Source organism: Nilaparvata lugens, chromosome 6 (assembly GCF_014356525.2).
Source record: "Nilaparvata lugens isolate BPH chromosome 6, ASM1435652v1, whole genome shotgun sequence".
Taxonomy (NCBI): domain Eukaryota; kingdom Metazoa; phylum Arthropoda; class Insecta; order Hemiptera; family Delphacidae; genus Nilaparvata; species Nilaparvata lugens.
The window spans coordinates 40,550,607-40,689,357 of NC_052509.1; the positions used below are offsets into that span (position 1 = coordinate 40,550,607).

At 34.8% G+C, this 138,751-nt stretch overlaps 1 protein-coding gene and 1 long non-coding RNA gene across 2 annotated transcripts; both read right to left on the reverse strand.

The window, feature by feature from the left end:
- Window positions 1-14,829: 14,829 nt before the first annotated feature.
- Window positions 14,830-30,521, reverse strand: LOC120351919. Its single transcript, XR_005571632.1, has 2 exons — window positions 23,784-30,521; window positions 14,830-18,862 (listed from the first exon to the last, which is right to left on the reverse strand). It is a non-coding gene; the product is annotated as an uncharacterized LOC120351919 (long non-coding RNA).
- A 17,062-nt stretch (window positions 30,522-47,583) lies between these two features.
- Window positions 47,584-115,611, reverse strand: LOC111056204 (serine/threonine-protein kinase PRP4 homolog). The gene is made up of 17 exons (XM_039431454.1): window positions 115,241-115,611; window positions 104,335-104,517; window positions 97,391-97,754; window positions 96,839-96,892; window positions 96,240-96,544; window positions 95,827-95,912; window positions 94,078-94,240; window positions 93,766-93,858; window positions 92,936-93,020; window positions 89,971-90,237; window positions 84,541-84,770; window positions 69,269-69,422; window positions 68,508-68,645; window positions 65,983-66,097; window positions 65,154-65,260; window positions 64,189-64,320; window positions 47,584-48,329 (listed from the first exon to the last, which is right to left on the reverse strand). The coding sequence occupies exons 2-17, from the start codon at window positions 104,514-104,516 to the stop codon at window positions 48,126-48,128; spliced, it is 2,679 nt and encodes an 892-aa protein (XP_039287388.1). The 5' UTR covers window position 104,517; window positions 115,241-115,611; the 3' UTR covers window positions 47,584-48,125.
- Window positions 115,612-138,751: the final 23,140 nt, after the last annotated feature.

The following is a 138,751-nucleotide window of genomic DNA, read 5'->3' on the forward strand; positions in this document are numbered from 1 at the left end:
ACCAAATTCAACTCTTGTTGAACGTAATCGTCTTTCACTATTGTAGGTGTTACAGTTACCGTATAAAATATATTATACAAAAGTCTACTTACCATATTGGACAATCGAATAGAGCTTGCAAATTAGATATAGATCCTTTCAAATCATCTATGTAGTCAAGAAGAGTTGCCATAATTATTCCGAAAACAATCTAACTAAATCTAGAACAGAACAAAGTTCAGAATTATATAAATTTTAATTGTATTTAATTAGAAATTACAAGTTAGTTTACAACACATTAATGTGAAAAATTTATTTTGTGGTGTGGCGTTTTGTAATTTTATTGTTAGCGTTACGTAGGTGCATGCATGAAGCCACGAATAGACAACGGGTAGAGCAGGTAGGGTACTAATTTTATTGAAGTTTTAATTAAGTTGTTTTTACCTGAAAGTAGAAATCAATCAATAGTATGCAAATGTGGAATACTGGAATTATTAGTTTAAGCGAAAGCGTCACTCCGATGATTCACACCAAGCCTGTGACCAAGCGACCAACAAAGAGCTCTGGTCTGGATCTGGAGCTGGCATTTTGTTCGAAATTCGAATTCAACTTTCAACATCAAAACCTAACATACAGAGTACCAACTCGGAACTCGGTAACAGCCTTAGACCAGTCATAGAATAGACACGCTGGGAAGTCTAGCCTCTGAAGCCAACATCTACTGCCAAATTCGCCCACCTTGACGTCACAGCAGTGACGTCACGCATCATATTGAAAACATTCAGATTGTGTCTATTTCAGATTCATGGTGCTTTTAGGTTATTTCTAGCTACGGGCAAAAACGATACATGTCAATTTATGATGTGTTATGTGATATCAGCTTCAAAGTTATAATGTGTTTTGAAAATAATAAGGTACGGTAGCCTACAAAACTAATTTATTGTCATGCTGCAATGAGTTTACTTACATCATAACCAAGGATAATATAACAGTTACAAATTACAATATTTATGTGTATAAATTTCAACTTACACATGAAAAGATATTCCACTTTTTGACGTGACAATGTCTTATAAATTGGTTTGCCGGGTGACACTTCAAGAAACTGCGTTACGTTCCCACGTTATGCGCTCACAATGAGAGCGAGTGAGAGCGTTCGTTTCGGTTCACGGTCGTCTGGAAAGAGCACGAATAGGAGCAGTGGCGAGCAACGCCGCAGCAACCGGAAGCCATTCACCTGGAGAGAGAGTGAAACGGAGCAGTCAACCTGCGCAGGCGCCGCAAGCAATCTCCTGCGACTACGCCTGCTTAGGTGAATAAGTGAATAGGTTATGTTGTAGTAATCACAATAATGCATTATCACATAATCATGCATAAGTGAATAGGTTATGTTGTTAGTTGCAGTAATCACAATGTTGTGGTTCAGTGCGAGATTCTTTGTATAAATTAATGTTTTCAATATAATTCTTTGTATAAATAAATGTTTTAAATTGTTACTATTATTTTCATCCTTCTTCCTAGTATACAAATGAATATTCACATTAAAATTATTCTACCACTCAAAGTCGTTGTCACGTAAAACTTTCGCCCGTATACCGACTTTACAGGCAACCATGCATTTTTTTCTTTTTTCCTCTTTCGTCCTTTTCTTCTTTTTCTTCTCCTATTTCTTCCTTTTCTTCACCTATTCCTCCATCTTCTTCATCCGAATTAGCATCTGTTTTTTTGCAATTGATAACATAACTTCGAAATGATTCTCAATTATTTGAATGAGAAAAGTATTTTTACATCGTTTATGAAGTACGGTTCTCATTTCTTAAACATTATTTCTAATAACTATATATCACTAACACTACAACCTATTACTAACTACAATAATTATTAAAATAATCAACTTAAATTAAAATGATAAAATAATTCAAAAACTAATCACATGTGATTGATGAAAAATATTATGTACTAGCCATTAGGCTCGCTTTGCTTGCCATATCCGTCTAGCCAGGGGGCTCCGCTCCCTGGACCCCCCTGACTGGATCGTCCAAAAAATGAGATCAGTGGGCTCGCTTCGCTCGCCTGCATGTAGACCTCAACTTAATGCCAACCTGACAAAATTTTTAATTTAGTTAAACGGTGTACACACGTACGTTTGCCTCGGGTGAGCATACGTGTATGGGCTTGCATTCGCACGTGTGGACACTGTTCGCTGAGGCATGTGGGCGAACCGGAACCCTGTCGGTATTTTGGCGTGCTCAAAGGCGCCTCGGGCGAGCATTGAATGTACGTGTGGACGCGATTTTGCCATACGGGTGAGGCAAAACGTAAACATTGAAGGCGTCATAACCTAATTCCAATGAATTAGGTTAATGAATGACAAATCAAATTGTGATCCAATAACTAATTGTAAATTGTAGGATTTTTGTAATTTTGTAGGATATGTGGATTGTCAAATATTTAAATAGAAACATGCATGGAGTATATAATTCGCATCATGATTAACAAATTTAGAACTGCATAATTTAAGTGAAAAAAGCTTCTCTACAGGGGTTCCTACAAGAAAGTATAGCTGAAATAATTATTTTACTGTGGCTATCAAATCATCTTGTGTTTGTTTCATGTTATCAATCAGAGTTGTTAATTAAAATTGTAATCTTCAATACCGTATGATATAATACGTTTTAGATAGCTAGGCTATCTATAGAGAGGTTTATTCAAACTTTGAACTAGTATTCCCTTGAAGGTAAATCTTGAAGCTAATCTTTTGGAGAATCTTGTTTTGTCATGTGTATGAGCATAGTTAGTTTAAAATGGGCAGCAATTTAGTATTTGATTCAATTTATGGCTAATTTCCTTAAAGAAGACTGTCAATTTTGTGAGACAGTGTTAAGTGCTTTGATTAGGTCATCAAAACTTCTGGAATTATAGTAGAATTTTTCTTTTTTTGAGATTCTGAATAGATATTGGAAACCAACAAATGAATCGCCTAATGCCAAGAATCTCAAAGTTAGAGCCAATCGTTCTTGTGGAGTTATTGCTTCCCTCATGATGATATGATCATTTTTTGTTTAGATAACTAGTTGAATTGGATTCAGTATATTAACAACATAATGTTTTGACAACCTAAGAAAGATTTAATTGTCAATATTATGTCATGTAGCAATTTATTTCCTTACTTCAACCTACAATTGTTCAACCCACCAACATTGTTTGTCAAGTTTTATTTTTGATTTTATTATATAAGTCAATTAAATAAAATGATACTGCTGCAATTTGTGATAACTATCTTCAATGATGGAATGACGCCATTGTTGTCATGTTGTGGAAAATCTACATCTACCATGTCTTCGTGTCGTCTGCAAATCAGTTAGCTTTTTGAATGCTGAGGCATACGTGGATCGCGTCCACAAGGACGTACAGTGAATGTTGAGGCATATGTACATACAATTGTTCGCGCGAATCTGTACGGACGTGTGTACAAGGCTTTACCAGAACAACTGTTTCGAAGAGGTACTCTCTCTAGATTATAGTTCTATATTAACATATGGTATGCACATTTCAATTATAATTTTAAGATATTGGAATAAGAAGAATATACATGCTAAAAGACGAACTTTAAACCCTTAAAAACCACCCTTAGAGTTGAAATATCGCCAAAAGATTTCTTAGTGCGCCTCTAAAGAGCCAACTAAACATACCTACCAAATTTGAACTTTTTTGGTCCGGTAGATTTTTAGTTCTGCGAGTGAGTGAGTGAATCAGTCAGTCAGTCAGTGAGTGAGTGCCATTTCGCTTTTATATATATAGATTAAGCTAAAACGGTGTACACACGTACGTTTGCCTCGGGTGAGCATACGTGTATGGGCTTGCATTCGCACGTGTGGACACTGTTCGCTGAGGCATGTGGGCGAACCGGTGAACCCACATGCCTCAGCGAACAGTGTCCACACGTGCGAATGCAAGCCCATACACGTATGCTCACCCGAGGCAAACGTACGTGTGTACACCGTTTAAGGTCCGAACCCACTAGAACGTATCATACCATGACCGTGCCCGTACCGACACATGCAAAAAAATATTCTTTGCATCATTTGATATGTAATGCACCCATTAGACCGTTCCGTCACCGGCCAAGCACGGACCGTGCCATGACCGTCCAGATCAACATTTGTCGGCCAGTATATTTTGTCTGTGACGGAACGCTCCTTGCATGGCACGTGACGCCTGCAAACCCCGTTGTAACCGCGTATGCACCGCGTATGCACCGCGTTGGTAACCAGTTTAACCAGTTTGACACCATCGTTCCCAACAACTTCTGACCGGGCATCATACGCGTATCATACGCGTATCATACCCGTATCATACGCGTACCATACGCGTAATGTACTGGCATAGACCGCTGTTGATCCGGTGTAGTGGGCATAGTTGTTATTTTACGTGCCTGGTGGGTTCGAACCTTTAAGGGAACAGAAGAAACGCCGACAGCGCGCTCGTGGAGAAGATGTGTACTTGTCAAGGGAAAACATAGGCTGAGCGGCTATTATTTGAGTGTAAAATTACCTCACTTGCAATGCACTTATTTTATAAATTATTCGACTGGGAAGGAAATGGAAAATACCTTGAAGTTCAAAGAAGATTAAGTGATATTAGTTGCAATAAACAATATTATGATACTGCATTTAACTAGTAGTTCTGTGAACAGTAGACCTCGCGCTCAGTGAGTTACATTGACCTGTTGTTATGTTTTCTCAAAGATTAATAAATAATTTATCAATTAAAAATGTCTAGAAAAAATCCTGAATAAACATAGAGCTTTCTGTCCTATATCGTACTGTGACGTGTCATCCTGGAATGTGAGTGTGAGTGATATTATCAGGTCTGGCTGCAACTGTCTACAATGTTGATGGAAAGATACAGTTTTCAAGATGTTCGATGTTTTTGAATGGGCAGTATTATAGTCAACTGTCCACTAACATTAATGGAAAGATACATTTTCAAGATGTTTGATGTTTTTGAATGGGTAGTATTATAGTCCACTAAACAGCTGATTTATAATGAATAATATTCTATAGTCTGATTTTTACGGTAATATTGGCATATGAAGGAGGCTCCTTTTTCCTCTTATATTATCCTTGAAATGCAAAATTTCCAAAATCCTTGTATATACGTTGACATGCAATTTAAAAAGGAACATACCTGTCAAATTCCATGAAAATTCTATTACCACTTTTTGCTGTAAATGTGCAACATTTAAACATTAAGAGAAATGCCAAACTGTCGACTTGAATCTTAGACCTCACTTTGCTCGGTCAATAAATCATAATATTCATTGATTACCTGGGTGGAGTGGATATCTTTAGGCTTTACTATTGAAAGGATTGTGTGAATAATGTTGTTATTTTTATCACCTGGATACTTATTGATTGACATAGCAATATTGCCAAGATTTTTTATAAAGGGTTATACATGGAATTGAACGATTTTCTATGTTTGGAACGATTTTCCATCATGTATTACCATACATTGTCTCAAACATCCTAACCTAAAACAGGTTATCCTGTTTTAATGTTTCCAAATTTATTTATTGATCCACATGTAGCTTTTAATGAATTATACCATAGTGATGATATACCATATTGAAGCAGTGTATAATGAAAACTATAGGTAAAATAAACTACCAGCTACATTTCATAGCAGTAGATCATGATCAGGTCATAGAATTACTGTCTTCTTGATAGGCAATATACTACAGTTAGGATTGAATTATTTATAATATTCAATTTGAATTCTCATGAAACATGTATGGACTTGTCACTTTTTCTTCAACAGGCAATTGGAATTCTATAGAGAAATAATGCTTATAGTGGGCTATCTCACATGAAATCAAACTTGATTCATGGAACTATACGCTAATAACTCACCCCACTGAACAAGAGAAGCTTATTTTAATTCCTTCAGAGAGCAAGTAAATTGGGTATGAAGTAGGTTTTTTATTGTTATAGGCCTAAAACATAATGAACGATCATAGGCTATGGGTTTTGGTTTTGATCTGTACAGTGAATTATGCAGATGACGCTAACAACATTTGTCTTATCAGTATCCTACAACTTTTCACCTCCTTCCTTTCAAGAATATTAAATTCATTACCACATACTAAAGGGTTATTCTTTTCTAAAAGTAGAGTCTTGCATTGAAAAATCACATTTTTATGTGTTTAAAATCAGTTTCATTCACTACTGTTCTATCTTGGCAATTGTTAAAAAGAATGGGAAACCCTGACATAGTTCATATTTTGACTACCAGAGACTGCATAAGGCGAATCTTCAGCCCAAGGTCTATAAATACAGGTCATGACACTCATGTTCCTTATGGAGCAGCAATTTTATGGGGTCTTCATGGTGGTACATTTGAAAATCCAATCTGATTCAATTTGATCGTATCAAAATTATGCATTTTAAAAACAATATTCTAGTTCAGATAATATATGAATTCAGGTTTCCAATTTTTTAATAATGAAGTTTCAATAATAAATGCTTCAATTATTCATTTATTCATTATTAAATATTCTTCTTATTTTTGTAACTCAAGGATTATGATTCGAAAGGCATTGGCACAAGACAGAAATATGTGAGGCCAATTTCAATAAGAGTTTGAAGTTCCTGTTCAATTAAATCTGAAAATCAACAATCCAGTTCCTAGTTGGAATCTGAATATTATTATTCTGTCAGAACAATTTATCTACAATTCAAAGCCAAGCAATACCCCTTGAACAAAATAACACATCATGTTATTCAATCCATAATGATAACAGCTGATAAATTTGAAAATTGGTAAACTAGGACTTCATAAAATGGCGATTTTGCAATGCATCACGGGACTGTGTCATGACCTGTATTTATAGACCTTGCTTCAGCCAACTTCTGTTCCCCTTAAAAGCTTACAACAGAGGAACACATATGAAAAATTCCTCTTTTTCAGGTTTGAAAACGATTAAACCACTACCTCCGTGTTTATGGAGGTAGTGATTTAACACGACCGAATTCTTGTCCACTGCCTTTAGAATCCAGTCTGATCTTTGGTTAGCAGACCATAGCTCTGTTTGTGCTGGTGAATACCTTTTGCTCAGTTCAAAGGACAGTCGTGAAAGCATGAGTTAACCAAAGCTTGTTGAAGCTCCAGTTGAATCATTATTGGTGAATATGAGCCTAAGTCAGTGGCAAAATAGAGTCATATATGGAGATTTGGCAACCCTGTTCTCCCAACTTCCTCAACTGCCTTTATAACTTGGACCTCACTATTTATAGTAGCCGTCATCACAAAATAATAATGTAACATTCAAAGAGCTGATTGATGTAAACGTTAAAAGTCCATGCGCATTACAGTTCTATGTTAGAATCAGATGGTATTGTTTCATTGATGGTTTCCTGCAAGAAAGCGGCAATTCCCTACCAACTGCATCATGGGATATGGTAAAGAAAGGAAATAAAACAAGGAATCAGTTTCGTAAATTTCGGATGAAATTTGTTTATCATAATCTTGATGGTAAATCAAGTAAAGACTATCATCAATTCATTCATAAATACATGAAAAATCTCATTTTTATTTTATCATGTTATGTCTCCTCTCAAGGAATCAAGGAGGATCATGGAGACTATATTTTTTCCCCTTTTTTCCCGCGCTAGCCAACTTGGATTGACCATAATTCAAATTATGTCATTCCAATTTATGAATTTTCTCATCATTATTTACGAATGATTATCATCAATGGCTTCAGTTGAAAATAAGTATTTGGACAAAACTGATAATACCAATGTTTTTAATTATATACTTATAAAATTCCAATACCACTGACTTCTCACTGATCATGATTTGTGGAAAACTACTGTAGTCTACCGTATGGATTGCATTGGTTGGAATATAGCTTCCTTATAGGCCCTAGGTGCTCATTAAGAAATAATATATTCGGGAAATTTTTACTTTACGTTAAGATAGTTATAGAGGATTCAAAATAGACCATAACATATCCTACTATAAATAGATTTAAAGTGAGCCATGACCATAAGCATTGATGCATTAATACAGTAATGTTGACAGAAGCATATGATTTTTTCAAACTAGTTGAATGCTTTGTAATGCTAATACCATTTATGTTTGAAGTATGATGTAGGATAATAGAAAAAGGGAGACTCACCAAAACATAAAATATGTTTCCAACTCTGACGAAAATCTTTGAGTGTTATTGATGCTAGAAATTACCAAGTTGGTCGAATAAATTCTGACAATGTTCAAAACATACACTGGCTCACACTGAACTGAAGTAAATCACCCATAGGTGATACGTTTTTATACATTTTAATTATACTTCTATAGCTCGGCCTTGGTTTAGGCATAATTTTATTGCCAAGATAGACAGATAAATGCCAAAGGCTCCACTTAAAACAAAGCCTTCACTTCTCAGTCGATAACTGTTTATTCATCCCATTTTATTATTTGTTCTATAGAAAATACTAGCTGTCAGGCTCGCTTTGCTCGCCATATCCATCTAGCCAGGGGGCTCCGCCCCCTGAACCCCCGACTGGGTCGTCCAATAATGAGAACAGCGGGCTCGCTTCACTCGCCTGCATGTAGACCTCAGCAGAACCTCTGTACTAAATTTGAACGTATTATGTCAATTTGATCTCGAAAAACACCTGCTAGCGTATCTTTCAAAATTCTTCCACCTTATCTAAGGTCTATCTTCCACCTATTCTTATCTGTGTAGGCTATTGATTTTTTTTTAAATATATTTCCGTCAATTATTGAAAAAGGTGAGGAAACACAGAAAAGCTGAGAAAACGCTAATTTTGGGCATATCTTTGGCATTATTCCACATTCCTTTTAACACAAAATTATTGCACCCCAGCTGAGCTTCTGTAGTAAATTTGAACATTTTCTGTTCATTTGTTTTCGATAAAACTGAGAAAACGCTAAAAACGCAGATTTTGGGCATATCTTTGGGAATTTTTTCAAATCCTTTCTTATTGCGCCTCTAAACGCCAACTGAACACACCACCAAATTTGAAATGTTATGTCATATTTTTATCATATGTTAGGACTATCCAGTCGGGGGTCCAGACTAAACGTCTGGGTAAACGGATATGGCGAGCGAAGCAAGCCTGATGGCTAGTAATATAATATTCCTAGGAATAGCTATGATTGAAGTAGCAGTACCCAATCAATTTTTCCGCGATAAATCAGGACCTCCTAAATAGGTATTTAGGAGGTACTGGATAAATTGGTATTTAGGAGGTCCTGGATAAATGCATTTCAATCTTCAACTTGGTGCCAACCTAACAAAGTCAACTAAACTTAATGCCAACCTGACAAAATTTTTAATTTAGTTACCAGAACAACTGTTTTGAAGAGGTACTCTCTCTAGATTATAGTTCCATATTAACATATGGTATGGACATTTCAATTATAATTTTTAGATATTGGAATAAGAAGAATATACATGTTAAAAGACGAACTTTAAACCCTTAAAAACCACCCTTAGAGCACAGAGAAGAGGATCCCTTCTTCTTTGTGCCTTAGAGTTAGAATATTGCCAAAAGATTTCTTAGTGCGCCTCTAAAGGGACAACTGAACAAACCTACCAAATTTGAACGTTTTTGGTCCGGTAGATTTTTAGTTCTGGGAGTGAGTGAGCCAGTCAGTCAGTGAGTGAGTGCCATTTCACTGTTATATATATAGATATGCTATATAACTAGATACTGACGCTCTCTGTAATATCAGAATAAATTTATGCACATTGGAGAACCTGATTCTCTGAATAGATTATTGGTAAAATTATGCAAAAATGATTGACAAACAAAGAATGGAAATTTTGTAGAAATAATATGACTATGAAATATAATAGTAGATAGTTTTTGCAATACTATATTTATTCAATTACATGAATATATTTCTGTATATCAAACAACAAACAATTGTTATGGAAATTTAATTTTTGGCAGACTATTCTAGATAAAAGTATATTGGTGTTTCTTTCTATTACTAAACTATTTTCTGGAATGGAATTCATAATCATTATTTTTTATCTGTTTGACAAGTGCCTACAATAAGATTAAGATGTTTTCACCTTAAGATTATAACTATCAAATCTGGCTGACGGCTTCGGCCGTAATTGTATTTAATTTTGTATTGTATGCTTGAACTAAACGATAAAATTTATTCATCTATCGATCTGAGTGTAAATAAAAGGCATTTATCTTGGCCTATCTATCTATCTACAGGTTAACCTTAACAAGAGTGAACAAATTAGTAGACTAAATAATTCATTATAAAAGTTGTAAATTATTATTGGTGAAAAGTCACTCCTGGTGTCTTCTTTGAACTTCTGTTTGTACATCCAAATGCACAACAGGTTATCATTTTGATCAAAACTTATTTTTTCATAAAAAATCAATTAAATGAACACATTAAACACAAATTTTAATGCTATGACTGCAGTGCAAGTGCAATGTTTTGCTCAAACCGAGATGGCCGAAAAGATGCGCACGCCAGAATGCGCGGAGACAGCCAAACTTTGTTTTGCCTACTCCACGATCCTCCTTGTAGGAATTGCATCAGGCAATTCGTTAAAAACCTCTTCTTAGCGTATCCTGCCAGAGGGCAACCGAATTAGAAGTGCTCGAGTTGAGAGTAGACCGTTTCTTAATTGATCGAGAACTCTTATTGAACGAGTGGAGGTTCTCACTTTTGACTTACTAGTCTAGAGCCCAAAGTCGTTTTTTTCTGCTTGTATGTTCGACAAGAACTTTAGAGAGAATTGATCAATCAGCTTCAAATTTTGAACACGAATTCTTCAAACCTTTTTACAGGTCAAGTTCGTTGGACAACAAAATTGACTCACTTCGTCCTTTTTCGGGATATAACAATAACATTCAAAGTGCATAAGAAAAAAATGTTTTGATTTATCATTCATCAGTAAGCTGGAATCATTTGCATGCTATTTCTGTAATTTTCCAGTCATTTAAAGGAGCTGATGCTATTATTTGGCAGTTGTCACACAGACAGACCTGCGCCGACACATGATTTCAGCTGAATAAGGCTATAGCTTCACACACATTTGGTTCGGTTCGTTTTCGGAAACGAATGAGACTTTCATGATACATATCAGGTTTTAATTCGGTATTTTTTTCTCAGACACAGCTGTGCTTGGATTTTGGCAACATTAATGCTGGTATTAAAATATAACAGCTGGTGCCCAAATAGTAAGATGTGATTTCTTGAACTAAAAACATTTCAAGTTGATTCAAACTCTTTGAATAGTTTCTATTTATGTTAATTTTGGACGTTCAGAGTGATTATTTTTTTAATTTAAAAATTTGTTTTGACACACGGTACCGTACATAACCTTCATCTCTTCTCTTCATCAATGAAATCATGCCATTTTCATGGAAAAATAAAATAATAATTAAATTTCTCCGAGTTTTAATTTTTCTTCAATTTTGTTTAGAAAACTATTCATTGAGAAAAAATAAAGGTGTCCAGTGAACTAACTGAAATGAATTGACCAAATGATTTTGACATAGGAGATTTTGGAACAGATAATCACGATATCAGGTTAAAATAAGAACAAAAACCGAGCGTTTGTGAAAGACTTTGTTTTTGTTTCCTGTTTCCTAGCAACGAATTCGAATATGATAAAACCTATTCGTGTCGAGGGGGCGTTCGGTGTAAAACGGTTGCTGTTCTGAACCGAATTCAAACCGAATCACCATTTCATACATCGGAATTGGTCGAAAACAAACCGAACCGAACCGAATGTGTGAAAGTAGCCCCTCGCTAGAAACGAGTTTAGAACTGATTGAATTTTTATTAGTGTCAAGTGGGCGTTCGGTTCTCTGCGGTTTCTATTCAGTACCAAAACCGAATTCAAACCAAAGCACCGTTTCACACTTATCGGAATTTGACGAAAACGAAACGAACCGAATGTGTGTGAAACTAGCCCAATACACAACATTATAGTCCAGTCAATATAGACATAAAAAAGGGGGTGAGCTTGCAATTTATATTGTAGTTCTGATTTTTTAATATATTATTGGGATACATAATACAAGTCCAGAACCAATTTCTTCATGCAAAATTTCCTTGTGCTAGATACAGAGTGGCCCAAAAACCTCGTTTTTTCGGCTCATTTTTCAGCTATTTCTGCCAAATCTCCTTATCGGACAGAAAAATTTGCTCTCGACTTTTTTCTTAGATTATAAAATTCTGAATAAAATGAGATCATTCGGAACTCTCTATCTCCAATGAGTACTGAGTTATGATTTTTTCAAAAATGAGTGAAATTTTATTTGAAGAAAAAAATCAATTTTGATTAATTTTAGTTTTTGATCAACAATATCTTTTGATTGTTACCATTTACAAGTATAATTCAAAATCCACCTGGGCGTATTTTTGTGCTCTACAATCTGAGATCAGGTAGACCGTTCTATCTCATATAGATTTCCAGGTACACCTGACAACAATGCTCCTCGTATTGTGAAAAACACCTCATTTTCAGCTTCAACCATGATCACCAACTACATTGTCCTAACATTGATATTTCGCACAATGACATAAGTTCATGATATTATGTTCTATGAGAATCACCCGTTAGATGCACTTCATTTCAGTATTTCCTAGTGCAGAGGCGCGCTTAGGGACACCTCATAAGGATCAAAATTCCAAACACTTTTAACTTTTGACACAATGCTCAGATTTCATCGTACTACACCACTTCAATCTTCACGTCTCGTCAAGGCGGTCCAAAATCATGCATCATAAGTCAAATTCGGTCAAAAAATGGCCAATTTCTATATTCAATATATTTCTATATATGATAATTAAATCTTGTGTAAGCATGATCTGATCAAATAAATAGTTATAGTGTATCAGTGTGGATGTGCTTATGGTTTGGGACGTCGTTATAACTGCGCGAGGTCTACTGTTCACAGAACTACTAGTTATGTAATGGAGAATAAAAGCATTTTTCTATTCTATTCTAAATCTTGAACGCGTATTATTCGAACCTTTTTACAGTTTAAGTTCGTTGGACAACAAAATTGAATCAATCCTTTGTCCTTTTTCAGGATACAGGAAATAACATTGAAAGTGCATAAAAAATTTTGTGATTTAGTCAGCTGGAAAATTCATTGCATGCAATTCCTTCAGTTTTCCATTCATTCATTTATAACATCAGCTGAGGCTATTTGGGAGCTATCACACAGACGCTGACACATGATTTCAGCTGGTTAATTTACAACTTTTACATCAACAAACTGATACGGGTTGAGATATCAATGTGCGGTTTTCACATTCATTTTCTCTTGGATCTCTGTATCGAAATCATGTACTATCACTTGACCACCTTCTTATTAAAAAAATTTAATTCATATAGGATCCTCAATGAAAACTAAAGTCTTATCAATACAAGGAATGAACCCAGCCTCGTACATTTTATCTAAGGAGATAGAATTCACATTTTGGTTTAGGCCTATTACTTAAAATATCTTTATTAAGGCTGTTTGGTACACTTTTTTTTATTTGAATTGGATAATCTTTTTCAATATAATTGTTAATCATTATAAGAGTAAGAAAAAGTGGCAACTGAAATTTTTAAGTGGTCTAATGAACGAGTTATGGATTGTTGAAGTTGCTAACTCCGTTTTCTTTCTTCTAATAAGCGTTTTTTCGCGATTTATGACAAAATAAACAAGTTATCGAATTTACAAAAAAATGTTACTTTTTATTTATGAACAATATGGGGAATAAAATGTTTAAGTTTGGAAAGATACATTTTTTGAATTTTTAAGAAAAGTTCTATTAATATAGTCGAAACCGTTTATGATCTGGAAAGAAAACGGAGTTAGCACTTCAACGACACATAACTCCCATAACTCGCTTATTAGACCACTTAGAAATTTCAGTTGCCACTTTTTCTCACTCTTATAATGATCTTAACAATTATATTGAAAAAGATTATCCAATTTAAATATAAAAAGTGAACCGAAAAGCCTTAATATATCCAAGCATAAAATATGTTTTATTCGAAGAAAGTGTGAGTGAGATTTCAATTTCACTATTTAAAGAAATAGTGAGATTTCAGACTATCAATGAAGTATGAAGGTGTAAACATTGGGTACTATAGGGCAGCTAAAAGGTAAATACGAATCAAAAATAAGATGATAAGATAAATGAGATAAACACCAGTAAGGAAAAATAAACAAAAAAAGTTGGAGATTAGCATATAATTTGAATTAAAATATAATAATTTTAGTAGACTTGAACAAACAACTACTGTTGTAAAAAATAAAGATAAGTTTTCATTTATGCGACCGCAGCGGATGACGACCGACAAAGAACTAGGAATGAAAATCAGTTGTCGCATAAACGAAAACTTTCCTTGTGAATGGAAGAACCAGGAAAGACAATACAAGGTGGGCTAGTTAATAGCATGAATATATCCATAACAGAAGGCATTCAAAATTCATGAGTCAGATCAGGAGTAATAGTAAGAACCCATGAACTTTTTGGTTAGTGCTACTCTTAATATTAACAATAAATGAAAAATGAAATTCTAAGTACCCTTTTTTAAAATGTTTACTCACAGCATGTTTCAACATTAATGTAATTTTCAAGTGAGTCTTGAAAAATACTCACTGGAAAATGACATTAATGTTGAAAGATGTGAGTAAAAATGAAAAAAAAAAGTAATCAAATTCTCATTTTTTAATTCTTGATAAAAACCCATGTATAATGCGAAAAAATGAATGAGTGTTTCAGAGGAGTAAAAATGGCTTTTGATGTGGTACTATAAATAATTAAACATTTTCAGTTCAATCATTTAATGCAAATGACTAGACATCAAATTGGTGTAGCTGTAAAAGAAAAACATCTCACACGAAAGACAACTGAATTGTCAATATCCACAATAACTGTCAAGTGAACAACTTGTATTATTGGTATGAATATATTTATAATTTGAACAAGCAGTTCTAGAAGTAGGCCTAAGCGTCCAATGGAAGAACTACAGTACTGAAAGCAGTGGCGCCGACTTTCAAAAATTATTGATGGTGGAGGGGGGAGAGGATTCAAGGCCTAGTGTGCCCTACTCGTGACCGGTTAATAAAATTAAACGATTCTTCACGATATTTTTTAGATTAAAAAAAAGAAATAAACAGAATAATACTGAATATAAGCAGAATTATTATTTAAGATGTTTAATACAAAGTTATTGTAATAATGCAATTCGAAAAATGTATAACTTTGCCATTTTGATTTTAGTTTCTTTGAAACTGAGAACTTAGGAGTGAAAATGCATGCGGATTATCTTGCCCATCCAGAGTCAGCGCCACTGACTACAAAGTTCAGCAATTCATAGTCAATCACATTTAAGAATATAATGAATGATGAATTGATAGAATACGAATAGATGAAAAGGATAGAATTACATGATAAAATCAATAAAAAGAAATAAGATATAAGATGGAAGATAATTTTTTAAACATTTTTAGAACTTTTATATTCAAATTCAATGAGTAATAAAATACCTAGCTACCAAAATGAATACTGAACTAATGTAGACTTATACAGTGAAAATTTGAACGGACACACTTTAACCATAAGCCTTATCTATTTACTGTATGGAATTTCTCCATATTAAGGTGAAATAAAAGCAATATTGTCAGTTCTCCATAATTGTGGAACTATGTGCAACTGACAATATCGCTTTTATTTCACCTTAAAATTCATCTATTTTATTCAAATTTGAAACATTTTGGGGAGAAAACATGAAATTTTCGACCTGTAAAGCTGCGTTTACACGCAGCATGTGTATGATAAGTTATGTTGAATCTTATAGAATCTAAAAAAGCTTATTATTCTATCCTTATTCTATAAATAAGCATTTTGTTTATAACTTTGATGTAAACGCACCTTTAGAAACTTTTTTGCTTGAAAAGATAAGTGGGTGGTGAAAGCGAGAAAGTTTCACAGAATTAATTAAACTTATTTTTCCAATTGTCAAAAGTTGTTGGAAGATCGTATTTCGTATTTTGATATCAAAGGATTTTAAACTTAGGACAGCGGCTGCATGGTATGTATGCATTGTGTACTAAATTGTACGCTAAATAAATAGCCAGTAATACGCTAGCAATTTAAAATAATTATATTTTTGACTGAAATATTCCAACTGCAAGCAGTTAACTGCAATGAGAAATGTTGTCATGTAACAATGTTTGAATTATTCGAGGCAAGGTTGTGATTTTCAATTAATATAATAATGTGGCTTGCAGTCGCTGAATTTTTCAAGCGTTCTGTCTCGTGTTTTTGTTGATCCTAGCTATTGATCAAAGTAGATAGATATTAATATTGATGGCATAACACAGTTTTCGGTTCGAGATTTTCCAGTTTTATTAAAAACTTAGATTTTTTGGATAATTGTTTCTAATTATGTGAGATTCAGTTATTTATGATATAAATTCTTCATTGAAGATTTGTTTGTTATTTGATAGTAAATTGTTTAAATTTTTCAAGTGTAAAGTTATTTTAATAAGTGATAGTAGCTTAACCTGCACTTTGATTTGGACTGTAGTATACATTCTAGAAAGGAACAGTTTTGGGCATAAGCCTGTTGTGCCATCTCACATAAGCCGCTCCGCTTGACTTTGCATCTCCTTAGAGTCCAAAATACGTCCCTTCTCCTTCTTTTGACAATTGTAAAAATAACTTCAATTATTTCGGAGAAACTTTCTCGCCTTCTCCACCTACTTATCTTAGGAAACAAAAAAGGTCCTGGCATGTCAAAAGTTTAATGTTTTCTGCTCAAAATATCTCGAAATTGACAATGATAATAATCAATTAAACAATAACTATAGATCGGATGAGAATAATTCAGATACCAATAGGAAGAAGACATTTTTCCCATTATTTTGATATAAATGTTTCACTTATTATGACGCCCCATAACTCTGAGAGAAAAGATATCCAAAAGAAAACAAATTTTCACAATGTTTTCAATTTTATCAAAAAAATTTCTTTTAATCATCTAATCTTGAAACTTTTCCAGCACTGCTGGAATATCGGGGATTACATTCCACAATCAATTCTATGATTAAAACAAAATGGAGTAATTTGCAATTTTACACAGTTTGGCAACGCTGTAACCTCTTTGGATGGAGGGCCAAGTCTCAACTCATTTTATACAGACTATAAAATCGATTATCCAGTTGCAGATTATCAGACATCCGGACACTGTCATGCTGTCATCCATCAATTTGCTCCAATGTAATACAATCCTAGGAATATAAAAATAGGCAGTGCTATTTTTGAGACAGTACGCGCTGGTACGCCGTACCGCGCCGTACGCTCTTGGGAAAAACATATTTTTCAAAAAAAAATTAGCTTCGAAATAGATTTAAAATATCCTTTTTGAGGCTAAATTTGAAAAGTGTTCCGGGGAGGTCCTCCTTCCGAATACTCTCCAGATCCCCAGGAACATTACCGAAACCTATTATTGTTTCAAAAACAGCACTGAATACAGGCCTAACAAAATTTTATAATACTCAGTTGCTGGAATCTTTATCAAACTCAATGAACCATTGAATATAATTAAGTACTGAAAACTTGGTTGGCCAACTTCTCAAGTGATTAAAGGTTTCAATGCTCAACTTTATTCAAGTGTTCAATAGTACGTTCAATAAACGTTTCAGCAACCTATCTTGAAACCAATTCAGAAACCAAGAGTCATACCCAGTTTTCATCAAAAACCTGAAACAAAAAGAACTAAGCATTACAATACAACCAAAATTGATTCATCTTCAATCAATTATATCATATCCTTTAATTTAACTAGGCCTAAAATATTATTCGACGAGAAACACAATAATTGTATAGTGTTAAAATATGAAGATTTTTCTTTTGTACGAAGTACTCTAGCTTGACATAAACTTTACCAATCAACTTGAGTACGATAATGATGATAGAGTTCAGTAACTCACGGGTTCATTTTTGCAATAATAATTATGAATACAGAGTAAAGAGTTAGGCATTGAAGTAAGAATGATTGTAATAACTATCACATGCTTTTATTCTATTTTTTAAATTTATGGCTTAAGGTGCGTTCACATCTGGAGAGCATTGGTGAACATTGTTTGGCCGAACATGTTCAGTGACGTCATGAAAAAAATGTTCATGCCCTTGCACGAACAATTCAGTGCTGGCTCTGATAATGCTAGTATTGGCAATGAGCATCTACTGATTTGCACTCTATTGGATAATCATCGGAATTTGATTCGTCAAATAGATCACAATTTAAATAGTAAATTATAGGAGCGAAGTATATAAAAGCCAATTTGTTATTGAGTATAGATTTATTGTGGATTTTTCTTGTATTCAATGGTTGAAGAGTCAATTTCAGTATATTAGATGGAAGTATACAAATATTTATTTCTTTTTTTTATTGTGCAAAATACTACAATCATAATATAATTATGACATTGGAGGAAAAAATAGGCTGAGCCTGTAATATTTCTCTCCAAAAATTTTGATAAAAAGTTAATGTTGTCCAAAGTTTGAGGTTATGATATCACACACTGCTTCTTCACTTGATTTTTGATCCAGGTACTTGATATTTAAAGATTTTGAATTTTGAAGGTTGACATAATACTTCTTCAAATGAATCACAGTGAATAAAAACCTTTAGAAATATTACACTTACTTGAAAAATCTGGTGTGGCGCACTCACACAACTTTCCTTGCCGTTATGAAAATTGATCACCTGACGCTAGTGTTCCCGCGCATCTCAAGTCTACTACTATTCAAATTTCAAAGATCTGAGCCAGCTGGTGACAGGACAATAAAGCTGGAAACACACGAGGTCTGCTATCTCTTCATAGTGAATTATTTAATAGAATCAACAGTTGCCAAGAGTTTTCAATTGAAATAATCATATTTTCTCGAATTTCGAGCTTATTTTCAATTTTAGGTGAAAATGTAACTGACCATTAATTGTAGAGATTTTTATGCTCAATCTTTTCCACTTGAAATGTTTCGTTTAAATTGTATCTGAAGCCTGATAGTTGGGAATCTAAAATCAAACTTTGCATAGATGGGGCGGAGCTCCTGAAATTTTTACAGATATAGGACTTGTGGCAGTTGATAGAGCTTATCAATGACTATTTTAAGTATACATTTAATCAAAATCGTTGGAGCGGTTTTTGAGAAAATCGCGAAAAACTCTGTTTTTGACAACATTTTCGCCATTTTTGCCGCCATCTTTCATTGAATTTGATCGAAATTGTTCGTGTCGGATCCTTATATTGTAATGACCTTAAGTTCCAAATTTCAAGTCATTCCGTTAATTGGGAGATGAGATATCGTGTAAACTGACGCACATACACTCACTCACTCACACACACACACACACACACACACACACACACACACACATACAGACCAATACCCAAAAACCACTTTTTTGGACTCAGGGGACCTTGAAACGTATAGAAATTTACAAATTGGGGTACCATAATTTTTTTTCGGAAAGCAATACTTTCCTTACCTATGGTAATAGGGCAAGGAAAGTAAAAATTTGAATACAAAATCACAAACCTACTCACTATTAGTAAGTTACAGCTGTTATAATAAACAAACAGTTTTTCTAGTAAACCCCTGGGTTGGAGAACTCGCTCAAGTGCTGTTGTATTGTAATCTTTGAAACTAGCAACTTTGAATTATACAGAGTTGGTGGAAATAGCTAAATATTTCTTTTACAAGAATAATTTGACAGTAGGTTTCATTGGGGATCTTCAAAAAGGGTGTATTTCGATTAGCCCAGGTGTTCTATTATTTCAGGTGCTCGATTAGTCCAGGTGTTCGATTACCCCAGGTCGGACTTTCCCGATTAGTCCAGGACCTGATATAACCGAACTACTGGGTTAATTAAAGCATTCTGTCTCGATTAACCCAGTAGTTCGATTATACCAGATCACCTAAACGATACCTGGTCTAATCGAGACGGAATGTTTCGATTAGCCTAGTAGTTCGATTGTACCAGGTGTCATATATATATATATATATATATATATATATATATATATATATATATATATATATATATATATACTGTAATGGCAGAAGCAAAGCACGAGTTGTTATATAATATAAAGTACAGTCCGTAGCTACGCTACCATAAAAATAGAGCCCGCCCGGCTAAAGCGTATATATTTATTGTCAATGCCTTTTTAAATCTGAATATTCATGAACATTTTTGAAAATTGGCTCACTTAACAGATAATATTTTGTGATTCGAACAATCCAAAAAACATGTATTTAGTGCTTTTATTCAGTTTTTATAAGGAACTTTATCAGACGATGCTTAAAACACATTCTGAGATGTGACACCAATACAAATCCTAATCGAGAAAGTTTTTCATTTTTAGGGTAGGAAAGTTTCAAGAGCGAAGAAGTTGTAGATAAAGATCTAATCTTCATTTTGTATCTGAGAAGTTTTTAGATTTGTATATCATCAAGCTATCAAAATGAAAAAGTTTTCTCAGGAAAACATTTTTTCCGATCATTAATTTTTGAGATATGAGCGCCTAAAGTTTAATTTTTGGGACAGAACATTTCAAATTCGGTAAGATATAAATCCATGAGATTCAGAGAATGGATTTTTCATGGTATTGTTGATCTAGTAAAACAAAAGTTTCTGAATATATCAATTTTTGAAAAAGTTATTCACTTTACCAAAAATAACCAAAATTAACTAAACTAAAAGTTTTTTTTGTTATTTTTAGTAAATTGAATAACTATCTTAAAAATTTATATTTTCAGAAAATCTTTGTTTTACTAGATCAACAATACCAAGAAGAATCTATCCTCCAAATCTCATGGATTTCTTACGAAATTTAAAATGTTCTGTCCCAAAAATTTAATCTTTAGGCGCTCATATCTCAAAAAGTAATGATCAGAAAAGAATTTTTTCCTGAGAAAACTTTTTCATTTTGATAGCTTGATGATATACAAATCGAAAAACTTTGAAAAATATCACGAGTAGAAAGTTTATTTTTAGCATTTGCACAGCCTTAATCGAGACGGAATGCTTCGATTAGCCCAGTAGTTCGATTATACCAGGTCCTGTGTCTCGATTAGACCAGGTTTCGTTTATACCACCTGGTACGATCGAACTACTTGGTTAATCGAAGCATTCCGTCTCGATTAGCCCAGTAGTTCGATTGTACCAGGTTTTGGAGCTTCATTGTAGAATAGGACCTGGTATAATCGAACACCTGGTCTAATCGAGACACTCCCTTCAAAAATAACTCTGTCGCTTCAACATCTTTGTCCATATTCATTATTTTATATAGTGATCATGTGATACATGATTTCGATACAGAGTTACAAGAGAAAATGAATGGCGGAACCCGCACATTGATAATATCTCAAACCGTATCAGTTTGTTACAAAAGTTGTAAATAATGTTTTTTATTAACCAACTGAAATCATGTGTCAGCGCATGAAGGTCTATCTGTGTGATAGCTTCCAAATAGCCTCAGCTGATGTTATGAATGAATAAATGGAAAAACCAATGAACCTAAAATATTGATTGAATGATAAATCAAAACAAGTTTTTTTCTTATGCACTTCCAATGTTATTTTTGTTATATTCTGAAAAAGGACGAAGGAGTGAGTCAATTTTGTTGTCCAACGAACTTGACCTATAAAAAATTTGAAGAATAAGAGTTCAAAATTTGGAGCTGATTGATGAATATTCTTTCTAAAGTTATTGTAGAACATACAAACACACAGACAACGACTTTGGCCTTGAGTGAGTCAAAAGTGAGAACTCGCTAACACTCGTTCAATAATTTTAAATTGAAGTAATTATTCAATCCATTTGACAGCTGGATTCCATAATATTTCGATTTAAAATATGATTATTTACATATCATAGCTGTGATGAGAGAGTCGAAATGTTATGGATGATAGCAATTCCAATACAGATGTGATAAATTGACGTATCGTCATCTGTTTTCATGTAAAAAATTTTTACTCATTCATAACATCAGCTGAGGCTATTTGGAAGCTATCACACAGACAGACCTTCATGCGCTGACACATGATTTCAGCTGGTTAATATACAACATACTTCTCAACTTTTACATCAACAAACTGATACGGGTTAAAATATTATCAATGTGCGGTTTTCACCATTCATGACTTTTACGTAACTCTGTATCGAAATCATGTATCACGTGACCACTTTCCATTTAAAATAATGAATATGTACATATGCACAAAGATGAGGGACAAAGATGTTGAAGCGACAGAGTTATTTTTGAGAGTAATTTTTCATTTCAAATAGGATCCAATTGTGTCTTGATTGCCATATCCCTATCCTCCCGGTGTTAAATTGTGGCCTAAATGACGAATTGGTGTAGAGTTGATAGTTATGGTACTATTGCTGTCTGTTAAGACCAGGACTGGAAGCAGCTCCAAGCACCCAAATAAGAGCCAATTCTTTCGTCTTGACATCTATGGAGAGGGTTGTGGGAGGGAGGGTGGCAAGGACTTTGACTTTGAAGCATTGGTCAAAGTTCTTGTTGTGCCCACCCATAACTATCAAGACGAAAGAATTGGCTTTTTATTTGGGTGCTTGGAGCTGCTTCCAGTCCTGGTCTTAACAGACAGCAATAGTACCATAACTATCAATTCTACACCAACTGTCCAATTAAATTGAAATAAATTCCATCATATATAAGAAATTTCACAGCTATCAAATATATAATAAATTTTCAATAACAATAAAAATAAATTTAATTCCAATTTAATTCTATAATAATTCCATTTTCTAATTTTATTCTACTTCATTTTGGATTTCTAATTTTAAATCTCCTCTTTTCTATCATTCTATCAATTCATAATCTACACCTTTCCTTATCCATAACCTACTCAAATTTGAAATCTCCCTGCGCCTCCGTTCGTCTGTGCTCTATGGTCTACACAACATCTCTACCGTGTCTCTGTAAATACACTCTTAAAAACGGAAATTTTCGGAAACTGAGTTTCCTTCCTCAACCGAGCAGTGAGTGGGTACAGTTTGAAATCAAACGGTCGTGACCACAGAGTACGCACGGAGAGTCAATTGTAGCAGCAGAGACCACAGATTACGCGGTGCAGACGGATGGAGAGTAAAAGGGTACAGATTCAGGGGACATTATGGGGTATTTAGGGGGCGGTTACAAACGGGATATTTAAGAATTGAGTGGGTTATGAATAAGGAAAGGTGTAGCTTATGAATTGATAGAAAAGAGAAGATTTAAAACTAGAAATCAAAAAAGAATTAGACTAAAATTGGAGAAATGAATTGTAGAATTGAACTTGAATAAAATTTATTTTTCATTTTTATTGAACATTTAATATATATTTGATAGCTGTAAATTTCACAGCTGAAGTTAGGAAATGTTTGTGAATTTTTTCAAACCTGAATCAGATTCTTACCCCAAAATTAATTGAACAAGTCTATTGTGCTTATATTCAATCACTTCTGCAGTTCGGAATAATTGCTTGCGGGGGGGTGCATTTAAGACAAATCTTGCTCCTTTACTTATTGTATAGAAACTTATCATTAACATAGCACTGAATAAGCCTTGAATAAGGTACTCCACCGAAACCCTGCTTAATGAATTCAAAGTTAACAATATCAGCCAACTCTATATCAAAGCCTTCATCATGTACATTTTTAAACACAAATCAACTCTGTTTACGGACATCCGTCATACCTATCAAACCCCCCGGTACCGTTGTTCCTCGTTTAATAAAGACAATCACTTCCACATCGTCTCATTATAAAATCAATATACTTTTTCCAAATTACCTGAAACTATAAAAAACCCAGTAAATAAAAGAATTGGTCATTTAAAAAAAAATGTTGATGAGTGGATTTTATGTTATCTCTAGCATCAGTTGTAATGAACTGGAAGATTATGTTATTATTATTTATTACAGAATAACTATTACAGACTACAGGCATTAAGCCCAAAACAGTCTTCACTACCATTTACAATCGAATAAAGTAAGTTACTAAAAGAAATAAAAATAAGAGATACAGTACATGCAATTCACAAATACATAAGAAAGTTGATAAGTATGAGGAAAGCATAAGTAATTGTAAGTAATCTAAGCATAAATAATAATAAATACAGAATAAAAACTAATCTAACTTATCCAAACTTATCTAAAACTTATCCAATAAGTTATAAAAAGAATAGGCCTACAATTGAGCATAGAAACAGGTTAAGGGAAAACATGTGCCACTGTGGGAAGAAAATTGATGAAAGCAGAGAAGAAAAAAGAAAAAGTTTTAACAACAACAAATATTCAAGTATAAAAGTTAAGGGATTTAAACTGTAGGTTTGATCAACTCTATAAAACTAATAAGAATCACGGACATCATATTAATTGAATCAATTCAGAAACTGAATTCAAATTCAATTATGAATAGCCTTAATAATGCGCCTTCTAACCTCACTAACTGGGCCATGCACATCAACACCTTCACAAACGCTATTGAATAGCCTCAGAACTCTATTAAATGGAGAGCAGAAGTTATGAAGGGTCCTTGATCTTGGTACATGAAAGGTCCTAACTCTTCTGACATTGAACGTGGGTACCTGGAAACCAATCCTAGAGAGGAGAGCGGGTGAATTAATGTAATTTTTCAAAAGTGATACCACAAACATCAATGGAAACCTGTCACGTCTAGCCCTCAAAGAGTCCATATTGAAAAGGGATCTCAAACGTCCAGAAGGGAAACCCAAGGGACAGGCTCTTCTAAATTGCATATAAAATAGGAAGCAAAGAAGCTTATTCTGTACTGGTTGGACTCTTAATGTATCCTGATGAGTAGAGGGACTCCAGACAATAGATCCGTACTCAAGGACACTTCTGACTAGCGATTGATACAGAGTTACAACAGTCTCAACGTTATTGAAGCCAGTAGAGTTTCTCAGAACAAAGCCCAATAGCTTATTCGCTCTGCCAATGATGTGATCAACATGTGCTGAAAAGGACAATGTACAACTGAATGCAATACCAAGATCCTTACACATTGTTACCCTCTCCAAGCACACACCATTGATTGAGTAGGAATAACGAGCTGGATTAACCTTTCTGGAGAAAGTCATACATTTACATTTTTTTAAATTGATATCAAGCTTATTCACGTGGCACCACAATGCAACTCTGTCAACATCAGCCTGCAAGGAATAGCAATCATCCAATCCTCTCACCTCTTTGTAGATCTTCATATCGTCAGCGAATAAGCGAATATCAAGCACTTGGAGTTGGGTATCTGAAGTGGTAACTCATTTATTAATAGGAAGAACATAGTCTCTGAGCAAATTATACAGTGCGAAATAATCTGCTCTATGGTTAATAATCTGCTCAGTTCATTATTTCTATGTCAATAGATTATGAGTCGTTTAAGTTTGTGTGTGTGCTAGTGTGTTTCGGAGTGCATGTCGGCATCCATCTATGTCGATGCCTGAAAAGTGTGCCTACTGGAAAACATACTGAATTATATTACTTATAGGTATTTTAGAATAGGTATTGGATTATAGGTATTTTGTCGCTTGTTCATTATCAATAATTCTAAAAGCTGAAATCTTTACTTTTTATGATTTGTCTTCATTCTTATAAGTATAGAATACTCAATTGTATTTGGAACTCGCTCCTCACTCACAGGCATTTGCCCATATGAGGAGCCTTCTTCACATTTAATATTGTATATATTGTATTTTGTAAAAAAGAAGAAATAAATCAAAATCAAATCACGTTTTCGCATGACGTTAACTCTTATTGATAACTCACATCCACAGAGTCATCGTACGGTGCGTACAGTAGAAGCTATTGCTACTGTAGTGTGTAGCATTGCGGAAGACCCGAATGAGTCCATCCGCCATCGATATGTGTCCATCCACTTTATGGAGCATCACTCACTTTTTCATTCCTGAATTGAACAATCATGTTGTCCAGGTGCTGTGGTTCCAACAAGACGGCGCAACATGTCACACAGCTCGTGCCACAATCAGTTTTATTGAACGACACTCGTTTGGTGACCGTCTAGTTTCACGTTTTGGACTTGTGAATTGGCCTCCAAGATCTTGTGGTTTAACACCGCTAGAAAAATTTCTGTGGGGCTATGTAAAGTCATTGGTCTATGCGGATAAGCCAATGTATTGTCACAAGATTATCTTTCCATAAAAAATATGTCAATCGAATAATCCATTGTTGTTTTATTGCAATTTAAAGTTCTATACCTCTAAAAAAAACACCCGTTACTAGGTTCTCACAGGGTTCTTATTAGGTTTTGTATTTTCATTCTAAACACATGCTCCAGTCGCCTCTTCCATAGTGAATATCAATCATCAATGATGAAGAGTCAAGTTGTCATGTGGATTATTTATTTTATGCTACATAATATTTTATAACTAGGGACCCTCTGGGTTGGAAAACTCGCTCATGAACTGTAGCTCATGATCTTTAGAATCCGCAACTTGTGATTATACAGAGTTGGTGAAAATGATGGAAAGAGCTTTGATACCCTCGCTTCAGCTCGAAACCACTAGATCGCGCCACCCAAGCCTAGGCGGCTAAGGGTCCCTGCTGGCGCGCATCTCCAGCGCGCAACACCTACACTGGTAGCTAACTCTCGCTCACTGGAAGGGACTACCCTGCTATATAAGCGGGCTCCTCCAGTGAGACAAATCTGACATATTGGATTATGCATTGTCAGTGGGACTTACAAAGACCTCCCTGGTTGAGGTGGTCGAGGACCTGTCTTCAGATCACCTGCCAGTGTTGTTCACTCTTGTGAATCCCGACTACATTGCAAGACCACCTCCACATCGCCTTACAGTGAAGTGGAGGAAGTATCATGAAAGTGTGTCAAATTCTATTCCAATCCTACCAAGCACACATTCGAACACTGTCGACTTGGAAGCTCATACAGCAAATATCACGGAAGTAATAAAAACAGCACCAGCTGATAACACTTCCTTAGCCCCACCCCAACGACGCTCATTACTTCCCACTGAAATTCAAGTGGCTATCAGTGAGCGCCGCAGCACTCGCAAACGTTGGCAGATAACACGAGCTCCTGCTGACAAATATGCATTCAATAGAGCATCAAACAAATGCTCTCAACTACTTAGACTACATCGCCTCCAATCTTGGGAAGAGTATCTCACCTCTTTGCCACCCAACTCAGCCTGGCAAGCTACCCGAAAACTTCTCAGGAAACAACCTCCAAACTCTCCACTTGAGGGCCCAAATGGGCTAATCTTCTCAGACCAAGAGAAAGTGGATAAGTTTGCCTCACATCTAGAACTTCACTTCTCAAATCCACCCGTCCCTCAGTCAAGAGCTCGACACCCACTTTAGACAAATAGTCGACAGTGTTTTAGTAACAGTGCAAGACCCCACCCCAAATAATCTTTCACCTTTTACAATGGGAGATATAACAAATGCACTTAAAAATACCAATCCAAAAAAGGCCCCAGGTCTTGATGGTATTTCTGGGAAGGCCATCTTAAATGCACCTCCAGAGCTAGCCCAACACCTGCTTGTAATTTTCAATTCCATTCTGAACACCCAACACTTCCCCTCAGAATGGAAAAAGAGCAAATTATTCCTGCTCCTAAAGCCAGGAAAACGCTCCACCCTACCATCCAGCTACAGGCCAATCTCCATACCCTGCTTTTTCTCAAAGCTTTTTGAGAAAATGTTTCTGGAGAAACATATACGAGATACACTAGATAGTGTGATAAGGCCAGAACAGTTTGGATTTCGTGCAGGTTGTTCAACAACACTGCAACTAATGAAATTCTGCTCTCAGTTATCAGATTCTTTCAACAAGAAAGAGCACGTGGTTGCAGTCTTTATAGACTTCAAAGCAGCCTTCGACACTGTGTGGCTGGATGGACTACTCTATAAACTTTCATCTGTCTTTCCACCTTCAACAATAAGACTCTTCAAGTCAAACCTTACTAACAGGTATTTTGAAGTTCACACCCGCACCCCATCTTCAGTAAACTCTTCAGCTCTCACCCCAGCAACAGCAGGTGTCCCCCAAGGATCTGTGCTTGGACCTATCCTCTACTCCTTCTTCATCAACAACATGCCATCTCTACCTTCAGTTCAAACAAGTCTATTTGCTGATGACACCACATTCCACTGGAGCAGCATGAATCTGAATAGGGCGGCCAGGAATTTTCAAGAGCAGTTAAACCTGCTTACATCCTGGTGTTCATCCTGGAAGGTAGAGATTAATCCAACTAAATGTATGGCTGTCGCCTTTTCCCGAAAACTTTAACTTCCTCCCACTCTCAAAATCCATGGTCACGCCCTCCCATGGTCCCATACCGTCACGTACCTAGGTGTAACTCTGGACAGAACACTCACTTTCAAACAACACATTAAAGTGAAAATTCAACACTGTCGTGTGCTGTTTGTACAACTATTCCCCCTTCTTGTCACCCCTTCACTCCCCCTTAAATTTCGGCTGCTCATATTCACAGCCATCATCAGGGCATACCTGACCTATGCCGCCCCAGTCTGGTTCCCATATCTATCGAAGACCAATAGAAAACGTCTATTTGGCCTTCAAAACAGACTCATCAGAACCATCTGCAACTTTCACTACATTGTGAATAACAGGTTACTCTATGAATATGCCAGTACCCCTCAATTACTCAACTTCATTCAGCTCACATCTCGAAAGCTTCATGATACAGCTTCTATCTCGTGGCGTACATCAATAAGGCAGATGTACGAAGTACCAAAACCAGCTCAGACCCACAAGCCACTCCCATTTCAACAATGGTGGCCTGATTGACAGTTAGCAGTTGGGCCATGAAGGTGCCAGCAGCTGATTGTCAGTCAGCCACTGTTCACAGTACTAAATTCCCTAGAAGAGAAACCTTCTCCATTACCACTTCTCCCAAAAAAGTAGACTTGACAAAAAAAGATACATATATATATATATATATATATACATATTTTCACTTTTAAAAATATATTTTGAAAATGAAATGAAAATTAACTAGAATTATAATATCAGAAATTATTGAATTAGAAAAAGAAAAATCAGAGAATAAAATGAAAAAAAAATAATAAAGATAAAATTGCCAAGTTCTACTAAAGATCTTATATATCAGGAACCCCCAACTTCAGCACTGTCATTACTTTGAGCAGTCATAGAGCTCCATAGCTCAAGACACTACCGAGTTAGGGTGCAATGACTCACCCTCATATGTTCCACCAGTAGCGTAGAGACAAATCAGTTCTTCCCCTGCTGGCAAGCCAGTTGGACCTTAGAGCGGAGGTACCCTAAACGGTGTTTGTTCCCTCTTACTTTGTGGTGAGCTGGTGGAAATTGAGGACCAAGCCGAGTAGTTGAACCATACTTGTGTTTTTCCTCTCATTTCCCAAATCTGCTATATGCCAGGGAGGAACCGGAGCTTACACTCCAGTCAGCGGCACCCAGAGGCTCCGGCGACGGGGAAGGAAGCTGAAAGAACGCCTCCAACGGCTCGGTGAGGTGGTACCTGGCGAGGCGCTCCCGGTAAATCACGGAAGGGTACCTAGCCTAGGGACCCCAAGGCCTAAAGACCTAAAGGCCTGCAGACCGTGTGGTAGAACCTGAGGGAAACTACCGTGGTTTGCTGGTGAGTGGTGTAGCTAGTGGGCTCTCCCCAGCCAATAGCGACGTTCTGACGGCCTACAACCGTCTACCCGGAGTTGAACGGGGAAGCGTGGCTGGACCTGCTAGCATCGGAGGAAGAGGCTAACTTAGCCTATTGGAAGGCCGACTTTGAGCGCATCTACAGCGGCGCCCAAATCAGCCTGATCCGGAGTCCCGAGAAGAGGACGACGCGGCCAGTTCCCTGAAGGCTGCTGCAACTGGACCTGCCGCCCCCATCCCCAGCTATTCCTCCCGAGGCTCCAACTCCGGATCCAAGGACAGCCGAGGGACAGAACCACCTCTACCTCCTCACCATCTCCGGCTCTAAGCCACAAGCGCTACCCCCCCCTGGCCCTTTTCACTTTTCAGGGCCGCATAAACAATCATCACCAGGACTCAGGATTCGCGCCTTCCCATAGGCGCTCCTCCTGCTGGAAACGGGAGACGACCCATTGCTCTCCTGCTACTAGCTCCAGGCCAATATGCATTGTACCCACAGCCAAGGATAACAGCTTGAAATTCAATTAAAAGTATACTTTGACAGTAGGTTTCATGGAGGATTCAATTTAAATTCAAAAATAGCTAATTTTCTGTCGCTTCAACATTTTTGCTCGCCATCTTGGATCTGTCATATGAGTCCAACTTAATTTATTTTGAATGGGAGGGTGGTTATGTGATAAAAGATTTCGAAACAGAACTTGAAAGAGAAAATGAGCAAAAATACCAATAGCAAAAAATTACCTAAGCTGTTTCCATATTTTTCACCAACCCTATAGGCTTAAAACAGGGTTTTGCGCAACAAATTATGGAAAAGCTGAATTTTTGCAGGGTGTTAGTATACATGGTACATAGCCTGGAACTGCTTCCCCCCCCCCCCACCACCTCCAGGACCACTCGAAGTTCGCAGCTGCATTGGTTCCATAAACCACGTATATCTCGGCTCCAAATCAAGATATCGATCTGACAGGTGTTTTCTGGGAAAACTATTATTATATGAGTTTTTTCCTGTTCTTAATGCCAGAAAGTTCAAAAACCCTTAGTAACAGAAGATTCAATTTGGTCTCAAATTATGGATCAGGATTTTTCCTTTCACGTGCATTTAAATGAATTGAGAATTAATTGTTTTGAAATTAGTTGGGAAAGTTTAAAAAAGCCGAAGATTTCAAGAAATCTATCCTCTCTTCAGAGTTCAAGACATTTTTCAATCAAACTGAGTGAATGAAGACAAATTTGAGGCTCCAGGGCTTATAGAGAATAAAATTCTTTGCAATTCTATGCCAATTACGTGTCTTCATCAACTGAGTTTTATTAAAAACTTTTATTGAATTGAATGTATTGACGGTTGAGCAGCTGTATATGAAGAATTTAATTATTTACATTAATAAACATAGAGAACTTTTCAACCTCCGTATATCGCTTTACAATCTCCGTCCCTCAACCATTACCTTTGAACCACACAATGCAGTTCTATCCATTTGTAGATGACAGTTTTATTATATTGTTCATAAGCTTATAAATGTGATACCTACTTTTTTATAACAGATAATTTGAATGGAAGACTTCTGAGAGAGATAGAATTATGGATTGCTTCTTCACATCCTAGGATAAGTGATTTCTTTTAATATTGTAAGTAGGATAAGATCACAATCATTCAAGAATGTCTGCTTTTTTATTTTATTTTGTTATCTCGTATTTTCTTACTTTTTTTTACTTTCCTTCTTTGTATTTTTTTCAAATTTAGATGTTAATAGGAATCCACCAATTTTATTTATCTTGGAAATAATTTTGTTTTTAGTAATAACACTCATCCCCTGCGCTCAGGTTTTTAACCTTTTCAGGGACTTTCCGTATTTAATAATAATACTATTTCTACTTTCAACTTATTTTGTTAATTGTCAATTGTATTTATGTAATTATACATTCATGTATGCATTGTATGGAGGAGAAATGAACTATTGATTGATTGATTTGATTGATTGAAAAAATGGCTTGAACCCTTAAGAGAGGATGAATTTCTTGAAATCTTCAGCTTATTCAAACTTACCCAACTAATTTCAAAACTATTTATTCATAATTTTATTTAGTGTACGTGAAAGGAAAAATCCTGGTCTACAATTTGTGATCATATTCAATTCTCTATCACCAACGGCTTCGGATCTTCCAGGCATTCAGAACAGAAAAAAAACATATATAATAATAGTTTTCTAGGAAAACACCCCTTGTTGGTAGTATTACACAAATTGGCATCTAGAGCGAAAAAACGTATATTGTGCAGATTAACTGGACAATTAAGATTATAGGACATCAAAAAAGTTCGACTTATGATACGGTACATAATGATGCGGTCCAATTTTGGCTATCTATCACAAGTGGAAAACATATGAATACTTTCGCGAACATTAAAGGCCGGAACACATATAACCGCACCGATCCCGCGCCGACTTACGTCCAAGCTAAGCCCGCAACACGGTGATGGTGGTAGGAGAACACACTACTCCGTGCGATAGCCGGGCGGCAGCAGTTTCTCAGTTCTGTAGAGCTACTGTGGTCTGATTACTGAATGTATTAAACTATTGTTAATAATATAACACTATTAAAAGCTTGTTACATCCGATTTAAATTTATATATCTTCTGCCTTCTGCATCTACACGTAATTAGTTTTAAATTTAAAATTTAAGATACAGTCACGGGTTCCTTTTTTATACTTTTTGTTGTTTATTTTATTATTTATTATATTATGTCTATTATACCTTTGGCTCAACTTATTTGGTTCTACTTTAACTTTAACTTATTTTTCCGTTCAACCATATTTCTCATCACTTTGATCGTACAAAACTGGAAAATTTCGTATTTCTTTAATAAGTTTTTCCCTCTCTATGTTACACGAGGCCGCGCCGTCACCGTCAAAAAGTAAACTGAACTAGTCGATGACGGAGCGGGCAACAAATACGGTGACGGTGCTGGCGCTGTGCAGTAGTATGTCATTGTGTCCCAACACGTTTGAAAGCCTTTGTCTTCTCACTCGCCGTAGTACGTCCGACACTCGGCCGTACGTCGACACGGGCTCGGTGCGGTTATGTGTGTTCCGGCTATAATACAGAACAGGCCTCTTCTCATTTTATTTAATCTATATTTTCAACAATTCATTGTCATGAATAATAAAATTATAGGAATCGATAAATAATGTTTAATGCAAATAGAATAACTTCTTAAAAATTAATGATAGGATAAATTTCAATATTAAAATAATGTTGACCAAGAACTCAGTATCATGACAATTATTTCCTTTTAAAACTAAAATAATTTGGTTATTTTTGAACTAATAATTAATTTCACGAACTAACCATGAGAGTTGACTGGAATAGATTCTGTAATTTCTATATCCTATTTCAATAAATACTACAGCATATACTAACTCACAAAAAGTGACACCTTTATAAATATTTTCCACTTGCCATCGATTTTCGTTGGTAAGAACATTGATCATTGTTATTTCACAAAAAGTTGAATAATTTCCCCCAAAAGGTGTTTGGTTTGGTCTATGTTTTGGCAATCAAAAAAACTTACTTAGGTGGATAGGACCTTTTTAGGCTCACCAATCTATACTAATAAAGTAAAGAACTGACTTATATTAGTACAGGATAGGAAAATTATGTTTGAAGCATCATCACGTCTGAACTACTGGACTGATTAACTTGAAATTTTGCATATAGATTCTTAATTAACCGAGGATGGTTATAAGCCTATTTTAAATTCTTTAAATTTTCATGTGTCCCAACACGTTTGAAAACCTTTGTCGCCGTAATTCACTGGTTAATTATAAGTGACCAAGAGGAGTCTGAACGCGTGCTTCTCTCTGTATATAGGTAGGGAATGTGCAACTTGGTGATCTTGTCTGTGGTCCTTCGAAATCCAAGTCCCATAGTGCTTATTATTTTTTTTTGTAGCCAGTGTAGTTTACTGTTATAGTATTACATGTTTTTGATTGGATTGTCCATCGTCATCACCATCTTCCATTTTAAGTTTGGAGAATTCTTTATAAATTTGTATTTAATTGCATTGCTATAGTGAATCTACCTTTTAGTTTAACTAACTTTTAGTCATTAATTATAACTGGCTGTTTCTGCAGCCAATTATTTGTTTTCTTTCTTTAATATCAACATTTACTCACATCGTTTTTTTTAATCTGTATTTTTCTCAATTTAGTTTAATAAAATATCAATTTTCATAATTTAGTTTATCGATTTTAAATTCAGCGAATTACGCCAGGCCCTCACAAACACAGGCTTAAGCCTACATGTGAGTCTCTCATAACGTAAGGGTATATATAAATGTACTGTATTATTTGTAAATTGGGAGAATAAAATTTGATTTGATTTGATTATGTCAAGTTTTCAGTTTGTCAAGTTTTAAAATAGACCTTTGCGGAGCACAGATTACCTGCTTTAATGAAGTTTCGATCAAGGAATAAGGGAGTGTTATTTTCATCGATTTGCAACATTCAGAACACTACTGAACTGTACTCTGCACGACACTCCACAGCGTTTTCGGCCGACTGTAAAGTGTGTCAGTCAGTCTATCAGTGACTTGACTTAATGATTTAAATGAGAAAGGGGCTGAAAAAATTATAATTGAATAAAAATATAATATAAAATTAACAATTTATTGATGCAAATATAAACACATCAAATAATGCGTTTTCGCATTGTGGGTACATAATTAAAAACAAGAACATTAAGCAGATGAAAACAGTTTATCCAATATGTTGCTTATTTGAAATGACCCTGATCAGAACTGGATAAGCAAGGTGGATAATATTAATTTTTTAGGTTATTATAACTACTCTAAATAGTTGTGTTACAAAATATATTATAATATCCTAGAGCCTATTGATTGAATTCTCCAATTGGTTTTAATTTATTTAGTACCTGTCGATTAAAAATGGATGATCAATTATTGATTCACAAGAAATTATAATAAGAGAATCCAAATCAAATAATATTCTAATCATGTTTAGAAAAAAAATCAGTGATTGGAACATATTATGTCTTAAAATTATTTCAGATATCATTGACACTACGAAAACTGATGATTTGAAGCCGAAATTAGTAAAATGGATCAATAGAAAAGATGTTTCATTATTTAAATTGAAAAAGATTCAGCACTTGACAGCATTTTATTGTTTGAATTCGCTGAGCGGTACGCTGCACGGCGCGCTGCGCAGCGAATTTCATGGTCGCTGCGCTGTTCCTGGTTTGGTTCGGCATGTGTGGACATACCTTAATAATGAATATCGAAAGAAAACCAATTTCCGATAGAACCTATCGATACACGGCACCGATAAAACGCCGTATCGATACATGATATTTATAAAACGCCACATCGATAAACCAAACTGCATCATCCATCACTAATAAACCACTCATCCACTGGCTAAATTTCAACTCTGTCCTTAATTAATAATTAGCTAGTTGACGGAAGTGTTAAAAAATTCCCGTATCTCGACAAAATTCCCGTACATTTCCCGCCCAAATGAAATTCACGTACAATTCCCGGATTTCCCGGTTTTCCCGCCGCGTGGACTATTAGACAAAATATAAAACTTTGAGGAGACAGTTAGACAATAATTGTAGATACATTCATCTTTGAAAGGATTAAATCAAAGTCAGATCGATATCTTGATTTGGAACCGGAGATATACTTGTTTTACGAAACCATTGCAGCTGCGAACTTCGGGGGGTCCTGGTGGGGGGGGGGAGCAGACGGTGGAACGATGGGGACTCTTCAGTTCCAGGCTATGTACCATGTATACTAACACCCTGAAAAAAATCAGCTTCCCCTAATTTGTTGCGCAAACCCCTGTTCTTGTCTACATTGACTATGATGAAACCCATTCGTATCGAGGGGGTGCTGTGGTAGCTGGAGGTACGGGGTGCAGTGTGGATTCTATTCGGTACCGAATTCAAAACATATCACAGTTTCACACTTGTCGGAATCGACCGAAAACGAACAGAAAACAGACCAAACCGAACGGAACCGTATAAATGAGTTTTTAAAAAAGGACGTACTTAGATTTTTCATTTCTATTCCTTGATATTATAATTTATTGTTCACAACAGAACAATTTTTTTTTCATACTTGGAAAAATATAAATCCAATTTTTGAACAAGTTGGCCTCACTCTCTTGAAATAGGAATTCCCAAATTATTACAGCGGTTTATTTACAAAGGAAATCGGTTCGAAAATCGCTATCAATCTTATTATGATACTAGGTACTTCCATTTTAGTATACCTACTTCGATAAATGCCGAATGAAATCATCAAATTTGGAACAAATTTATTTGATAGACAAGTCCTTTATAAATATTATAGTGATCCAATACTAATTGAAGAAAGTGAGTTATTTGTTTGGAAAGTAGCTCTTATGTTTACATTGGAAATGTTATTGAGAGGAGACCACAACAGGGACTCAACAGTGACAATGGAACTATAAATACTAAATTTTAGTTCCAAATTCCAATTTGATGTTTGTTACTTCAAAACATGAAATCACTTGTAATCTTCAAAAGCCTATGTTATTTCAAAACATTAAAACATACAACATGATGCCCAACATCATAAATATTGCAATTTATAAGACTAGCCAATGCATTCTGGCCGGCGCAAATATAGAGAATACCACTGGTTTTTGAGGGGTGGTTCATATAGACAGAATGTTCCAAAGACAAAATGAACCAGAGAGGGAAATAAATTCAGAAAAATAAAAAACATCAACAGGATATATAAAAATTTAGGCCTGCAAAATATTACTGTATTCATTCAGACCCCTTAAAAATTGTATCAATCTTCACAACTATTATTTATAAAAATCAGTATAGGTCTAAATTACATCAAACCGATTCTTGCATAAGGATAACATTATTTAGTTGAGAAAAACTAGAATCTGAAATAGTACATAGAAAACAAAAATTAAGTGTTCTGACTCCAAATGTTTCGCAGAGTGTTTGGTCGAAAAAAAACATTGTTTTGATAGACTTGATAGACTATGAATTGTTTTGTCTACTAGGTAAAGTATTTACTATTATCGCCAGATTTATTCACTGATTTCCTCTATTTACAGGTATTTACAGGTGTATTTACAGAACCCTTAATAATAAATTACTAAAAATTCAATTCGTCGAACATTCTGCCAATACATCATAGGGGTCCAAAAAAACTGTACACACTAATTTTGTCAGTGAACTTAAAAAAGAACAAAACAACGTACAACTATGAATCTTACTCTGTATTGTTTCGTCGAAAAATAGTGTGGCCTGATTAGCCCACATGTAAACTGTGATGCCTCAGACTTGATGTTTCAGACAGTCGTAAACTTCAAGGCCGTTTCAGACAGTCGTAAACTTCAAGGCCGTTTCAGACAGTCGTAAACTTCAAGGCCGTTTCAGGCAGTCGTAAACTTCAAGGCCGTTTCAGGCAGTCGTAAACTGTAAGGCCGTTTCAGACAGTCGTAAACTTCAAGGCCGTTTCAGACCACTGAAGCGTCTCTGGTTGATGCAATCAATACCTATCCCAGCGTATTAATCAACAACATCAAAGCTATGTACAGTTTACACCAAAATTTATTTTTTCATAATTTTAGTATTTTACAGCACATTTTCAGCTGTGTGCTTCCAAGATATTCACTGTTAAAGTGTGTATACATTTTTTGGATCCCTCTGTATATGAAAATTCTCATAAAAATCAATGGTAATCTTTTTGTGAATGGTCACAAAAATGGAAATGGTGTTGTCCGATGAGCGATTCAGCAAAAAATAGTCCACTGAGCGATCCATTGTTCAGAATAACAATAAGGATAGGCAGACGCTAATAATGGGAGGACTTGGGTGTCATTAATCATCAGGAACTGTGACAGAGGAAGGCTAAATGGGTAGTGTCGTGTGTATACTCGCAATACGATTGATGATAATGATTGAATCAGAACTTCAGAACCCACCAACTTCCATAAAAACGAATTTTATTCTGTTATGTGAATCTGTATGGAATGTGTGGAATAAAATGTGGGAGCCATTTCGCTTTCATATACTGTATAGCCCAGTCAATAAAGGTTTTTTCGATCCGAAAATTAAATAAAAGCTGAATCTCTTACCATCGATAGAACCCTCCCAGAGGGTCATTCTCCCAAAAAATCCCCTTGGAGCTTTCCCCCCTAGCCCCCCTCAAAGTTGAAAAAATGCAGGTAATCACGGAAAATCAATTATCTCAGTACCCATTAATCGGAAACAGTTCTATTATATGCCATTCGATTTGTTACATTATGGACTACAATATTAGTTATATTCATTTTTTCAATAAAATTAGCAATTTTCCTGATAAAATAATATATATGTTAAAATTTAGGGGGTTTGTGATTTGATTTTTTCGTTTTCTTTGATTAACATCAAAGCAAGTAGTTTTAAAGAAAAATGAGCCAAATAAATAATGTAGCCACTCTCATTGCAAATACATTGATGTATATTGTTATGAATTTGCGATTCGATTTGACGCCGTGGAAGGGGAAACAATTGACGCGGTACGGCGCGGCTGACTCTCTTAGCCATAGTATATATATGTAAAAATTTAGGGGTTTTTCGATTTGATTTTTTTGTTTTCTCCGATTAACTTCGAAGCAAGTAATTTTAAAGAAAAATGAGACGAATAATAATTGTAGCCACTTTCATTGCGAATTTATTGATGTATATTGTTATGTATTTGCGATTCAAATTGACGCTGTGGGAGGGAAAACAGCCAACGCGGCTGACTCCCTTCATCATAGTAAAACAGAATAATACTGCTATCTACATTGCATCTCATTTACACGATGGCGCTCGAAACAATCAATTTTGTCTATTGTTTTGATATGCGCTGTATCTAGATTTTCACTTTTCAATACTCTAAAAAATATTATAATTTTCTTGATTTAACCATGCTCATGATAAAAATCAGGATTTCGTTGTCTGCTAACAGAATTTATTATATTAATTTGAAGTGTGCCTTCTCCATACGAGTCAGAGGTATCACAATTTGATAACTTCAGTTTCAGATATTGATGTTTTTCAATGAAGTTTCATGATATATTATGTGTCCGACTCCTTCATCTTAGTCTTATTTTGTGAAAAATGAAGATTCAAAATTTCTTTTCATAGCTTTTCTTGTGTTTTTTCTTGTTTCATCACACTTTATAATTTAAACACTTGATAATGGAATGAACATCATCAGATCACTTGAACAAAAAAAAAAATAAATAAATGAAAGGGTAGGCCTACCTGAGATACTATATGATAACACTGTACTCCTGATAAGTTGGGAATTTTCAAGCTGAAAGTAGATTAATTTGTTGCTTATTCGGTTCAAATATTAACAAATTTTACCAAATATTACCAATATTATCACATATACTGAGAACGAATTACTCTGAAGCTTTCTATTCTCACTGAACATGAAGAGGCAATACCAAGCCAGAATTGCAGTTCCGTTCAAATCATTATTATCAGAGCTTTCAAATTGATGCTATGTAAATTTAACCATGGATGTTATCCCCCATCTCACAATTTCCCTATTTATCCTTATCGTGATTTAGAATTAATTAGTTGATCTCTATAATCACAAAAATCAATGTACAGTGTCTAATAAATAGTAAAAATAACAAAATTTCTAGTAATAATGCAACTTTTTCTAGGTAAGAATTTCAAGGTTCATAAAAAGACTTTTTCTCAATCACAGGCAGAAACTCCAATAATCATTATAATAGTAATTTGATGAAAATTGTTTGCATTGTACATTGTTCGACGTAAGATAAGCTACATCTTTAAGGTAATCGACGTATTTAGGATTATCATGTTTATGTATGAAAGCGAGACTGTGATAAAAGATTAGTCAAACTTAAATATAAAAATTATATACAATGCATATTTCTGATCACTCAAATTACAAATGATAGTATCAAGCCGAAATGAATTGAGCAGCTGAATTTCAAAGTTACTATCCACTGTTCAAATTGCACTGTGATTTCCTTTTACTTCCAAATGGATAAAATTGCCTCACTCTTCAACGTAACAATTATTGTGAAAAACCAGTGGAATGTGAACGTCATCCAAATAGCATTTAAATTTCAATTTTCAGATCATGGAATTCATAAAAAACTAATTCTTGAGAGAATAGTGATGAATTGCAAACAGTGCATGTAACATTGATAAAAAGCGATACAATGAAAATCAACATTTATCAAATTATATTACCGTTAATTTATATTATTTATAAAGCTTATAAAATGTAAAACCAACATTTTCAATTTCTCTACTGCAGCAAAACATCGATAGAAAATAAAGAAGAGCCCATTATAAGCACAAAATACTTGTGTACTAGAATTCACTTGAACTAATTCATCACTTCAACCCTTCAATGATCACAATGAACTAGAATGGTATAAAAACCATTCTTCACCCAAGCTTCCCCAAAGCTTCAACCTGCTTCACCCAACTAAATCTGTGAATGCCAAGTCATGAGAAATCATGTTCAATAGATTCAATTAGAAAATGATCAATTCTTTTGGTGCCCGAATCAAAATCAATATCAATCAACATGAATCGACATCAAGAGAAGCTTCTGCCAACCTTGCGATTCCAGTATGATTCTGCTCATGCTTTACTTCCATTTATAAATTTCTCATCAAGGCCCTTGTGTAATGAATGTCAAGATGCGAGTGGAGGTGAAAAATCGATATGTTAACAAAAATAATAGAAGATGATGAATCATCTTTCAATTCATCTTATACGGTAGGCTATTTTCTGCTTAAATGTGAAACACATTCATGATTTTCCTACCTTTTATGCATGCTTAATCTTCCTTAATTTGTATGTTTGCATGGCTTTCATCTTCAGAATCTACTGAATTTTCATATTGTACTGTCTAGATAATGTAGATTCAACTAGTAAGAATGGAAGATACGCTACTTTACAGAGAGAATCATAGAAAGTTTCAACTCAACAAGCCCAATATATAATTTTTTGATGTCTCAGCCGTCATATATATTTGACTCAACTGTAGGTATATTATCAACCTGGCTTGGAGAATATTTACTGTAGAAAACAGCAAACACTGCACGCTATGATTTTTCAGAAAATTGCCACTGTTAACACTATTGTAATCTTGAATGAAAAAGACTAAGAAATTGTCAAAAAACCACTAATTTACAATTTTTATTGACAATTTTTTAGTCTTTTTCATTCAATATGAATAATTACCACAATATCAACTTCTCAACTACACAAAAACTATTGTAATCTATGATTTATCTCAGTTTTTGACATTCATAACTTATGATAAATTTTAGCATAGAATTATGATCATTCTCAAATATTTTAAATATGTATTATAATATTATTATGTAATAGTATGAATATTTTATCGGTTGCAAACAATATCTTTGTCTGTCATAGAATGCATGATTTAGCACATAATATAACAACCAAATGATTTTAGAGATTTAGAGAATTAAAATGTGAAAAATCGGTTTCATCGCATGTCAAAACAATAGACAAAATTTATTGTTTCGAGCGCCATAGTTTAAATAAGATGCAACTTAAAAAGCAGTAGGCCTACTATTTTACTGTTTACTATGGTGAAGAGAGTTAGCCACGCCGTACCGCGTCGACTGTTTCCCCTTGCACAGCGTCAAACCCAATCGCAAATACATAACAATAATATACATCAATGGATTCGCAATGAATGTGGCTACATTAATTATTTTTCTAATTTTCTTTGAAATAATTTGCCTCGGAGTTAATCAGAGAAAACAAAAATCAAATCGAAAAATCCCTAAATTCTTACATATACATTATTTTATCAAGGAAACTGTTTGATTTATAGAGGAAATGAATACGACTAATATTGTAGTCCATAATGTAACGAATCGAATGACATATGATAGATTTTTTTTCCGATTAATGGTTACAGAGATAATTGATTTCCAGTTTGCTGTTTACTATTGCTAAGTCAGCCGCGCTGTTCCGCGTCGACTGTTTTCCCTTCCAAGGCGTAAAATCGAATCGCAAATACATAACAATATACATCAATGGATTTGCAATGAGAGTGGCTACATTAATTAATTGTCTCATTTGTCTTTGAAACTACTTGCTTCGAAGTTAATCGAAGAAAACAAAAAAATCAAATCTCAAACTTTCTAAATTTTTACATATATATTATTTTATCAAGAAAACTGTTTATTTTATTGATAAAATGAATGGAACTAATATTGTAGTTCATAATGTGATGAATCGAATGGCATATAATAGAACTGTTTCCGATTAATGGTTACAGAGATAATTGATTTCCCGTGTTCACCTGCATTTTTCATGTTTTAGGGGGCTGGGGCGGAAAGCTCCAAGGGGATTTCTTGGGACTTTTGGGAGAATGACCCTCTGGGAGAGTTATATCGATGGTGGGAAATTCAGCTTTTATTTAATTTTCGGATCGAAACTGCTTTTTTGGACCTTCATTGACTGGGCTACTACTAACTATAACGATTGTAGATTGGCATAAAATTAAATTTTGTGATTGCTTGTGAATAATTGTTTTAGATGTGAAGTTGATCTTAAATCTTCTTGATATCTGTGAGATACTTTATACCTTATAATTATCTATTTGCAGTAGTGTTACTCATTCACTTAAAGATATATATATATATATATAAATATATTATAGGCTATAATGAAGATGAATTTGAACTGTTCGAAGCAGAAAGCTATTCGATCTTTGCTTAACAATTATTACTGATTCCTTTTTAAGGAAGGTGGTAGGTACTGATTCAATCATTATCAATATAATATCGTATTGCGAGTATACACATACGCTTGTGGCCTGCCTCTGTAACTGTCCCTGATGATATAACACCCAAGTCCTCCCATTCATAGCGTCTGCCTATCCTCATTGTTATTCTGAACAATGGATCGCTCAGCGGACTGCCAAGCCCCAAAATTGCTCATCGGACGTAACCATGGAAATCACCCCTCTTCAATGAAGTTAATTTCAATGCATATGCCACACCATAGTAACTCCAACAACATAACCAGAGGAATCCAACATAAGAAGAACATTGAACATAATGCAAAATAAGAACGCTTTAACCTGGTAACATGCATTTCACTCAAAACCGGTTCATAGCATATAAGCTTTCCCGTCAATAATTTAGAAAAATATTGTTCAGATTGAGTGTTATTGAATTAAAATTACTGATTCCGAGTATTCTAATTTTTATTGTTTAATTTAAAGTTTTTAGTGAGGAATATTGTTTATTTGAATTGATTGTAAGAATTGAATTTGTGATGTATAGTTGAAATGTTTGTACTTTTTGGAAATAAATTTAAATTTGAAAAGTATTGCAAACTCAACATTTTACCAATGAAATTGAATTATTAAATAATAAGTAGAAAAACGAACAGGTTGAATAGTTCAGTGAATAATCAAAACAATTATGAATTCTCTTTGTGAATAAAACGTTTTCTTCAAAAAATGAATTGATGCAATTATATATTTTCATTAGAGATGTGACTTGAACTGTAAAAAAGTATAAACTGGGGTTTGACTTGAATTATACGTAGACTACATACAGAAAGAAATTTAGAATGCATTAGAAATACGGCAATCCAAATTGGATAACAAAGTGAGAAATAGCCAATGCATAAATTAACTTACTTCTAGGCTACGTATATGAAACATATAGACCTACTAATAGAGTGAAACATATACTGGAACGTATACTAATAGATTGAAAAGATATTGAAGATTCTCCTCACCTGCCTAAAATAACTGATGGTCGACAATGCAAAACACATTCTTTGGCTCTAACCAACCACCTACCTGTAATGTAGAATGCAAACATATTGTTTAGTTAAAATAGTCCAGAGCCTAAAAACTATGGTAAGTTATTGAAAATACTAATAGATTCCTATCTTCATAACAAAATATTTTGGGTTGATCATATTTAATTGCTAATTTAACCTTTTAATTATTTACTGTAGAAAATTAATTGATATTTCCTATACATACTATCAATCATTTCATTTTCAAAACTGCTTAGTTCAAGCGAATTGGAGCACTTTCTAGTACAGTATTATCACATAATTTCCATTAATCAAATATGTCAATATCAATCAAAATCCTAAACATTCTCTGAATCTTAAGTTTCTTACATACAGTACGTGCGTTGTGTAAATGATAATACACTATTTCAAATCCAAAAATACAGACGTAATTTTGTTAGTTACTGAATAAACTCTATGATTTAGGAACGAGAAGTGCTGTCTAGAGAGCTTCACCCCCCCTTCATCGGATCATCGTAACTCACATCTGTGACAAAAATAAAGAAATAGAAACCGGAGCTTTTCTGTTCAAAATGTGATTTTTAAAAATCCTTATCTCTAGTTAAAAATAAATTATATAAAGACATAGTTTCCAACAGTTCAAATCCTGATGAGATACCTGCTATATACATTCAAATTGGAAAAATGTTAAAACTAGATTTTTGAAAGTTATTGAAAATACTAATAGATTCCTATCTTCATAACAGAATATTTTCAATGCTGTACTTCAACTATACTAGATAAATTTTCCTAATAGAGAACACAATGAAATTATTAAATAAGTAGAAAAAACTAACACTTTGAATAGATAGAAATAGGTTCTATTTCATGAAAAGAGTGAAGAAATATGCTCATCCATCCAATCCTACATCACCTTCTCCTACAGGAGTTCAGATTTCCATACTCGAATTTCTTCACTCTCATCAATCAACATTTTTCAAGAAACTTTCTGATAATTTTTTATGAAGAGTTTCAATTCTGCATTAGGAATGATGAATAATTATTATTGATTTAATAATTATTGCATGTTAAAATAGTACTTTTTTCTTTGGCCATTATTTCTAATTGTTGAAAAGAAGAGTTCTACTGTGAAATGTAATAACCAATATACATAAAATATCTGAAATATCAACATTTTATAATATAATTTTGTGATAATCATCATATCAAGCAGTAAGATTGAAATGTATTGTATTTGAAGTAGTTGAATATGACGTTTCTTTTCGATTACAAAAGTCTGTAAAATGGACGAAATGTTCAATTCATTTTTCAGCTCCGTTTATTTGAAATCAATGGAAGTTGTTCAAAGAACAAATAGAAAAATGTTCAGCAATAAAATAATTGGGAGGGATAAAATTCATTCACTAAATTCTATACTCGTAAACCGATCAATGATTTCAAGTTTAAATTTTCCAAGCTAAAAAGTAATTATTTGAGAACTCAACAACATTAGTAGCCTATGTTTTAATTTTATAAAATTGATTAAAATTAAAATTTTCCTATTTTTAGATATGCTATTTGATGTATATTTTATAGATACCGAAGATCATGTACCCTAGACATTCAGCTATATCTAAGATGAACTAATAAAGATTTAGTTCAAAATTATTTCGAACAGATTTTGATTCCGATGTTCTGATCAAAAATACCTTTATCAGGCAATTGAGAACAACATCGCTTGGCAGACCAAAGAAATCCAAGACCTGTTAGAACCGCCTTCACACTCTTTCTGTAACAAGAATAAAGATCTTCAAAATAACATGACACAGCACACACATTTCAAATAGATACTTAAAATCACTGAGAAATTAATTCAGCTAACCAGTGAAATTCACAGTATTATAAAAAACTTCATTAATATTTTTATTCCTCTTAGGCATTATTCTACTTGTTGTGATTACCTGATACGAGAGATGTTTCATCCCATTTATAACTTACCGTTTGTAAAATTTCACATTAGTAAGAATCTTCAGTCCTAGAAACATTCAACTTACTCAACACCTTCAATTGTGCTGATTTAGACGTCTCTTATTAATTGTAAGAAAATACGGAGTCAATCATTAATATCAAGTTAATTTAAATAATCGAATATAATAATTGATTTGATTGGTTGCTAGTGTCTTCATTTATCATTCTAGCAACCTCTTCAATCATTCCTCACACATCATCTTCTTCAGGGATGTGACTGACCCCCCCTTTTATTTGGAAAATAATTCAGTTTCTACTCCCCTTAAACAAAAAATCATTTTAAACACTGCTGACCTTTTTTGGAATCCCCCAAGATTTGATTTTGAGCCCACCCTTCACCCACACAAGAGTTTCAAGGACGCAGTCTGCGCACCCATGTCTTCTTCACTTCAATTAATTTGATACATTCAAGTTTGAAGTTATCTTGAATAGATGCGTGAATTCGACTTCCTAAGCAATTGAAGTAATAAACACAAGAAAAATAATTTTTCCTTTGGATTAAAGCTGGAAAAGGTTTTTGATAATGCAACTGAATATTCTATAGCTAGATTAAGAATACAAATAACATTAATGTGATCCATTTATTTATAAATTTACATTAAATGCATCAATATTTCCTAGGTAAATATACAAGGTATATTAGCTATTAATTGTCCAATTTAGAATGATATTTTTACTAGAATCCATTGATAAGAATTGCTCAAAATATCAATTGATAAAATATACCAAGAATAATTAAAATTAAAATAAAGGCTGAAAATCAAATTAAAGAGCATATCAAATAAACTGAAATCTAACCTAAAAACTTACAGTAAAGTGATATATTTCAATCACTAATACACTATCAAACATTACAACTGATCAACATTCTATTTTTACAAATTTCAAGTCAATAGTCTGCTACAATACTAAAGGTAAATAAAACACAATAATCTTGGTTATGATTCATTGATGGAGGAGTACTTATAAAACATAAACTCATTGGTAATGATTTTGATATAGATTCATTGTTTGTATAGAATAATATTGTACCCTTCTTATTTATTGCGCTATACGAGTCATTTTAAACAATTCAATTTAAAAACATTTTTGTTGCACACTGATATGTGATTAATATTGCACTTTATCAGACTTTGGGCTAATTTAAGAAATAGATAAATAAATAAAAGCAAACCAATTGCTGCGAAAATGCAACGGAATAATCGTAGGAGTGACAAACAATCAAATTATATGAAATACAAATATATTGAGTACTAGTTATTTAAAAGAAATTAATAAATACGATACTAATATAATGATAGGACTAGAAAATTTAACCCAAGACAAACTACTGACAATGAACCTTTGAAAACTATGTAAACTTTGGAAAGTGTACTGAACACCAACAAAAACCATTATAAGAGAACAATCTGAAACTCATGGAAAAGAAAAACGAATTGTTAATTCTTCTCCTAACCTTCAACTATATTGAATAATGGAAGCAGGAAGACTTAGTAATTAAAAATTATCTAAACAACGATGATGGAAATTTTCCCTTTCACAAATATAACTTGAGCATGTACTGCATAAGAGCCTCATCACATATTCACATTAGATCATACATATTTTAGCAACTATCATCCCTATTCAAAGATTTAATTCCCTATTAGACCAGTGCTAATAAATATTAAGACCATTAAACATGTTATACTCATAAATGATCAAATATTTATGATCATACGGATAACTATGTACTGAGGCTCTTAGAAATTACTGTTTTAGTTATTGAGAAATTATAGAAACTAAGATAGATATTTTAAAAGGACATTTGGTTCTGTAGCGAATGTTTTCTCTTAGAAATTACTGTTTTAGTTATTGAGAAATTATAGAAACTAAGATAGATAGTTTTTAAAAGGACATTTGGTTCTGTAGCGAAATTCTTTAGGTCCTCTAAAGATGTTTATTTATTTATTTACTCTACTTTACTTATTCTATTGTTTTTTTATTGTAAATCTTCAACTGTCAGGTTGTTATAATGCAGTTCACGGTGCTCATTCCCCACACCCAGACTTGTTGTCTTTGTGGGGAATATTCACTATTTATATAATGTTTCTGCTGCTGTATTACTTTTTTGTGAATAAAGATCATTTGAATTTGTAATGTTTGTCATTGCGGTAATCTTCGAACAGATTGATATAGTTTTGTTTTGGAAATAATTATTCTTAATAATATAAATGTTCGCCATCAAGAGAGGTTTCTGACCAATAAATAGCGTTCAAGAGTATTCGAGTAAATAAATCATAGTGTAAATTTCTGAGATTAGCATTGCTAAAATAGTTTTGTAGCAGAACTATATCACAATAATATTACTTTAACTTTATTTTCCGTGCTAGTTGAATTAGCATAACATTTATAAATAGGGTGGTAAGACAGAAAATGATCAATTACTCTTCACTAATGGACTTTCAGGGTGTCGAGTTACCTCTGCGTCTAACCAGCACACAGGGTAAAGAAGAGAGATAGGCTTAGAGATGAGTTAGATGCGTTCCTGGATGAAAGGGTGGACCAGCGCCTGATTGATGGCAATCCTCTTGGACGAGTCGAGCATCAGAATCCGCTCGAGGAGGTCCTTCAATTGCTGCACCTTACGCGCCTGTTCTTCTGGCAAGTGCTGGTTGCCGACCAGCTCTGTCTGCAGGTCTCTAGTTATGTTCATTGTACTCATCACTACCACTTTTTCCTGTAAATCCACACAAAACATGAATAAAATGACAGCACTTGTCAACAATTCGCTAGAACCTTCCAAGCCAAGCATACATTAAGCCGGCTCCAAACATGCGTCATTCGGCAAACACCGAGCGGCGACTCGCCGAATCGCGAGAAGTGTGGATAGATGTTTGGTATTCGGCAAGCAGTGAGCATTCGTGCTCGTTGTTTTCCCGGTCAGTGTCGAACTTTTGCACACATCAAAGTGGACGAATGTTCGGCAAAAGGCGAACTTTCACTCATCCACACATTCGGCTTGGTGCTTGTATCATTTTGTTATTTGTTTTTGGATTTGGATCTACATTGAGTTAATTTGTAGATACGAATTTCATTTTATTACAGTCTGAACATAATTGTTGAGTTGAGGAAGGTTTCTAAACAAGATTTGAGTTCTGTCACTTTATTATGTTAGTACCAAGTTGAAGAACTTATCTATATTATAATAAAGGAAAAACTGACTTATACACGTACGGGATAGGAAAATTATGTTTGACGCATCATCACGTCTACACTACTGGACTGAAATTAACTTGGAATTTTGCATATAATTAACCTAGGATGGTTCTAGGCCTAATTCAAGCTCTTCAAGATTCCACTCGCTCTATTTTTCAGTTTGTCAACTTTTAAGTTTGTCAACGGCTTCTCGACCACATAACTGTCGGTTTAAAAAACAGAAAGCTTTTCATCTGCGGAGATTCCAACATTGACATGCTGAAGGAAACTTTTGAGATTACTAATTTGGCGAATTCCTATAATCTTGATTTTATTTTGAAGGAGCCCTCTCAAATAACATCACAAATATCCACTTGTATTGATAATGTTATAACTAATATAATGTTAGATGGTGTCAATGGTAGTACAGTTGACTTGGGAATGTCAACTTACTCGGCCCAGATAATCCAGCTCAAGCAAAAATTTGAACCCACTCAAAAAAATTTGTAGTTTGAAACTAGTGTCCAAACAAGTCATAAATAAAGCATCAATTGAAACATTTTTGAAATTATTGAGAAACAAAAAATGGCATTCTTGTTTTAATGCTTCATCTGCTAAAACTGCATTCAATATTTTCTTTTCGGAATTTCATTCATCCTTCTTATCAGCTTTCTCTGTTAAACATTTCAAAAAGAACAAATCTCATTTGAAAAAGCAGTGGTTAACTCGGGGTATAAGAACGTCATGTGATATGAAGAGAAAGCTGTTTATTGAGGCCAAAACTAATAGGAGTCCGTCTTTTTTGGAGTATTTTCAGGCTTACAAGAAAATTCTTAGAAAGGTTATCTATGTATCCAAACAACGAAATAACGAGGAATTCATCACCAAATCTTCCAATTTGAATGCTGGTACATGGGCAGTTGTCAAAAATGAGCTAGGATTACAAAAAAAAAACACTCACATAAATATTGAATTGAATGAGGGAGGCAAGGTCATTTCTGATTCTAAGGATGTAGCTACACTTTTCAAAATTAATTTTCTGCGATCTGATAATGAAGTTTCTCGACCTATTAAGAGAAAGTATAAATCTTCTGAGAAATGCTCAAGGACAAGGTAGACAGTTTTGTTTCAGCAGATTAAGCAGAAGTGACGTTGGCAGTACTGATCTGCCTGGTTACTTTGATCTTCACTATAGCTCATTTTTAAACAAGTTTTAATTTATCAAGAAAGTATATTTCGCCTCATATAAGTGTTTTGAAATAAGTTGCCAAGTGTTCTTATTCGAGTGAGCAGATAGTTTTTGTTGTGAAATGGATTCCGAATTTATCATGTTTAGCTTCTTACAAACTAACCTTTTTCTTGAATGGTGTAGCAGTGAATTTTTCAAAATTCTCGACTCTCTAAGTTTCAATTCAGGACTTGTTGTTGCTGACTTCTAGTGATTGTGATTCTTATCGATGACTGACGTGTTGACTTTGACATTAAAGTTTAGCTTCAGAAGACGGTAACCAAAAAAATATTTTTGAGCGGGAAACCGAGTTTATCGTATCCCGTTAGCTACGAAACAGCTGTTTTTGACAGTTCTAGAATGACTTTGCAACAGTTTATATTTTTCTAGATAACACTCAGCTTAGATAACACTCAACTGACTCTGACATATCTCTGCAAGCTTGACTAAGCGGTACTATAATATTATAATTATTTATTGATTATTATAAAAATAAAGTCATTTGAAAAGACATTAATCAGCAGTAAACCCCTTACAACTATTAGTTTACTACCAATAATATGAATAGTGACATTGATACGGCTGGTGATATGCTGCTTTCCACTAGCCTATCTTCAAATGAGCTTGACAGTGATTTCCTAGGATTCGAGGAAGTGAGAGATAAGGACATAGAGATAATTTCCCTTAAATCTCAAATATTTGAACTTGAAGCAAGAGATTATTTGTATCACGAAATAAACGAACTAAATTCTACTGTAACTAAAATGAAAACAACAATAGAAGTACTCAATGCAGATAATAGTTTAAGAATGATACTTTAGAGGCTGAACTTGCGGATCTCAGAAACTTTTATTCTCCTGGTGACACTCAACGGATTGGGAAATCATTAGATAGTATTAATAATGTTTCAATTGATGCCGCTAATTATTTTGATATTTTGTCAGATCTAGGAAATAAATCACAATACACAGTAAATAGGAATGGGAAACGTGATAAAAGGGCTACGTATAAACAGAAAAAAGTCAACAGTGAAAAATAAGAAAAAAATTGTAAATAAGGGTTTAGTGCTGTCACGAGAGGGACATTGGATGGGAGTTGAATGAGCAGGTGAAAGAAAGTGGGTTTGAGGCAACGGTTATATCGAAACCAGGAGGTACTTTTAACGAAGTGACGAGGGATATTGACATGCTCACAAAAGACTACAATGTAAATGACAGCGTAGTAATTTTAGCAGGTACTAACGACGTGGTTAATGAAACAGTGCAGCCTACAAACTTAGACCTAAGTAGAATAAGGAAAATTTCTAAACGCTCTAAAGTAGTCATATTATCCATCCCATTTAGGTATGATAAACCATTAATGAATATCAATGTTAATAAGCTCAACGCATGGATGGCTGATGAAATTAAAAATATATCTAACACGAAGATCATTGATCTGAGCAATTTTGACATCACTGATTATACGCAGCATGGCTTGCATTTAAACAAACAAAAAGGTAAACCAAAATTAGTAAAATTGTTGAAAAATCATATCTTGGAAATGAATGATAACACTGATTATGCAGGTAGGCCTGTATCCAATATTCCAATAATAAATTGTGGACTTGCCGAGGGTATTGATAGGAGTAGATTAGACTCGATAGGACACATGAGAGAAGAAGTGGAGTCAAATGGGCAAACTACAGGTGATAAAGGTAATGAAAATGTATCTGCTGAGCTGAATGAAAATGTTTCGCTATTGTTAGGACAAACAACTCAATTTGGTGCTATGCTGAATACGAGTACATCTAGTTTAAACTATTTAGTTCAAAAAGGAGAGTTGCCAACCTAAAACATTTTAAATTGAATAAAGACAAGAAGACTAGAATTAAGAGTTATAGAGTAAAAAATGTGAATTGTAGAGTAAAGAATGGGTTAGTAATCTTCCATCAAAACATACAGCATTTGGAGTCTCGAATTGATGCACTAATTAATACATTACAGGCAATTAAACCAGACATAGTTATTGTGACTGAACATAAATTAAATGAAAATGAAATTCAAAAAATTAAAATACCAGGATATTATTGTAAGTGTTGGTATGTAAGGAAGTCTTTTGGGGGGGGGTGGAGTATTGATATTAGTATCTGATAAACTAATCGAATGCAGAAACATCATGACTAAGACAATGAATGCTATAAATGAAGATAAGATTTTTGAGACATGTACAATCGAAATAGAAATATATAAGAAGAAAAATATATTGTAGGTGGATTTTATAGAACTTGTAATATTACATTTTTTCTCGATTGGAATCGAATCTTCAATTCGAGATCTATAAAACTTTATAGTAAATATCAGAGTAATCGATATACGGACAACTTTTTGACTGTGAATTTATCGTAAATGATTGTGTTGCATGTTCCATGGTGTCACCGAGGCTGAGTTGACAGAATTAACAGATAAATGGATTATTTAAATAGAGATGATATATAAAAATTTAAAATAATAGTTTCAAAATAAAGTTTTATTGAGAACAAATGTAAAATGTGAATTCTAAACTTGTAATTTATAATTTTTTGGTGACGTGTCCATGACGTCGACACTGATTTTGAGATGTGGTTTTTGTTCTGACGAAGAGGCTTCCTTCTCTCTTAAAATGATGGCTGGCTGCGTGTGTTCTAATTTTGTGCTCTCTGAATATTTTTCTGTTTAAGTGAATTATTAATGTTTTAAATTGAGTTTTGAACAGTTTATAGTGTTCTATTTTGTCTATAATTAATTGATTTGTGTGTCTACAAGCCTATAGCCATTGTTTTTCAACTATATAAATGGATAAGTATTTAGCTCGTAATGATTTTAGATGCTTAAGCGTGTAAGATATTGTTCTTTGTGTATTTGTGTAGTATATTGCTAAAATTCTTCTGAAGATTATAAGTTGATTTGCTCTGAAAACTGGATTTCTCATTCATAGGCGAAAGATCCATTCATAGTTTATCAAGAATCTATTACGTTGGAGCCGATAAATTTCCTTAGGTTAATAGGTGAGACATGCTATCCAACCGAATTAGGAGAAATTGGTAGCACGGCAAACTCCATCAGAAATAATATTGAGATTTTCCTGGAAAAATTTAATCGATTTTTAATAGAGATCTGTAAGATTAATAAAAATGTAGTAATAGGAAGAGACTTCAATGTCGATGTTTTGAGGGAGGGTAGAAAGAAAACTGATTTTATCAATGTAATAAATATGCATGGATTAGAATATACCGTAGATATACCCACTAGAATAACTGACTCATGTGAATCGGCAATTAATAATTTCATCACCAGCCTTAACAAAAAAGATATTCTTGTGGAGTGTTTAATTACGTCACTCTCGGATCACGATGGGCAAATTTTCAATATATTAGATGTGAATAATAAGCTTAAAAGTAAAGGAGCTATTGAAAAGGTTAGGATGTATGAAAATGATCAAATTACTTGTTTCAAGAATGACCTAGCCACAATAGACTGGACTGAACTTTATTTGAGTCATGTTGGGAGTAAATTCAGTAAAGTATTATTTCAATTGGCATTTTCCTCTAAGTAGAATTGTGAAGAAGAGACTTAAAAATAAGTGGATTGATGTTGAAGTTGTCAATGAGCACGAAAATCTCATACAAGCTAATAGATTATTTAGGACAAATAAAAGTGATATCAATTTGAAGGAAAATTTAAAAGCTCATAAGAAACGCTTTAGAAAAACTATTCAATTAAAGAAAACTAAACACATTGAAGCTAAACTAAAAAATTCAACAAATGTAAATAAAACTCATGAATTTGAAGTTGGTAGCACTGACTACCTTGAATAGTTGCTTTAGTGCTGCGTCTGATTTTCTTTAAATTTAATAATGTTCACGGTAGTTCTTCATCATTAAAAGGTAGTTTTTCCACGAAAGCTAGTGATGGACTTGTAGTAATGTGTAAAAAACGTGAGTAATATTTGGAACTGCAATCATTCTGGTAAATACTTATGTTTCTAACCTACAATTCAGTGGTAGAGAAAGACTGTTTCAATACCTTTTTCGTGCTAAATGAACTTTGAACCCCTTGTTGCGAACCCAACGAGTACAAATTTACCCTTACAGAATTGACACTAATAAGGAACATTAGATTGTTAACCGTGATAATAGAAGGGATGCTCTTTAACGCCGCTGTTTACGTATCAATCTTCAATAGCTCTGTTGCTGAATTGTTCAAGATTGACAGTTATTGAGTATCATCGGAGTTCTCTTCATGCTATTAGTGAAATAGACTACTCGGCGTGCGACGAGACCTGTTGCGCCGTGATTGCACGTGGGGATTGTGGTGCAATCTCTTATCTCCGAACACCTGATTTGTTATATTTGAGCACTTATTTGTTTCATCGACAAAGCAATGATAGCACCGAGATTATCATCGTTCGATTGCTAGAAATAGGATCTGCAGCCCAGCTCTCTTCATTCACAATAAATAAACTAACACTAAAATCATGTAAAACGCGTTTCAAACCTATAAAACTACTAAGAACAATATTGGGATATTTTATAAAAAAAGCTGCTTCAGAAGGAGCCATACTTTAGTGAACGGTGACATATGCTGGCGATGTTGTACTTCGGGATGTCTGGCTTCCATCACAACATCAAAGGAGATTGATACCACATCAAACACCGACTGATATTTTGAACACTCAGACCAATATAAACAAATACATCGATCCGATTTCTTCAAGAGTAACCAATAGGAATTCACTCGACTCACATTTACTATTACGAAGATCTTGCAAGCCACTTAGTTTTAGCATTGAGACTCAGACTGAAGATTTACAATCAAAGGATGATTTAGTACGGAGAATTGACGAATTAACTAATAATCAATCGGCACTTGTGGAGGAAATTCAACGGCTCACATTACTCATTGAAGAGAAGGAGGACAGTTCTAACTCAAAAACAGTACGGAGTATTTCCACTAACACTGATGTACATGTATGTGACGAGGGGCCGGTGATTGTTGGCTCAACGAATGCTATGACACAATCAGACTTAAGTACAAATGACATTGATAATTACGAGAGATCAATTTTGTTAAGAGAAAGTACAATTGGACAGTTGAATGAGAACTGCAATGAGAGTTACAGGCGAATTGATGAAATGGAGAAGAATCTAGATGAATTGAGACAAAAATATATGAATTTAAAATCTGAATACGACACTCTTAAACAAAGATTCTCTGATCTAGCTGATCAAAGTTTATATGATCAGCGGATCGGAATCGATAATGTTATAACACATGGAAAGTCTGATGAATTTTCGGCAAAGATACTTGACAGAATTCTTTTCATTTCCGATACTCAAGGTGAGGGAGTAGTAAAAACACTACATGAAAGTCTCTATAATATGAAAGTTTCAGGCAATATTTACTCTAGTGCTCCAACGCGATCAATCATTAAAAATAATATGCACGATATACTCCGATTGACCCCTGAAGACTATCTAATTTTCAGTGCTGGAATAGATAATTTTAATTGGAACTCAAACACTGAATCAATAACCGAATATCTTGAGTCAATAATGAAGCTGGTAGTACAGTGCGATCACACAAACCTAATCTTGACTACTATTCCATATAGGTATGATATTCCAGAGAACAGCAGAGAAAATAAAATAATAAAAACAGTCAATAATGCTATTCGCACCTTTTGCAGAGTATATAAGCAGAGAGTTGTACTAGTGGAGTTGTGGTTAGTGCCCAGATTCTGGCATAATAGACACAAATTGAAATTCAGTAAGGCGGGGCGGAGAGAAATTGGAAAAAAATTGATTGAAACCATCACAGTGCTTAAAATGAAGAAGACTAACAAAACAATGAATAATGACGATGGAAAAAGTAAAATTATCAACAACACTTACTTGCTAACAAATGAAATAAATGAACAGCTACCTCAAGAATTTTCAGGATCTTTTCTGAATCATTGTGTAGAAAAAAATAGTATAAGAAATTCAACACTTCATCACATCAATGAACCTGCTTCAGAACTTACTCTCATCAGTAACCAAACTACCGAAGAAGGGGAAATTCCGGTCATAGGATATGAAATTGAGAGGAGAAATAACATTTTTTTAGAAATAGGACAACTAGAAACACTGACAATTTGATTGACGTGACTGTTCTAGATAATAGCAAGAGAAATGACAATTACTTCAACTTAATTCATTACAACATTAGAAGCCTGAAAAACAAGACAGACGAATTAGCTATACAGTTGGAAAAAATAGAGGAAAATCGATTAAAAAACAAAGTTGACTTTTTGTGCCTGACAGAAACCTGGCTCCAAAATGAGAACACAGTTAAGATTCACAATTTCAACCTCATTTCATTTTTTAATAGAATTGATAGAGAGGGAGGTGGAGTGGCTATTTACGCCAGAGATGGAATAGAGGCGAGCAGACTACAGCTCGGACGGACTAATGAAAACCTGGAAGTGGCACTCATGCAACACAACAATTATGCAATAGTATGCATATATAGACCACCTAATAGTCACTTCAATACTTCTATAGATGATCTGGAGGCAATTTTGTCAATGCTAGCCAATAAATTCGATAAATACATGGTGCTGGGAGACCTAAATGTAGACTTCATGAAGCAATCAACAAGAAGTAAGACACTAGAATCATTATTTGAGACTTACGGTTTGAGAGGCATTGTCAGGGATTGCACAAGGGTTACTGGGACGTCATCGACATTGATTGACATTTGTTTTGTTTCACATGAGATATGGACTGAGGATGTGGAGGTAACTGAGCTGGGACTTTCCTATCATTATGCTCAGATCATCAAATATACTGTGGCTGGTGAAAATGATAATGGTGATAGGCTATTCGCTACAAGAATATTCTCAGACTATGCAAAACATAAATTCCTAAGAAAGCTACAAAGTTTAAATTGGTCAATAGCAATCGATGTTGAGAACTCACAAGATGGGAAGTTTGATAAGTTTTTGGATATGTACTGTGAAGCCTTCAATGAATCGTTCCCAATCGTTCATAAGAAAAAGAGGACAAGCCAAAAGAAAATTGAGTGGGCTTCTTCTCCTCTACTGAAACATGCTTGTGATGAGGAAAGAGACCTCCTACTCTTCGCTAAAATATCTCCAAACAATGCAGCACTCAAAGATAGAATCGATCACCTGTCTCAGCTGATCCGTCAAATGATAAATGATTCGAAACAAGCTCATGCTGAATCGATACTAGCCTCGTCCAAAAATAAAGCCAAATCAGTATGGAAAATAATTAAAATGGAAACGGAAGTCAATACTGTGAAGAAGTCGTACCCAACAGCAGTAAATGGAATAAGATTGAACTCTATTCATGATATAACCGAAAGATGTAATGAGTACTTCATAAATGCTGCCGATACCCAATTTAACACAACTTCTTCTTTTAAAGAGCAGCTAGGAAACGTGTGCCATGTCGGAAATGTATTGGAACGATTCCCTGTATTAACGGAACTCGAGGTACTTGATGTCGTGCAACAATTGAAGAGCAAAATGACAAGCGGATTGGATGATATACCAAGTAGAATAATGAAGGAATGCTTTAACCCAATCATTGCTCCAATAACAAGTTTGATAAACATATCATTCAGCTCAGGTACCTTCCCGCATCAACTGAAACTTGGAAGGGTGATTCCTATTCATAAAAAGGGATCAACAGAAGATGTTTGTAACTTCCGTCCTATACAAATAATGCTTCTCCAAGTTATTTGAAAAATTAGCAGAAATAACAATATCCAGGCACCTGAAATCAAATAGAATCGTTTCACCATGCCAATTTGGATTTCAGCCAGGAAAATCCACTACTGATGCTGTTGATGATTTTCTGTTCAAAATTTATGGCGCACTGGATAACAATAAGAAGGCTTTAGGTTTATTCATCGATCTGAAAAAAGCTTTCGATAGTCTTGATCACGATATCTTGATGGAAAAAATTTATCACTATGGATTCAGAGGATCTGTATTGGATTGGTTGAGATCGTTCATAACAGGCAGATCACAGGTGGTCGAAATTGAAGCAAAAAACCGGAATGTGGAAAATTATAAATACAGATCCAATTGCAGTAAATTGAAGAGAGGAGTACCACAAGACGATTGCACCGATTGTGACGATTGCACCTATATTATTCTCCTCATTCATCAACGATCTCCCTAGTAATATACCAGGAGCCAGTAGTGTATTGTTCGCCGATGATGCCAACTTTCTCATCATAGGTGATACTATCCAGCAGATGCAGAGTGGGGGAGAAAAGGTGGTAGAGAGCATTCGAAATTGGTGTGAAGCAAATAAAATCAAGGTGAATATTGAAAAGACATGCTATCTCAGTTTCTCCATAAATCATTTCAACGCTCCTGACACCTTCTACTTCGATATGGACTTAAAACAGGTCAAACCAGCAAATGTATGCAGCTTCCTGGGTTTGAAAATAGATTCTGGTTTGAGATGGAATGATGACATCGACGAATTGATTAAACGACTCAGTAAGGCCACATTCGCAATTGCTACACTAGCAAGAACAATGCATCAGCAGATAGTCTTCTCCGCTTACTATGGATACTTTCAGCCTCTTCTTACATACGGATTACTTTTCTGGGGCACGTCACCGGAAATTATCAGGGTATTCAGAGCACAGAAGAGAGTGATTAGAATAATGCTCAAAAAACCGCCTGGAACCCCATGTAGAGAATTATTCCGATCAACAGGGATGCTCACACTACCTTGCCTGTATATTCTGGAGTCTGTAGCATTTGGTCTCAAGCATGCATCGACGTGGACAAGAGGTGCTGACCTACACAATTATAACACGCGCTCAAGGAACACCTATTGAATACAACAACATAGGACAGCGTTTACGAGAAAAATCCAATTCACATGAGCCAAAAAATGATCAACTCCCTGCCGCACCATCTTAAGGACATTGACAATAGAGTGCAGCTCAAGAAAAAATTGAAGGACTGGCTGGCTGATAAGTGTTTTTATGACATGAATGACTTTTTGTTGTGATTTTATTTTTGTAATATGTAATTTCATTTTGTAATATGTGACGATTGCCAAATAACTTTATTGTTGTACATGCAAAGAGTAATAAATTCAAATTCAAATTCAAAACAATTTGGCATATAGTGAATACCGAGACACAAAACAAAAATGATAAGGTTTGCAAGAATATTTTACTCAGGAATAACAATTTAGTTATAGATAATCCATATGATGTCGCAAATATGTTCAACACTAATTTTGTAGAAATGGTCGATACTCATGTTGTACCGAATCTAAGCAAATCTGGCACACCAATAAATGATAAAGAGATACATATCACAGATTTCAAGTTAATCTCCAAAACAATATTGATGAAGAGGCATTGTCCAATAAATCGATTCAATTAAACCAAAGTGGTCAGCAGGGTATGATGAAATTCCCATGAGAATTATAAACGAAGCAAAATCATTCCTAATTAAGCCTCTGCTACATGTAATTAACGCGTTACTCATACTTGGTAAGTATCCAAATGAACTAAAAGTATCAAAAGTGATAACAGTGTTCAAAAAAGGAGATCCTTACGATCCTTTAAATTATAGACCTTTAGCAATTCAACCTTCAATAGCAAAAATATTTGAAAAAAGTATGCTAATACAGCTTATTAATTATTTTGAAACAAACAAATTACTAGACACGGAGCAGCATGGTTACAGAAAAAACAGGTCTACAACGACTGCCTTGATAGAGTTTATTGAAAATATTTTAGAGAAATTGGACAAAGGGTACAGCATTGTTGGCACCTTCCTAGATTTAACAAAAGCATTTGACTCTGTAGATCACAGAATATTATTAAAAAAACTAGAAACTTATGGAATTTGGGGAAAAGAGCTCAACTGGATAGAATCATATTTGGTGGGTCGAAGTCAATATGTAAATATAAAGTATTATGATAGAAATAAAGTAAGTGATATTAAATCTAGTTTAAGGTACATGAACTACTCTGTTCCGCAGGGATCTGTTTTGGGGCCATTTTTGTTCCTACTAAGATTAATCATGAAAAATATATTAGTAGGTTTAAAAACAAACTGAAAAAGTATATCGTGGAATTAGAATTATACAGTTATGAAAAATTTTATAGTGCCAACTCATTATGTATTTAGACTACCTATTGTTGATGTATTTTGTTTTTTTACTTGTGTTTATTTTATTATTTTGTTGAAAATAATAAAGAAAGACGCATTCATGTACATTTTGATGTATGTTTTGAATAAAGAGATTGATTGATTGATTGAGGTTGAAAAAATTATTCTGGGATTAAAGAATACCAAATCGACCGGGTGGGATGATATTCCAAGCTCAGTAATAAAAGCTGCATGCCTAATAATTGCTGAACCTCTGAGGCATGCTATTAACTTGTATCTTATGAATGGTGAATTCCCCGGAAAACTCAATTTGCAATTATCAAACCACTGTATAAGAAAGAGGATAGGAAAGATGTTAGGAATTATCGCCCTGTTGCACTGCTGACTGTTTTCTCTAAGATTTTTGAAAGGGCTGTTTTTAATCAAATTACTAGATTTTTGGAAAGTAACTCCATACTTCATGAGAAACAGTATGGTTTCAGAAAGGGTTTCTCAACAAAGTCCGCAATTTTTGATGTGGTAACGAGCGTGTTGAGGGCTCTGGATGGGTCTCAGGGTGCCATTGGTCTCTTCTGTGACCTCTCCCGGGCCTTCGACATGGTCGACCATGAACTGTTGCTGAAAAAGTTAGAATTTTATGGATTTACGGGAAAAGCAGCCAGGTTTTTCAATTCATATCTCTCGAGGAGATTTCAGGCAGTCAGACTGACAAACGGATGTGGCGGGGTAGAAACATCTGATTGGAAAATAAACCTATGTGGGGTTCCTCAGGGGTCAATCTTGGGTCCTGTACTTTTCAATATTTTTATTAATGACCTCCCTCTTAGTATTAGCTCTGACCTCATTCTCTATGCAGCTGATACCACTGTGATTGTGAAGGGTAAAGATGATGAAGAAGTCCAGCGGAAATCAGTACAGGCTCTTAACCAGCATAGCCATTGGTTCAGCTGTAGGCTAATCTTCTAAAATTAAATTTGAAGAAAACCCATCATCTCAAATTTTCTACTGGGGGCTCTGGAAGTTTCGCACATACTCTTTACTCAGCAACAGGAGAGGAATATTGCGCTGCTGAAATGATTAGATTTCTTGGTGTTGACCTGCAGGGAAATGTTAAGTGAGATAGCCACGTAAAAGCATTGTATGTGAAATTGTCCCATGCTATTTTTGCCTTGAAAACAATAGTCAGAGTGGCAAATAGAAAAAAGCACTAACAGTCTATCATGGCTATTTCATGTCTCACATCAGATACAGTATCTTATTCTGGGGCAGCAGCCAAACAAGCCTCCACAATATGTTCCGTAAGCAAAAGAAAGCAATCAGGGTTATTGAGGGAGCCGAATCTAGGGTTTCATGTAGGCCTATTTTCAAAAAACTCAAATTATTAACAATTCCAGCCCTTTATTTTTTGGATATTGCATCTTTTGTTTACAGTAACAAGCAGAAATTCATGGAGAATAACATTTCACACAGATACCCCACAAGACAAAATGTTTACCCTCCAGTACCCCACTCATAGACTTTCGCTCTTGGAGGGGGACCACATTATGCTGGGCTCAGAATTTTCAACTGTTTGACGGACGAACTTAAGAGTGTTGAAAGTCATGGTAAATTTCATACAGCTCTCAAAGATAGACTGAATGAATGCTGCCCGTATTCATTAAGAGAATGTTATGAGATCTTCTCATTGAAATCCTGGAGATCAGAAGTTATCCAGACGATTTTGTAAAATGAAAAACTTTCCCTCAATGGAGGGAAACCATATAATTGATATATTTGACATGTTGTACACCGTTTGAGCTGTGCTCATCATATGCGGTTTTATACAATGAAATAATAATAATAATAATAATAATAATAATAATAATAATAATAATAATAATAATAATAAAATAGACCTTTGCGGAGCACGGGTTACCTGCTAGTTAATGAATAATTCAAATTTTGATGAATACTAGATAATAACCAGTCCCGTCCAGGTTACTGAATTAAAACCTGTACAGTATTCTTTAAATGTTTCAACAATTTCTAAAAATATATATTTTTAATCAATTGAAGTTAAAATTCTAGGGCTTCATGTCCTATACAGTTATTGACCGGGGTACATAGGGTTAGTTTGGTTTATTTATAAAAGCAGGATAAGCAAGAAGAGCATCTTCAATATCGAGATCCATGTTGACGGTAGATGACATTCAGTTAACGAATATTAGCTATTCGCAAAACGAGCAAGTGCTCGGGAAACCACGCATGTGTAAAGATGTGTGCTCGTCATTCGGCAAATAGCAAGACGAATAGTTTGCCGAACGCCGAACATTCGGTGCTTGCCGAATGACGCATGTCTGGAGCCGGATTTAGGTCGATTAAATCTATTAGTAATAATATTGATCAAGACATTACCAAGCAAGCTAGGATTCGAGTCAGCTGTTTAATCGTATTTATACAGGGTGGGTGAAAAGTCCGAGAACGGCTTAATATCTCATACACAAAGATAATTTGACGGTGGGTGTGATTGGGGATCCTACTCAAATGGAAAAACTACTTTATAATGACTTTGAAAATTTGGTCCGCCATCTTGGATCCGCCATCTTGAATGCAACTTCATTTTTTTAAATAGGAAGGTGGTCATGCGATACATGATTTCGATAGGGAATTTCAAGGAAATATGAATGGCGAAAACCGCACATCGATATCTCAAACCGTTTAGAAGATTTTCACATTATCAATCAATACCACTCATGTATTTCATTTCTGATTTGCATGGTACAGATTGATAATGTGAATATATTCTGAACGGTTTGCGATATCGATGTGCGGTTTTCGCCATTCATTTTTCTTAGAATTCCGTATAGAAACCATGTATTGCATGACCACCTTCTTATTTAAAAAAATAAAGTTGCATTAAAATGGAGGATCCAAGATGGCGGACCAGATTTTTAAAGTCATAGTAAAGTTGTTATTTCAATTCGAGTAGCATTCCCAATCACACCCACCTTGGAATCACTTCTTTTTATGAGATACCAAGCCGTTCTCAGACTTTTTTCTCTTATCTCTGCTTTGAATAGTATTGATTAATAATGTGAATTTCTTCGAAACGGTTTGAGATATCGATATGCGGTTTCCGCCATTCATTTTTTCTTTAAATTCGGTATTGAAATCATGTATCGCATGACCACCTTCATATTTAAAAAAATGAAGTTGCATTCAATATGGCGGACCGGATTTTTAAAGTCATTATAAAGTAGTTTTTTAAATTTGAGTAAGATCCCCAATCACACCCACCGTCAAATTATCTTTGTGTATGAACATATTAAGCCGTTCTCGGACTTTTCACCCACTCTGTATAGCTAGAACTAATGGCTAGTTGCTAGTCACTAGATCCTAGTTTTTATTCAATGAACCCATTGGTTGCCTAGTAAACAGTTACTAGAATCGATCTAATTGGTTTCTGTTAATTGCTACGAAACTAAAGCATGTATGACCAAGAAAGCTCTCAACAATCGCTTACAGATATATGCCATTCAATAACATAAATTATAAATTCAAAAACCGTACTACAAGAAGACAAAATTACATAGAAATTCAAATATAAAAAATATCCACATTCTGAGTGGTTAACATAAGATAATATTTTATCGTAGTCGAAATTTCAAATGCAAATTAAAATTCAAAAATAAAGAATAGAATACAGAAGGAGAGAGAATTGAAGTGTCAATCAATATTGTTAGAATGTGAAGACTGTAAACAACATTGCTTTGTACTACCATCAGAAAACTCCAATATACATTGCAATTTATAAGAAAGAATTCCTTATACATTTTAATGAAAAGTAATCTCTATAATAGTTTAAACATGCTGTTCCAGCAATCTGATACGATTTGTAATTTTATAGCAACATATTAACAATTTATTAATAATAATAATAACCAATAAAAACTAAACTTTTCACTACAAACTGATACTACTGTAGGCCTAAGTATTGAAAAAAGACTAAACTTACCCTCTCAGTTACTTTATCGACCTCATGGTACAGGAAATTACAATTGGAATCAAAGTGTTGATCTTTGAATTGGCCTTTTCTTATCAATTTATTTGGTATTTTTCCTTTCAGATCCATAAAAAACTTCAACATCTGAAATAAAAGAATAACGAGACTTAAAACAATATTTATAATAATGTATGTTTGACTTATTGATTCTTCAGATGCTAAATTTTTCCTTAGGAAGAAAATGGAGGTCCTGCAATAAGTTAATCAGCAATAAATATTCATTCATAAGCGGTGAAAATTATTTTCAAATAATATTCACGAATCTCTCCATCATTGTTGCATCTCGAGATCTTGCTGTAGGTAACAAACTTCTCATACCTCTGGTTCACTTCCTGCGTCAAAATCAATCATTCAACAAAGAAACTATATGAATAATGTTGATAATATCTTCTTAAAATTTATGAATTCAGGGCTACTTTCTTTTATTTATGAAATAGTATTAGAGTACCAGTTGAAATGGATAAAATAATAAATTAATAAGTTATAATTTGTATTCTTAATCTATTATTTTATTAATTTACAAATGACCTGAGGTTCAACATTACAGAATAATATTGATGAAAATATTCAGATTATTACTTAATTATTACTTCAGAAATATTTTAATATTAGAGTTATTAAAATTTGAAAAAAGCTTTAGTGCAATCAAAAACATTGAAAAGTGACGTCTCCAAATCATTCATAATATTATATACTAAAATAAAATAACTATACAATTCAGCAAATGTGTTTCAAAGACGGAGAAATTGTCAAAATGAGAGCATGTACTTTAATCTTAAACACAAGTATGAATTGGTTGAATCATAAGACGGCTCCATTTAATATAATGCACATGCATATGGTTGATTCCCATGAATATTCATGATGTGTTCAAGGAGTTCGTCATTACGATGTTAATAAAACTGAATTAAAATTACCTGATTATTTGACTTTCCAGAGAACAAAATTTTACCAGTATACAACTCATAAATTGTACAACCAGCCGACCAGGCATCGATGCCAAAATCGTACGGAATACCTAAAACTGAAAAACACAATAATAATATTATTAGTTGCAATAAATTTCAGCAATACATGAAGCAATACACACAATTCTTTGTTGCAGCCACAATAATCCAACTAGCAACATATATTTTCAATTTCAACAGAGCAAAAATGAAAACCGTAATGTAGGGATTGCCGACAAAAAATTTGTTAGATCAGCAGGTTACTGCTAAATTGAAAATTGTTAGATTCGAATATTGACTAAGAAGATTAACATGAGAACAATTCACAAAGATTATCTAATATCGGGCGTCCAGTATTCCAATATGCCGCAATTTATTCAGTAAATTACAACTTATCATAATTATTTTATACTAGCTGGTACTCCGTGCTTCGCAAGGGCCTATTTTAAAACTTGACGTAATGAAATCTCAAAGAATTGAAAATAGGCCGGTTTATTAAGATAATATAGAAAATTTCAAGTTAATCAGTCCAGTAGCTCAGACGTGATGATGCATGAAACATTATTTTCCTATCCCGTAAGTGTATAAGCCAGTTCTTACCTGTATTATAGTATAGATTAAATATAAATCTTGAGCTACCTTCTGAAATCCTCAAGACCTAGACAATCATAGTTGAGTTTTGCTATTATAGTTAATTTTGTGAAACAACTCAACTACTAGAATGGTTCACTTCTGTTGACATTACTTTTTTGAGTTGGAATTTGGATGAATAAATGAATAAAAATTGAAATTTACTCACTTATTTCTGGAGCTCGGTAGAAACGACTGACCAAATATGGCGTTATTTCATTTTCGGCTACATGAGATGCTGATCCAAAATCGCAAAGTTTTAAAACCAATTTACTCTCATTCACCTGAAAAATGTAAGTTTTTAAATCTAAAATTAATAATAAACTCATCAAATTTGCTACATTCAAATTCCATATCTGACACAAGATCTAAAATTTTAGGCTACAAACTGTCTAATATCGATGTTGCTTTCTACGACTGAAAACTTTATAATAGCTCTGTTATAGTCACGACATTTGTTTCCAAGTGATTATTCAGATTAACTTGATTGAGCAATGTGGGATGCATTTCACTCCAGATGAGGAGCTTCATGAGCCTGTCTATAGGGGAGCTTGTTTCATGTGTTGGAAACTGGCTAAAATGTATGGAGTAATTGAAATAACTTGAACATAAATTTAATTAAATCTGTCTTGCTGTTGTTGTTTGAATATTTCATATTGGTCCAAAGATTCAGGCTTATTGGAGGATGTGTTATGCAGAGTGTTCTGAAAAAATATATATATATATATATATATTTACCCTGAAAAAAGGCGTGATTCCTCACAACAAAAGAAGAAAAAAAAGATCTAATTAACATAGGTCCGAAAATGCTTGGTTACCAAGTTATACAGGGTGAAAGATTTTGTCTGAATTTCAGTTCCCCTGCTGAAATGAACCCCTACGGGTATTTGTTGGCTGTTAATCAAGATGTACAATTTAGCGTACTTCATGTAAAATTAACTGAAAAATTAAATAAAGCCGTTTGCAGACCTGTAGCTACAGTAATTTTCAAGATATGTGACGAAATACGCGAAACTTAGTCCCGAAAACAAGCTCCTTTAAGGTTTAAAGTAGATTCACTATGCTAAATGTACAATAAACACAAAATATTTGATCAGAACTTGTAGAAAATTTAATTTTGAAGAGAAAGATGTAAAATAAGTCTCTAAAAAACGCAATCTTAAAAAAAATCCTTAATTACATACAAAATGCATGAAAAATAGACAAAATCTGTTAAGCTCTCTACAAATGTGATTAAGGATTATATTTTAACTAACTGTTCAACTTCAATGTCATTTTAAAGCGATGTTATGTCATGTCTTGTTATGTCAAGTTTCAAGTGAAAATGACATTAATGTTGAAACATGTTGAGTAGGCTACTTAATATGTTTTATTTCTTGATAATTGAGAGTAGCCCAAACCAAAAAGGTAATTGAATATGTTTCATGTTTTAAGGTTTCAATATGTTTGGATGTTTCTGTGATCGATTCCAGTGGTTACTTGGTGTTCTGCAAATAATGTGAACTGTGAATTTTATTTTAATGTTTTTATAAATTCACTGTATCTGTTATTGAAGCTAAGGCCAGTCTGTCCAATATTGAATTTGGGCATGTATTGCATCTAAGCTTGTAATTTTCCGCATTTTCAAATTTTTTTGCTCGTTTTTTCCTGCTAAGTTGATTTCTTCAAAAGCTATTTGTTCTAAATGCTGTTAATATTTAATTGTGTTTAATTCTGTCCAGATAATTTATTCTTTTGAGAGTGGAATGCACATCAGCCTGTAAATATTATGGAATTAAAAGCGACAAGTGTGTGTGTGTGTGCGTGTGTGTGTGTGTGTGTGTGTGTGTGTGTGTGTGTGTGTGTGTGTGTGTGTGTGTGTGTGTGTGTGTGTGTGTGTGTGTGTGTGTTTGTTTTATTCCATGTTATTCAAAATACCAGCCAACGAATATTCCTCATTAACTAATCAAATTTGAAACGGGATCTTCATCATAGTTGTAGTTGTGGCGGCCATTGTTGTTACAACTTTTGCTGACATAGCGCATAGCATTGTCGGCGGAAAACTGTGATTACAAGCCTGCCCAGCTGTTTACTTTTTAGATTATCTTCTAACACATTGTTTGGTCACGTACGTTTTTAAAAATTATTTTATTTGCAGTTTTTATAAAAATGTAGGTGGAAGAAAAATGTTGTGTATATCACGAGTGAAGAATGAACTTTTCACTCTAGATATACAAATAACTATTATTTAAAGATATTGAATTTTGGTTTGTTGTCAAATTCAAATCAATTTCATACATTTCAACAACGAAGTCCAGCCCCTAAAAACAAATAACTCTTGTGCATGGCTGATTTAGCTGGGTGTAATACATACTAAATTGCTCAATCAAAAAATAAGTATTCAAATATATACTTTGAAACAAAAGTCGAGACTACAACAGAGTTCTGTCTAAAATCATCAAATATATTTATCTTGAACTCTTTAGGTATATTTTCAACATACAAATAGGCAAAAGAACAAGGAAAACTTTCAAGTTCAGAAACTATTTCCATGCATTGCATGGGTATTTGTGTTTTATACTTAAAACTAATAACTATTACCAGTATACTAAAAACCATTCATATTCAAAGTCAATTAATTTCAGGTCTAATGAGCTTCAAATATTGAAAAATACAAATGCCACCACGATAATTCTGATTTGTTTTCCAACTTACAAGAATGTTGTCTGGTTTAATATCAGCGTGGAGAATGTTGGCCTTCTTCAACAATCTCAAAGCCAGAAATAGCTGTTGACTGTAGGAACGGACTGCTTTCACATGGAGTCCAACATCTTTACCATATTTCTTCAGTACCTGGAAAAAAATCAAGTAACAGGATATACATTAATATTAAAAAAATCGGTATTTTCTTTTTATATATAATTACTAGTACCCCTAATTTATTATTTATTCGGAAAATAAAATTTTAGGCTGCATTTTTTAAAATTTTTTGTTATTATAAAAATATTATTTTTTCTAATTTCATAAAAAATAAATAGTATTAGAATTCGAATCCAAAGTAAAACTGATTAATTGATGTTTTTTTTCTAAGATAGAGAACAATAATCGATTAATATTAAGATGATCGACTAAATTCAAGGATACACAACAAAATCAATTGATGGACTTCTTTTTTTAGCCCACATAAGCTCTTAGGCTTGTGCGTGGGTAATGAGAGAGAGGGATGATGATGAGAGATGACGACTACTTTTCAGGTAATCGGGACCGGCGGCTTATCGTCCTCCTCCGAAAGACGGGGTGGCCGTATCTATGTGATTGTGCTGTGGTCAAAAACTTTTGCCCCGGTCGAGATTCGAACTCGGGTTCTCTTGATTATTAGACCGGCGGGTTATCACTTACTCCAAAGAGCCACCCATTTTCTACTTCAGAAAATGTCGTATAGATGTTGAGCGGTTATGAGTACTGTACATACATACCTCTCTCAAATTCATACTGAGAGGCTCAAACACCATACAAAGATGCTGCTTGTGGAAGAAATGTCGATAAAGCCTCAGACAATGGAATCGGTCGTCAGGATCAGCATCGTTTAGTCGTTTGAGGATTTCCAGTTCTTTCAAACCAGTTTTGTGCCTGCAGAAAATAAAATGTTCATGTTTGAAAAAAGTATGTAGTCCAAATACTAGAACAAATGAAGTATTTCAATAGGGCTTCTAGTCCAGGCAATAAATGCTCAAAAAAGGTTATAGAAGGAAGTTTGGAAGACAATTTTCGACCCAGCAGTTTTGTTTAGGGTAGTCAGGAGGTGAACATATCAAATGTTTCCACCCCCACCCCCAGTGTTATTGGAGTGGGGGTGGTTCAAAGGTACCATTGTTTGATTTCTCGCATATTTTTGAATGATTAGTCATGTTGGATGAACAAATTTTTCCCAAGACATAAGCGTGTAAGCAAAAAATTGAAAAATGTTAAGTTTAAATCACACTCATCCCTTTAGCTCGAGGGGTAGGGATGAGGACTTTTTATGTTCACATTTCAACTGGTCTCAACAAAGCTGCAAAGTCAAAAATTGTTTTTAAAACATTTCCTGCAAATACCTTTGTGAATTAGTCTAATGCTACAAAACTGAAGAATTCACACTCAACACTAAAACTGCTGCAACAGTGGTGGGGAAATGGGTAACATTGTGAAATTATAATAAAATTAAATAGAATTTAATGTTCTATAAGCTCATAATCAGCATAGATTTTTTTAAATTTATAAGAGCGAAAATAGCAAGAAATTGGAGGCGAACGTGTTTTTCTCAAAACTGTCACACCTTCAAGAGCGGATACATCGAAAACTATGAAAGATATATGAAATAATTAAATTTGTTAGATTAACATTAATAGGAAATTATGTAAGCTTCAATTTTGTATGAAATTTTTACGTCCGTAAGATGCTTAGCACTCGAGTTATTTTCGAGAAACCAAAATGGTACGTACCACCCCCACCCCAATAGCACAGGGAATTTCGATATTAAAACATTCCTGATTTCTAGGAGGGTTTAACTTCTAACTACCCTAAAAAAAATACGGGGACAAAATTGTCTTTCAAACTCATACCTCTATCGCCCTTTGTTGACTGGACTTGAATGTTCAATTATAGAGAATTACTAGTAGTCCAGTCAAAAAAAGGTGAAAGAGGGAAAAGTTTGGAAGAAAATTTTTGACCTTGCAGTTCTATTAAGTGTAGTTAGGTGAGGAGGTAAACATATCAAAAGTTCCCCCTGTGCTAAGGGGGTGGGGGTGGTTCAAAAGTACCAGTTTTTGGTTTCTCGCATAGAACTCGAAAGCTATTTATCTTACAGACATAACTGTTCTATATACTATTGTTCATGACTATTCCATATAAAATACTAGCTATAATTTCTTACAATATTCATTGAACACCTTTTTTTATATCTTCTATATTTTTCGAAATATCCGCTCTTGGAGGAGTGACATTTTTGAAAAAAAAACACGTATGTCTGTATTTTTTTGCTATTTTTGCTCTTATAACTTTTCAAAAATCGATGGAAAAACCATGCTTATTATGAGCTTAGAGCATTAAATTATCTTCAATTTGATGTATAATTTCACACTTTTACGCATTTTCCTACAACTGTTGCAGCAGCTTTAGTGTTAGTTTAGGTTGAGTGTGAAATCTCCAGTTGAGCAACATGAGCAACATAGACCAATTGACAAAGGAATTTGGAGGGAATGTTTTGAACACAATTTTACGACTTTGCAGCTTTGTTAGGATTAGTTGAGAGGAGAACATATCAAAAGTCCCCATCCCTACCTCATGCACTAAAGGGATGAGAGTGGTTTGAAAGTTGAATTTTTAGCTGTTTTAGCTTCACGCTTATATCTTGGGAACGATGCGGTCAACCGTCATGACTAACTATCCATCATCGACACTTGATAAACCCTCTACAATATTTGTACAGTGGAGTTTTATTATATATCCAACAAGTTTCGCGATATTCGCTCTTAAAGATGTGAATTGTTAGAATAATATCAGTCTTAGTCGAACAGCCGATGAGTAACGATACATCATAGCGTAGAGTAGTTTTAAAAACAGCAGTAAAAAGTAGGTCAATAGCAAGGTGTTAGCTTTCAATAGCGAATACAGTGTAGTTATCTAACTTCCAAACATCAGAATTATCCGATTTAAATCAGCAAATGTTTCATTCACCAACAAAGCCACCATATGGATTGATTTCGGAATACGAAGAGGAGGAGGAAGAGAAGAGGACGTCAACCCACAGGACAAGGAACAGGACCAGGAAAGGAAGGATCAGCCAACAGGATGTAAAATGCATAGTAACATAACTTCAGTTATGAAATCGGAATTTGAAAAAGACATTCAAGATCTTAATAAAACTATTCTGGAGCTCAAAGAATGGGCTGAAGAAGAATTTGAGAGGAGGAAAATCTTGCGTGCAGATTATGACAGGTTTTTAAATATAATAATATATGTGATTGGAATCTGTGATTAAAATTGATACCCGTGCAACTACAATAAGCCAGTTAACATCCACATTGAGCTCAGGCGGCCCAAAACTGGAGCAATCAATTATTAACTTGAGTAGATCTGTTCAAGAAATTAAGAAGCCCACAGGTTTTGCTGATGTTATTAAACTGCCAAAAAAGATAGCTTCAGTAGACCAAACTACAAATAACGTCAGGAAGTTACAAGCAAAAGAGCATGTTGTTCTGCTGAAACCTTCCGAGTTGAAAGGGGACGAGAAGCAAAGCAGCGAAAACTTAAAATCAAATCAAATCAATTTATTCCTCTTTATAAATACACATTACAAAAAATTATAGAAAGCATTATAGGAAATTTTCTTCACATGGGCTATGATGCCTGTGTGCGAAGAAGAGTCCGAATCATTTATATATTCATTTTAATTCAGAGGAGGAAACAAGAGGAAAAACTAACTAAAGAGAGAGAGAGAAAAAATGGAAGAAGGGAAGAGAAGGGGAAAGAAAAAGAGACAGATATATAGAAAGAGAGAGATAGTAAGGAGAAAGTACAGAATAGAAAAGTTTTAATTTGGGTCGAGGATCATCCATCAGGGCCGCCAGACAAGCACACGCCAGAGACGGACATAGCAAATTAAAAACAGATTATTATTTTCAAAAAAAATTCTAGAAATGGTAAGCAGACCGCAATAACATCTCCGATGTTTCTCTACTCTGTTGGAACAGCCAAGAGAGCAAAATTTTCTTGTACGCGGCATTACTGTATGTGTTAAAGATTGACAACTGAACAGGCATGTTGCAACATAAGCGATGAGCAATATAATAGGGGCATCGGGATGAGGCCAGACTCGTCAATCTAGGCATCCTTATGTTGCTAATGCTAGAGGCACGTGTGAAATGGTCATGATTTGATAAAATTATATTTAAACTTTCCCTTCTTTTATGCATATGCACAAGTAGTGCCTTGATAAAAAGCTGTCGAATATCCAAAACCTGAAACTCCATGAAAAGCTGATCAGTAGGATAACGTCTTGGATGGCCTGCCGCAGCCTTGATAACTGCCTTCTGCACAATCAGCAGCGGCTTCAAGACGTTCATAAAGGCACCCCCCATACAACAATACCACTGTGGAGCAGTGCCTGAACATAAGCAAAGTATTCCAATCTTATAATAGAAGGATCTAGCAGGGAGTTTAGCTTTTTAAATAAATATATATATTTTCTGAGCTTTTGCTTTAGGTGCGTTGTGTGCTTATCCCATCTTAGATTCTTATCAAAGTATACACCAAGGTATCTATACTCAGAGACCTGCTCCAGCTCCTGACAATTGCATGTAGTAAGATCCGGACATGTATGAATAACAATAGACAATCCATCCCTTATATTAACATTATGATTACTGAGTTGCAGAGGCATTACTTTTGTTTTGTTTGTATTTAAGGTCAAGGAGTTTTGATCAAACCATTTTTTCAGGGTGTTAAGGCCCTCATTAGCTCTCCTATAAGCACCATTCCATGTATTGCCTTCAAACAGTACAGCTGCATCGTCTGCAAAAAGGAATATTTTCCCCCTTGATTCTACCTTCACTATGTTATTTATATAAATAAGAAATAGAAGGGGACCGAGTGTGCTGCCCTGTACCACCCCGTAGTCTACAGTAGCCATGGAGCTTTCAATGTTCAACACTCTAACCACCTGTTTGCGGTTAGTGAGGTAATCTGTGAACCAATCCAGGGGAATGCCACGTACCCCGACATGCTCCAGCTTCTTGAACAGTGCTCTTCTATCAATGGAGTCAAACGCTTTCGCCAGATCAAGGAAAGCAGCGACCAGGCAGTTGCCACGAGACAAACTATTGAAGGCAGATGTTGCGAAGTCAAATAAGGCCTCATTAACACCGACCCCCTCCCTGAATCCATACTGCTCTGGAGCTATAATTTTGTGAGCTTCAAGAAAGTTACTTAGCTGTACCCTCACCACCCTTTCCAATATTTTAGAGAAAACAGAAAGGAGTGATATAGGTCTGAAATTCGGGTATGCATTCTTATCTCCACCCTTGTGTATGGGAATGACAGTTGCTACTTTCAGGGCCCTTGGAAAAACGCCTTGTCTCATGCTATTATTGATTATGTGAGCTAAAGGTTTAGCAAAGTGTTCAACATTATTCTTAACTAGGGACGCTGCAACACCATCAAATCCAGGGGCAGAGTCACCCTTCATGGAAAGGATTATTGAAGTAATTTCCGCCTCTGTTACAGCTTGGAAAAAGAAAGTATTTGGATTGGAAAAATCTTCATCTGCTACAATCCTTTCACCACCCGAATTCAGAGCTGCAGCTAGATTATACCCTACCTTGGAGTAATAGTTATTGAAATTGTCTGTCACTTGCTTAATGCTATCCATATTATTGTAATTCTGGGTAAAAACTGAAATTGGAAAATCATTAGTTTTTCTTTGTCTTCCTGCCAGTTCATTTACTACTCTCCATAATTTTTTGGGGTTATTCGTATTCTCAGCTATAAGGTTACTATAATATTGTTTTTTGGTTGCATGGATTAAATTAGAAAGTCTGTTCCGGTAATTTTTATAATGTATTTTCAAGACTGTGTTAAAGGGTTCATTCTTCAATCGTTTCCCCAACCTGTCTCTCTCACGTATTGAACGCACAAGAGCAGGAGTTATCCACGGTTTTATGACTCTTGTTCTACTAGTAAAATTAATTGGAGTGTATTTTGCTTCATTTAGATTTTTTCAACTATTTCCATAAAGTTATCAGAACTTATATTGGTATCATATTCATTGATTACAGTTTGCCATGTTTCATTTCTTATTTTGTTAGCAAAAATTCTAAAATTGATCTTGCGGAATGGAGAGATATTAAGCAGAGGAGCCGGGTCCCTGTTTGCCGGAGGGTACTGTAGGCCAATAACAGTTGCGTAATGATCAGTAATATGAGACGTGAGTATGGCTGCTCTAATGACAGGAGCTTCCATCGGTCTTACAAACGCATGATCGAGACAAGAACTAGTTGTAGGAGAGACCCTTGTGGGAGAATTGATACAGTTAACAAAACCGCTCCCAACCAAAAAATTAAGATACTCGTCGCGTTCATAAATTGTATTATTATCAATGAGGTCCAGGTTAACATCACCTGTCATTATATATATAGTGTTCTCCTCGAAAACCTCGTAGTAGTTTCTTAGACTGTGAAGGAAATCACCGAAGTTAGACCTAGGGCTCCGATAAACGGTTAGAAGTTTCACATTCTTTCTATTAAATTTTAACTTTACCTCCAGACAATTGGCACCGCCAATTTCAAGATCCCTACTATCAGTCATTATATCCTTCCTAGTGTAAACTACAACTCCATCACTTCTATTAGAATAAGCTGTTGTGCAAACAGCCTCATACCCATCTATTGGAATTAGGTTATTGTCATCCCTCAACCAAGCCTCCGTCAGCACTATCACATCTGGCTTATAAAGCTTCTTTTAAAGAAGCTTTAAAAGAGAACATCCCAAAAAAGACAATATTAGGGTCAAAAAAACAGTCAACGTGCGAGGAGGTAGACTTCTTTTAGTATTAGACACATTAGAGGATGAGAAAAAAATACTTCAAAACCAAGGCTTGCATACTTCAGGAGCCATTAAAATCACGGAACCCACCAACAAGAAGCCGAAAGTAATTCTGTACGATGTACCTTCTGACATCACCAAAGAAGAGCTATCTGAAATTGTCTATAGTAAAAACTTTAGAAATACTGAGATTTCAAAATCAGATTTCAAGAAAGGTTGTATCCCAGCTTTCAAGCTAGGCCCTAAAAACAAGGAAACGCTGCATTGGGTATTAGAGTGTGACCCTGAAATCAGGAAGCTCATCATAAATAAGGTTAAGATTTATATTGATTTCACTAGTTGTAAGGCAAGTGATTACATCGCAGCTTGTTTGTCAAGTTTGTTTATAGTTTGAAATAAAACAGATGTGACTCTATTTTGGCAATAAATAGAATCAAGGTTATTCCATTCTTCGAGCGTCAGCGATTTCGATTGTAGTAAATTTGACAATCCATCTGACACTCGAATTTTCTTTTTACCTACGTAGGCAAATGATAAATTTATGAAGCACTTATATAAGCAATTTATATAATGAAGCACTGTAAGAGGGAGCAGGAGGTTTGCGGTCATTGTTCTGTTTCAGGTCATAATGCCAAAAACTGTCCTTCTTCCAAGGAAAATCCAACTTGTTCTAATTGTAAGAAAATAAATAAACCGGCAAATCATGAAGCAAATAATGCCAAATGCCCATGTTACAAAAAGGCTTTGCAACAAGTAATTGACAGAACTAATTATGGGATTGTTTAAAAAATTGAAAAATAGAATTTTGAACCACGAAATACAAAGTAAAGTGAATATTGACAATTAAGAGAGTCGATCTACCTTGAAAAATCATTGAATTATTAAAAATAGATTGAACGTAAATAATCAAACAGCAAAAAGTAGAGTATCATTGATAAATAATTTTGGAAAATACTCAGACATAAATTTATCATTTGCCTACGTAGGTGAAAAGAAAGTTCGAGTGTCAGATGGATTGTCAAATTTACTACAATCGAAATCGCTGACGCTCGAAGAATGGAATAACCTTGATTCTATTTATTGCCAAAATAGAGTCACATCTGTTTTATTTCAAACGATAAACAAACCTGATAAACAAACTGTACGTAACTTCTTGCTGCCAGTGAGTGATAAAAAATGTTCTTGAGAAAACTAAGAAATTATTATCAGAGATGAATGAGTGGGCATCAAATAATTACCAACTTGTCGTAGGCATAGATGAATTTAATCAGCTTGCTGATTTATATCATCTGTTGAGTTGCTCAGCTTCATCTTATCAACTGGTCATTTGAAATATATATTCTTTCATCGAGGCACTGGTAGTATGAATTTTCTTGATATTCCCGAAGCAGAACGACCGGACGAGAACGAATGTCCAAGAGGCTATCTACCGGAAGATGATATGAACAATAGATTTGTCAATTGCATGATAGAACTTAGAAATCTTTTACAGCAATACGATAGAGTCAATGGAACAATTTTCAAAGAAGTTTTGCTGACACTCCAAAGCACAAATATACATGATTCTTCGGCAGTTTTCAGAGATATTCATTTGAGGGGTATGAATGTGTATAACAACGAACTGAAAATATTCTTAAAACCAACAAGTTCAAAATACAGAATGGGGTTTTGTCTTGAGGGAGGCGGAATTTATGTGCCCTTCGATAAACACTCTCACAGCTTCAAAACTAACGAAAAATATATTATTGTTAGTAGAGATACTCGAGTGTTGTTAAATGAGGAACTGTTGTATTCTATCAAGAAAGTTAATATAGCAAAATATGTATTACCAAAGGTCAGATGGATAGATGGTGTACCTGGTAGTGGAAAAACACAACTAATTATAGAAAAGCATGAGCCATTGAAAGACCTCATATTAACTCAAACAAGGGCAGCAGTTAGATAAATAAGAGTAGCCATACAAAAAAAAACGAGAATAAATATAGTTCTATAATCAATTCCAACTAAAGAACAGTGTCGTCATTTCTGATAAATGGACCGCACAACAAGAAATATAATCGTGTGTTTATCGATGAGGCCATACTAATACACGCAGGCTTCGTAGGATTCGTCTCTGCGCTGACGGGCGCTGATGAAATAATTCTGTTTGGTGATTCGAGACAAATTTCGTAATTGAGAGAAGTGATTTACCGGCAATGTGGAAACATATTTCTGTGTTTTCGGAACCAAATCATTACCAATCAGTCTCTAACAGATGCCCAATGGACTTATACTGCCTACTGTCGAATTACTACAAGGATATCTGCACGAGGAACAAGATTATACGCTCAATCATGCCAACAATCAGTAACGGAGGCTATCATCAACTAGGACCAGAGATATTAATCCTTACATTTACACAGGCTGAGAAGCAAATGGTGATGGAAGCAGTGAATAACAAGGCTCCAGTCGGTTCACTTAAGGTACTCACAATACATGAAGCTCAGGGTCTAACATTCAAAGATGTTGTATTGGTGAGGAAAAATATAAAGCCGTTAAATATTTACAACAGTATCCAACATATGATCGTTGCACTGAGTAGGCATACCCGGTCTTTCAGATACTTAACAATTGGGGAAGAAGATTTGATGACGTCATTAACGAGGAAAATAGAGCGTCAATGAGTGGATTAAGAGGGAATATTTCTTTACCTTAAATATAGCAATTTAATTTAGATTATTTTTACTTTCATTTTATAATCTTTTCTCTGCACAATATTTGTTTGATTTTTTATGATTCTGCTGTTATAAAGTTTTGTAATTATTAGTTAAATTTAACTTTAACTTTCTGCATTATTTCGAAATATTATGTTTTTTCTTTTACAGTTTTGCAACTCTCACCAGCGGGCAAAGATTTTCTTCTTGCTGGTGATGCCTAGATTTTATATTTTATTTTAATTTTATTCAAGTATATGTATGAGTAATTAGGTATGCTTATTTAATTGTATTTTTAATGATATGTCATATTATAAAGAGTTTGTAATATGTTTTGAATATTATAATTGGCAATAAATGAAATTGAATATATGCATGAATTTCATCCATTAATAAAATAGAGAAGTGTATTTTGCTGATATTAGCATTCAAAATTATATTCTGATTTTTGAGGTTAGTTTTCGATCTGGTTCGTCTGCAGATTGCACTGGACACTAGCGACAGACAGAACATTTTTATGGTGCATGCCTATTGAATGGTCACCGCTTCAATAACATAACCTCAATTTTGTGGCATTTGTTCAGAATGATAACATCTGTCCGATGATTGTGAAACCGTTAAAATCTTGGTTAGTTAACCAGAAAACTTAATCGGGATAAAAAACTAACCGATCTTTGTGGAACAAAAATGAATCCGTAAAACTAACACTGATTTGTTAATCAGCGTTAATGTCCATATTTTACAGACGTACGTGCAACTGGCCATTAGAATTACAGATCTTGGTGAAGTGTCACGACAAGGATAAGCGAATGGAAATCTGGAATATTCATCTACTATTGTGAGAATACATTTGTTTCTGCTGGATGACGGAAGGTCTCTTGAAATCTATGTTCAATCTTTCAAATGGTCGCGTAGCTTTAACCGAATTTCCTTTGAAGGATGGAATCTTGGCTTCAACTCTGAGCAAATTTTGCATCTCATGCAAATTTTTCTTACATCTTCTACTGAATACGGAAGGTTATTGGATTTTATCAAATGGAAAAACCTTGTAATGCCAGGATGACAAAGATCTTCATGGAACTTCATTAAATTCTGCTCGTTTGTGATACATCCCATGCACGAGAGAGAGCATCAGCAGAAACGTATTGTTTACCTAATCGGTAAATAATGTCATAAGTATATTGTGCTAATTCCAGGCGCCATCTTAGAATTTTGTCATTCTTTATTTTTCCTTTTGATGAACCGTCAAACATAAAAGCTATGGATTTCTGATCTGTGATTAGTCTAAAACATCTACCAGATAAGAAGTGTCGCCACTTTCTTATTGATTCAACTATAGCATATGCCTCCTTTTCAATACTGGAATGCTGCTTCTCACTTTTATTCAATGTTCGGGAGAAATATGCCACTGGTCTTTCATTAAAAGATAAGGTTGCTGCAATACAGAAATCAGAAGCGTCTGTTTCAACTGTGAGTATACCTTTTTCGTCAAAAACGTGAATTACAGATGCAGCTATCTCTTTTTTTAGTACTTCAAATGTATGTAGAGCATCACCTTTTGAAGGGAAATCATTGCAGTGTGCGAGAGGGTGAATCTTGTTAGAAAAGTTGGGAATCCATTTAGAGTAATATACAAAAAGACCTACAACTCTTTTGAGGGATTTTGAGTTTGATGGCGACGGTAGATTGATGAGAGGGTCAAGTCTTTCAGGATCTGGACGTAATGATTTGTCTCGATCAGAAAACCTAGAAAATGTATTTCTTTTTTTGAAATTTACTTTTATCTTTGTTTATAGTGAGTGAATACCGTGATGCTACTTCGAGAAATTTCTTGAGATTAGTATCATGTTCATCCTTTGTTTTTCCACAAATCACGACATCATCCAGATAGGCAAAAGTGTCGGATAAATTCTCGTCTTGAATGAGAGAGTCTATAACTCTTTGAAAACTAGAAACACCATTTGTAACAACAAAATGGGATACGACAGAAATGATATAGTTTACCACATGCCTCAAACGCTGTATATTTTCGTTCTTCTGGTAAGTTAGGTATTTGGTGATATGCCGTTTTTAAGTCAATTGTATTAAACCATGAATACTGAGCTACTTTCCGTACCAATTCTTCCATGTTTGGAATAGGATATGCGTCCAATTCGGTAAATCTGTTTATTGTTCTTGAATAATCAATAACCATTCTTTTTTCCTATTGTCAGGTCTCACAATAAAGGCTTGCGCCCGCCAGGGTGATCGACTTTCTTCAATGATACCATCCTCTAGTAATTGATCAATTTATTTTGAGATAAATGTTTCATCTTCCACTGATAGCCTGCGTGACTTAGCGATTATTGGTTCACAATCAGGTTTAAAATTTTTGAATAGGGAACAAGGAGGAACTTTTGCTTGGGTTAAGCCACATAAGGTCAAAGAGGGCTCCTCGACACCAAAATGTATATTATGTTTTCAATTTTTTCCATAAATTCATGTCCCAAAACTATATTAGCGCAGAGATATTCTACTAGTATGAAATTCACGTTGGAATACTGTTCTCCTTGTAAGGTTATTTTTGCAGTAATCATATCTTGAATTTTTGGAGCAAAACGCTTTGATCCCAATGTAACGTTTCCTGTGCAAGGCGATATTTTCAAATTCAGTTTTTGTGCATAATTTTTGTCAATAAAATTTCCTGTAGCTCCAGTGTCCATTAGAGCTTGATAATTCGCTTTATCAATTGTTATAGGAATCATCACTTTTGATAAATTATTTTATAGTATTTTATACAATGATAAGGATTTCCGTGCGTGAACTGAATTGTTCAGTAATGTAGAGTTGGTCATTTCTATTGATGTGGTCTTTGACTTACACACCTTAGCGAAGTGACCTTCCTTTTTACAATTTTTGCAAAATATGTCCCTAGCCGGACATTTAAAACGTGGATGAGTACCTTTACCACAAAAGAAGCAATTTTGCCTAATAGCATTGCAAGATTGATTATTCAATATCTTTGATGTCAGATGAGATAGGAGTTTCACAATTTTCATATTTGGTTGCATTAATTACGTGAGAAGAATATGAGTTGAGAATTTCTGATTGGTTTTTAGCTGATTCGAGAGCTCTAATGCGGTTGAGTGACGATACATGTTAGGACTAGGATTCTTTGACGAATTTCCGATGAATTAATGCCAATAATTGATGCTTCTTTTATATGCTCATCCCTATTCGAAATTGCAGAAACTGCCTTCAAGTCACTTTCGATACTCATAAATCGGATCTAAAGGTGCGTACAGATTTACGCGTCGCGAACATGAGCAATTCACTTTTAATCAGCTAATGCCAAGCTTTTTATATATGTATCTTACCGTTTCTGTAAAAATACAGAATATAATCAGCTGATTAAAAGTGAATTGCTCATGTTCGAGGCGCGTATATCTGTACGCACCTTAACGGATACACCACGGATCTCGAAAACTGCTATAACGATTTTCACGAAATTTGGAACATAGTAGGTTTATGATATAAAAATTCGTTTGCACTAGGTCTCATCCCTGAGAAAACACGCTGAAGGGCATGAAAAGGATAATAATTATTCATCCTTGGGAAAACAGATGATAATTTCGTCGTCTGTTGATAACAGAAGATGCGTGTGTGGGAGAGAAACCGAATTATTTCCAGCTGTGTAATCAATCAGCTTATCTCACGAGAAATCTATAAATATTTTAATCGAGTTGATCAAAATAATCTGTTTTGTTGACATGACATGTCATTCTAAATGAGAGTATATCATAATATTCAAAGTTAATCCTTATTTCACAGTTTTAAGTGATTAGTAAGTGTTATTTTGTTATTCAATCTGGTTTGTAAACAATCTAAATTAAAACTTTTCTGTTTTCAAATGACTGGACTGAAAATTGGACCTGAATTCAAGTGTATGAAACATAACCTACTTTTTGGAATATTTATAGTGTATAAATCAAAATTCGGGGAAGAAACAGTTTTGGGTTGTGCCTGTTCGTCCTATCCCAATCATTTTAAAGAATTGTGTTCTGTTTATCAATAGTTTATAAATAATAATAACGAGCGAAGCTCGGTGCCCCGATATTTATTATAAATAGTATACTTTGCTCAGGTTCAATCTATAATTCAATATGGTATAACCGTGTGGGGGAGGCTGTTCACATTTGGAAGAACTCTTCATTATGACAAAAATTAATTATCCAAACTATTCTAAATAATACTAGGCTTTTCCCAACCAATTCAATTTAGTTTATTTCCAAAAAAATAATACACGAATAAGAAATACAATAAAACATATTTTGGAATCCCCCTACTGGACTATCCATCTGTGTGTAGGGGGGGGGGGGAGTTCCACTTTATACATAATAAGCTTAATCTGCTCATGGAAGTAAATAATAGAGAATACACTTATATTGTAGATGTATTATTAATATTCTGATTATAAAATAGATAATACATTGTGCTGATGTATATTTAAGAATGAGTATGTAGGAATAAGTATACTAAATACATTGATTGATTAATAGAATAAATAAAGAAGAAAAAACAATATTTTATTGAAGACCGCAGTGGCAGGGATTACAGAAGTTCTCAAAAGAGAGAATAAAAAAAGCATAAACCAGAAATGCAAAACAGTCAAACCGGTTATATCAATGATTAAATAAATACCAATCAATTGTCTGGAAACCTTGAAGTCGTGTTGGTCACCAAGCATAACGAGATTGGAGTAGTTCTTCTGAAGCTTCCCAACCAATCTGGTACAGCCACCTGTCCACCCACTTCCTAAACACTACCAAACTAAACGCCTCTGCTTCCCTAATCACCCCTGGCACATTTCTGTACAAGATATGGGCCAGGTATGAAGGATTTGTCAATTCAGAGCCGTGAGTCAGCTGAGGTATCTCAAAGCTGTAATTGGATCTGTGGCGAGTTGAGTAGCTATGGTTAACTGTTTCTCCCAGAAGTTCCGTTTTGTATTTTTTTATGTAGATCAACAAAGATTTTATAAAAAGCTGTCTAACATACAGTAAGGGAAATTCGATAAACTAAATCTAAGGTATCTAAAGTCTCTCTTTAAAATTGTTTTTATAATTGATCTTTGGGTGACTGCAAGAGGCTCAATGACTGAGGAGGAAGCCCCTCCCCAAGCTAGAATTCCATATAGTATTATAGATTGGACATAGGCAAAGAAAACTACTTTGCACTGATCCACACTCAGAACATTACTAAGCTCTGAAAAATCGTGAAGCAGCTTTCTGAGCCTATTCTTAGCACACTGGACATGTTGTACCCAACTCATCTTGGAATCCAATACAACGCCCAGGTATTTGTAATGATCAACGCGCTCAATCATACTACAATTACATCCAGCAGACCTGGGATTATTACAAGAATGCATCGTTAGTGTTAGTGAGCCTGGATCAGCTTGATTTCACTTCTTGTGTGACATTGGTCGGGGTGGTACCCGGCATGGTTCCCATTTACTGGCTGTCCCAATTCATAGGACAGTCATGTTCAACAAGTCCTTTCTTGTGACGGCTTGTGGATTGTGGAACACATTGCCTGTTGAGCTGAGGCTAATTCAGGAACCTCGTCGGTTTGGCGCGGCTGTTTTCAGGTGGATGAGGGGTGGTGTGGGAGGCTGGACCTAGCAAATGGTTTATTGGTCAGTTTTTCTTTCTTTCTTCTTTTTCTCAAAACAATTCGATATTTATTATTTCTCTTTCTTCCTCTTCTTCTTTTTTTCTTCTTCTTCTTCTTCTCCTCATTCTTTTTCTTCTTCTTTTTTTTCTACTTCTACTTCTTCTTTTGTTACATTGTATTATTTATCAGTTTTTATTCTTTAATTTCTATTCATATCTCAATTATAATTTAGATTTCGTTATTTTTTTCTCCATTGATTATTATTTTTGTATTTTAATAATATTTATTCACCTTGTTTGTAATATTGTATATATTTTTTTCTGAATTTGATTTGTTTAATCTAGTAATTATTTAGTGTTGTATTGGAGGGTTGAGTGTAAGAGAGGGCCGGCTGCGCCCTAACTCCGCCCTCCTAGGTAAAAATAAAGGCAGCTATTCTATTCTATTCTTTTTTTGCACCACTATTCTCGTGTAAGTGCGTGTGTGTGTGTGTGTGTGTGTGTGTGTGTGTGTGTGTGTGTGTGTGTGTGTGTGTGTGTGTGTGTGTGTGTTGGGAAAATAAATTGAAATAGATGTACTGTACAGTAATCTCATTTTATTTTGCTTGTTGGCTTGAATCAACTACATTAGTAGGATTTGATTTTATGATGTATTTAATAAAGTTTCTGAGCCGCCATTGCTTGTAAATGTGCATACATTTATAAATGCAAATAGAATAAGATGGAATAATTCAATTCAGTATCAAATCATTATTGACCAACAAGATAAACGATTCACATATCACTAGATTACAACTAATTGTAATGAGTAGGTTGACTTACATAATTTCATTGTTGCGAATAATTTTGACAGCGACATCGTGGTTGCCCCTGGCGCCGTCCCTGGCGCGCACCACGTTGGAGAAGACGCCCTGGCCCGTGTAGCCGTAGACCACGTAGCGCGAGTCGAGCACCTCCCCGATGCGAACGCGATAGTAGCCTTCGGCGTCGTCCCAGTTGTCCGTCAGGCTCGGATTCTCCGGCAAACCTCCTTTCTCCAGCATTCCGGGACTCTGACAAATCATCATTAACAATGTATTTCACTACTCACTACTCACTCATACCATTTTTCTACAACTGCTCGTAGAACACTTCTTTACGTACTAGAAACTCATCGTAAAATAGCTGATTTTGGGGTAGGTAACTGATAATCTATTTTACACTCGCTAGGCATGCGTAGTACGTTTTTTCTATACTGCTCACAGTACGGTTTGACTTTACACTCGCTAGGCATGCGCAGTAGGCAGCAGGTACGTTATTTCAGGATTGCCAAAGTTACAAAATTGTTCATAACATCAACAATAGTGATTATTACAGCATTTTTTGAAATAAATATCGATAATTTGATAATAAAATTAAGAAGAATAATTTTAGTTGTGAAATTTTCTCACAATAATTTCAGCATTTATTAAAACTGATGTCATTGATTCAGAAGAAGAATAATTTGTCTGTGATCAGCTGATTGATCACTGATTCAATTCACCAATACAGCCACAGAATACATACCAATACAGCTATTCATGATGGCGGCGATCGATCAAGATTTTAGCACTCTTGTGAATCTTACAACTATATTTAAGGCAAATTATACTGCAGTTGTACAGAAAATATTATAATACGCGTACATAAATAGCTATTCCCAACACTCGATGCTTGATCGCAAAAATAGTCATTATTGAATTAAGAACGGTTTGCAAAACAGCTGATTCCTGCATCCCGTGCGCAAAACTCTCATTAGTAGCATTGAACCATCATTATCGATTTAATGTAATAGGAGTACTTGCAACCGGGAGCGTGTCTGCTGACTGCTGACAATGAGTTGAATGAAAAATGTTTTTTACATAAATGAATGAATAAATGACTGCATGTTGATATTAAAGTGAGAAATCGATGTGCAAACAATGCAGTTCGAAATCGATAAAGAAATATTTCATTTTATTTCTAATGTTTTTCTTTTTTGCTTCAATTAAAACTAGACTAAACACAGCTGCCTCATTTACTATCACCTCCAGTTTTTATTGAGCTCAATGTGTGCATGCCATTGTGCATGCAACGTGTCAGCTCAAAATTCCCTGTCAATAAGTCCCTTAAGATTTTTTGTGTAAAGTTTTTTTCAGCTTACTAGACGTTTTTTATGATTTAATAATAATATAATTTGACCAACATTTTTCTCTTATTATTGAATGTTGAACCTTCATTTGAAACTCGCTACTGTTACAGTAGAACTCTAATTATCCGAATCAATTGGGACCGCACCCCATTCCGTTAAATAAAATATTCGGATAATTAAAGTTGAGAAAACGGGAAACTTTGAAAAGAGACATCCACTAAATGAATATATTAATATAAATTATGGTAGTATTTTTAGATAGTAAGATAGTATTGCCTCCTGTGGGTTGGGGTAGCTTTGAGACTAACCAGGGTGTCCACTGAATCAGGCTCAGAAAATTCCCGTACCTTTTTTCCCGTATATTTTAAGTTTTTCCCGGTTTTCCCCGCCGGTTAAGACACATGATTAATGATTAATATGTAGAAATATAGGATGTGGAGGGGGGGGTACTCAGAAAGGAGTTAATTTGGATAAATGTAATATTCTTGAATAACAATTTAAAAAGTGAAACGGTATGTTTTTCATCAAAATTTAGCACCATTATACGATGATAACTGTACACTTATTATTTCGAATAATAAAAAATGTCACTATATACATTGGTGCTTGCAATATTTTATTGTAGCTCTAATGTTTCAGTATATTGTTTTGATACGTAAGAGAAGTCTAGAACCACTTTTGCATGCAAAATTTCCTAGTGCTAAATACAGAGTGGCCCAAACACCTCGTTAGACGTTATGAAGGTTCGCATTTTCGGTTCATTTTCTATTTTTCACCTACAGTCATCGGATGGAAAAATTTGATCTTTTTTTCAGATTTTGAAGTTCTGAATAAATTAAAATCATCGGAGCTCTCTATCTCCAATGAGTACTGAGTTACAATTTTAAAAAATGAGTGAAGTTTCAAGAAAGAATCAATTTTGATGAATTTTAGTTTTTAATCCACAATACCTTCCGATTGTCTAAACTCAAATGTATAATTATTCAAAATCCATCTGGGCGTAATTTTGTTCTCTACAACCTGAGACCGGGAAGAGTGCTCTATCTCCTATAGATGTCCAGGTTCCACCTGCTAACACTTTTTCCACCTGCTAACAATGCTCCTTGCATTTAAAAAACACCTCATTTCCAACTTCAACCATCATCACCAACTTTATTGTCCTCACATTGAGATTTCGAACAATGATATAAGTTCATAAGATTATGCTCTATAAGATCATTCATTGAATGCACTTAATTTGGTGTAGAGAAGTGCATAATGACACCTCAAGGATAAAAATTTCAAACAGTCATAACTTTTGAAAAATGATCAGATTTCCTGGTACTACAACTTATTCTTCTCGGCTCGTCAAGATAGTTTGAAATCATGTATCAAAAGTCTAATTTGAAAAGAAATGGGAATTTTTTTTGTTGAGTGTACTTCAACCCATATTTCCATAGACAAAATAAATAATGCCCAATTTCTATATTCAAAGCTGGGTATCTTGTGAAAAGTGAACACACATCTGAAATACTTCAGATGAAAATTCAAAATCTAGTCAGGGATGTGGAAAATTTCTTCTCTTCTAACTCCAATGAACAATAATTTCGATTTCAATACCATAAGAAAGTTACAACCGATTGAAAAAATAGCGATTTTAGTTTTCCCATTTCTTTACTATTTTACTGTTAGTCAAGAGTCTCTAAAACGAGACTGTTACATCATAGAAACTCATGATTGCTTTCAAATTGTAGAGAATTCCATCCTATACGAGCTCAGTTGCCTTGAATTCCCATTGAACCACTGTTTCCTATGATAGAACTACCGAGATCGTGAATAAGAGCATAAGAGGTAAGTATCTTCAACGCTTTCCTTTTTCAAGCGATCGAATCGTACTATAGGGACATATTTTTTCATAACCCGTTTACAGCAAATGAGAAATAAGATTCTTTTATACAATATTCAACATGAAGTATTTTTTTTATAATAACGGGGTATTGAGATATTCCTTTGAATATAGAAATAGTCAGTTATTTTGTGTATGGAATGGGTTGAAGTACACTCAAAAATTAATTTTCTATTTCTTTTACGAATTTCACCTTTGATAGATACTTATGAATCGCTTTGACGAGCTGAGAAGAATAAGTTGAAGTATGAGGAGACCAGGAGATCCGATCATTGTGTCAAAAGTTATGACTGAAATTTTGATCCTTCAGGTGTCATGCGCGTCTCTACACTAAATTAAGTGCATCCAACGGATGATCCTTATAGAACATGATCTTATGAACGTATATCATTGTGCGAAATCTCTATGTGAGGAGAATGTAGTTGGTGATAATGGTTGAAGTAGAAAATTTTGGTGTTTTTCAAAATGCAAGGAGCATTGTTAGCAGGTGCACCTGGAAATCCAAATGGTATAACGTTTACTAAACAATATAGTGGTTGTATAGAACAGTTTGGAAAATTTCACTTTGAATGTTGAGGCTAGGCCATTTTTTGGCCTAATTGCACCGTACTATATATGAGATAGAGCGCTCTACCCGGTCTCAGGTTGAAGAGCACAAAATTACGCCAAAAGGGATTTTGAATTATACATTTGAATTATTGTGACAATCGGAAGATATTGTTGATTATAAGCAAAAATTCATCAAAATTTATATTTTCTTAAAATTTTACTAATTTTTGAAAAATTGTAGCTCAGTACTCAGTAGCTCAGGAGATCGAGAGCTCCGAATGATTTCAATTATTCCGAATTTTATAATCTAAAAAAAGACAAGAGTGAATTTTTCTGTCCGATTACAGGATTTGGCAGAAAACTGAACCAAAAATACGAGGTTTTTTGGCCACCTGTATATAGCACACGGAAATTTTGGATGAAAAAATTGGTTCTGGACTTCTCTTATGTATCCAAACAATACATTAAAAAATCAGAACTACAATATAAATTGCAAGCACCAATGTATAATAGTGACTGGACTAAACAAACGTAGCTAGTTGACGGAAATGTCAAAAAATTCCCGTATCTCGACAAAATTCCCGTACATTTCCCGCTGAAATGAAATTTACGTACAATTCCCGGTTTTCTTGGAACAGGTGAGGACCCTGCAAAGTTTCGGAGGGGCAAAAAGAAAAAACCCAAGAGCCCAGTGATGGGTGAAACTCTAGGCACAAATGTGGGTGAAGAGGCTGAGTCGAGGGTGGCCAGGCGCCCAAGAGGCAATTAGGCGACCCCTCCCTCAGCGGAAGGACCTAAAAAAAGGCCAGGAGTGGAATTCACATAACTTAGGTCACACGTTTTTTGTTGGTGGAGAGATTAACCTCACCACTGCTCAAAAAAGGCGGCCATTCAGGCAAAACTGCAGACCCTGCAGAGTTTCGAGGGAGCCAAAAGAAAAAAAAACCAAGAGACCAGAGATGGGTGAAACTCCAGGCACAAATGTGGGTGAAGAGGCTGAGTCGAGGGTGACCAGGTGCCCTAGAGGCTATTTGGCGAACACTTCCTCAGCGGGAGGACCTACAAAGAAGGCCAGGAGTGGAACTTACGTAGGTCACGAGGATCAATCAGTCTTAAGAGATTGCCAAGATATCACACTGGATTGCGAGTGACTAGGGGCAAGTAGAAGGACTCTGTTTGGCTGCAAGCAACCAGGTGATGAATGTGATTTATAGAGAAAAACTCCCGGAGGACACAGGTATTGGTTTGCCCAACTAACGTACTTGCGAACACAATAAGCTCCGGTTGACGTGTGGGGTTCTTTGAACCTTTGGAGTCTTGAATCCGTCCCTTCAAACATAACATAACACAACATAAGATAGAATTACTCTAATTATTATAACCGGTTAAATATTTTACTGTATAAAATATTTGTAAATGTGTTTATGCTTTTTGAACATATCTGAAATTCGCGGAAATTCCGCCTATTTCCTTCTATAAGCGATTCGGATAATTGGAGTTCTACTGTAATAAAAATGTGAAAGAAGAACAGGGAGAATTCAGTTTCATTTAGTGAGGTGAATGGAACGGCCATGATTTGAAATTGTACAAGTGAATAAGTAGATGAATAATGGAATCAACCGATTATAATCATTTATGAGAAAATGAGTATGTTATTGTTAGCACTGACATTGTAATGCAGGACATCAGCTTCAGCGAACATGTCCCATTTGTTGCCCTCCTTCTTCTGCTTGGCGGCCATTTCGGTGGCAGTTGGCTGCGCGGCGGCCATTTCGGGCTCGAAGCGCGACTTGCGTTTCGGCTTGGCTTGGGGCGGTGGCGCGGTGGGGGCAGGGGTGTGGGCGGGAGGTGCCACCTCCTGCTTGGCAGGACTGGTCGCCGCCACCGGACTAGACACCGTGTTCGAGTCCTCACTGCCTGCACCTGCACCCAATCGCTGAAACAAATCCACCATTCTATCATTTTCATTATTTCTATCTTGATGAGAATAAAAAGTATTGGTGAAGTATAAATATTTTGTTTAAAAATAAATTTGAAATTAAATTTTACTCAACATGCTTTGCGCAAGTAATAACAACCCATTATAATTTTGAAATTGATTTTGAATTGGAAAAATTAAGAATTTGATTAGAGTACAGCTCATCAGTCAACTGTTGAAGCTATTTTAAAACATAATATCACTCGACTATATTTAAAAAGAAAAAATAATAAAATTACAGTATTCATTCATATCAAGTTTTCGGTGAGGGCTACTCTGATTCATCAGGATATTAAAAATCAAATACCCTTTTTTAAAAAAACTTTTGTTCACAACTTGTTTCAACATATTAATACCATTTTCAAGTGATTGAACGAAATAAAAAACGTTAAATAAAATAATTTTAATTTTTAAATACTTTTATCACAACATGTCTCGAAATATTAATGCCATTTTCAAGTGATTGAATGAAATAAAAACGTTAAATAAAATATTTTTTTATTTATTTAACAAAATGTTTACAAGTTGGAATTTAAAGTGTATCACTCTTAAAACAGTGTCTTAATACATTTAGGGCCGATTTCCGAGCTCGGGATCTATAAGTTCTGGACTTACAGAGTCCAGGACTAAAATAAACGCTCGGGTCTAAATCGACTTCCTGAGTCACGGGTTTATCTTCTAAACTCCGGGGTATATTAAGTTCTCGACTTATTTGAGTTCAGGACCAGGCCCCTGTTTAATAAAAACTTAGAAGTCCTGTAGTACATGTTCAATATAGCCGATAAAATCAGCTGTTCCTGTATTACAGGACTTCTAAATTTTTATGAAACAGGCCCCAGGATTTGAAGAAATATCATATGGGAAATTTTGAATATTCAACTGTTATATTGTTGGCATTATAGCAGAACAGAGAACAGCTGATTGGAGCGGGCTAATTCAAATGAGCATGCTCTCCAAACTATTTTGTGAAAATACGTTTAGATTTCTTTGTATATAGTCCAGGCAATGAATGCTCAAAAAAGGGTAAGGAGGGAAAAGTTGAGGAGACAATTTTTGACCCCGCAGTTCTGTTTAGGGTAGTAATGAGGTGAACATATCAAAAGTCCCCACCCCTACCCCCTGTGCTAAGGGTGTGAGGGTGGTTTAAAGGTAGGCCTACCATTTTTTGGTTTCTCGCATGAAACTAAAAAACGATGTATCCTAAGGACTTGACTGTCATATAACAAATTGAAGCTTACATAATCTCCTACAATATTCATTCTACAACTTTCATCATATCTCCTCTAGTTTTCGAGCTCTTGTAGGTGTGACATTTTTGAAAAACGTTAGAAACAAATTTTTTCTATTTTTGCTTCTATATCGTTTTAAAATCGACGGGAAGTGTCCATGCTGATTATCAGCTTACAGAGCATTGAATTCTCTTCAATTTGATGTATAATTTCACACTTTTAAGAATTTCCCAACACCTTTTGCAGCAGCTTTAGGGTTGAGTGTGAAATCTTTATTTTTGCAACAATAGAGCAATTGACAAAGGAATTTGGAGGGTATGTTTTAAACTAAATTTTTGACTTTGCAGCTTTGTTGAGACTAGTTAGGAGAAGAACGTATCAAAAGTCCCCATTCCTAACTCATGTGCTAAGGGGATGAGGATTGTTTGAAAGTTGCATTTTTCAGCGTTTTGCTTCCACGCTCATATCTTGAGAATAATGAGTTCAACCAACATAACTAATCATTCAAAAATGAAGCTTGAAAAATTCTCTACACTTCATGTTCAGTAGAATTTTGTGATATTCCCAAAAGCGAAGCAATGGCTTGAAAAGTGTTACGGGGGGGGACTCCGTCCAATCAAAAAGTAACAAACCGAAGATCCACAAAATCGTTTTGAAAGATCGGAAAGTGTAGTTGCGTGAGTTGGCTGACGTCGTAAACATATCAAAAGAGCGTGTTCGCTTTATGTTGCATGAGCATTTGAGTATGAGAAAGCTCTGTTGAAAGCGGGAGCCGCGTGCCGCGTTTGCTATCTGTTGTCAACAACCAAGAACGTCTTAATGATTGGCTGTATTTAAACGTGTGGTGAATCTCGCCCAAAGCGCCCGAAATCAAAATGATTGGCTGGAAACGTTATGGCCTCAGTATTTTGGGATGTGCGTGGTGTAAAATTCATCGACTACGGTATCTTGGGAAAGGAAATACAATAAACAGTGAATGTTATACAGACGAATGTTTGAAGGCCGAAATTGTAAAGAAACAACCGCATATGGCAAAGAAAAAAGTGGGTTTCATCAAGACAACGCATCTTGTCACAAATAAATCAAAACAATAGCAAAACTACATTCGAATTGCTTCTACATCCACCGTATTCGCCATGTTTGGCTCCCAGCGACTACTGGCTATTCGCAGACCTCACCTCAATTGCTCACCGGTAAGAAATGTCGCATGAATGCAGAGGTTATTGCTGAAACTGAGGCCTATTTTGAGGCAAAACATAAATCGTTCTACAAAAGTCTTATTGAAACGTTAGAGAAGCGCTGAAATGATCGCCTTGTTCTTGATTAAGATTACGTTGATGAATAAAGTTAATTTTGAACAAACAAGTTTTTTCTTTGTTAGGCCCGGGACTTTTCAGCTCATGATATTAAAGTTAATATTAAATTACCTTTAGAAGTTCCTCTCTTTGCTTTCTTCGTTTTTCAATAATAGCTTCTTCATCCTCTTCTTCAACAATGTTGATGTTGTCCAGCCTGTATAAAGATCAAAAACCATTATGTACTTTGTTAGTATATTACTTTTGTATTTAAAATTTACAGCCACATGAGTTATTGCAAAGGCGTACAATACTCGCCCAAGACCTCAGTAAAAAGAGTCACATATTTGGATGTAAGATTGAACGATATCAAGTCATGACATGCATCAATTAGAACATGAAAATTGAATATTATTTATTTATTAATTTATTGTACAAAATAATACAATTATAATATAATTATGACATTAAAGGAGAAACTAGGCTGAGCCTGTACTTCTCTCCAAAAATTTTGATAAAAAGTTAATGTTGTCCAAAGGTTGAGGTTATGATATCACACACTGCTTCGTCACTTGATTTTTGGTCCAGGAATAATGATTTAAAGATTTTGAATTTAGAAGGTTGACATAATACTTTAAATGAATCACAGAATGTATCACAATGAATAAATAAACTTGAGAAATATTACACTTATTTGAAAAAATGGAATACAAAATCACAAACCTACCCACTATTAGTAGGTTACAGCTGCATTATTATTATTTTAAAATTAATGAGCTATTAATTTAGATAAGTTTTTTTTATATTTATCACACTGAGACAGAGATCTATTTGATTACTACAGCTACAATAGAACTATTTTTGTATTTAAAAGTACCAGAAAAGTAGGCTAGCGGAAAATGGAATAAAATCTATAATGTTTTTTACGTTAAATCTCGAAAATTCAATTCGGTAGTACTCACTCATCACTTGAAGAAGACGAAGCTTCTACTTTCAAACCTTCCGATAAACTGTCTTTGAACTTGTCTCCCTTATCTGATTTACCTTTACGATGCCTGAAAAACATAGAAAATATACAAATCAGAGGAGTAAGAGAAGGAATTTCAGAATCATTCATCACAAAATTATATGAAAAATCTTGATGATTTCATGTTATTGAAATAAGTAGTCTCAATTACTTACCATAAACTCTCAACTCTACACGATTTATTCATTACATTCTAGATTATTTCATTAATTTTATATGGTATATTTTCCAACTAAAATAAACTTACCTACAACCTCTGTAGCCATCTTTTGCCCTATCTCTACTATTAGATCGATGATATCTATCTCTTTCTCCTAGGGGCCTCCTATCTCTATCTCTGTTCCTATCAAGGTCGCGTCTATCTCGTTCACGATCTCTATCGGCATCTCTTCCACGATTATTGTCTCTATCTGGAATAGAAACACCATTCATTTAATAATAATTATACATATCGATTTTGTATAATTTACTGACACACAATGATACAATCATAATAGATATTTATCATGTTTCAAATTATTGATTAATATCACTTTAATAAGAAAATTATCAATAAAATATATAGTTCCTATCTATCCATCATTGAACTTGTTAAAAAATAGAGACTTAAGTTGAGTTATAAATAACCTACATCTAACGTTGGTGTTTAATTATTTTCAATAGATCTCTTACATAATAAAATCTTAACTATTTCATCTGCTTTACGAAATTCATACTTTTGTAAAATATCTTGTTTCATGGTGATATAGAGAGTCATCAATGATACTCCTAGTTTTCCCTAGTCAATTACAAGTGAAAATTTCCAGCAATAGAAATTCCTAATCATGTAATAACCGCAGTAGATTTTATCTAGGGTCAGTTAAGAGGCGAAATGAGAAAATTAACTACCACTAGCTGTTATTCTAAAGCACTTGGCTACACAAATATACTCTTTTGACATACCATACTCTTCTCACGCTATCTTTCTCTCAAAAGTAGAATACATGATTGTTCAAATCAGTTAATTACAGAAATCATAAGAATCTACTCATCTGTTCGCAATTCAATTCTTATAGTTAAGAGATTTTACAATATCAATACTAGCTATAGCCTACTATAGTGAGATACATGTTATATTGGCAGTGGAGAAAGATGCGAGAACAGGGTTGCCGATGTGACTCCATTTCGCCACAGAGTATACCTACACAGCTCTAACTCAAATCATCCCATTACATTTGATATAATACAATTTTTCATTTTCTTTGATAAAATAACCAATTTCATCTCGAATAAATTTTACATTCATCAATAAAAAATCCCTCATCATAATTTGATTCAGAGCTTATTCATAACTGAGATCAGATTTTTATTTTCATACACACCTGAAATCTCGGCGGCTAGTTTTAAAAGCTTTGATGCAGCAATCTGAACTTCAAATCAACAGAAATTAAGTTATTCGGTAGGTATTATTACAATTTCTCTCAAAACTAATGTAATTTCAGGTATAATTCGTTTTTATCATACGGTAATATCTAAACATGATTTAATTTATAAAAAATAGATTTTTAAATCAATTATACGACTTGTCTACTCTGTAGTATTTTGTTATATCAAACTATTTTTTTATTATATCAAAATACGACATGACGGATGACCTGAAGATTGTTTACATCCAAACAGTCACTGTCAAAAGTAAAAATAGATTATTTGTGGCAAACTGACATTTCAAAGCTAGAAAGAGATAGCGCTATCTGCTTTGACGAATGATAGAAAAGGATAGCAACCCCATTGTCAATCGAATACTGTCATTCTAACGTGGATTTCACTACAGTGTTCTATATGATTTTGCTTTTTCTCATAAAACTACTTTTCATAAAATTTTAATAATAATATATGAATGGTAATAGATGTCTAAAAGTGGTCTAAATTTATTAAATTATGGCTTTAACTCTTCATTGTCAATTGCAACAACTTATTTTAATACAGTTCAATTGAAAATTGGAATATGAGAGCGAACCAATAGGAGAGCGACTCCTCCTTTTTGGTGGTCGTCTGTCCGGCACAGCTCTCATATCATTTGGTCTCCTTTCGTCATCTCTTCTTCTGAAAACATCAAACAAAAAATTGATTGATTAACATTTTTAAATTTAATAAATTTCTGATATTTAGATACAAATGGACTACTAATACTTGAAATAAGCTAGCTACTACAATAAAAATAATGGACTAGGTCGATGTAATACTGCAGTATTCAACAGTTCATTTTAAAATTCAACTTTTTTATTGTATCTAATGCCGATAATCATCAGTATATTATGGACCAGAAATATTCGTCAGAAAAATCTTATAAAAATAAGTTAGTATGAATTCATGAAGTAAAATCAATTGAATTAAAATATACAACAATGAAAATGTTAATTGGAAACCAACCTTTCATCGTCCCTTCTATCACGTCGTTCGTCTTCTCTCCTTCTTTCTTCTCGTTTTTTTCTCTCCTCTTCTCTCCTTTTGAATTCTTCTTCTCTCTTCTTTAGCTCCTCTTCCCTCCTTTTAGCGTCTTCCTTCCTCCTTTCTAGCCTCCTCTCTTCTCGTTCACGATCTTCCTTCCTTCGTTGTATAATAGCATCGGCATCTCGAAACCTTTTCCTTTGTGGGTCATTTTCTCTTACTCTATTATCTCTGGGTTTTCGATCTTTTTCTTTACTTCTGAAAAAAATAGCAACAGAAATATTAGGCTACGTAAGTAACTTAATAACAATATGAAAAAACTGTGATAAATTCAAGAGAATATATCAATAAATCGAATGTAAATAACAAAAAATGAAGAAAGAAGCGTCTGAAGAGGGGGGAATTCATTCATCTATTTATTCCATCATACACAGTTATAAAACACTTTGAAAGGCCCTTCAAGCTCAAAGTCCAATACTTTTATTATTCCAATTTATACAACAGTCCAATAGGTCAAGTGTCACATTCTTGAACTTGACTATTCACACTTCAAAACAAGGAAAAAATTGAATTTAAAAAAGTATGGATGTCTCAATTTCTGACATATAAGCACCTAACCGAGCTTGAAGCAGCGCCTGCAAAAAGCAAGAATTATAGAAACTATGAAATAATTACACATTCAAATAGTGATTGAAAATCAATACAAAATGTTGAAAAATGAACAAAAAACAAATAAGCCTAATACATAAATACTGCCAACCTTCCCAAATTTCACACAAATGACTCTGGGCACTAGTCAGCGACAAATCAGTGACATGTAAAAATGAAAGACTATAATCGGCATATTAATAATTGAAGGTACCTAGCTAAGCAACCGTTTCTACGGTAAATATGCATATCAAATACAATCAAATTTATTTCACAATAATAATAATACAATAAAAATGATAATCCTGAATACAAAGTAAAGCAAAATGATAATCAATCCTCAAATAGAGAGTGTGCCACGAAAGATGCAATATCCGAAGACCATAGATTCCACATGAAACCCGCAACAATATATGTCTGGCAAAATCCTCCCACATTGAACCCTCGTTACCGCTAAACCGGGTACTAAAATAATTTATAAATACCTTTTGTCGCATCAAGTCTTCCAAATTCATTTCGTCCTCAATAGCAGACACTTCAATTTCAGAATCAGTGGCAATCGCCGGAGATTTGGCTTTGAGCGCATTCTTAGCAGGTGTTAGGCCTGATAGGCCTGCAGCAGTCAGAGTGCTGGTGGAGCGACATTTCGGAGGAAGCGCCGCTTTTGTACCATTCGTCACCAATTTAACTTTTTCAATTTCAATATCACAATGAGTTCCAGACTTGACGTCGTTTTTACGTGGTTCATTCACCTCTGGCTCCTCGTCCTTTGATTTTCTAGGTTTTTTACTTTCTTTAACGTCACCATTCTCTTCGTCTCTTTTATGTTTGTGCTTTTTATGACGCTTCCTGCAAAAATATAACGTAGATTCTAAATTTTAATTGCTAAAAGTTTACATTTTTAATAGCATCAATTCAATGAAATTTCAGATTTTACAGTACCCCTGATAATCACAAAAATACGTAACTTTTTAGAAGAGATATTAAGAAATAACAGATGAACAATAATTAAAGAATGAAATATTATAAAAGGCAAAACAAATGTAACAAGAAAGTCAACCGTCTTATACAATATGGAAAAGCATAGCAACCAACAAACATAAGAGTTGTTTATCAGTGAATTTCATTGGGACATTCAATATTTAAAAGCTTTTATCAGTTTTTTACTGTTTTGCGATAGCTCAAGTGTGATAGAATAGAATAGAATAGAATAAATTTTATTTCACTTGCTCAAAATGCAATACAATATGAATATATAGTACATAGTATATATTTATGCATTATACAATATTATTACAAAGCATTTAAAAATAAATAAATAAAAAGTATATAATACATAACTAGCATATTACCTATTTGTTTATAAATAATAAACTGTAAATTTTAAAATTTGAATGGGATTTTGTATTATGACCAAATGAACATAAAATATATATTTTCGAAAATACAAATATATTATAATTATTGACATTGTATAACCAAAAAATAATGCATAATATGCATTTTGATGCAAGTGGAACAAATACTAGCTTGCAAAGTGAGAGAAATATCACTTGAGTGCAAGCAGGAGTCGTTTGGTTCTTCAAGCGCACACACACACACACACACACACACATTCACACATTAAAAAAAATTATAAATGCCTAATAGGACTCGAATTTTGAGATACAAAATTATTCAAAGGGTGTATAATCATGCTCAATGCAGCACAATAAACCATTCCTCAACATCATTTGGATGAGCTTCGAAAAGCCAAGGCTTTAGTTTTGATTTAAATTTTTTGAAGGTTCTCAAATTTTTAATTTCTGCAGGCAGAATATTGTAGAACTTCGGCCCAAGAAATAGAAAGCACTTCTGAAAAAGAGTACAGCTTGCTTTAGGGCATCTCACCAATCCCAGAGTTATCTGCCGCGTTTGCTGGGAATGATTACCCTCAACCATGGGCTGACCATAGCTTCCACTCATCCTGTAGAATAGAGCTAGGACCTTGAAGACGTACATATGTCTGAGAGGCAATGCATTTATCCGTCTGAAGAAAGGGAAAGAATGGGTTTGTCTGTGAACTCCAAATATAACTCGAACTGCTGCTTTTTTTAATGTAATTATTGATTTGAAGTGAGAAATGTAAGTTGAAGCCCAGCATGCTATCCCATAATCCAATTTGGAGTTAAGGAAAGCAAAGTATAGTTGACGCAAAATATTTGGGGGAAGGAATTGCCTTAGATTATAGAAAACTCTTAACAAGTAGAATAGATGCTTCCTTAGACCCAGAACATGGATATTCCATGACAATTTATCATCTACAACCAACCCAAGATATCTTATAGACTGATTTCTTTCTACAACAGTGCAGTTACACTGCATCCTATTGCAGTCAATTTCATGATAGAAAATAGGGACGTTCAACATGAGTGGTGATGACAAAGAAAAAGTTAAGTAATTTGTTTTTGCAGCATTTAGTGTTAACTTATTGTAATTAAACCAAAGGCGGAGTGTATCAAGATCTTGCTGCATCATCACTTGCAGTTCTTCAACATTTTTAGATGAATAAGACAATGCAGTGTCATAAGCAAAAGACGTTGCAATGTCATTGAACTTGTAAGAGAATAGGTCATTAATGTACACAAGAAATAGTAGGGGTCCAAGAACAGATCCTTGGGGCACACCATTGCTAATACTAAGAATGTTACTGTTTACACCTCCAATGGAAACATACTGCTGCCTATTTTCAAGGTATGATTTCATCCATTCTGAAGCCCGGCCACGGATACCAGCAGTATTTAGTTTTTTAAGTAGAATAGAATGGTCAACCGTATCAAATGCCTTCTTTATGTCAAGGAATAGTCCGGAAACCTTTACATTTCTTTCATTCAATCCCGAATAAATCTGTGAAATGAAGTTATATAATGCCATTTCAGTACTCAAACCCTCCTGAAATCCAAACTGACTCTTATAGAAAAAGTTATTACTTTTCAAAGAGTGAAAAATTCTCCTTCTCACAATCTTCTCATATACTTTTGAGAACACAGACAAAAGAGATATTGGTCTGTAATTTGAAGGATCCGAACGACTCCCACTCTTAAATATAGGAATCACCTTGGCAATCTTCAAGGGATCAGGGAAAATACCTGTATATATACTTGCATTAAAGATATCATATAGAACTGGAACCAATGGAACGGCAATTTTTTTTAAAAGATGTGAGGAGATACAATCAGGACCAGGAGACTTACCATCCTTCAAAGAATTTATTTCAGTAAGGATCTCATGGAAATCTATTGGTCTTATGAAAATAGTATTATAGACATTCTCTGATTTGAAACAAGCTTTGTAATTATCTATAGTATTTTGAGTCAATGGACTCATTGAAGAGATTAGTCTGGTAGGAACTCCGATGAAGTAATTATTGAAAGAGTCAGCTACCATTTGCTCATCAGATATTACCGCATCATCTATTTTCAATTCAATAGTCTGATTCTTCTTCGAGGTCTGTCCACATAAGTTATTTATTTCCCTCCATTGGTTTTTTACAGATAGGTCTTTCAAATTCGAATAGTACTTTGTTTTCTCTAGTTTGATCCATGTTTTTATATTATTTTTCAAAGCAATATACGAATTTTTGAGCCTATTATTAGGATTCCTAGCTAGTGCCTTAAAAATCTTATCACGATTTTTTATTGCTATACATAAACCGTCTGTCATCCAAGGTTTGAGCTTTTTAAGTCGGGCATGACTCTGACTTAATACCACTGTGCGTTTGGACTGGTTCAAATAGTTCTTTAATAAATCTAAAAATAAAGACATTTTAGTATTTATATTGTCACTCAAATAAAGGGGATCCCAATCATGGTGCATCAACAATGATATTAATTTATCATAATCAATTCTATCTTTTTTAAAATCAGCTTGGCTATTTTTATGAAAATTTGACTCTGAGATAGCAATCGACACAGCTCGGTGATCGGTTAGCAGAGTATCAATAACATAACTACTGAACTCATGATTATGTTTTATTGATCTGAAGAAGATATGATCTATGCATGTTGAGCTTGACGAAGTCACTCTGGTGTCTATATCAATAAGCGATTTATATCCATTACTACTCATAATTTCCAGATATTCGAGCGTATTACTATTATTCATATCATTTATATTGATATTGAGGTCGCCTATTATTAAAGAATCCGAGTCACGATGTTGCTCCAAGAAAGCAACAAGGCCACTCAAGAATTGACTGATCTCAACTCCATGCCATCTATATAAGCACAGAATACTAAATTTATAATTCAAAAGTTCACACTTTAAGAAAATGGAGTCAGATCCATCAATAATTATACTATCAATTTTAGAGCATCGAAGGCCACTCTCCACTGAAACATAAACCACATTATACCTGATGCTGCAGTAAAATCACTACCAGCATGGAAACTCTCATAACCTTCAATATTAAATAATCGATGATCATGACAAGATTGAAGCCAAGTCTCAGACAAAACAATGATTGATGGTAACTTCTTCCAAGAATTATCTATCTTCCAAGATAGCTAGTCATAGACGTGTCTCTTGAAGGGTTGAACTGGAGCACATCTAAGAAATGGGCGATTGCTTGCTATAGAAGAATTTGCATTAACTCGATGTAAGATTAATTAGGTAAGTAGTACTTTATTCGAAATTTATATAGTCATTTTCAGCAAGTATTAAATAATTTCAAAGAAATCGGTGTATCTACTTATACAGATGAAATCAACCATGAGTTTGTTGCTGTTAGGAATAAAAATTTGAAAATAATTGTCATAGCGCTATATAGATCACCAAAGGGTGATCTAGCTCTCTTTTTTAATGCATTAGATAGACTAATTGTATCATTAACTAAATATGTGCATGATCATCACTTCATAATAGGAGGTGATTATAATGTAAACATATTGTATGTTGATTCTAGAAGAACTGAGTTGGTGAATTTTCTCAAATCTTATAACCTGTATTTGAGTAACTTCGAGCCAACAAGAATGAATTCTTGTTTAGATAATGTAGCAACTGACTTGCATCCTGATTTGTTTGAGGTGGCTGTTGAGTCTGTCATGCTAGGAGACCATGATGCTGTATGCTTCAATATAAAGTCCAACTTCTTGAACTTGGGTGTGGATAATGCTTGAAAGCCGGTGAGTCCTACAGTTTTAGAGCAATAACTACGGAGGGAACCAATCATCTGCGTTCTCAACTCTATGGTAGGGATTGGTCTAGTATTCTCATTCACAAATCAGCTGAAGACAATTTTCAAACCCTTTTCAATACATTTTATGAGTTTTTCAAGTGTTCTTTTCCTTTGAAAAGTAGGAAGCCCAACAATGACAAAATTAGTAAGATGAAACTACACTTTGAGTGGTCTGAGGAATGCGTTACTCATCGCTTACAATAAATACAAGAATTTTGGGTCGGAAAATGAAAAATTTAATTATTGGAATTTAAGGAGAATCTATAGATCTGAATTGAAAGCATCTAAACTGAATACCAATGTTAGGTTTATCGAGTCGGCAAGCAACAAATGCTCAGCTGCTTGGAAAATCATTAGAAAAAGTTCAAATCCATATCAACAATGGAAAACATCAGTCTCTCCTGATGCGTTCAATAAATATTTTTTAGAAGCAATAGAGAAGATTAACATTAGTATTACCGCACCAGAAATATCAGCAATCAACTTTTTGGAGTTTTCCCCTAGATCTGATTCAAGATTTGAGTTAAGAGAGGCATCAGTTGAGCAGGTTCTTGCCATTGTTTCGAAAATGAAATCTACAACTAGTAATGATATTTATAATATATCTAGCTCATTGATTTATTCATTCAATTGCAGACCCCTTGAAATCATGCTTTAATGCTTGTATGAATGAGTCAGTCTTTCCGGCAGTTCTCAAACATTCTAGAACCGTGCCCATCTATAAAAAAGGTTGCAAGGATCAACCTGAGAATTTTAGACCAATATCTATCCCTCCAATTTTTAGCAAAATTTTTGAATATATAATTGGGACTCAACTATATGAATATTTGGAGAGTAATGACCTACTCTCAGATACCCAGTTTGGTTATAGGGCGGGCAGATCAACTATTGACGCGGTTAGCTACATTGTCGAAGATATTATGGACTGCTTCAATTCTAAACGTTATGCAGGCCTAGTGCTTTATGACTTAAGTAAAGCATATGATGTTGTAAGCCATGATATTTTGCTGAAAAAATTGCATCATCTAGGCGTGCATGGAAAGTCCCTCAAGCTCATAAAGTCGTATTTGAGTGAGCGTAAACAAACTGTCAATGTCAATAAAGAATTTTCCAAGCCTTGCCATGTACCTCAGGGAGTACCACAAGGTTCAATATTAGGACCATTGCTATTTCTTGTGATGATGAATGATGCAGGTTTCAGCACTGATTCAAGAATAGTTTGCTATGCAGATGACACCTCCATGCTCTCGACCGATTCTGACATTGCAACTCTGAAAGAAAAGATGTCTACTTGTCAAGAACAAGTGAGCCTATGGTTCAGGGCAAATAACTTGTTTCTCAATAGTGGAAAGACACAAGAAATGATCTTAGGTTAGAGACAAGTGGATGAGAGGAATGTGAAGAGTGTGAAGATTCTTGGTATACACCTCGACCAAAGACTAACATGGGGCCCTCATATTCATTATGTATGTTCTAAGCTAAACCGAGTTTTGTATCTCCTACGAAGATTGAAGGAATGTGTTCCTAAAGATTACCTTAGGATGACATACTTTGCTTTCTTTCAAAGTACTTTTTCGTATGGTCTCTCTCTATGGGGGTGTTCTCCTGATACTCATAAAATCCTACTGCTTCAAAGGAAGGCAATAAGAACTATTTCCAATGCTGACTACTTGGAGCACTGCAAGCCATTGTTCATCAATCAAGGGATAATGACTGTTTATAGCTTGTTTGTTCTCATGTTGGCCGTAAATGTAAAGAAAAATATGAATGAGTTTATATGTAGGGAAAATATTCACCACCATTATACAAGGAATAGGCAACACATTGATGTGCCCTATACCAGACTTAATAGAGTTCAGAGAAGTTCAAAGTTGGTTTCTTTAAAAATATTCAACAAGCTACCCATCAATGTGAGAGCCATGACAATAAATGCCTTTAAGAATAGATTAAAAATGCTTCTAACGGAAAATCCTCTTTATTCACTAGCTGAGTATTTTAATATGGATGAAGGGATATTTAACAATTATTTCTGATTATATGTTTTTATTTCCAATTGACATTATACTTGAAAGTAATATTATTGTATTATAGTACATAGAATTTAAGGAATTGACGTGATTATTTGTTTAGATCTTAATTTAATTTATGGCTGACGTTTCCAATTGTATATTCTGTATACTTAAAGGAATAAACTTTATTATTATTATAACTCACTTTTCATGTTTCTCATCGGATTTCTTGTGCTTGCTGTGATGCTTGTGTTTTTTCTTCTTCTTCTTCTTTTTCTGTTCAGAGGACTTGTCATTATGTTGGTCGTTTTTGATTGAAGATACTTCATCCTCCTTTTCACTTTTCACTTCATCGGACTCCTTGGATTCCGATTCCGATTCCGACATGCTGAAACAAATTCAGTAGGCAGCCTACGTTAGTTGTCGAATGCCTGCTGCTTTTCAAAAATAATAATTGGTTCTTTATATACACATTCTAAATTAATGTAATTGATGAAGAATACAAAAACATTTTCAATACAGATAAAAATATGTTTTAAAATAAATATTTTGTCAGACCGCTTGAACGATTATATCCCATAGGCGCTTCTCAAAAGATACATTTTTGCCAACTTCTTAATAAGACTGTGGATCCCATTTACATAGAATAAATATCAGCAATTCAGTAGTTTCCGTCCATGACCGGATGGATTTCGTAAGAAGGTAAAACATTATTTAGTTACTATCATGTTGTGCTATTGACATGAAAGTGTTTTTCATTGAACATATATTCTCAAATTCATGGATAACTACATCTTTGCTACTTTCATTCGAGGATAAAATTATATTTGATGGAGTCTGTTGAATCTAACTATATTAGCCTATTTCAAAATGATAATTGACAGAAGTTTTTGAACAAAAAGTCTGACGAAAGTAAGCAAATACCCTCACTTTAATAGACTTTCCAAGTGGTGTTTGAAAAACTACAGTTACTATAGTCCAGTCAATATAGCCTATACATGAAAAAGGGGACATGCTTGCATTTTATATTGTAGTTCTGATTTTTCAATATATTGTTTGGATACATAAGAGAAGTCCAGAACCAAGTTTTTCATGCAAAATTTCCTTATGATAGATACAGAGTGGCCCAAAACCTCGTATTTTCGGTTTATTTTTCAGTCATTTCTGCCAAATCCTGTAATCGGACAGAAAAATTACTTTCAGCCTTTTTTTAGATCATGAAATTCCCAATAAAATGAGATTATTCGTATCTTTTTAACTTCAATGAGCACTGAGTTACAATTTTTCAAAATTGAGTAAAATTTCAAGAAAAAAAAATCAATTTTGATGAATTTTAGTTTTTGAATAATATATTCCGATTGTTACCATTTAAATTTATAATTCAAAATCCCTCTGGGCGTAATTTTGTGCTCTACAATTTGAGACCAGGTAGAGGAGTAGAGCGCTCTATCTCATATAGATTTCCAGGTATACCTGACAACAATGCTCCTTGTATTTTGGAAAACAGCAAAGTTTTAGCTTTAATCATCATCAGCAACTCTATATTTATCACATTGAGATTTCGCACAATGATATAAGTTCGTCAAGGCGGTTCGAAATCATGCATCATAAGTCGAACTCGATCGGAAAATAGAAAATTCATCCTTGAGAGTAATTTAAACAGTATTTCAATAAACAAAGGAATAACCAATTTCTATATTCAGTAATATATATTGTAACTTTCTAATGGTACTGAAATCGAAAGTATTCTTCATTGTAGTGGAAGGAGGATATACTTTCCCACATCCTTACTAAATTTTAAAATTTTATCCGAAGTATTTCACAAGATACCCAGCTTTGAGTATGGAAATTGGTAATTTTTTTTGTGAATTGAAATACTGGTTAGTACACTCAATGATGAATTTTCTATTTCTCGATCAAATTTCACTTATGATGCATGATTTTAAACTGCCTTGACTAGCTGTGAAGAATGAGCTGTGGTACAGTGAGATCAATGATCATTGTGTCAAAAGTTATGAGTGTTTGAAATTTTGATCCTTTGGAGTCCTCACAACCAAATTGAGTGCATCTAACGGGCGATTCTCATAAAACATGATCTAATGAACTTTATGCTGCGAAATCTCAATGTGATGACAATGGAATAGATGATGATTATTCAAGTCAAAACTTAGGTGTTTTCCAAAATACAAGGAGCATTGTTGTCAGGTGTACCTGGAAATCTATATAGGCCTATGAGATAGAGCGCTCGCTCTACCTGGTCTCAAATTGTAGAGCACAAAATTACGCACAGAGGGATTGAATTTAAAATGTAAATGGTAATAATCGGAAGATATTGTTGATCAAAACCTAAATTTCATTAAAATTGATTTCTTTGTAACTCAGTACGCATTGAGGATAGGAAGTTCCGAATGATCTAATTTTATTAGGAATTTTATTTCATTTTTTTATTATCTAAATAAAAAGCGAGAGCAATTTCTCCTGTTCGATTACAGGATTTGGCAAAAATAACTGAAAACTGGAAAATGAACCGAAAATATGAGGTTTTTGGGTCACTCTATATCTAGCACAAGGAAATTTTAAAGGAAAACTTGGTTCTGGACTTCTCTTATGTAGCCTAACCAAAAAATATATAAAAAAATTAGAACTAAAATATAAAAATGCAAGCACCAATGTAGGCTACATATAGACTGGACTACTACTGTAGTTGCAGAAATAAATAATATCATGACCATGGCATTTTAATAAACAAAATAAAAAATCTAATTAATTTTATCAAATAAAGATCTGTTGTTTTTGATTCAAAACTTCAACAATTTTTCGGGTAGGGGTGTAGAACGGGGGGAAGGGTCAACTGGACGACCATCCCAATCGCCCCCCCCCCCAGGTCAAAGTCCTGGATCCGCGCCTGGACCTACCTACATAGATTAATTGATAGGGGATGTCAAAACAGTTCAACCATGTACTTACTGTATCACATTGTTGTCGATTCGATTTCATAGGATTAGCTCATCAATCTTGGCGAAAATTTGAAATTTTCATTTTTTAAATAATTTTTGATAGCTATAGTGAGGTCCACGTTATAATGGCAGTGTTTTATTAGCAATGGTATTGCTATACTTCTCTATCATTCAACAAAGCGGGTAGGGCTATCTCTTTCTCGCTTTGCTCTGTTGCTAGACCGTCTTTTAGCAATGTAGAATTAATAATTAACAGAATATTTAATCTTAATTATTATGAAAATTCATTATGAAATTAAGGAAGAATATAATTTCTTGCTTAATAAAATATTATTGATTATTTAAAACAAAAATAAACCGTTAATATCCCTTCTACTACCAACGTTTTTTCACATACACGAAATACCAAGTGGGGTAACTGGGTTACCCCAACAAGATTTCTGTTTTATATAATAATTATTCTATATTCTTTTCCATTAATTCATCTATGAAATGCATTACAAAAGCTATTAATATAATTAAAAATAAATTTCTCTTGTTGAAATATATGATTTCAATCAAAAAACTGACAGGACAAAAAATGGGAATTCTATCTTATAGATGTAGGGGAAATGTTGTCAAATAATTAAATTATGGTTATAGAGAAGCAATTTTTTTAAATTTAGATTTCAAGTGATCATTATGAATCAGGTTTGGCAAAAAAATGATAATTGAACATTAAATGTGTATCTCATGTATTCCGATAATGGATGAAATATACTAAAAAATTGCATGACATGGAATACCAAGCGGGTTAATAGAGTTACCCCAAGGATAAAACTGCTAATAATTGAAAAAATAAGAGGAATAAAATGTTTTTATGAGAAAAAACAACTAAAGTGATATGTTTTTAACAAGTACTCAAGGTTTCAATGAAATACGTCAACATTATCTACAAAAAATGGACAAAATGTGGGTTTGGGGTAGTCCAATTACCACGCATGGTAGTAGAAGGGATATTACATCAATAAATCTGTATCAGCTACCGTCTATAGAAGGCATTGACAAGACAGAGGATTGGCAACGTTTTTCTCTATTTTTCACTACTGTCAATATAACGTGGACCTCACTATACAATAGGTTATAATATAGTGCAATCTTGACAAGAAATGCATGCCATGCAAATGTACAATATTTGACAAGGAATCCAATGAAACCTTTTCAATTTCGTAACTTCAATCATTTTAATCCAGATATTGCAAAAAAGTGCAACTTAACTGATGTTAATTAGTGTAGGCTATAGGTAAAAAACTTATAGAAAAACATTTATTTTGATTAGAAATCGACTGACACCGTTGCACCAAACTTCAAAGGGGCTGTTACGTTTCAAACCATAAGAAAAATGTTAATACCCAAAAAACAATAGGCTTACATAGGTCTAGCAATATAAAGGTTATACAGTAGGCCCTACATTAGCCCCTACCAAAGAAAAACACAAGATACCAGAGATGGGTGAATCTCCACGCACAAATGTGGATCAAGAGGCTGAGTCGAGGGTGACCGGACGCCGGGCGCACTAGAGGCAAATTGGCATCCTCTCTCTCAAGGACCTACAAACAGGCCAGAAGTGGAACTCACTTGAATCACGAGTTTGTGCATGGAGAGACCAAACCTCGCCACTGCTCAAAGAAGGGCGGCCATTCAGGCAAAACTTCTTGGGAGAGGTTCTGCAAAGTTTTGAAGGGACAAAAAGAAAAAACCCAACAGTTGAGTGAAACTCCAGGAACAAATGTGGGTCAAGAAGCTGAGTCAAGGGTGACCGGGCGCCCTAGAGGCAACTTGGCCACCCCTTCCTAAGCGGAAGAAGACCAGGAATAAACTTCATGTAGGTCACGGGGACTAATCAGTCTGAAGAGACTGCTAAGCAAATCACACTGGATTGCTACAAGCAACCAGGTGATGAATGGGATGTTAGCATAGGAAAATACTCCTGGTTCTTAAAAAGGACACAGGTATTGGTTTGCCTAACTAACATACTACTTGGGAACATAATAAGCTTCGATTGACTTGTGGGTTCTTTGAACCTTTAGATCCTTGAATCCGTCCCTTTAAAAATAATAATAATAGGCTCTACACATTTCTAAAGACTCTCAACATCATACTTAGGTATGTACTTAGGTAGCCTACCTAATACTCAAGTTAAAATATGCAGATCACTTATTCTTAACGATAAACTTCAAAACCTTTCTTAAATATTATCAAACAGTACTTTATTAAGATATATTTTCTGCTTTTCCAGGGACCAGAAATCAATTTTAATATTCACTGGACTTTGTTACAAATATCGATGATCGATAAATCAATTCGATATTGATTTGTGAACTATCAATAAGTGATGCACATAATTATAGAGAAGCTATCATTAAAAAAATGCAATTAATTTATTCGTATTTCATTATGAATTTGAGTTCAATGATTTTATTTCAATAAATACTTGAAAATATTCAAATTGTTTTATTTTTCCCACCAATCTCGTCAATAAAACTTGAAAACATCACAATGGATGTGAATTTTTCAATATAATTGAATACTACTCTAGTAAAATTTTAAATTCTCCATTTTATAATTCGCCGTTGTCAATGTTTTTGAAAGTGAACCCAACTACAACGCTGTAGTGAGGTCCATGCTGTAATGGTAATGTTTACTCAGCACTGGTATTGCTATCCTTGTCTATAATTCAACAAAGCGGATAGCGCTGCCTCTTTTTCGATTTGCTCTGTTGCCAGATCGTCTTTTTACAATGTAAAATTATAAAATTATTGAAAAATATAATTTATTGATTAATTGACCAAGCAAAGTGAGATTTTAGATTCAAGTCGACGGTTTTGTATTTATTTCTATTCATGTTTATATTAAACTTGAATTTTAAAAAACTTTTGAAGTGAAAATGCACTTACTTTATGTATAGTGACGATCGTTTCGACCTGTTGTTGGTCATCATCAGACTGTGGGAATTCACTCAGATGACAAGGCTATGTGTGGTAAGGGATGAAGGTGGTGGAATAGGTTGTGGTGGGGGTTGGGTTGTTGGATATTTAGTGAGGCGGTATTTTTGAACTTTGGACTATTTTGTCAAAGAGTGTGTGGGAAGAGAAATTTATTTGATCATTTAGGAGACTGTTGGGAAACTGTTTTGTGTGGTTGTAGATTTCGTATTGTTCTAATACATTGAGTTTTCTGCTTTTTTGTGAGATATGGAGGATTTCAAGATTGGTGGCGATGTCTGTGTATGTGTGGTTTGTGGATATAATATGGTCAGCAAAGTTTGAGTGGCTATGTGGTTTATTAATGGCTCTGATGTGCTCTTTGTATCTTGTCTGAAAGTCACGTCCAGTCTGTCCGATATACAGTTTACTACAATCATTACATTTCAATTTGTAGATGCCTGGTTGCTCAAATCTCTGTTTGTTTGTTTGATAATTTTGAAAATGTTTTCTCAGTGAATTTGTTGTTTTAAAGGCAATTCTGTATTTGAGTTTTTTAAAAGATGATGCTACTTTCTGTGATTTTTTGTTGTAGTATGTGAGTGTGATGAATTTTTGGTCATTTTCCATGTTATTTTTGGTTGATGATTTTTGGTTTTCACCAAAAATAACATGGAAAATGACCAAAAATTCATCACACTCACATACTACAACAAAAAATCACAGAAAGTAGCACCATCTTTTAAAAAACTCAAATACAGAATTGCCTTTAAAACAACAAATTCACTGAGAAAAAATTTTCAAAATTATCAAACAAACAAACAGAGATTTGAGCAACCAGGCATCTACAAATTGAAATGTAATGATTGTAGTAAACTGTATATCGGACAGACTGGACGTGACTTTCAGACAAGATACAAAGAGCACATCAGAGCCATTAATAACCACATAGCCACTCAAACTTTGCTGACCATATTATATCCACAAACCACACATACACAGACATCGCCACCAATCTTGAAATCCTCCATATCTCACAAAAAAGCAGAAAAACTCAATGTATTAGAACAATACGAAATCTACAACCACACAAAACAGTTTCCCAACAGTCTCCTAAATGATCAAATAAATTTCTCTTCCCACACACTCTTTGACAAAATAGTCCAAAGTTCAAAAATACCGCCTCACTAAATATCCAACTACCCAACCCCCACCACAACCTATTCCACCACCTTCATCCCTTACCACACATAGCCTTGTCATCTGAGTGAATTCCCACAGTCTGATGATGACCAACAACAGGTCGAAACGATCGTCACTATACATAAAGTAAGTGCATTTTCACTTCAAAAGTTTTTTAAAATTCAAGTTTAATTTTAATAGTGAAAAAGTATGGATATACAACAGAGTAATCATGATTATATGTTTTTTTTTATATTTATGTTTATATGCTCTGCATTTATAGTGATATGCAGCAATGGATTTTCATAAAATTTGACTTTGACACTTTCATGAAAGTGTTTAATGTAAAAGGGTTGGGGTTTAGGTTATTTCAAGTTATATTTCATGAGGTGAGGTTAGGTTTTTGCTTTAAATTTGCAATATGCTAGAAAGGGCTAAAATACAGGTAGAATTATGGTTTTTGATATTTCAAAGGTGAAAAGATAGGTAAGGGGGTTAGGATTTTGCTTTGAAATTGCAATATGCTGGAAGGGAATACAGGTTTTTACAAAGATTTATGTTTAATAATGTTTTAAATATAAAAGGATAGGTTAGGGGGTTAGGATTTTGCTTTGAAATCTAGAGTGTTGAATGTGAAAGGGTTAGGGGTTAGGTTATTTCAATTTACATTCAATAATGTTTCATGAGGTTAGGTTAGGTTTTTCCTTAAATTTGCAATATGCTAGAAAGGGCTAGGAACAGGTAGAATTATAGTTTTTGATATTTCAAAGGTGAAAAGATAGGTTGGAGGGTTAGGATTTTGCTGTGAAATTGCAATATGCTGGAAGGGATACAGGTTTTTACAAAGATTTATTTTTATTGATGTTTTAAATATAAAAGGATAGGTTAGGGGGTTAGGATTTTGCTTTGAAATCCAGAGTGTTGAATGTGGAAGGGTTAGGGGTTGGGTAATTTCAAGTAATATTTAATAATGTTTCATAAGGTTAGGTTAGGTTTTTGCTTTAAATTTTCAATATGCTAGAAAGGGCTAGGGAACAGGTGGAGTTATGGTTTTTGATATTTCAAAGGTGAAAAGATAGGTAAGGGGGTTAGGATTTTGCTTTGAAATTGCAATATGCTGGAAGGGATTATGGGTTTTTACAAAGATTTATGTTTAATAATGTTTTAAATATAAAAGGATAGGTTAGGGGATTAGGATTTTGCTTTGAAATCCAGAGTGTTGAATGTGAAAGGGTTAGGTTAGGTTAGGTTGGGTTAGGGTAGGTTAGGTTAGGTTAGGTTGGGTTGGGTTAGGTAAGGTTAGGTTAGGTTAGGTTTTTACAAAGATTTATGTTTAATAATGTTTTAAATATGAAAGGATAGGTTAGGGGGTTAGGATTTTGCTTTGAAATCCAGAGTGTTGAATGTGAAAGGGTTAGGTTAGGTTAGGTTAGGTTAGGTTAGGTTAGTTAGGTTGGGTTGGGTTAGGTTAGGTTAGGTAAGGTTAGGTTAGGTTAGGTTAGGTTAGGTTAGGTTGGGTTAGGTTAGGTTAGGTTAGGTTAGATTAGGTTAGGTGAGGTTAGGTTAGGTTGGGTTTTTACAAAGATTTATGTTTAATAATGTTTTAAATATAAAAGGATAGGTTAGGGGGTTAGGATTTTGCTTTGAAATTCAGAGTGTTGAATGTGAAAGGGTTAGGTTAGGTTAGGTTAGGTTAGGTTGGGTTAGGGTAGGTTAGGTTAGTTAGGTTAGGTTAGGTTGGGTTAGGTAGGTTAGGTTAGGTTAGGTTAGGTTAGGTTAGGTTAGGTTTTTACAAAGATTTATGTTTAATAATGTTTTAAATATAAAAGGATAGGTTAGGGGGTTAGGATTTTGCTTTGAAATCCAGAGTGTTGAATGTGAAAGGGTTAGGTTAGGTTAGGTTGGGTTGGGTTAGGTTAGGTTAGGTTAGGTTGGGTTAGGTTAGGTTAGGTTAGGTTAGGTTAGGTTTTTACAAAGATTTATGTTTAATAATGTTTTAAATATAAAAGGATAGGTTAGGGGGTTAGGATTTTGCTTTGAAATCCAGAGTGTTGAATGTGAAAGGGTTAGGTTAGGTTAGGTTAGGTTAGGTTGGGTTAGGGTAGGTTAGGTTAGGTTAGGTTAGGTTAGGTTGGGTTAGGTTAGGTAAGGTTAGGTTAGGTTAGGTTAGGTTAGGTTAGGTTTTTACAAAGATTTATGTTTAATAATGTTTTAATATAAAAGGATAGGTTAGGGGGTTAGGATTTTGCTTTGAAATCCAGAGTGTTGAATGTGAAAGGGTTAGGTTAGGTTAGGTTGGGTTGGGTTAGGTTAGGTTAGGTTAGGTTGGGTTAGGTTAGGTTAGGTTAGGTGAGGTTAGGTTTTTACAAAGATTTATGTTTAATAATATTTTAAATATAAAAGGATAGGTTAGGGGGTTAGGATTTTGCTTTGAAATCCAGAGTGTTGAATGTGAAAGAGTCAGGTTAGGTTAGGTTAGGTTAGGTTGGGTTAGGGTAGGTTAGGTTAGGTTGGGTTAGGTTAGGTAAGGTTAGGTTAGGTTAGGTTTTTACAAAGATTTATGTTTAATAATGTTTTAAATATAAAAGGATAGGTTAGGGGGTTAGGATTTTGCTTTGAAATCCAGAGTGTTGAATGTGAAAGGGTTAGGTTAGGTTAGGTTAGGTTAGGTTAGGTTGGGTTAGGGTAGGTTAGGTTAGGTTAGGTAAGGTTAGGTTAGGTTAGGTTGGGTTAGGTTAAGTTAGGTTAGGTTGGGTTAGGTTAGGTTAGGTTGGGTTTTTACAAAGATTTATGTTTAATAATGTTTTAAATATAAAAGGATAGGTTAGGGGGTTAGGATTTTGCTTTGAAATCCAGAGTGTTGAATGTGAAAGGGTAAGGTTAGGTTAGGTTGGGTTAGGTTAGGTTAGGTTTTTACAAAGATTTATGTTTAATAATGTTTTAAATATAAAAGGATAGGTTAGGGGGTTAGGATTTTGCTTTGAAATCCAGAGTGTTGAATGTGAAAGGTTTAGGGTTCAGGTTATTTCAATTTACATTCAATAATGTTTCATGAGGTTAGGTTAGGTTTTTGCTTTAAATTTGCAATATGCTAGAAGGGCTAGGAAACAGGTGGAGTTATGGTTTTTGATATTTCAAAGGTGAAAAGATAGGTAAGGGGGTTAGGATTTTGCTTTGAAATTGCAATATGCTGGAAGGGATTACAGGTTTTTACAAAGATTTATGTTTAATAATGTTTTAAATATAAAAGGATAGGTTAGGGGATTAGGATTTTGCTTTGAAATCCAGAGTGTTGAATGTAAAAGGGTTAGGGTTTAGGTTATTTCAATTTACATTCAATAATGTTTCATGAGGTTAGGTTAGGTTTTTGCTTTAAATTTGCAATATGCTAGAAAGGCTAGGAAACAGGTGGAGTTATGGTTTTTGATATTTCAAAGGTGAAAAGATAGGTAAGGGGGTTAGGATTTTGCTTTGAAATTGCAATATGCTGGAAGGGATTACAGGTTTTTACAAAGATTTATGTTTAATAATGTTTTAAATATAAAAGGATAGGTTAGGGGATTAGGATTTTGCTTTGAAATCCAGAGTGTTGAATGTAAAAGGGTTAGGGTTTAGGTTATTTCAATTTACATTCAATAATGTTTCATGAGGTTAGGGTTGGTTTTTGCTTTAAATTTCAATATGCTAGAAAGGGCCAGGAAAAGTGTAGAATTATGGTTTTTTATATTTCAAAGGTGAACAGTTAATGTTGTTTATAAAAAGTTATATTTTAATTGAAAAAGAGTAAACAATTACATTGTTTACAGGAAACTATATTTTTATTAAACAATAGGTTGTAAAAATAATTTACGAAATGTAGGCTATAATTCCTCTGTAGTAGGTTAGGTACGTAAATCGTTCTACAAACACACACACACAAGATGAGACAGACCAACATAATATAGGTGTTATTAATTATAAATTATAATTATTATATTGTTTACAATCAAGTAAGAGATAAAATACTCACCTTGAAAAACAGAGCTTCTTTGAAACACAAAACAACAACAAGAAATAGATTTTTATAGAGCTAAATTCAAAGCGTTTTGGTAATTTGGTTAGGCTACGCGTTTACGCTTTACGCCATTATGGATTCTGTTCTTTCTATATAGCTTTGAGCTGTTCGGCTAACGTTACTAACTATTACGGCACAATTGGATCTCAACTATTTTCAAGATATCGACTCAATATTCTTTTCAAATGAACGAGAAAGACAAAATAGGTGTCGCTAGCTAAATAACAATTCAAATCCATAAAATTAAACTTATTTACTATTAATTACAAATATTGGATTTTGCCTAACCTACAATCTTTTTACTAGCACTATGAAGTGAAAAATAACTATTAGAGTGGTTGTTCTCTGAACTCTGCTATAGTTTGAAAGTTTGAAACACACTGTACAGTCGCTCATCAGTTTTTATAATTGCTCAATGACAAAGATTCCGTTCCTCACTTGTCCGATTACTGATTGAAGATTTGCAGAAATAATTTTGATTTTTTACTTTCCTTGCCCTATTACCATAGGTAAGTAAAGTATTGCTTTCCAAAAAAATTTAAGTTACCCTAATTTCATGTTTTCTATACGTTTCAAGGTCCCCTGAGTCCAAAAACATGATTTTTGGGTGTTGGTGTGTGTGAGTGTGTGAACCAACGAGCTAAAATATAGTAAACTATAGAGTGGCTGAGAGCCGCTATCCCTGTTACGAATTGAACATGGGCAGCCATGACAGAGAGAGGCAAGAAGCAGCGGAAAATTTGAATGGCCCTATTTATATAATGGAAACTTGCATAAAAGACAAGGTGCAAATCAGTTATATTTAGTTGATACTACATTGAATTTCCAATGAGCATTTTTAATACATGTATTAAAGTTGAAAAAACACTTATTGGTCTGGCCAGAGAACTCAAATTGTAGCGCCAGAATGCCCGACTGTAGCTCTGCCAATAGCAGGCTTGTGTTTGCGCCGGCACAGACCGTCCTGCTGCTTGGCATTGTGGATGTTTTTTGTAAGTCTTCTCTGTCTTGTTTTTCGTCGGCCCGTTTTTTTGCAAGACCAAATTTGTGTTTGTCTGTCATGTAATTTTCGATCGGAAATTTCTTGTAAATTGTTTGAGTGCCGTGTGTGTGAATTATGAATATAACAGCGTAAATAGTATTGAATTGAATTAATTTGAATCGGATTTGAATTTATAAAGAATCCAGTTTGTGCTTTGTTCAAAACACAGCACAAAAAATTTAAGGTACCCTAATTTCATGTTTTCTATACGTTTCAAGGTCCCCTGAGTCCAAAAACATGATTTTTGGGTGTTGGTGTGTGTGAGTGTGTGAACCAACGAGCTAAAATATAGTAAACTATAGAGTGGCTGAGTGGCCGCTATTCCTGTTACGAATTGAACATGGGCAGCCATGACAGAGAGAGGCAAGAAGCGGCGGAAAATTTGAATGGCCCTATTTATATAATGGAAACTTGCATAAAAGACAAGGTGCAAATCAGTTATATTTAGTTAATACTACATTGAATTTCCATTGAGCATTTTTAATATATGTATTAAAGTTGAAAAAACACTTATTGGTCTGGCCAGAGAACTCAAATTGTAGCGCCAGAATGCCAGACTGTAGTTCTGCCAATAGCAGGCTTGTGTTTGCGCCGGCACAGACCGTCCTGCTGCTTGGCATTGTGGATGTTTTTTGTAAGTCTTCTCTGTCTTGTTTTTCATCGGCCCGTTTTTTTGCAAGACCAAATTTGTGTTTGTCTGTCATGTAATTTTCGATCGGAGATTTCTTGTAAATTGTTTGAGTGCTGTGTGTGTGAATTATGAATATAACAGCGTAAATAGTATTGAATTGAATTAATTTGAATCGGATTTGAATTTATAAAGAATCTAGTTTGTGCTTTGTTCAAAACACAGTGCATAACCTGCAAGTTGAACGCAGAATCAACGAAAAGGCAGCCCGTAAGCAAGAACCTGTCTATTCCCAGATTTCATCCCACCCTGAACCTGACCAAAACAACCAATAAAGGCTTCAAAGGGCATGTAGTCAAGATTGGAATAAATTTGGTGAGTTTTTTGCTCTTTTTATTGTTCATTAAAGTTTGGGGCATTGTTGGTTTCATATTCTGCAGTGAAATGTATGTTATTGTTCATTTCTGAGAGGAGTTGATCACATTGTCTGGCATTTCCTTTGTAGAGTAGTATTATGTTATCAACATATCTTTTCCAATAAATGATTTTCTCTGCATGTTTATTTTTGTTTCTTCCATGTATTGCAGGAAAATTTCAGCTAGTATACAGGAGATTGGGCTTCCCATTGGAAGGCCCTCTTTTTGACTGAAGTATTTTTGATCATGAGTGAAGTAATTTTGTGATGTTATGATTTTCAATATTTCTATTAGCTCTCTGGTGTGTTCTGGTGGATTGTTCTTGTTGTTCAGGATTTCTTCAATAATAGCTATGGTTTCTTTTACTGGGATGTTGGTGTAGAGGTTCTTGATATCAAATGATGCTAGAGTGGAATTATATGGAATGTGAATGTCTTTAATTTTATTTACAAGGTCCAAGCTGTTTTTTAAATATGCAGGATGCTGGTCTACTGGTATCAGTTTCCTTAGTTGTGAATCCATTTGTTTAGCTAATTTGTATGCTGGAGCTTTTTTGTAGTCTATGATAGGTCTTACTGGTGTGTTCTCTTTGTGGAGTTTGCAAAGTGCTTGGAGAGTAGGTGCAGAAGGGTGAATTTCTTTTAAATATCTTTTTTCATTTCCTTTGAGAATGTGTTTTGTTCTGTTTAAAGCTAGTTTAATTTCATTCTGATATCTTGTTGTTGGGTCTTTCTGGATTTGCTTTATATTATTTTCCAGGATAAATTCATCTATTTTTTTGTTCAGATCATCATTGTGGATTATAACCATGCTGTTTCCTTTGTCAGCTTTTGTGAATGTTAGATTGTGAGTTTTTGCCTTTTTTTATGGAGAGTAAAGTTTTTACCTCTGTTAATGTGGGGTAGTGATGACTTTGGTTGGACTTTTTTATGATTTTTAGTGCTTCATGTATCACTTGATCCTGCTCATCTGAGGTTATTTTTGGATGTTAGTTTCTACATCTATTGCTTCATTTAGTTTTGATTTTTGATTTTGTTTTTTCATGTTATATTTCAGCCCCTTATTCAATAATTTCATCTCATTGTCGAATGATATTTGTGTCAGGTTTACTGTTCTGGGATGGAACTTTTGTGTTGTGGTGAACAATTTCTCTTTTGGGGTTAGGTTTGCAATTTTTCTACCATGATTTTCCTGAATTTTCTTCAATTTGTGTTCTACCCATGAGTTTGTATGGTTAATAGTTTCTAATACAATGTGCTCTTTGTATTTATGGGCTATTTCCAGGTGTAACCTATACAGTTTGAGGTAAAGATCATCTTTCTGTTTGTGTTGCTGTTTTATTGATTCTTTCATAAATAGTATTTGAGACTTTGTTTTGGTTATTTGAGCAGCTTTGTCTTTTGATGTTATGTTGATTTTAGCATAAGATTGTGTAATATTCAGTTTAAGACATTTCTTATTGAATTTTATGTGTAAGGCCAAAGTCCTAACCTTCAAAGCAAGTTTCCTGAAGTTTTGGAAGTCTGCTGGTCCTGCAGTGTTGAAATTGAAGTTGCATTCCATGACGAAACACTATATAATAACTTTGTTGAAGTTCTGACACTGTGTTACTAGTAAATATTTGAGAAAACACTTACTTTTTTTGGAGTCTTGAGGAATGCATTTCACTCCTAAAGAGAAGCTTCATCAGCCTGACACCAGGGGTGTTCTAATGTTCTCATTGATTTCTCTTGTAAGAAAATTATTTTGAACAAAGATCTAACGATTCCCATGAGAACGAGTGAAGAGACATTATCTCATTCCCATTCAGAAAGTCCAGTTTCTGTCGCGTATTCAGTTTACACGGAAAAAGATATTAGAATACAGCCTGCCGAATCATATCCTATTCCCTTGATATTGTCCAGGGCCGCCCAAAGGGTGGGGCGACCGGGGCGGTCGCCCCGGGCGCAGCGGCTAGGGGGGCGCCGCAGTCGTATGATGATTAGCGCCTCAACATTTTCGGTTCAAGTACCTTTATTTCACCTTCACGTTAAAGGTCTTGAACCATTTTCTTATCAATCCATTTCTATGTATAACTCATTACTTATATGTGTGGTGTTAATTGTGGCATAAACAATAACAATTTTGGTGAATACAGTCACTCTACACATAGCATAGGTGTATATTTTTCCAGTCATTGAGTGAGCCTGTGCGCACCCACTGCCCCTGCAACCTGCAAGTCGTCATTGGTCGCTTCATTGTCCAATGCTGGGTGATAAAACTTCTTATTTTATACTCTTTTCTAACCGTGTATTCTGCAGGCTAAAACCTATTTATTTTTAAATTTCCATTGGTATTTCTAAATTGAAAATTTTTCAATTTAAAATAAATTCAAAATTTTTCAATTTAGGAATATCAACGGAAATTTAAAAATAAATAGGTTTTAGCCTGCAGAATACAAGGTGAGAAAAGAGTATGAAATAAGACAAGCTGGACCGGATGGTTTAAATATGGAACTGTTCAAGCATAGGGAACTCTTCTTCAAACTTCGCTTCCTCCATTTGATATGTGCTGGAGACAATAATTAAGGATCCCAGAAGTTTGGAAAGTGGCTACAGTCAAATCTCTTTTCAAGAAGGGAGATATAGTCCAGTCACTTTATTCATTGGTGCTTGCAATTTGTATTGTAGTTTTAATTTTTTACTTTCCTTGCCCTATTACCATAGGTAAGGAAAGTATTGCTTTCCGAAAAAAAAAATAAGGTACCCCAATTTCTAAATTTCTATACGTTTCAAGGTCCCCTGAGTCCGAAAAAGTGGTTTTTGGGTATTGGTCTGTATGTGTGTGTGTGTGTTGTGTGTGTGTGTGTGTGTGTGTGTGTTGTGTGTGTGTGTGTGTGTGTGTGTGTGTGTGTGTGTATGAGTGTATGTGCATCTGTGTACACGATATCTCTTCTCCCAGTTAAAGGAATGACTTGAAATTTGGAACATAAGGTCATTACACTATAAGGATCCGACATGAACAATTTCGATCAAATGCAATCCAAGATGGCGGCTAAAATGGCGAAAATGTTGTCAAAAACTGGGTTTTTCGCAATTTTCCTTGAAAACGGCTCCAACGATTTTGATCAAATTCATACCTGAAATAGTCATTAATAAGCTCTATCAACTGCAACAAGTCCTATATCTGTAAAAATTTCAGGAGCTCCGCCCCATCTATGCGAAGTTTGATTTTAGATTCTCAATTATCAGCCTTCATATACAATTTAAACAAAAAAAATCCAAGTGGAAAAGATTGAGCATGAAAATCTCTACAATTAATGTCCAGTAACATGTTCACCTAAAATTGAAAATAAGCCTGAAATTCAAGAAAATGTGATTGTTAAATTGTAAACTGTTGGCAACTGTTGGTTCTATTAAATCATTCACTACGAAGTAGCAGACCTCGTGTGTCTCCAGCGTTATTGTCCTATCACCAGCTGTCTCATGTATTTGAATAGTAGACTTGGGATACGCGAGAACACTAGCGTAAGGTGATCAATTTTCATAACGGCAAGGAAAGTTGTGTGAGTGCGCCTCACCAGATTTTAAAAATATAATATTACTTGGATACATGAGAAAAGTCCAGAACCAATTTCTTCTTGCAAAATTTTCTTGTGCTAGATACAGAGTGGCCCAAAAACCTCGTATTTTCAGTTCATTTTCCAGTTTTCAGCCATTTCTGCCAAATCCAGTAATCGGATGTAAAAATTTGCTCCAGCCTTTGTTTTAGATTATAAAATTCTGAATAAAATGAGATCATTTGCAACTATCTATATCCATCTCCAATAAGTACTGAGTTATGATTTTTCAAAAATGAGTAAAATTTAAAGACAAGATTAATTCTGATGAGTTTTAATTTTGTATCTACAATATCTTCCAATTTTTACCAATTAGTTAAATGTATAATTCAAAGTCCCTCTGGGCGTATTTTGTGCTCTAAAATCTAAGATCAGGATATTACAGGTTTATTTTTTCTTTGAATTTCACTCATTTTTTAAAAAATCATAACTCAGTACTTATTTATTTATTTATTAGAACAGTCACAAACACGATATTTGGAAAGAGAAACAGGCAATTGCCCAAAACTTCTTCAATTCCTTGATTTTGGCACATAAATAGTCCAAAGTGAGGTTAAGTTTAAAATTTCTGTTTTCACCAAAGATTAACACTCAGAGAATACGTATTCGAGATATGACTGATGAATTTTGAATTTCGAAGGGTTGATAAGAGCCAGAAATAACACTAAACAATCCGAAAGTTTCAATAATATTGAAATAAACTTGAAAATTTTGAGCAGAAAAATTAAAACTACTATCACTGCAACTATCAGCTGTTATATTCAACTATCAGCTATTATTGGAGATAGATAGTTGCAAATGATCTCATTTTATAATCTAAAACAATGGCTGGAGCAAATTTTTCCATCAGATCACTGGATTTGGCAGAAAAAGCTGAAAACTAGAAAATGAGCTGAAAAAATATATTTAAAAATAATAACTACAATATAAATTGCAAGTTGCAAGCACACTTTTTTATGTCTATATTGACTGGACTAAGAAGTTCCTGTGACAACTATAGAGAAATCAGCTTGCTAAACACTGCTTACAAAATCTATAGCATGATTATCAAGGAGAGGATGCAGCCCATAATGGAAGATCTCCTCCTGGAAGAGCAATGTAGCTTCACTTTTAAATACTACCTCACCACGCTATACTTGGGGGGGGGGGCGCAGATCAAAATCTCGCCCCGGGCGCCTATTAACCTCGGGGCGGCCCTGTTATTGTCTAATTTTCCAAAAGACAATGAATTTAGGATTTTCAATCCTCAGCATAAAACCTTGTGCGAAGATAGCGACTTTTGTTTCCAAGTAAGAACAATCGCGAAGCAAGATTATCAAATTGACGTTTTCAACACGTCAGGTAAAACTTTGATTTTTTCCAGTGGGCAATCACTCATCGGCACTCTCAGTGAGACAGCTTATACAGCGCAATTTTCGCCCATTGTTAATGAATCTGTTGTAACCAATACAGTGTTGAATTTGGCCTATTATTTTTTGTCCCATTTCATTGTTTTTGAATGTTTTGTCGTTGGTTCCTTTGTACGACTGTTCGTTGTCAGTCTTTGGCATCTTGAGTTGTCAGTCTACTTTTTTTGCGTTCGGTTTGTCTACTTCGCGCCGTTTTGTTGAGGTTATTCAGCTAGGATAGCATCTTTTTCAAATTGTTATTCAGACAATTATTAATATGTAATTTGTGCTCAATTGTCCTTTTTTATTTTTAGTGTGTGTTTGGTACTCTTATTTCATTTATAATCTACAAATTTCTGGGTTTTCGTCATCTCCCGCCCGAAATGCTAGCTTCTCATTGGTCCAGATCAGTCGGTTTGGGGAGTAGTAGAATATTTTTTGGGGCGTAGTGAACGCTCTGGCGACAGTCACGGCGTCTTTTCGATCGAATCATCCAGAATGTAAAACGCGTCTACTTCAACCAATTCTCTTTTTGCATATTTTTCTCTAATTATGTGAGAATCTACTTAAATTTTTATCACCAATGGGTGCTTAATTGTTCATAATGTAACTGTACATATTTTTCGGCATCAATTAATTTTTTTCCAAGTAGTTTGTCCAAAGTTATGTGAACTCGTGTCGTCTTGCTGCCAGCATTCAACCGGATAATGCTCCCAATATTCAACTTTAAATTCATCTACATCTTCATTCATCTCTAACTCCATCTTCAATGAACTCTTGAAAGTTTCTGATTCAGTGAGTGTACATTTCATTTCAATCTCGTGACTTGTTTGCCTCCTTGGACTCAAGCTCCTCATCGGACCTTCGACTGTCTCGTCAAGGTTAGTTTAGCTTCCCCAGTGAACTAAACTCATTCATCTTATGCCTCTGATCACCCGCCCTAGGGCCAGAGCATTCTCACCTTCGATTGTCTACATATAGAAATCAAGGTCATTAATTTGTGTTGCCTCCATGGAACCAAATTTGTAACAGTAGCTTCCCCTGTGAACTCTGTGCTTTGCTTGCGCCTCACTGAATCATTACATTTAAAGTTTCATTCGCCTCAGCGCAATATCGAACTACTTCAAGTCTCCGCCTCCCTGAGGTCATCATTTTCGCAGTCATCGCCCTGCCGTCGTCCTGTTTCCTCCTTCGAGGTCCTGTTCTTCGCAGCCGTCACCCTGCTTCATTCTGCTGCCTCCTCGAGGCCCTGATCATCGCAGCCACCGCCTGCTTCGCCTCCTCGAGGTCCTGTTCTTCGCAGCCACCGCCTGCTTTGCCTGCTTGAGGCCCTGGTCTTCGCAGCCACCGCCTGCTCTACCTTCCTTGAGGTCTTCATTGTTGCAGTTGTCATTCTGTCCCACAGAATCTCTGGAGAGTGCCTCCGCTAGCCTGTCGTTCTTAGCCCGCCACTAGACCATGGGGTCTTGTTCCTGAGTAGTTGTTCCTGCTCTTCAAATCTTTAAGCTAAGTACTTTGTCTCTTTTACATTTATTTTTGTCTTTGTCATTCTTTTATTGAGGTCATTCCATATTGTTTAAATTCGTGTTTAAATACATATTCTAAACACATTCTAAATCAACCTAAATCAATTTGCTTCCTTGTAGGTTAGGTTCCCTAAACTCCTAAACTAAACTTACATCTAAACATATTTTTTAATCTTGTCTTTCATTTGTTATTATTTTGTTACAATTGCCACACAAGGTGGATTCACATTTAATCTTGGCTAAGGCCTATTGGTACACTGAACCTTTCACATTCGTTAATGTAGATTTGAAACATTATCTCAGCGTTGAGACATTCTTGATAGGTCAGCTTGTTCTGTGACTTGCCGCTTATCTAAATTTGTATTAATGTTCGGTTAATCAATTAATAGGCCTAATTCTTGTTTTGAATATTTACTTACCCCTTTTGCTTCTGAGCGTCAATTTGCTCCTTGTAAATCTTGTATCTTGTGCGTTAATGCTCCTTAGCATCGTTCTTTTTAGATTAATAAATTTCCCTACATATTTTTTGTTTTTGAATCTACTCAATCTAACGTTAATTAATTACAAATTAATTGATTGACAGTTCATTATTTTTTGTTCGATTGCTCCAGCAATCTCTTGTATGAAATTACATCACCCTGTCGGAAGGACAGACGTCGAAAAACAACACAAACTACCAAATCAAAACTTTTTCTGTCAACTGAATTTACCGTTAATAAATGTAGCTACTTGGAATTTTACCTCGTTCTTTTTTACCATTTGTTTTCCTTGTAATTTAAGTACATGGTCCGCACTCAACCAGTCGGTCCATTCTTATTTCTAATATTAGCTGCAACATTGCCTGAATCGCACCTAACAAGTCGATCAGCTCTGTCTTGGAAAATTCCAACATTAAGCCGTCGGTCACACTTGTCAGTTGACCATCGATCTTCAAGAATCAGTAATACTGATCTTCAAATTATTATGTAAGTTTCTTTTGGTGATATCTATAAATGATTAACACAATTTTTCTCAGATTCAATTTCTTTATTATTCAAATACAATTTAATACAGTCCACTCTTTTAAGCTAACTTAGCTCAACCTCTCTCACCAAAAACTACATAATTTTGGTTACTCCGAACCGGATCTAAATCTGCGATCTATGGTTTTGTTTTGTGGGTGCCCCACTAGAAATCGTCTTTTTCTGAATGACCTCAGATAGGTTAGGTTAATATACCCACACTGTAAGCGTTGCTTAGCGTCCTTTGTTTTATCATTGCAAGCGGTACACACTGTTTAGTACCATAATAACAATAGTTTTTAATTTTCAGATTTTTTCGAGGGGATATGTACTGGAACATGAAACGGGTGTTGTATCATCCAGTTCCAGCTTCTTGCCGACACTGTAAGCCTGCGTTCGAGTCCCAGTTCTCTTGCGGCAATCAGAAAACCGCACACAGTCTCTGCGTCCTGCTGCTTGCGACGCACACTCAATCAAGTGCATTTCCACTGGACTCCGTTCCTGGCATCGGCAAAGCGCAAGTCACATATTTTTATTATTGTTTTTCTGTTAAGACCATAAAAAATGTCTCAAAGCGATTCAGTAGAGTATCAGGAGATAGCTCCTGTGGGTTCTGTTGACGGACAATCTGTCCCGTGGACCACTGTTCAAACTCTCAACAGACACTTAAATCTGTTGAAGAAACAATTTCCTATTTGCGACATCACTTCTGATGAAGCTTATCATGAAATGACAATTCTCAAATCTGAAATTCTCCATCTTAAATCTAAATTTGATGATGTAATTGACTCTCAAGAGGCAAACCAGCCTACCTTTGACTTTGAATTTTACCATGAAGTTAGAAGTAAATTCATGACTGTAATGTCTCAAATCAATTCTAAGATCTCTGCTTATGATCATCTATTATCAAAGCAGGATGCTGCAGCTCAAGCTGCCTCTATTCAAAATCAACCTAGTAGCACACATCGAGCATTCCATGCTCACCTACCCGATATTCCATTACCCACTTTTAATGGTAATTTCAGCCAATGGCTGCATTTCAAAACTTCTTTTACTAGCTTAGTAATTAAGAATGAGACTCTCGACAATAGTCTTAAATATCATTACTTGCGGCAAATGCTGACAGGGGAGGCACTCAACCAAATTGCAAATTCGCTGTCAGGAGATTTCGATCTCACTTGGAAGCTTCTTACTCAGCGGTACAACAACTCATTGTTGATTGCTGAAACTCATTTAGCAGCGATTCTCAACCCTCCCAAGTTGGACACAAAGTCTGCTCAATCATGGCGGTCATTCATTGATCACCAGAAAACTAATATATTTGCACTCGAATCATTGACTTTACCAATTTCAGTGAAAGATTTAATTTTTTGTTCCTGACTGTGTCGAAATTCGACAACTTCACTCTTCGTGACTGGGAGAGATTCAATTCTTCGAAAGAGAAGATATCTCTTGATTCTGTGTGGGAATTCCTAGAAATTCAACACAAAATTTCGCAAACAATTGCCTTCAATAACAGTAATAATGGTAATACCAACAATCAGCGGAGTACTTCCTCCAATCAAATTACGCAGAGCAAACCATCTTCTCAATCTAAACCGACTAATGGTCAGTCTGCTCCTGCTACATTCTTTAATAAACCCTTGATGTGTCTTTTTTGCGGACAAAACTCTCATAATGTGTTTAACTGCAACACTTTCAGCAACATTCCTGTCGCCGAGCGCGGAAAGGCAGTTCAACGGAAGCAGCTGTGTTACAATTGCTTAAGACCATTCTCCAAGGACAGACCGCATCAATGTATCGGTCAGTGCCATACGTGTCATAAAGCACACCATACGCTACTGCATGGCAGTCCATTACCATTTGGAAACAGCAATGTTAACCACGCACAGTCGAAGTCTGCAAATCGAGACTCACGCTCGCACTACGCTCATACGGATAATCACAGTAAGTCCACAAATTCTCATTTATCTTTATCATCATTCGATCAACCGTCAACCAGACCACATTCAGCTGACGAGTTCAACGCGCATCATGCTGCTGCTCCTTCCAGCGCGCGCAATGCGCCCACATCCAGCTCGACGCCTAGTCCGACTCCTCGGTCTCAGGCTATCAGCAATTCAGCAGTCAACTGTGTTGGTACTGACACCAACAAGACTCTAGTTAGCATCATGCCCACTGTTCAGTTACTAGTCATGGATAGTGTAGGCCATCTAGTTCCTTGTCGAGCGCTGTTAGACAGTGGCTCAGACACTTGCTTCATTTCCAAGAATTTAGCTGACCGTCTTCACTTGCATCAGGTGTCTACTGGTAACACAATTCATACTGTTTCAGGCAGTAAATCTGCGCTCATGAACATTGTGTCACTTAATGTCCATTCTCCTGACCACACTTGGCAGAAGAATCTCAATTGTATCATCACCGACAAAATTACTCCCAGCAAGCCGCCAGCCGGTCTTGAGCTGAGTTGTTTCAACATCCCTGACAACATGAAATTGGCTGACCCACTTTTCTATAAATTGAAAAGTGTGGATATTTTGTTGAATGTTCCTGTTTATGTGTCACTTATGTCTGTAGGTCAATATCGACTTAGTGATAACTGTATGTTGCAGAATACCAAACTCGGTTGGGTTGTTATGGGTTCAGTGCCCTGTAATGCTATCATTAGCGATCAAAATCAATCTTCAATTATTTCAAATTTTGTGTCATCTACTGAAATTTCCCGACAGTTAGAAAAATTTTGGAAGTTAGAAGACATTTCTCCCGAAATCAGTACACCTGCTGATCAGATTAAACTCGAACAGCATTACCTCAACACGGTTGAACGTAATGAACATGGCCGCTTCTCGGTATCTCTGCCTAAAAAAGAGTCATTCTCTAAATTAGGCCAGTCTCGCTTTCAAGCGCTTACTCGTTTCTTCTCTCTTGAAAAAAGACTTGCTTCAAATTCAGAATTGAAAGAGCAGTACACTGCCTTCATGAATGAATATCAAGAGCTTGGGCACATGTCGCTTGCTCCACCCTCAACTTCCAATGAAACATGTTATCACATTCCGCACCACCCTGTGTTTAAGCCGGATTCCACAACCACCAAACTGCATGTTGTATTTGACACCTCGGCTAAATCAACTTCAGGTTTGTCACTTAACGATGTCCTCCATGTAGGTCCTACTGTTCAACCTGAACTTTTTGAAATGGTGTTGCACTTTCGCACCCATCGAGTAGCTTTCATCGCCAATATCACTAAAATGTATCAACAAATACTTGTACACCCAGAAGATCGTACATTTCAAAGAATTTTTTGGCGATCTGATTTCAATGAACCTGTTCAGGAATACTTTTTAAACACAGTGTCTTATGGTACGTCCTCTGCGCCCTACTTGGCGACTCGTACTTTAAATCATTTAGCTGATGTTCAGTGTTCCCCTGGATCTGCTGTCGCTACAGCGATTAAATCGGACTTCTATGTTGATGATCTAATTAGTGGTTGTTCAACCGTCTCAGAGGCCATTGACCTTTCTCAACAATTACTGCACACACTTGCCAGCGGTGGATTTGAATTACGCAAGTGGCTATCCAATTCCATGGAAGTATTAGATGCTTTACCATCACATCTTGTTGAAACTGTTTCATCAAAACCCTTGTCAGACTCTGATGATAGTGTTGTGAAGGCATTGGGTCTAATATGGAATTCGACTTCAGATCAGCTTGTAATTTCATCCAGTGTCTCATCAGTTATTCAAAAAACCTCATTTACAAAAAGAGAACTTCTTGCTTGCATTTCCAGCAATTTTCCACATCTAGCAGATAATTCGAAACAAATTTGAGGTGATTTGTCCATTGCTGAAATTCAGGAAGCTGAAATCAAGGTACTTCAAACTGTACAACGTGAATCCTTCCCTGATGAATTCAAACAATTGAACCAGCATTTGGAGGTGTCTAATCACAGTTCACTCAAATGCCTTTCACCGTTTATCCACACTGATAAACTTCTAAGAGTTGGCGGTCGTCTCCAAAATGCCAATCTCCCATTTGATTACAAGCATCAAATTCTCTTGCCCGCTAAACACAAGTTTACGCGCGCACTCATCATTTCGTATCACAATCGTATGAAACATGCTGGCGTTCAATCAACTATGACAGCTATTCGACAGCGTTATTGGATACCTTCCACATGTCGTACGATCAAAAATGTAATCAAATCGTGTAAATTTTGTTTCCGGTTCACTGTTCATCGTTCTGAACAATTGATGGGTCAACTCCCTTTTGCGCGCATTCATGCCAATTTCCCATTTTACAAGTCAGGTGTAGATTATGCGGGTCCGTTATCCATTCGTGTTGGCGGCCCCAAATCTCGCTCTTTTTCAAAAGCTTATCTCGCGATTTTTGTTTGTCTTGTCACGCGTGCTGTCCATGTAGAAGTAGTTTCTGAATTATCTTCTAAGCACTTCATTGCCGCGCTCAGCCGCTTCTCGTCGCATCGAGGGATACCCTTCTCTATCCACTCTGACAATGCTACAACATTTGTTGGAGCCAATAACGAACTTCAAGAGCTTCATACATTCTTAATGTCTGCTGCACTTCAGCGTGAAATTCAAGATTTCTCAACAGTCTTCAATATTGAATGGAAATTCATCCCACCGCGCGCTCCGCACTTTGGCGGTATCTGGGAGAACGCCGTAAAGAATTTCAAACGCATTCTACGTGTCAATACATTCAATGTCATCATGAATTATGAAGAGCTCAACACCTTCGCAACTCAAATTGAGGCCATCCTTAATTCGAGACCCTTGATTCCGCTCACGGAAGATCCAGATGATTTGAGTTATCTCTTGCCAGCTCACTTTCTTATTGGTAGGCCCCTCACGGCTCTTCCTTTTCACGCACCTGCGACCACCCATGTCGATAATCGTTCACATTGGCGTCAACTACAGGAAGCAGTGGAAGAACTGTGGAAACGATGGTCACAAGAGTATCTGGTAACGCTCCAGAAAAAGAGTAAGTGGATTTCTAATTGTGAAAATCTCAAAGTTGGTGCTATTGTCATCTTAAAGGATCCTGGTGTGCCCCAATTCGCCTGGAAACTGGCTAGGATTATCGAGACCTTTCCCGGACAAGACAACAAAGTTAGAGTAGTCAAGGTGAAAACCTCAACTGGCGAATTCACTCGCTCTATTGCAAGCCTAGCACCTCTCCCTATGGACGAGGATGTTTCTGATTCAGAATAATCTGTTCTGATCTATGCTCTTTAGCACTCTTGTACATTTTCTTTTTGTATCCAGTTTGTATTTTTAATCAATTCGTTTTCATTGCTCAATTGTTGTTCTACTTAGTGCATTGTAGCTAGTTTGCTCAATTCAACATATTATTTTTGTCGTTTTCTCATGTTCTTATTGAGCCTCACTCCGTGCGCCTCAACGCGGGGAGCTTATGTTAAATTTCGCCTATTATTTTTTGTCCCATTTCATTGTTTTTGAATGTTTTGTTGTTGGTTCCTTTGTACGACTGTTCGTTGTCAGTCTTTGGCATCTTGAGTTGTCAGTCTACTTTTTTTGCATTCGGTTTGTCTACTTCGCGCCGTTTTGTTGAGGTTATTCAGCTAGGATAGCATCTTTTTCAAATTGTTATTCAGACAATTATTAATATGTAATTTGTGCTCAATTGTCCTTTTTTATTTTTAGTGTGTGTTTGGTACTCTTATTTCATTTATAATCTACAAATTTCTGGGTTTTCGTCATCTCCCGCCCGAAATGCTGCTAGCTTCTCATTGGTCCAGATCAGTCAGTTTGGGGAGTAGTAGAATATTTTTTGGGGCGTAGTGAACGCTCTGGCGACAGTCACGGCATCTTTTCGATCGAATCGTCCAGAATGTAAAACGCGTCTACTTCAACCAATTCTCTTTTTGCATATTTTTCTCTAATTATGTGAGAATCTACTTAAATTTTTATCACCAATGGGTGCTTAATTGTTCATAATGTAACTGTACATATTTTTCGGCATCAATTAATTTTTTTCCAAGTAGTTTGTCCAAAGTTATGTGAACTCGTGTCGTCTTGCTGCCAGCATTCAACCGGATAATGCTCCCAATATTCAACTTTAAATTCATCTACATCTTCATTCATCTCTAACTCCATCTTCAATGAACTCTTGAAAGTTTCTGATTCAGTGAGTGTACATTTCATTTCAATCTCGTGACTTGTTTGCCTCCTTGGACTCAAGCTCCTCATCGGACCTTCGACTGTCTCGTCAAGGTTAGTTTAGCTTCCCCAGTGAACTAAACTCATTCATCTTATGCCTCTGATCACCCGCCCTAGGGCCAGAGCATTCTCACCTTCGATTGTCTACATATAGAAATCAAGGTCATTAATTTGTGTTGCCTCCATGGAACCAAATTTGTAACAGTAGCTTCCCCTGTGAACTCTGTGCTTTGCTTGCGCCTCACTGAATCATTACATTTAAAGTTTCATTCGCCTCAGTGCAATATCGAACTACTTCAAGTCTCCGCCTCCCTGAGGTCATCATTTTCGCAGTCATCGCCCTGCCGTCGTCCTGTTTCCTCCTTCGAGGTCCTGTTCTTCGCAGCCGTCACCCTGCTTCGTTCTGCTGCCTCCTCGAGGCCCTGATCATCGCAGCCACCGCCTGCTTTGCCTCCTCGAGGTCCTGTTCTTCGCAGCCACCGCCTGCTTTGCCTGCTTGAGGCCCTGGTCTTCGCAGCCACCGCCTGCTCTACCTTCCTTGAGGTCTTCATTGTTGCAGTTGTCATTCTGTCCCGCAGAATCTCTGGAGAGTGCCTCCACTAGCCTGTCATTCTTAGCCCGCCACCAGACCATGGGGTCTTGTTCCTGAGTGGTTGTTCCTGCTCTTCAAATCTTTAAGCTAAGTACTTTGTCTCTTTTACATTTATTTTTGTCTTTGTCATTCTTTTATTGAGGTCATTCCATATTGTTTAAATTCGTGTTTAAATACATATTCTAAACACATTCTAAATCAACCTAAATCAATTTGCTTCCTTGTAGGTTAGGTTCCCTAAACTCCTAAACTATACTTACATCTAAACATATTTTTTAATCTTGTCTTTCATTTGTTATTATTTTGTTACAATTGCCACACAAGGTGGATTCACATTTAATCTTGGCTAAGGCCTATTGGTACACTGAACCTTTCACATTCGTTAATGTAGATTTGAAACATTATCTCAGCGTTGAGACATTCTTGATAGGTCAGCTTGTTCTGTGACTTGCCGCTTATCTAAATTTGTATTAATGTTCGGTTAATCAATTAATAGGCCTAATTCTTGTTTTGAATATTTACTTACCCCTTTTGCTTCTGAGCGTCAATTTGCTCCTTGTAAATCTTGTATCTTGTGCGTTAATGCTCCTTAGCATCGTTCTTTTTAGATTAATAAATTTCCCTACATATTTTTTGTTTTTGAATCTACTCAATCTAACGTTAATTAATTACAAATTAATTGATTGACAGTTCATTATTTTTTGTTCGATTGCTCCAGCAATCTCTTGTATGAAATTACATCACCCTGTCGGAAGGACAGACGTCGAAAAACAACACAAACTACCAAATCAAAACTTTTTCTGTCAACTGAATTTACCGTTAATAAATGTATAGCTACTTGGAATTTCACCTCGTTCTTTTTTACCATTTGTTTTCCTTGTAATTTAAGTACATGGTCCGCACTCAACCAGTCGGTCCATTCTTATTTCTAATATTAGCTGCAACATTGCCTGAATCGCACCTAACAAGTCGATCAGCTCTGTCTTGGAAAATTCCAACATTCCAAAATTCCAACATTGTGGCCGTCGGTCACACTTGTCAGTTGACCATCGATCTTCAAGAGTCAGTAATACTGATCTTCAAATTATTATGTAAGTTTCTTTTGGTGATATCTATGAATGATTAACACAATTTTTCTCAGATTCAATTTCTTTATTATTCAAATACAATTTAATACAGTCCACTCTTTTAAGCTAACTTTACAGCTCAACTTCTCTCACCAAAAACTACAACAGATTACAATGAATCTCAATCTATTCGGTTACCGACGGATGTAATCATAAAATCTCATGACTCTACTGAATTTTCAGTGAGAAACATCTGGAATGTACAAGAAAATGTGAGCTTCCATTTCACACCAAAATGAGATGTACCTATCTTAATAGAGAAAAAGTCAATTCCGCGATTCAGGAAGTCACGGAAACAGAAATGAAATTCATTGCCTACAATTTTCCACAAAGAATGGTTTCTTTAAAGATCAGAGCATGCATTGGATACATAAGTATTCAAAGCTCAAATATTAAAGATATTAAGAAAAGTATTACAGAGAATACTGTAACACAGGATCCTCTCGTTGAATCAGTATATATAACATTCAAGAACAAAACAAAGAAAAGAAAAATATAGATATTATAATTCATGATACTCAAAAAATTGAAGTAAATCCCAACTTGAAGGGAACACATTATAAAGATTTTGAAAAAATAATTACGAAATACACAGATGTATTTTCGAAACATAAGTATGATATTCCGGTGTCAACTCTTGAACCAGTAACAATCAACCTCACAGATGATACTCCTATCTTTTTGCCTCCATATAAACTAGCTACTAAAGAAAGAGAAGAAATGGATGAAATCCTTAAAGGACTTTTAAAAGCAAACGTAATCGAAGAAACCAAATCGAATTACGCCTCACCCGCATTTATAGTGCATAACAAGAATAACAAGCCTCGTCTTGTGGTAAATTATAAAAAACTCAACAATAAGATTCTAAAAGATAGATATCCTCTTCCAAATCCTTCTACAATATTGGAAGCTTTAAGTTCTGCAAAATTCCTCTCAACCCTGGATTTAACTTCAGCCTTTTATTCCATGAGAATAGCTGAAAATTCGAAACACCTCACAGCCTTTAATACACCTCTAGGACTTTTTAGTTTCAAATGCGCTCCTATGGGGTTGAATTTATCCCCAAACTCATTCATGAGAGGAATGACACACTTATTTTCAGACATCTTGTACAAATCCGTTCTTACTTACATTGACGATATCTATATCATGTCTTCTACACTTGATGACCACAAGAAACATCTATGGAAGAAGTGTTTAGAAGACTAAGAGCAGCAAATCTGAAATTAAACACCGAAAAATCCAAAATTTGCTATAAATCATTGTAAATTCTTGGGCACATGATATCAGACCAGGAAATTTCGCCACTTCCGGAAAATGTAGAGGCTATAAAGAATATGCCCAAACCTACCAATGTAACTGAAGTTAAAAGATTTCTTGGAGCTACATCGTTTTATAAGAAATTCATTCCCTGTCTCTCCAAAAGAGCATACCCTCTTACACAATTGACTCATAAAGACGCCAAATTTGAATGGCACGAGAGCCACCAAAAAGCGTTTGATGACTTGAAAAATTGTTTAATGACACAGCCAATACTATCCCACTGCTGTGATAACAAAGATACGTATGTTATTACGGATGCATGTTCCATAGGGATCGCTGCCTGCTTAGCACAGAAAGATACGGATGGTATAATAAAACCAGTAGCTTACGTATCTCGCAGACTTACTAACAATGAACAAAACTGGCCCGCTCACTTGGAAAAGCTTGCCGTAACTTACAGTGTAAATCATTTTCGATCGCTAATCATTAACAAATATTTTCAAGTAATAACTGATCATGCAAGTCTTCAATATTACAAAAGCATACGAGAACCAAATTCACGCTTAGCGAAGTTAGCTGCGAAATTGGTACAATACGACTTTGAAATGGTATATAAGCCTGGAAAATCGTTACAATTAGTTGATGCCCTCTCCAGAGCGCCAATAGAATAAACAATTGGAAAAGAATGGCAAAATATAAACAATATTTTGACTGTTAATATAGGATTACTGCAAAACAGGATCCTTTCCTGAGTAAGATATGCAATGCTCAATTTGATCTAGATAAAGCAGATAAAATAATTGCGCGAAAATCACGCAACTATACCCTACGCGATGATATTCTCTTTTATAAAGAGCAAACTAAAACAGGGCTGCCTCTTGGCAGTACCAGGTAGTGCTATTCAGCAAATACTAAAGCAATATCATGATGATATAAATTATGGTGCTCACCTTGGGATTGATAAGACCTTGTCGAAAATAAAATACAAGTAGCCTACTACTGGCCATCCATGCGCCAAGATGTAATAGACTATGTTAAATCTTGCCCAACTTGTCAAATCTCCAAAACGAGCAGAGAAAAGCCAGTAGGGCTACTGCGCCCAATAGCAATCACGGATCAACCCCTAAGCACCGTCTGTATTGATGCGGTAGATCCCTTATCGCTATCGGGTAGCAGATATAAATATATTTTTGTGGCACTAGACCGCACAACACGGTTTTCGTATTGCGAACCAACTACTGCGATAGACGCTAAACATACAGCAACTTTCATTTTGAATTTCGCCTCTTTGTATGGTCTACCCAGAACTATTCATACCGACAATGGTACAAATTTCAAAGCCGAACTTATCAAAGAGATGTGTTTATCACTTGGAGTTTCCCAAAAATTTGGTTCAAGTTACATGTCCACAATTCGGGGAGTAACAGAACGTTATAATGCCACGCTTGTTACAATGCTTAGGTGTTATTCGAACATTAAACAAAATAACTGGCATTCCAATATTCGTCACGTCTGTTTTGTTTATAATATCTCAAAGCAAAGTTCTCTGGGTTATTCTCCTTTCTACCTACTACACGGTTTCCATCCACTAAGCCCATTAGACATAGCCTTCCTGCCGAGTGCAATCAAGCAAGACAGGATGCATGTCCTCAATGAGCTAGTGACAATCAGAAAAAGTTTGCCTGAAATTATGAGTAAGGTTCAGGAGAAACAAAAAGAAACCCATGACAAGAAATACAGAGACTTGAGTATCCAACCAGGAACAAATGTTCTAGTTGCCTACCCTCAAGCACAACCAGACTCCTGTAAAAAATTGAATCACCCTTACCGTGGACCTTTCAAAGTCACGAAAAGATTGTCTCCTCAGAACTTCGAAATAATTAACTCGAGGCGTGGACAACCGTTCCACGAAATTGTACATATCAACAGGTTGAAGCCCTACTATGAGAGAGACAACTTTGATAGAAATTAAGATTAAAATGTTTAATAATTATGTGATATTCCGTTGTACATTTTATTGAAGAATAAAATTAGATCTAAATAATAATATATTGTAAATTTCGTCAACAGATTATAAGAACTTTTCTACTAAGCAGTAACGGGGCGCCAACCTGCTGCAACAGATAAGCGACTACACTGCGCCTCCTTCCCAAACTGCAGATCGAGTAGGACTCGGATTAGGACTTGGACTCTCTATTATAAGTATTGAGTACAATAAAAACATTAAACGGGTTGGAAGAAGGAAGAGTTCAAAATGCTTGTAATAATACAATATTTAAGAATTATGTCTCAAAAAAGGTCAATTTTGATTAATAACGTTATTAATTAGTATTTCTTCTAGCACTAGTCCTATCAAGAAAAACAGGAAACAATTCCCAGGACAAGCACAAAAATCCTACACCTTTTTATGGCGAATAATTTTTTATAAATATAATGATTATAATAGAAGTGCTAGAACTATAATATAGGCTACCTTGGAAGAATTCATCAAAAAAGCTACCCAGAAATATGGAAGAAGTAGCATTATAGATATTGATTGATGATACAATATAACGTAAGGATACACTTAAAACTACAACTAAAATAGCTTCCATCACCTTATAAAACTATCTAGCTTGCTTAGAAACATTCGGTTTAATATATTGAACTCCGAATGGCCTATAGTGAGATTCATGTTGAAGTAATTGCAATTATTTATAGAAACACACTGTTAGCGCTTTTCCGTTTGCACTGCCTTCTATAGTAGATACGCGTGATTCAAGTTATTCCGGTATATCTGATATAAAATAATTGTTGATTATTGTCAACTTATACCTGAAAAATTTATACCTGAAATATATTTTCAACAAAAGGATGTGAGGCTTTCTAATATGTTCATTTAATTTCTCTAGAAGCAATATTTTAATTGCAGGCAATTGTTCGAAAGAATCATCATAATATTCAACCAGTATATTTAATAAAATAATTATGAAAATTCGTTATTAAATCATGAAAACATATATTTACTTCATGGATAAAATATGTTTGAGCATATATGCTTACTTATCAACAAAGTACTTCAACTTCACAAATTTATTATTTTTAACATGAGAAGAAGGCCCTCTATGTTTATTTACATGTTTTATTTCAATTGGAGTCATTTGCTCAAAAGAATTGTCACCTGGTCGTTGTTCCAACCATTGATTGGACCATAGCAGTAGACAGTGATGATGATATTTTTGAACAAGTGTCTACAGTAGCAAGAAAAAATCGAAAGAAGATAGAAGTGGCAATTCTTTCGAGCAATTGCCTTCAATTAGGAGGAAACATAATTAGACATTAAAATGAGAACATTTTCAAGAATATTTTTAGTAAGAAAACATAATTATGCTGAAATATAATGTTATATTCATAAAGAAGTATATATTTTCAAGATTTAATAATACATTTACATAATTTATACTGAATAGTATGGTAATCTATTATATAATTTTCTTCTTGGCCTGAAAACGATTTGGCAACTGTACGGAGGTGGATAAGGAAAGAGCTACCATTTGCTTTGTCCAATAGCATACAAGAACAGCAAACTAATTTCAGTCAGGTAGCCTACTGACTTTATAACGTAAATCTCACTGTAGTAGAATACAAAATATTACTTCTCACGAATAATCTCTAAAAATGCGCATAATATTACTCATCAATTATATATTTGAACGATTTATAGAGAAATAAACTCATAACACAGCAATGCTAGGTAAATCAATAATTTGATAATGTTCTGCGGAGTCATAGATTGGTTGAAGTATTACTTCACGTCAAATTTATCTCTACTGAAAGTCAAGCAGTTTTCTAGATAGAATAATTGAGCCAAATTGAAAGCATTCTATGAGAACAAAAAATTGTTATTTATTACCAAACTAGGAAACCCTAGTAGTTTGTTGAAGTGTCTCAATTAATGAAATTCTCTGACAATAATACAACCATTATTATAATCTCAAATCACAATAATTAATGGATTCTTTAATATCAGATCAAATTGAATGAGACAATCCAGAATTTTGTAAATAAATTGTGCTCAACAAACTATTTATTGCCAAACTAGGGAGTCTTCATGATAAATGAACTTATTTCAACCAATTAACAACTGAACAATGTCTTACAGCTAAAATTACGATATTTCATATAATATTTGTGAAATTCCTTTATAGCAGTTTAATTTTACTGTTTATTGTATTCAACATAATTAATTTCAGCATCGCACTGTGCTGTATGAGAGGAGAGTTCCAATACGCTTCCAGGAACTCTTATCATAAATTGGAAAATCACAAATTATCAATGAATTGCATTATTATTCATGCTATTATTGTAATAATCTTGTCAAGAACGTCTAACAACTTAGAACGTTGATAATGACACTTTCTCATTACCGTATATAATTATGTGCTAATTGAATGACATTGTGATACTTTACAGCAATATCATAATATTCATTCACAATATCATTCTTGCACCAAAATATTGCAAAGCAATTTATTTTATCATAAGTTCGGATATTTCCAACAATAAACGAATTACATTGCTTTATGATGAAAAATGAATCATTACAACAACATACTGTTATAGAGTATGTAGTTTTCTTATAGATACGTCAATCATACCAAACACCGATTGACAGTGGAGGAGGGGGAGATGTCATGAACCACAAGGTT

Excerpts from the sequence above, each read along its gene's own strand:
- LOC111056204 (XM_039431454.1), bottom strand. The coding sequence starts at position 104,516 with ATGTCGGAATCGGAATCGGAATCCAAGGAGTCCGATGAAGTGAAAAGT. Across the intron at positions 97,755-104,334 it reads TCCGATGAGAAACATGAAAA|GAAGCGTCATAAAAAGCACA; the intron begins GTGAGTTATAAT and ends ATATTTTTGCAG. Across the intron at positions 95,913-96,239 it reads GATAGAAGGGACGATGAAAG|AAGAAGAGATGACGAAAGGA; the intron begins GTTGGTTTCCAA and ends TGATGTTTTCAG.